Raw genomic sequence first — 144,179 nt, forward strand, 5'->3', positions numbered from 1 at the left:
AAAATGGAATCTAATTTATACAGGTCCATATATAATAGTTAATATACCGAATCCTGGTGCGTATTTATTAGCATATCCGGATGCTGAAAGAATAAAAGGATTATTTCCCCACGTAGACCTAAATAGGTACTTTTGAGGAAAATGTTACAGATTAAATGAAAAGTTTGTATGAAGTATTTGGGTGTTGAAAGAAAAAAATTAAAGTGCAAAGGACAGTATGCCTCAGCTACTGTGATAGGTTAAATGCCCGCATGCCAAGTATCTGTGATAGTTTAATGCACAGTAAGCGATTGCTTCTGTGATAGTATAAAAATATTTAGAAAAGTAAGTGGAACTGTAGCTGTTGCTGCTATGAAGACTTACAGGTTATTTGTCTACGCGATAATCACCAAAGAAGCTTGTGCGTGTGAAATAATTTACATTCAAGGAGTGTTAACCTCCAGTGATAAAAAGTTTCCTGAAACTATGTGATCGAATACGGCGCTTGCATGTGAAATTAGTGTTTGTAAACTGACAGTTCACAGGAAATTAGAATCAATTGCAACTGTCCACAGTCACAAAGACTCGCTGGATTTTTTGGTGTGAGCTAAATTCTATTCATGAGAATTTAATTAACTAGCTTAATGTGTGTTTATGAAATTAGAGTTAATAAGAAAGTTCTTCATTGAATTTATAATAATGTGTCATTTTCCAGTTGGATTCGTTTATTGTTATATTGTATTCATATATGTTCATGAGAAAATGTGGCAATCAGAGTATAAAAGAGAAGAATTTGATCGTCAATCACTACTAACAAAGATTAATTTCAGCTGGAGAGCTCATGCTCCAAGACTTAATTAAACGTTCTCTTTCAGCAAAATTTCATTGTAATCATGTATGAATAACATACAATTATCTTTGAAATTGTCTCAAATAATAAAGTTTTTAATATTCTGACATGTTTTCCACATTCGTACTTGAAACCAAATTAGGAATGATTCAGATCTACTTCCACCTGGAAAAGCCAACGAAACAACGATTGTTTTCCGATCTGGAGTTGTGATATTGTGCAACTACAGTATCGATTAAGACACCTGGGTGTGGAAAGTATAAGACGAATGGATTTTCCATTCCTCAGATGGAAGACTGGATGAATCAGGTCCATATTTGAGTTCAAAATGAATCTGGAGAAATTCGACTAACCCTTCTCTTTCAGGAATCTTTAATAGTTGGCCATTCCTTAGACGAATTTCGATTGTTTCATGCCAAAATCCTGAGTACCTGTTCCTGAGGTTCCTTCTGGTCTCTCAAATCCGTTACGTCTCTTGTCCAGTACGCCAATGCGACGCCTGTCTCCATGTCGTTTCCCATGTTCCTGCTCAATCAGTTTCACCACAGTTCAGCAAGACATCGATGAAGAAAATTTTTCAGAAGGTTGTAAAAATTTGCATGTGTAAATATTGTTTTCTGGCTATAAGGCAGATTTTATCTTTCCTATGAACTCTAGAATATCTCTCAAATTTCTAAATTATTCTGTATTTCCTATCATCTGTGATACCTTGTTGGGATGTAAGCCTCCAGGTTTTCCGGGGAGCGTCCATTTACTCCATGGAATAGCTTCTCTGCTATCTATGTTTTCTCTTTTGAAAGAATGAAGGAAATCTTGCCAATTAGCCGTGAAAGGAGGAGGATGTATATGTATGTATTCTCGAGCTAGTTGCCATCTTGATGAGATTTTGTATGAGAAGGAATTTTATACGTGAACTAAACTAAAGTAAGTGTGTTCGCGTATTATTTAACTGATTATTATTGACAGTGTCTGCTAACTATGCTGTGTTGCACTGGATCAGTGGGGAACGTCTGATTTACACTGGATGAACCTGACGTTTTGTATGCTCAAGATATGCAGTTCAAATAAATAGGCTAACATGGTCTTACCAGCTGATCTACGGTCTTCCCCATGCGATCACCGAAAGTTAATAATCATTACAAATGTTTTCAGGAGATCGACTGACAATTCTCGTCGCACCGAGAGTTCGAAATTGCTTCACTGCCTTATGGAATTTAAGTTAAGCTTAATTTAATCAGGATAGAACAGTATTGAACTGTGTGAATGTGAGAAGCCTGCTGTGTGAATGAAAATTCCTTTAATATGCGCATGTTTTTACTATCCTGATCAGTAAAGCTAAATCACGCCAGTGTGAGAGAGGTTTTTTAAATTTTAGATCCCACAAAAAAATATTAAAAAACGATAGAACTTCTTGTAGGGCAATGTAGTTTAAAAAGTTTATAAAAATATATTGATATAAAAGAGCCAAATGTTCACATTAAAGCAGATGAAATTTTGAACAGAGTTATTAGTGAGAGCAATGTTGAACCATATAAAGATATAAAAGATAGTGCAGGATGCGTGCTTGGATGTAGGAGCCAAGCTATAGAAGCTAATGAAAAGACTGTTGCTAGTGTTGTGCCTAAACTTATTCCATTGAAATTATTTAACTTAAATTTTAATTCAGCTGATGGAATATTTGTAAATCATGCTGATATTATTGCTGCATTCAATTAGCAGTCCACTAAATTCAGCATTAGGCTTCATTTAAGCTTGATGCTGAATTTGGTTGACCACTAATTCATGAACAACATTGTCCTGTGTATATTCCAACTTATGATCCTATTCAGGACTTAGAAATAAATCAGACTGATGACAATGATAATTTGATTGATTTCAATGGTACTATTGTAATAGTTATTTTAGAAATGGCGTAAAACATTTTTATTTTTAATAAAAAATTAACAAAACAGAGAGTTATCAGTTTTACTCATTCCATATGACTGACAAAACCAAAAACAGCCTAAGTCATCCCAGTAAGCGATTTATATAAATACTGGAGGTGACTGGGTTCATTCTAATTATATTAGGCGAAGTATATATACCTAATTAATGAACTTTAATGTTATGCTTAAAATTTAGCATTAAATGTGACTTAAGTCAGGCCGAAATTACGGTGAACCACATAACACTTATTACCTGGTTTAAGGATCTCATAAAAAATTATTAGGCAAAGACATAAGAATTATTATTATACCTTTATAGAATTACTTACTAACTGCACCATGTGCTTCGAGACAATAATTGAATGTAGCTACAGTGTAAAACTCAGACAATAAGGTGGCAAATAAAAAATAAATATTGTTTCTGGATTCTTCAGTTACTTCTTGGTAGAGGAATTCCACACCTGAAGTTGAATAATAAGTATACTGTTTTTGTTCTCCTGATTTTTGGTTATTGCAAACTAGTTTTCGGCTTATTGGACCATATTTTTGAAAGAACTGATTGGCATCTGGAAGGGGCACTAGTTATTAGGTAACAAGACATACTACACATTTAATTATTTATTGTGCTTAATGTTGTCCATTGGGTAAAGTACAATTTCCAGATTAAAAACAAATTTTATGTAAGTGGATTGTATGTGTTCTTATAATGTTTGACTACCAAAGAGCTACTTTCCCTTCCAGACTCTAGTCAGTTGTTTTCTGAATATCACCAAATAAGTCGAAAACTTTTTTGATGTACACAAAAATCAGTAGATGAAAAACAGTGTACCTGTTATTCAACCTTAAAAAGATAAATATTCAGCTTACATGTAGAACACTACTTTCTCCCTAATGTTTGTGTGATTTTTAGTTTGCAGATAATGTACACGTGTCAAGATTTTTGTGTACAGAGTATACAGTTGTCAATTTCATTCAATAAAACGTTATGCTTAGGACCCCTCCTTCCACATGCCTTCAGTATTCAGTTAAATCCAGAAACAGCTTATGGTTCCAACTGCCCAAACAGCAACATAAATAAGCAGCCAGAAAACTATTTCTAGCCTTAGTGCGCATGACTTCCTTCAATGTCAAACGCTATAAGAGTTAAAAGTATTAGCTGTTTATTCTCCTGAGAACTGCCAGTATATTTTACCACAAAGGAGGGAAGTGTCGTCGGGAAAGACAACCAACGAGAAAGCTATTTAATGAAACGTATTTTTTATGGCATTACAGCGGTCATAAACGGCGCTTGAACAGACTAAAATAAAGAAGCTCTCATCGTCATGGTTAAAAAGTTATTCCAACATTTCGATAAAGTATTTCATGAAAACTGTGAATAACTCAAGGCTGGCAGGAAAATTATTCTTAATGTTGAGTGCTTCATAACGAATCTATAAAAACAATGCCGCTTGACAAGAAGCAACTACCAGGAAGCATTTATGGGGCAGCAGACACTTGAAACACTGCGAGTTCTCTTTACTGAACTCATTAATTACACCTATGAAGATACAAATAAAAATTACTTTGGTAGAGAAGGACATAGAAAGGCCCTACAAAGGAAAAGATTATTTTCAGTCCACTTTATGAAGAAATAAAAGAGACTGGAAAATACTGCTCTTAAGATATAATTGAAAACATATCCTAATATTAATGGATCTTCGACAAGTGAACCGTATATTAACTGCTCACACTGATAAAGGCCGCTAAATAGACAGATATAGGCAGTTGCAAAACAATATAAGGGGCTCTGTGCCGGAAACGACCGAGTCGAAAGTTATGGGTGAAATGCGTTCTGATACCTCTAACAGAGGAATAGAGTTAATGGCGCTCTTGTTCCTAGGAACTTAGGGTAGGCAACTTCTCTTGGAGCAAAACAAGAAAAAAATGCCTACAAACATTGACTCTAAAATGATTGCCTTAAGAGCTACGAGCACTTGTTCACCTTCTATAATGTTAAACACACATATTCTACTGACTAAGTGCCCAAAGCTCCTAAGATATGTATTTTAGAATCATTATTTACTGGTCATTTTTTCCTTGTTTTGTTCCATAGGACCATTTCCAAAAATACGGAAAGCAAAGAGCTTAAAGTACAACAGTTGTGTTTCACCGCAATGAAGATGAATAAGTGCTCATAGCTTCTAAGTTATGTATTTTAGGGTCCGTGGTAGCAGGATTATTTTTTCTTGCTTTGGTCCATACTACTACATGTGAAAGTTGGCTACCCTACATCAGTACTAGTACATGTATTTCACTGTCAGAGGTATCAAAAAGTTTTTCGCTTATAACCCGTGGTCTAGGAAAGTTCTGGTTCAGCCGCGCTAGCGAGTGGCCGCTGTTGACCGCTGCGCTGCACTTCCGTGTTTACATCGCTGTACCTGGGCTTCGCTGAGTGCTGTCCGTCCGTTAACCTCCGTGTTCGTTCATATTCCTTGTGATCTGACCACTCCTTGTAGTCGCGCTGCTGCTATTTGGAATTTCGGTTGCTTAACCGAAATTTCTCCGCTGAATTACCTATGCCTAAAAACCTCAGGAAGAATACTCTGGTATTGGCTTTTGAGAAGGAATCCCGTCCTGTACAGCCGACATCCCTGGAAATAGATGATTGGATGACACTGGTAATTAGTCTCAATTCTGAAACCGTCCACTCCTGGCAACTGGATCAGGAAAAATATTGTGTTTTTGTCAAGTTATACAGTGCTGCGATTGTTGATAAAGTGTTACGAAAGTGGGGCTATGAAGTAGATTTTGTGCATAAAAATGGTTAGAGAAGTACGGTTTCCATCTTCAGAACTGACATTGATTACAAAACCGTTCGCGTCTTGAATCTTCCCATTGAAATTGAAAATGATAAGATTTAGGATGCTCTTTCAAACTACGGAGACGGTAAATCAATTGCAAATGAATGATGGTCGCTTCACTTTAAACTGTACCGTTTCAACGGGGTCCGGTCTGTTGATATGGACGTTAAGACAAATAGTCCGTCTCACATAACTGTTCGTGGGTATAGGGCACAAACTGTTTATACAGATCAGGAAGGAAAATGTTACAGCGTCAGACACTTACCTTAAATGATCTGTTACTAAAGAATAGCTCGGATCAGCTAGTTTAGGATGTTAACGCAGCGTGCCAAGCTGATGTCCCCCTTCACGATGACAGGCAACAAATGGAAACCTTGTTACCACCTCGCGTGAAACTGGAATGCAATCGAAAAAACGACCTCTGGAGACAACTGATAGTTATTCAGAGGGCGAGCTGTCCATTACGACTCCTTCAGTTCGCAAGCAAAAACAGTACGATGAGGAGGTAGAGGAACCGGAAGGCAGCATGCGAATGGAAACTGCTAAACAGAAAGATAAGAAACATACGGTGCCAGAAAATGAAGGGGGTGTAGCCAGTATTAATTTGCAAGAAACAACAGGTGAAGTAGCTGACTACAAAGATCAGCAGATATCTGTTAGTAAACAGATTCAGGTAGAGGTTACAAAACCACCGTCTTCATTATTTCCCTCGATCAAGAAGTAAGGGATATTAATAAAGAACAAGGAGGTGGTGGCCAAAATGAAATCACGGTCAACACCGCAGGGAATGTGTCAGCAACAGAAATCGCGAAAGCGTTTGCTGCTGCTTCATATGAGACGCGAAGTAAAATAAAAACGTAACCAAATGTGAATATAGCTCCTAATCAAGGAAAGGGAAAATCCGAAAAGGGCGACCCAAGCCCAAAGAATTTTTGGGACGAAACGTTCCTCCACGAATCACTGGATGAAAAATCAGAAAGTTTACAAGGAAATCAGTCTGCTAGTGGTACAAGAGAAAACCTCAAAAGTAGAAGAAAAAACGGGACAATAACTAATAAACTGATTTAAGGGTTATACCATGTTCAGCCTTCCGAGAAAACTGTTAATAGATTTACTGAACCCTGAATCACATGAAACTAAATTAGTTCATCAAAACAACTACATAGTGACAGCGCAATGACGCAATCTTACTCTGTCACACCTATAAGCATAAATAAAATTACGTCCGGTTTGAAATTATCGGCATTTTTTGTATCGGAATTTTTGTACGAATCCGCGACTTATACCTGTTACAAGAAGTTCTAATGTCGGGTTTAGTAATTCCCGGTTATGTCAGTTGCAATAATGTGTTCACGAAACAGCTGTTGGAACAGCTGTTTTGGTGAGGGAAGGGAATCCACTAAGTGAGGTGGAAGAACTCGTTCAAATGGCTCTGAGCACTATGGGACTCAACTTCTGAGGTCATTAGTCCGTTAGAACTTACAACTAGTTAAACTTAACTAACCTGCGACCGTAGCGGTCTCGTGGTTCCAGACTGCAGCGCCTAGAACCGCACTGCTACTTGGGCCGGCGAAGAACTGGAATCCGGAAGGGAAATCGGCCTAAATGTCTATGATGTGACTATCATCAACTTGTATTCCCGTTCAGGAAGTTCTCAACGAGCTCACAGGGCACGTTTCTTCAAAGGTGAACTGATATACTTGTTAAGGAGAAATCTGGTACAGTTCTTACTTGGAGGTGATTTTAATTGTGTTTTAAATCGAAAAGATCAGTTACCTAATTTTAATTTCTCAAGTGAACTAAATCAACTAGTTACTGGTTTAGAATTAAAGGATATATGGGAAATCAAATACCCCTCCATTGTTGAGTTCACTTATGTCATGGCAACATCTCGTAGCAGGATTGATAGATTATATATTTCTAAAAATCTTGAAACTTCCGTGACAAAAGTAGAAACAATTCCTACGTATTTTTCAGGCCATTCAAGTGTCTTAGTTTGCATAAATCTAACAAGACATCCAGTTCGTGGATTCGAGAATCAATGGAATTTGAACATTCTCTTGCTATTAAATCATGTGTTAGTAGACCTGATTAATGGAGCATGGGCAATATGCCTGCGTGCTCGTAGTAGATATACCACTGCTATCAACTGGAGGGTTAAAATGGTGAAACCAGAGTTGAGGAAGGTACTTATTCAATACAGTGCCCAGAGCGCAAGAGAAATGAAATAGACTATAGGATATTAGTATTCCGTTTTGAGAGATCTATATGATCAGATCGCAGCAGATTCCTCACTTCGGATAGCACACATCAGAAAAGTCAAAGCCAAGTTACTTAATATCAAGAGAAATCAAATGGAAGGGTTGGAAGTGAAATTAAAGGCTGACGATATGGTCATTACAAGAAATGACGAAGAGGTAACAATGCTGGCAACAGTGACTGATAAGTACTGTAGAACATCTGGAGCCAATGCAAACGAAAAAGTTAAAGCGTTAAATCTCAGAGGCTTTGGTAATATCACCGTTGAGAGGGCAAAATTAACACAACAACATAAAACACTTGGGATCACCCTGACAGCATGCCCCATGAAACTGACGGCTTTAAATTGGAAAGTTGCAGCAGATCCAGTGTAAGGAGCCATTATAGAAAATTTATCTCAAAGAACAAAGTATATCAACTCAGGCATTCTTGCTAAAGCTTATTATAATGCCCAGCTACTTCCCATACCGAGAATGATAGCGAGGAGAATAATGTCCAAAATCACAAACTTGTTATGGAAAGTTGAAGTGTTCGGAGTACCTGCTAAGGTAACCACTTCAGATCCTAAAAATGGTGGACTAGGATTATCTGATATAACGGATAAAACCTCTGCACTTTTTATCAAAATGCAAGTTAATTTAATAAGAGACTCGCAAGAAAGCATAACCAGCCAACTACTCGAGATCATTAAACCTCGAAGCCTGCTTCTCCCATGCCCCGATTGAAATGCTGAATATCAACAGTCGTTTACAGTATGTGAGGGTTTTCTATGTTGAGTTGAGTTATGTCAGTGCTGAAATCAGATAATCACGACACTTAACATCAAGAGCCATAACGCAGGAAAGAAAGAAAAAGGAAGGAAGGCACAAAATAGAACGACAGTTTCCAAACATTGATTGGACTGAGATTTGGTAAAACATTAGCTCCAATGTGCTCCCGTCTAACATAAAAACGACATGGTACAAGACAGTTAACAACATGGTTAACACCAATGAAAGACTGATCCAATCGGACTCTGTGAAACAAATTTGTGTCAACATTGCCATCTAGTTGACACAATAATTCATAGATACATTTGCAGCGGTCACTTGAACATTTGGAAGTGGATCCGAGAGCAAATAGCTCTGCTTACAAGGTAATCCCCTGAGAGTATGTCGCTGTCATGGATACACAGGCCTGAAGCACGCTATTTCCCAGAGGCAAAAAATAGCGCCGTGTACTGGTTGCTGGGAAATTTTATGAATTACGTCATTAAAATCTGGGATCCGATAGCACCACAGAGTTCAAGCTACAAATGCTGTGTGAATACCACAAAATTAGAAGGTATTCGAATCACAAGAAAAAGTTCCGTAACATATTAAAAATAGTATAGGGCGAAATAATCAGCAATGATCAACGGTATGAAGACGCAGAAGGCAATGGAAAACATTGTATTAAAGACACATAACGTGTATCCACAGACCATGTGGGCTATAATTGAAAAAGTGTCATGATGATTTCTCCATTGGCAAAAGATTCCGGAACAGTCCCCCATTCGGATCTCCGGGAGGGGACTGCCAAGGGGGAGGTTAGCAAAAAAAAGATTCAATAATCAACGACAAGATAACGTTCTACGAGTCGAGTCGTGGAACGTCAGGGGTTTGAACTTGGTAGGGAAACTGGAAAATCTGAAAAGGGAAATTCAAAGGTTCAATCTAGATATAGTAGGGGTCAGTGAAGTCAAGTGGAAAGAAGACAAGAATTTGTACTCAGATGAGTGTAGGGTAATAACAACAGCAGCAGAAAATGGTATAACGGGAGTAGGACACGTTATGAGTAGGAAGGTAGGGCAGAGAGTATGTTACTGTGAACAGTTCCGTGACAGGGTTTTTCTTTCAGAATCGATAGCAAACCAACACCGATAACGATAGTTCAGGCATACATGCCGACGCCGCAAGCTGAAGATGAAGAGATAGAAAAAGGGATGAAAATCTAATGGTCATGGGGGACTGAAATGCAGTTGTAAGATAAGGAGTAGAAGAAAAGGTTACAGGAGAATATGGGATTGGAACAAGGAATGAGAGAGGAGAAAGACTATTTGAGTTCTGTATCAAGTTTCAGCTAGTAATAGTGAACACTCTGTCCAAGAATCACAAGAGGAGGAGGTATACTTGGAAAAGGCCAGATGCTACGGGAAGAGTTAAGTTAGATTACATCATGGTCAGACAGAGATTCCGAATTAGATACTGGATTGTAAGGCGTACCCAGGATCAGGCAAAAACTCAGATCACGATATAGTCGTGATGAGGAGTAGGCTGAAGTCAGGAAGAATCAATACGCAAAGAAGTGGGATACGGAAGTACTAAGGAATGACGAGATACGGTTGAAGTTGTCTAAGGCTATAGATACAGAAATAAAGAGTAGCTCAGTAGGCAGTACAGATGAAGAGGAATGGACATCTTTGAAAAGGGCCATCACAGAAGTTGAAAAAAAACAAAAAATAGGAACAAGCAAGGTAACTGCGAAGAAACCATGGATATCAGAAGAAATACTTCAGTTGATCGATAAAAGGAGGAAGCACAAAAATGTTTCGGGAAAGTCAGGAATACAGATGTACATGTCGCTGAGTAATGAAAAAAATAGGAAGTGCAGGGAAGCTACGACGAAATGGCTCCAGGAAAAATGTGTAAACAGCGAAAAAGAAATGATTGTCGGAAGGACTGACTCAGTATAAATAAAAGTCAAAGCAACCTTCGGTGACATTAAAAGCAAGGGTGATAACATTAAGAGTGCAACGAAAATTCCACTGCTAAATGCAGAGGAGAGAGCGGATCGGTGGAAATAATACAGGGTGTTTCAAAAATGACCGGTATATTTGAAACGGCAATAAAAACTAAACGAGCAGCGATAGAAATACACAGTTTGTTGCAATATGCTTGGGACAACAGTACATTTTCGGGCGGACAAACTTTCGAAATTACAGTAGTTACAATTTTCAACAACAGATGGCGCTGCAAGTGATGTGAAAGATATAGAAGACAACGCAGTCTGTGGGTGCGCCATTCTGCACGTCGTCTTTCTGCTGTAAGCGTGTGCTGTTCACAACGTGCAAGTGTGCTGTGAACAACATGGTTTATTCCTTAGAACAGAGGATGTTTCTGGTGTTGGAATTCCACCGCCTAGAACACAGTGTTGTTGCAACAAGACGAAGTTTTCAACGGAGGTTTAATGTAACCAAAGGACCGAAAAGCGATACAATAAAGGATATGTTTGAAAAATTTCAACGGACTGGGAACGTGACGGATGAACGTGCTGGAAAGGTAGGGCGGCCGCGTACGGCAACCACAGAGGGCAACGCGCAACTAGTGCAGCAGGTGATCCAACAGCGGCCTCGGGTTTCCGTTCGCCGAGTTGCAGCTGCGGTCCAAATGACGCCAACGTCCACGTATCGTCTCATGCGCCAGAGTTTACACCTCTATCCATACAAAATTCAAATGCGGCAACCCCTCAGCGCCGCTACCATTGCTGCACGAGAGACATTTGCTAACGATATAGTGCACAGGATTGATGACGGAGATATGCATGTGGTTTACTGACGAAGCTTATTTTTACCTGGACGGCTTCGTCAATAAACAGAACTGGCGCATATGGGGAACCGAAAAGCCCCTTGTTGCAGTCCCATCGTCCCTGCATCCTGCATCACACTATCTGGACATTCTTCGTTAATTTGTGGCGGTACAAACTGCCTTAGACGACACTGCGAACACCTCGTGGTTTATGCAAGATGGTGCCCGGCCACATCGCACTGCCGACGTCTTTAATTTCCTGAATGAATATTTCGATGATCGTGTGATTGCTTTGGGCTATCCGAAACATACAGGAGGCGGCGTGGATTGGCCTCCCTATTCTCCAGACATGAACCCCTGCGACTTCTTTCTGTGGGGACACTTGAAAGACCAGGTGTACCGCCAGAATCCAGAAACAATTGAACAGCTGAAGCAGTACATCTCATCTGCATGTGAAGTCATTCCGTCAGACACGTTGTCAAAGGTTTCGGATAATTTCATTCAGAGACTACGCCATATTATTGCTGCGCATGGTGGATATGTGGAAAATATCGTATTATAGAGTTTCCCAGACCGCAGCGCCATCTGTTGTTGACAATTGTAACTACTGTAATTTCGAAAGTTTGTCTGCCTGAAAATGTACTGTTGTCCCAAGCATATTGCAACAAACGGTGTATTTCTATCGCTGCTCGTTTAGTTTGTATTGCCGTTTCAAATATACCGGTCATTTTTGAAACACACTATACATCGAAAGCCTCTATGAGGGGGAAGATCTCTCTGATGTGGTAGACGAAGAAACAAGTCAATTTAGAAGAGATAGGGGATCCAATATTAGAATCAGAATTTAAAGGAGCTTTGGAGTACTTAAGATCAAATAAGGCAGAAGGGGTATACAACGTTCCATCAGAATTACTAAAATCATTGGGAGAAATTTCAATATAACGACTATTCACGTTGGTGTGTAGAATGTGTGAGCTTGGCGACATACCATTTGCTTTTCGGAAAAGCATGATCTACACAATTCCAAAGACGGCAAGAGCTGATAAGTGCGAGAATTGTCGCAGTCAGTTTAACAGCTCATGCATTATGTTGCTTACAAGAATAATATATAGAAGAATGGAAAAGAAAAGTGAGGATGCGATAGATGACGATTAGTTTGACTTTAGGAAAGGTAAAGGCACGAGACAGGCAATTCTGACTTTGCAGCTAATAATGGAAGCAAGACCAAGACACGTTCATAGGGAGAGACGTGTCATATACAATATGGAAAACAGCCAAGAGGGAAGAATAAGAGTGGACGACCAAGAACGTAGTGCTCGTATTAAAATGAGTGTAAGACAAGGATGTAGTGTTTCGCTCCTACTGTTCAGTCTGTACATCGAGGAAGCAATAATGGAAGTAAAAGAAAGGTTCAGGGGTGCAATTAAAACTCAAGGTGAAAGGATGTCAATGATGCGATTCGCTGATGACATTGCTGTCCTATGAAAAAGTGAAGAGGAATTACATGATCTGCTGAACGGACTGAACAGTCTAATGAGTACAGAGTATAGGTTGAGAGTAAATCTAAGAAAGACGAAGGTAATGAGGAGGAATAGAAATGAGAACAGCGAGAAACTTAACATTAGGATTGATGGTCACGAAGTAGATGAAGGAAATCTGCTACCTATGCAATAAACTAACTAATGACGTACGGATCAAGGGGGACATCGAAAGCAGACTAGCACTGGCAAAAAGGGCACTCCTGGGCAAGAGAAGTCTAATAATATCAAACATCGGCCTTAATTTAAGGAAGACATTTCAGAGAATGTACGAATGGAGTACAGCACTGTATGGTAGTGGAACAGGGACTGTGGGAAAACCGCAGCAGAAGAGAATCGAAGCATTTGAGATGTGAAGCTACAGACGAATGTTGAAAATTAGGTGGTCTGATATGGTGAGGAATGAGGAGGTTCTGGGCAGAATCGGAGAGGAAAAGAACATGATGAAAACCCTGATAAGGAGAAGGGATAGGATGATAGGACATCTGTTAAAACATCAGGGAATAACTTCCATGCTACTAGAGGCAGCTGTAGAACGCAAAAACTGTAGAGGAAGACAAAAAGATGGTTCAAATGGCTTTAAGCACTATGGGACTTAACATCTGAGATCATCAGTCCCCTAGACTTAGAACTACTTATATCTAACTGACCTAAGGACATCGCATACATCCATGCCCGAGGCAGGATTCGAACCTGCGACCGTAGCAGCCGCGGGGTTCCGGACTGAGGCGCCTAGAATCGCTCGGCCAAACGGCCGGCTAGAGGAAGACAGAGATTGGAATAGATCCAGCAAATAAATGAGGACGTAGGTTGCAAGTGCAACTCTGAGGTGAAGAGCTTAGCACAGGAGACAAATTCGTGACAGGCCGCATTATGCCAGTCGGTAGACGGAAGACTGATGAAAAAAAAAAAAAAAAAAAACTTTCAACTCGGTCCTTTCCAGACCAGCGGCCCTTACCTCAATTTGAAACATTTACGGTTCTCCATCGTCTCTGAAAGTTTGTAACATCAACACGGAGTCGCGCTGTTCAATTGTTCCTAGTCTGTGTACTGTTCGCCGACGATAAGTTGACGAATCGCGGCGTGGCTGCTGGAAGCAGTAGGGGCCGAACCTTACCTCTGTATTACGACTGCCGGTGGGAGAGGAGCACTGAGAGGAAGGTGGCACAACCTCCTTGTCGCAGTGCTGGCACCATTAACATATACTGCGCTTATACAAAACCAGGTGTGATACACGCCGATTTATTGGCAGCGCTCGTGTTTAAATGGATGTCTTTCAACTAACGTCGATTCTCTCCACTACTGGCGGCACCAGTAAAACTGATCAACTAATCGTGGCCAAACTGTAGCACCTATTTTAATTATCTGTAACGTGACTTGTAACTCAGTATTGTTAGAAGCTACCATAGATTAAATAGTAATAATTCTTATTAACATCATGTACTTCGTAACATTATGTCCTTCACACAAATGATGGTCATTTGTGGCTCATTTTCAGTCTCATTTCTTATCGACAAGGTCAATTTGGATGTGAATTTCGATTTCTCAAATGTGTCAAATTTGTTGATGAAACGCGGATGTGACGTAAAGCAGACCGAGGACTGTAAAAGGGACATATGTATTAATCATCTACTTAGTTCAATGTGGAGCTTATTTTTCTAGCAGTTGTCTTATTGACGTTTGGTAATCTCCGAGAGCTGTAGTCCTCGATGTATCTTCCAGCACAGTAAAAACCGTTGCCGAGAAGCGACATTTGGAGAGGTGGCCGAACGAGGTGCGTATAATGTGCGTCCATTGAGGTTGACAGAAGCCGCGAAAACGGTCAGGTGCTTTCAGGAATCGGCGTCTGGAGACGTCACGTTCTGCGAACACCAGGGGAGCACCGGCCGCTGCTGCCGGTTTATATGGAGGCGGCGGCGCGTCCCCGGCCAGTCACAGACAGCATGCGCGCCTGGGAGGCAGTTGTTGCCGCGGCGCTCGTGGCGGGGTTCGCGCTGGCCTTGGCCACCGCCGATGCAGAGCCGGTGAGTGACCAGTCATTCCGTGTTAACGTGTGGGAGGTGTTGTCAAGGTTATTCTCAGTGTGCTCTGGCATAAGGAGCCTCCACTACTAGTAGGGAGTTTCAAAACGTAAAGGGGATCTCTCCGTAGAACATCTCTTGTTTGTCCTTAGCAGTGTGCGAAGCATCTGGATCACGCGCATGTGCCATGTGTTCGTGAATGTAAAATTATTTTGTAAACAAAGCAAAAGAAAGAAATCGTGTGTCATTGATGGATGGGTGACACTGAGGGTTAGGTGCAGTCGCTCAATGGGAAAGGATTCCTTTCCTCCTCGCACATTGCCCTCTTTATGCTCACTGTATGAGACTTGTGCCGTAAGCGTATCTGTTGTGTGCAGATGACTGTAATGGATGTGTGTGATGTCATCTTTACTCGGATAGTGTGTGGTGATGATAGAAGGGGGACAGTGAAACCTGGTTATGGCAGTCAGCCTACTTCTCACTAAGCGGCCATTAAAACTTAATATCCCAATCCTGTGGGCGGATCACCATGAGCAGTGTCACATGCCTTCTCATCATGAAACTCTAAAGAGATGTTCTGAATTTAATTCAGGACACTGGCAAAAATTCAGGTGATAATAACTCTTCACGAAACCCTCTATGCTCGTTGCCGGCCAAATTTTAGTGGTGAAATTTTCTTCTACCAAAAACAATCGTACGGAATGCCTATGTCTCCGAGTAGGAGCCACCACGCATTCAAGGATTAACGACCTTCACTAACTAAACGAAACTGACAGACTGGAAAGTGGTGCCGAATCATAACTTCTCAACGATTTCACCCTCTACTTTCCTTTGATGTAACTGCCTACCAACCTACACATCCAGATAAATTCATGCAATTCTCTCATATTAAATTCGTTACGTAAACATAAGTGATTATTACTGTTGCTCCTCCGGAGAACACACTTGTTAGAGGGCGTTTCAAAACCCAATACAAACCAGGGACAGTTTTTAAAATAGCAGCCTCCGCTCTATGATCCATAGATACCCCGCTCTAGATCGGCACGCTGGTGACGCACTGGACGGATATCCTGGAGTAGGACATTTCGGATTCCCTTACGGCCTTCATCATCATTCAAAAACAAGAGTTTCCGCCATATCTGAAATGACCTCATCTTCCTCCCTTCCTTCTTTCGATCTTCCAAGTCAGTGCCCCCCCCCCCCCCCCCCTCCCAAAAAAAAGATGAATAGGCCATGCTACTCATCATTTTCGGCAGAGGGACGGTCATGTGTTAACGTCATCTGATCACTCTCCTTGAGACTGTGAGGTCAGATGTTGCAATAATCTTATGACAATGATGCAGTCTGGCGACGAGTAACTTTACGCTAGCCTCTGCTGAGCAAACATCAAATTCTGGCGATGCAAATTAATCCAGCACCAACGCATTAGCGGGCATCACTGACCTCATACAGATACTTAAACTTTTACTACAAAGTGTTCAAGATATTGACACTTGATTTTCGACAGCAGAATCCGCCGAGGGATGAATTGATTTATTTATTTATCCGTTTATGAAGTTCCGCGGGACCATGAGAGGCAGAGCGACATAGCCATGGAACGAGTCACTACACAGTTTAAAGAGGGCTAACTGAAAGGTCCTCAAACAAAGAATTTAATAATTAATAAAAAGCAAAAAAGGTTTAAAAGAATAAATAGCAAACTACAGATACTAGTTCTCAGCTATTACGATGGACTCCTGTACAGAATAGAAGGTGTGTGCCTAAACGAAACCTTTCAACTTAAATTTTTATCTGATTTAAAGGTTTCGGGATTCATCTGAATTAAATAATTAATAAAATACTAAGAAAAGGGCGTAAAGGAATAAATAACTCACTACAGAGATAAGCTGTCAACTACTGCGGAGAATTCTTGTGCAGCATACAAAGTGTGTGTGTGTGTTTTTTTTTTTGCCGCGCTGAGTGGCCGTTCGATTTGAGGCACCATGTCACGGATTGTGATACCCTCCCGCTGGAGGTTCGAGTCCTCCTTCGGGCATGGGTGTTTGTGTTGTTCTTAGCATAAGTTAGTTTAAGTAGTGTATAGATCTAGGGATGGATGACCACAACAGTTTGGTGTCTTAGGAATTCACACACATCTGAACGTTTGTGTGTTTGATTTAAGTAAACACTTAAACTTAGATTTGAATACTTCCAATATTTTTCAGTAGTGCTACTGAAGCTTACTGAGAATTGTTCAAATTTCCGAACATAGAACATAACATTCTTAGAATGATTAAGGAAATCGTCTAGTGTTCACTGAAAGAATGTTACGGTTCTTCTGAAAGAACCGCTATTGTTAACAGCATACGTCATGATGAAATATGTACGACAGAGTTAGAATCCTGAAACACGTGAACAACGGCCTACATGAAGTTCGCTAACTGCCACCGCAGACATGTGCGACCACCTGTTTCTGGACGAAGGATAAATTTTTCGTGAGCTCATAGAACTGTCTCAAAATGTAACACCATACGAGGTAACAGACTGAAAGATAGCAGAGGAGACAGGCTTTCGCATTTCAGTGTCAGAGACAGTAAAGACAGCAGCGTTCACTTCTTGCACAAGATCTTCAACGCCGTACTTCCAAGAAAGCCTTCCATCTACTCTCCGTCCTGAGAACTGTAAATGGCCTATTTTACTGACTGTTTTATCACCTTTGAACAATAAGATGTCCCTCTTACAAAAGCTTTACCCACTGCGTTTTGTCACCGTTAAGAGTTACGCTCTTCTCTGAAGGCCACGTGCTGATGTTACTGGCTACCTTGTCAGCTATATCATCATTTATATTACGTTCCACATCTTTTACAATAATACTTGTGTCATTTCCAAAGAGAGTAATTTTTGTTTTGTGTTTAGTTGATCACTGAAGTATATCAAGAAAAGCGATGGACCCAAAACGGAACCCTGTAGCAGCTCACACATACGTGACCCCTGTCACGTCCAAGCCTTTCCTCTCTTTACAGACACTGGAGAACAACATTCTGCTTCCTACTTTCCAGACATGAAGTAAACCGTTGACAAACCTTTTCCCCAAACATATACTGTTACAGTTTATGAATAATCATTAAGTGCTCTACACACTCAAATGTCATTTTCTATATCAAAGGACACACTTGCTGTCCTCAACCTATCATATAGCGTTACTATTGCCTCACGCATAAATAAATAGCATTTTCGGCGGATACCACGTTCCTAAAACCAAACTGAGCATCTGATATGAAACTATGTGTACTGAGCCGTTCGAGTACTCTCATACACACTGATTTCCCAAAAACTTTTGAAAGCACTGGTTGCAAATAAACTGGATGGTGATTATTTACGTTATCTGTATCACACATTTCATACAGTTGTTTCACTTTTTCTTACCGATTTCACTAACGCCTATTTCAAACCGTCAGGAAACTGACTACTCCTAAAAGATTCACCGCACAGGTGACTAAGATTAAAACAAATGTGTGCTGCACTGGTCTTCTTAGCCCTAATTGGAATTTCATCATACCCGCAGGCATCTTTAATAACGGATTAACTTATTTCAGTTTTGTCTTAGCTTATATTCTGCAGCAACATGTGACGTACAGTAGTTGTCTCTTAACACCGGCTTTCGAGTTTTCTATATATTTACCTGTACCAATAAAATTTCGAATCAATTTGTCGACTATTGCTAAGAAGTGATAATTAAGTGTTTTACACAACTCTGGCTTATCCCTAACAGTTCAATTCTCAGAAAACGGAGGTGTAATTTGTCGAGCAAATATATCCTGCCGTGATTCATCTTTCACAACTGACCATAAAGTTTTAAATCTGTTCCGAGAGATTTATGTTCTGTCTCATAACCATCTTCAGCACTTTTCAGTATTCCCCATACCAAAATTTGGTTACTGGGCTCTAGCTGTCCTTTGCATTATTGTACAGCTCCTTCTTTCTCTTATATGACTGTAGTTGTCAGAGTTGGTCTTGTTAGTGGTTCAGATGTGCCTGCACTTTCATAATGGGAAAGAAGTACTGAAGAAAGTGATTAAAGACTTGGAGAAACATATTATATTTTTCATGGATGTCATCTGTATTGTATACTTCGTTCCACGCAAGCCATTCGAGATCGGTTTTAAACTTGTGCATTGCAAGTGGACTCTTGTCTCTAAATTTCTGTTCACTTCTTTAGGATATGACTCTTAGGATATGACTCTTTCAGTTTCTTTTCTGTATTACAGTCTGTGCCTCATACTCTGATAGTCAGTTACTAATTTTTCTCACACTGTGCCCATTAACTAGAGAACAAACAACAACTATATTGTCTGTGCCATGCTGGTGTTCCCCGAAATTCTAGTTGGAAAGCATACAGTCTGTACTAGGTTGTCAGATTCATCCAAATCAGATTCATCCAAATCCATTACCATTATTTCTTCTGAAGAAGCAGTCAGATAGTTTATATTAAAATCACTATTCAAGATCAGCCACTTGCCTTTCTCAAGTCTGCAAATCTCTGTAGTCTAAACTGGGAGGTATGAAGAAGTCTATAATGACAATTTTTAACCTGAATATTCAAACTTCTCTGCCCACCTCTCAAACATTCTGTTTTCACAGACTTTTCAGAGCTCGTCTCTCTTGAGTAAGACTTAACGTTTCGCATAAATGTCCACACCTCCCTTCCCCAACACATTCGTTTCATAGAAATCAATAAGGTGCACCCCTATAAAGGAAGTGTTACAATTTCTTCTCAACGTAAATGGTACACCGAGTTACAAAAATGTCAGTCTACAGATCTTCAAGCAAGTCATCTTCTTTTCCTTTAATATCAACAATATTTTAATGAAACAAAATTACTGCACCTTCTGATGTGCATTCCCATTTATTGAACGATTTGCATCATCAACGTACCGAGGTGAGGTAGGGATATGTCCTAAATTACTCATTCTTCACGTTATCACCGTAAGGCCTCGAATGAGCCCATATACACCTCCTATACTGTCATAAGGTTCACTAACCGACCCTTCACGACCCTGTTTAGGTGTAGGCTGCGTCTCGTAACGCCAAACCTACGGATTCTGCTGTCTCAACCGGAACGTGAGCCTTATCAGGAGCCTTGAGCGCCTTTTGGAGTCCCATACTAAATCGCCTCATAGCACTGTCAAGACAAAGTTTGTAACGTAGCTGCCCTAATGCTGCTTACTGTATAAATCCCTGTGACGGGATTACGTACTGGAGATATTTGGGCGGTGGACGGATCTGTGTGCAGGGTCAAGGCGTGCGTTGTCCGCTTGCACATGAAGCCACTAAATTCGCTGAAAAATTGTTATTCCATGATCATTTGGTCAAATTTATCCGGGTATCAGAAAGTAAGGCAAATTTAAATAAATGTAACTTGCAACAAAATAATAATAAACTGATGAAAACGGTTATATTCTCCTGCAGCACTGATGTAGCCAACACCAGAAGTTGGTGTTTTGCAATGAACTGACGATCAGTTAATGCACACGTCACTGTAGACCTCATGTGAAGAGTATTACTGTAATTTAATACAATTTTGGTGTTAACAACGATAATTATGTCTAAAATAACAGGACAGGGATCACCTAAAAAGTGATATGGATGTTTTTTTTTGTTTATATGTCAATAGAGTCGAGACTGCATCATTCTGGCATCCTCAGCCTGCAGTTCGCCTGTGTGTTCTCCAAGGTAGCGTGTTACTACTGATTTTTTTATGTTTGTGTCGCGATTTTGATTATTGGGTTCTTGTGCAGGATTCCTTTCAGCAATGTGTAAGTTGTTTTGATTTCGGCTGCCATGAGTTAGTTGTTTGTGCACCACTGGGTTATTGTTCGTAGTGTTCCATTGGTTCTGTCTTCTAGCTGGGCACTGTTATTTGCTGACACTGCGACGAGCAGGTCATCGGCATAGGTGGCAACTCCACCTGTCAGATTATTCTCCTCTAGTAACTGTACGAGCGGTTCTGACACTATGTCCCAGAAGATGGGGCCGCAGGTCGACGCTTGTGGACAGCATTTTGTAATACACTTTATTACTTTTTGGTTGTCCATGTTCCAAACGACCGTTATGTCTGTGCAGTAGTCCACAAAAGTGTTGTACAGAGACTCCGGCACCTGTAGGTGTCTGAGCCTCTTAAACAAAGCCGGCCACCATAAGTTATCGAACGCGCGTGAGATGTCTATCATGATAGCTAATGAGTATTTGGCAGGTGTATAGTGCTCTGTTTATTGCATCATGTATTGATTTACCTTCTCAAAAGACGAACTGACGTGTTAATCCCTGTAGTGTTCTATGTGCGCGTAGTCTTTTGCAAAGCAGTTTTTCTTGTATTATTACGAGTGTGTTAATGAGACAAATTGGTCTATGTGATTTAGTTTCTGAGGGGTCTTTGTACGGGGCTTTTTTGATGATGACCGCTTCCGAGGTTTTTCACATTACAGGTATGCGGTCCAGACTCAACGAGTCGTTTAGCAGTGTTGTAAGATGTGGGGTGATCCGCGGTGCAGTTTGTTTTAGTACCTCAGATTGGATACCGTCCGGTCCAGGCGCCTTTTTATTTTTGAGTTCTGAGATTGCTATCGCCACTTCTTCCTGCGCAAAAGGACAGGTGACAGTTGGTGTGCTGTATGCGGTGTCGAGTTCACGTGTCAGTGCTGCTTATTCTGGTGTGGCTGTATTTGCGGTGTCATCACGTAGGAGTTTGTCAAGGAGAAACTCTGCTGTGCGCCTCCAATCCTTATTCATTGCACCGTCACCATGTCGCAGCGTTCCCAGAACCAGTGGCCTCCTATTTTTTTCAGTTGCAATCTTGTATGGTCCCCCCACATGTTTAATGGCGTTTGCGCTGCAGCGTGTCTATTCTAGTGGCCCTTCCTCATCTTGTTCAGTTCTAGTTTGTATCTGTCCTTGGCAAGGTGGTATGCTTTTAGTCGTATCTGTGTTTCCCTATCCGATATTGCTCTTTGATAGATATTAAGTTTACGTTTGGTGTCTTGTTTGAGTCGCGTTAGATGTGTTGTCCAGGGAATAGTGCGATAGTTTGTATTTCTTGGTGTAGATATGCAGCTGTTCTGAGTGTGTGCGATGATGTCTGTAAGCATGTGTCCTCTGAAGTCGATGCTTCCATTAATGTCTTGCAATGTTTGTTCTCGTATTGTGTGTCTGACCTTGTCTTTCTTGATAAATAGCAGTCGTTTAGGTTGTATTTCTGTGTTGTTGTGGGGTATGTTGTGAAGAGTTAATATAATGACGTTGTGGTCGCTTATGATAATGTGGTCATGTACAGTCTAGTCATGTATGAAGGTGATCGCTGCGTTATTCGCCAGAGTGATGTCTATGTTGGATATAGAGCCTCATGGCAATGAATGTGGGGTTGTGTCCTTCTTTATCTATTATGTGTAGTCCATTTTCGTGTATGATTTTAACTATCCTGCCTTTATCGTCTGTTCTATTGGAGTGCCACAGGGTGGATTTGCGTTGACGTCAGCACAGATTATTAGTTTCTTGTTACCTGCGTATTGTGCGAACTCTCTAATATGGTTTGCGTATGGCAGAATGCAGTGGCTATATTGGGCGTACATCGACTCGATGATCCATCAGTCACCTTTGTATGTAACTGAAATCTGGTTTCGCAGGACAGAGCAGATCAGGTGTGGTAAGGGGCCAAGATCAGTTACTGTTCATTACACAAGAACACACAACTTTATTCCTCGAAAACCAATGCACAGTTTTATCTTTAAAACAACAAGGATCAATTCACTAGTGAGGGCCCAAGTAACTTCTCAATAATAAAGTTTAAATAATTCCTTTTAAAAACACAAGGATTTAGAGAAACGGCTGAAGGCATTACTTAAGTGTAATTAAAATATCTTCTCGGCTAAAGGCCAAAATAATATGTCAGATCAGCAAAGGAAATTCTGTAAAAGGCAAGATTTACAAATTTCGGATAAAAGCCATATTACGGAAAATTTAAATTAGTTCCTCGGCTGAAAACCCAATAATTTTGCGACATAATAAAAGGCAACCTTTAAAGACAAGCATTTACACAGTACAACAGAAAACCATCTTTAGAAAACATGAAATATCTTGACGGCTGAAGGCCCAAACGATTATTCAAAATAATTAAAGACAAACCTTAAGATAAGCATTTACACAGTACGGCTGACTACCATTTTAAAAATTCAAGATAAATGAAGAGAAACCTTACAGACGGGAATTTACACATTACGGGCTGAAAGTCACAGATTCTAAAACAAACGCGGCTGAAGGATTAAACACAGAGCAAACAAGAATTTTAAGTAAAACACGGCTGAACGCCTAATCTTTAATTACTTCAGATAAGGTTCGGCTGAAGGCCATATACTGAACATAGAACAAACAAAATTAATACACAGCTGAAGGCGTGGCACAGTACTTGAGACCAAAGAAAATCACAAAGAACAGAACAAAGGTTCTCATAAGTGTTCCAAGAGTCAGCCTGGGGAGGAAACCCTAACAACAGGTTAGGTGAGACAGGTAGCCACGCGTAAAGCTAAAGAATCGGGTGGCAGCTCGACCGAGGGACGGCTGAAGAACCGACCAACAACCTGATCAATTCCTTTCCATTCAACCAACGGCACGATAACCGAAAATATCAGCAAGGGCGAAGATCCCAGCAGCACTACGTCTTGAGAAGTGGCATCTAAACACAGTCAAGGCGCAATAACATCCTCGCTGCTCTGTCGCAACCGACCGACTGGCTATTCCAATACGCAGACAGCATTCATCTGCTCAGCGAAACTCACAGAAGCTACATACAGTTCCACGTAAACACTTGCACCAAGAACTCCGACAATCCTAGAACCAAGTACAGTCGAACAACAAGGAGAATGACAAGTGACGTACACACAGGGTTTCCATAAGTGTTCGTCGACCAAATACACGTCTTCCAATGAGACGACCGACCGAACGACCAACCAAGGTCGTCCCCACTCAGGTTACGAGTGTCGGTAACGGTCGGCCGAGTCTTGGCTGTCCGAAGCTCACTGCAGCTAGAACCCGACTCAACTCGATGTCCGTTCGAGAGTCGGAAGGCGGCGACCCGGGCACACTGGCTCGGACCCAAGCATGCCGAAGTAACTCTTGCCCATCGGCGACCACATCTTTGCACGAAGAAGGAACCGACACAAGTCCAGCAAGATGACCAACGGTCAAAAGACCGAATAGACGTCGCCTAATGAGACGACCGACCGAACGACCAACCGGCGGGCTTTCCCACTCCAGTCTCCTTCCAGTCTCCATGTGTGTGGCCAGCGGTCGGCAAGTACTGGCTGTCCGCGCCTCACTGGCGCTCCGTGCCCGACTAACCTCAAACAGACGACAACCCGGAAATAACAGCCGTCGCTCCAGAAATGGTACTACAGTGCCCTAATCGATAAACGCTGCTGATGCCACTCACGGGCAAGCAAACCCAGCAACCTAGTGACGCCAGTAAATCTAATTAAAAGAAAAACGCGGCGACAGAACCAAATGACGAGCATAAACGGCATGACCGCGAGCCGCGAACGGCTCAGAAGCCTCTGCGCATAGTTCAGTTACTTTGACCGGGTAGACCTCATGGTTGACGATTATGACGGATGCCTTACAGTCCGCCCGCCCCGCAACCGCTACCGCGTACGGAGGAAGGGCAGGAATGTGCTGTTGTCTGTTGTAGGGCTCCTGTATGCACAGGATGTCACATCTTAGTTCACGCAGGACTCGTGGGAGCTCCGAATTGACTGGTGTGCTCCTCATGCCATTAAGCTGAGAGCTGATCTACTTTCAGTTCTCGTGTTTTACATGAACATAACACTTGCTGTCGGTTTGGCTGTAGTCGAAGTAAGTCCTCCCAAGAGCCTTAACGTGGTCTTTGTACATCCTGCCTAGATCGAAAGGTGCAGCAAGTCTAGCAGACAGACAGGGTCCGTCGGGATGTTTTCAGTCTTGAGGGTGATTCTATCTGTTTGTTCCGACGTTCGGAAACAGACAGTCACCATATGGGTGTAGCGTGCGAATAAGCGTCCGCAGAGCCGTCTCTAGGATATATCTTGTTTTCTAACCTACTTAGCTTTATATTTAAATCTAGGTTATCGTAACTGAAACTGGTGTCGGCGGCGACATGCGTCGGCAGCTCCACCGTCTTGGCATGTCGTGCCGGTGCTGCAGCATCGCTGTGCACCTCTAAAAGGAACGCCTGGTGGGTGCCCTTGTTGGTGGGTGCAGGGGGTTCTGCCGAAGTCGTGGTTGAAGACTTGGGTGATGGAGGGGTGATGGAATCACGGAAAGGGAGCACTTCCGTAGCACTAGATGTTGATGCCGCCTGTGATTGCCGTAGTCGGCCGTAACACGCTTTCACTTTCACATTGCTGTTGGGTATGTGTGCAGACTTCTGGGAGTAGCCACATTCGTTACTTGTTTTGTGGTTTGTGATCGATTTTGGTTTTCTGAGTTTTTTTATGTTACTGTAACTTTTTAAAAACTGTAATGAGTTTCGTATGTTTTTTTGGGTGATTTGTCTGTGATGTCATGACGTGTTGTGGGTATATTGACTAAGTGTTCTTCGACGTTGCTGTTGTCGATCGTGGGTTTACTCTCACTGGTCATCTTATCGTCATTATTCGCTGGGTAATTAGGTCTTTTAGTGTAGTATTTACATTATCATCTGGCGCTGTAACTTGTTCAAGGTTGGGATCGTTGTTTTGATGATATTAGCGTAAGGACAGCGGCATATGTCATCGTCTTCGTCCGGGGGTAAGTCAGAGTGACACATTTTAAGTTCGGGTCACTTGGTGTCTAAAGTGTCTAGGCCATTCCTTTGAGCACATGTTTTGCTGATGTGGGTTACGGGTACGTCGAGTCCTACTGGGTTCAGAGTATCACCTTTCACAGGTTTGTTGTGTCCTTCACACTTTGTAGCGTCGTAGGTGCGACGCCGCACAAGAGTGGATGAACCGTCTACGGACCTCAGCGACGCCGTTGTGTATGTTGTTATGGTTGGTCATGTCTGTTGTGGTTTCCTTGTCGGTCGGTGTCTTGGTTTAGGGTTTCCATGTCTATCCTTAGTAGTTCGTCTTCACGTTCGTCTGTTTGATTCATAAGAGTACGTTATCCAGTACAGTATTTGTCTTTTTATTAATTTTGCTGCTTCCGACGACCTCTGTCCTGCTATTGCGAGATCGTCTATATATTCGGTGTTTGCGTAGTGACTATCGTCCAGGTTCTTATTGTGTATCAAACCTGGACTGCAGTCTTTAGGATAGTCAAAATAGTTCAAATGGCTCTGAGCACTATGGGACTTAACTTCTGAGGTCATCAGTCCCCTAGAGCTTAGCACTACTTAAACCTAACTAACCTAAGGACATCACACACACATCCATGCCCGAGGCAGGATTCGAATCTTCGACCGTAGCGGTCGCACGGTTCCAGACTGTAGCGCCTAGAACCGCTCGGCCACTCCGGCTTGGATAGTCGTCATGTAGTACTTTTGGTCTCTTAAGCCGTAATATAGCACGCAGGTGATTGCGGTTTTTGGTCGAGGGTGATTTATATGATTTTGATTGTGCAGAGGTTGGTGTGTAGAGCGTGCCAGTTGACATTAGCCGGTGTTTAGCCTGTACTGTCGATCAGTCGGTTTAGTAATTATTTGTATGTCTGGCAGGCACCACCCTTGCTCTTGTTACAGTTTCTGTTTGTGCAGCAGATGCTCGTGGCCCTTTCTCCCGCACCTTGAACAGGTTGCGCCCCTTTCTGTAAAGGCTTCAGTTGTGCGGCCAATATCACAGCAGCTGTAGCACTGACTCACCACTGTAAAGTCCCTGACAGTCAGAGGCTGGTAATCAATGTATACCCTTCCTTTTTTCGTAAGGTACCAATAAAGTTGAGGTGTTTCTCCTACGACTTGGTGATTGTATCCTTTACCGTTTGGCCTCGTTCGAAAGCGGATTTTGACCTCTCTCTCAGATTCATATTTTTTAAAATCGCCAATGAGATTTTGGTCATACAAGCACTCATGGAATTCCTTGTCTGAAATGGTGTCCGTCACATGGTAGGCAGGTACCAAGAGTTTCCGCTTCCTTGGCCCTTCGCAAGCGATGGTGTCTATGTCCTTGGTGTTCTCGATTACTTTACGGCAGTCTTTCTCAGTTTATATCTCTACGATCACAGCTGTTTTGGTGTTTCTAATCGATTTAATACGTAAACTGTTTCGTGTTGAGTTGATATGCTGGGTCATTGTCTTTTTAACATTGGGACACTCAGCACCCGCTACAGCACGACGTCGCTGCATATTACGTAGGTGGATGCGCTAAGGAATATTGTGGGCGACGCGCATGACAGGCCATTGCCCTAGTCTGCTAGGATCGCCTCCGATACCACGTCACTCACGGCGCAAATGGCCTCGTCACACCACCAGCCAGACGCCCCACAACAGCTGCGGAGCTACGGTCGTATCACAGTCCAGTCGAACACATCTTCAGATATGGAAGCGGATCCGCAAGAGTATCGCAGTGAACAGCATCCCTCAGCAGACGTGAAAGCTCCACCACGAAAATAGTGGTCGAAGAAGTGAAAGAAAAGTCGGTTGTCCACAGAAGACGAGCACCACAGCCGAGGCGACGAAAAAGACAGTGGGAACGATCATGATTTGTCTCCACCGCCGGGCCAGGACGACGTCACACCCACAGCGTCGGCGCTACAAACCGTGGAGAAGCCGCCATATCAAAGAGACGCGATGGATACAGATATGCAACACGATGAGATCCCACCTGCAGATGAACGCCCGTCAAGAGCGAGAGTCCTCACCAATGCATTAGGAGATTGGGCAGAAGAAATGGAACAAACTGATGAGGTGCAGGAGGGCGGCGATCAGTCGTTGGCGCCCACCGGCAACGAGTTGGGAGGGAAATTTGCCCATGGCGGCCAGTGAGGCCGTGTCCTGTGGTCCCGGTCCGGGAAGGACGCTCCGTCGACGGCCGATCAGTAGAAGCGTAAATTCCCAGCAGTTCATGACCGATACTATATGTTGCTGGAAGTGGACGTCGACATAGTTTCTTCTGCAGGAGGTACGAATGGCACCTTCAGTCTCTGTATGTTCTGCTTAGCGGCTACGAAAGACAATAAAAATCAACAGACACAAAAACCTTTAAATAAAAAAAATAAAGCAAAAAAATTCAAAAAAACCCCTTTCATACCTTGGGTACCACATACCTGGTTGCAGACATTGTGGCCAGGCCTCGGGTTGCGACCCCTGTCCACCCTGCCTCCGCCACCCCGTGACCTGATTCCCCCTTCCCCCCCCCCCCAAAAAAAAGGGGATAGCAAATTAGCCCCGCGGTCTAGGGTGTCCTGTCACGGTTCGCGCGGCTCCTCCCGTCGGAGGTTCGAGTCCTCGCTCGGGCATGGGTGTGTGTGTGTGAGTTGTCCGTAGCGTAATTTAGTTTCAGTTAGATTAAGTAGTGTCTAAGCTTAGGGACCGATGACCTCAGCAGTTTGGTCCCATAAGATCTTACACAAATTAATTAATTAATTATCAAAGTGGGTGGAAGGAGCAGACAGAGGTTCAGGCACTGTCTTGTCCTAGGAGTGGAAAAGTGTCCCTAAAGGTGGAAGAATCAGTAATGATTAACGGCATGAAGACGCAGAAAACAATGGAAACCACTGCATTAAAGACACACAACGTGAAATCGACGGAACATGTGGTCTTAGATTGAAAACGCATGATGATGATCTCACCATAGGGAAAATATTCCAGAATAGTCCCCATTCGGGTCTCCGGGTAGGGATTGCCAAGGGGGCGGTTGCCATAAGGAAAATATTTAATAATGAAGGAAAGGGTAACATTCTACGAGTCGGGGCGTGGAATGTCATAAGGCCGAATGTGGTAGGGAAATTAGAAAATCTGAAAAGGGAAATGCAAAGGCTCAATCTAGATATAGCAAGGTTCAGTAAAGTCAAATGGAAAGAAAACAAGGATTTATGGTCAGAAGAGAATAGGCTAATATCAACAACAGTAGAAAATGGTATAACAGGAGTGGGATTCGTTATGAATAGGAAGATAGGGCAGAGAGTGTGCTGCAGCGAACAGTTCATTGTAGGGTTGTTCTTGTCAGAATCGACAGCAGATCAACGGCGACAGCGATAGTTCAGGTATATATGCCAACGTCGCAAGCTGAACATGAAGAGATAGGAGAAGTGTATGATGATATTGAAAGAGTAATACAGTACATAAAGGCAGATGAAAATCTAATAGTCATGTGAGACTGGAATTTAATTGTAGGGAAACGAATAGAAGAAAAGGCTACAGGATGATATGGGCTTGGGACAAGGAATGAGAGAGGATAAAGACTCATTGAATTCTGTAATAAATTTCAGCTAGTTGTAGTGAATACTCTGTTCCATAATCGCAAGAGGAGGAGGTATATTTAGAAAATACCAGGTGATACGGGAAGATATCAGTTAGGTTACATCATTGTCAGACAAGATTTCGAAATTAAATACTGGATTGTAAGGCGTTCCAGGAGCAGATATAGACTCAGGTCACAATTTAGTGGTGAGGAAGAGTAGGCTGAAATTCAAGAGATTAGTCAGGAAGAATCAGTATGCAAAGAAGTGGCGTACAGAAGTACTACGTGATGATGAGACACGCTTGAAGTTCTCTAAGGCTATAGATACAGCAGTAAGAAAGAGCTCAGTAGGCAGTACAGTTGAGGAGGAATGGACATCTCTAAAAAGGGCAGCCACAGAAATTGGAAGGAAAAACATAGGTACAAATAAGTTAACTGCGAAGAAATCATGGGTAACAGAAGAAATACTTCAATTGATCGATGAAAGATGGAAATACAAAAATGCTCAGTGAAATTCAGGAATACAGAAATAAATATCACTATGAATGAAGTACATAGGAAGTGCAGTGAAGCTAAGGCGAAATGGCTCCAGGAAAAATGTGAAGAAACTGAAAAAGAACTCATTGTCGGAAGGACTGATTCAGCTTATAGGAAAGTCAAAGCAACCTCCGGTGAAATTAAAAGGAAGAGTGGTAACATTAGCAGTTTTACGGGAATTGCCCTGTTAAATGCAGATCAGAGAAGGGATAGGTGGAAAGAGTACACTGAAGGCCACTATGAGGGGGAAGATGTGTCAGATATGATAGAAGAAGAAACAGAAGTCGATTTAGAACAGATAGGGGATCCAGTAAGAGAATCAGAATTTAAGAGAGATTTGAAAACTTAAGATCAAATAAGGCTGAGGGAGAGATAACGTTCCATCAGAATTTCAAAAATCATTGGGAGAAGTGGCTAGAAACCGACTACTCAAGTTAGTGTGTACAATGTATCAGTCTGGGGACATGTCATCTGACTTTCGAAAAATATCATCCATACATTTCCGAAGACTCCAAGAGCTGGCAAGTGTGAGAATTATCTCACGATCAGCTTAACAACTCATGCATCCAAGTTGGTGACAAGCACAAAATACAGAAGAACGGAAAAGAAAATTGAGGATGTGTTAGATGACAATCAGTCTGGCTTTAGAAAAGGTAAAGGCACCAGCAGAGGCAATTCTGACGTTTCAGTTGATAATGGAAGCAAGACAAAAAGAAAAAAAAATCAAGACAGGTTCATAAGATCTGTCTACCTGGAAAAAGCGTTAGACAATTAAAATTGGTGCAAGATGTTCGAAATTCTGGGAAAAATAGGAGTAAGCTATAGGGAGAGACGGGTATTATACAATATGTACAAGAGCCCCGAAGGAATAATAAAAATTGAAGACCAAGAACTAAGTGTTCTGATTGAAAAGGGAGTAAGACAGGGATACAGTCTTTCTTCGCTACTGTTAAATCTATACATCGAAGAAACACTGATGGGAAAAAAGAAAGGCTCAGGAGTGGAATTAAAATTCAAGGCGAAAGGATATCAATGAAATTGCTATGCTGAGTGAAAGTGAAGAAGTATTACATGTTACGCCGAATGGAATGAACAACCTAAGGAGTACAGAATATGGATTGAATGTACATCGAAGAAAGACGAAAGTAATGAGAAGCAGCAGAAATGAGAACAGCGAGAAACTTAGCACCAGAATTCTGCTACCTGGGCAGTAAAACAACCAATGATGGACGGAGCAAGGAGGACATCAAAATCAGACTATCCTCAGTTAAGAGGACATTTCTGGCCAAGAGAAGTGTACCAGTTTCTAAGATAGGCCTTGATTTGAGGAAGAAATTTCTGAGAATATACATGTGGAGCACAGCACTGTATGATAGTGAAACATGGACTATGGGGAAATTGGAACAGAAGAGAATCGAAGCATTTGAGATGTGGTGTTACAGACGAATGTTGGAAATTTGGTGGACTGATAAGATAATGAATAAGGTGGTTTTGATCAGAATCGGAGAGGAAAATACTGACAAGTAGAGGGGACAGGATGATAGGACATCTGTTAAAACACCAGGGAATGACTTCCATGATACTAGAGGAATCTGTAGATTGCAAAAACTGTAGACGAAGACAGAGATTGGAATACATCCAGCAAATAACTGAGTACGTAGGTTGCACGTGCAACTCTGAGGTGAAGAAGTTGGCATAAGAGGGGAAGTTGTGGCGGGCCGCATCAAACCAGTCAGAAGACTGGTGACCAATGAAACAAAGGACAATCAGTTTTCATGATAGCGATAAGACTTTATTATGGCAGCTATCAGATATGATGGCTCTCTTCTCTCTCTGCTTTCCTCGGCAGTATAAATTTGACGCCAATAATAGTCTACCATTACGCAACAGTCAATTACACTAAAAGGCTTTTTTTCTGACAGTTTCACTGGGCTATAAATGCTGGACCATAATATAAGGGTGCTTTCTGAGGAAATATGATAATCAGGGCGAGAATGGGTAACGTTAGCAGGTAGGTAGGTGAAGAAACCTTTCGGCACTCATCAGTTTCGGCTTACTTTGCACAAATCAACGATATATTATGACAGACATGTTATTTGTAGAAAATAAGTTTGAAACTGAGAATCTCATCTCACGAACATATTAAATTTCGTTTTATACGTAGAAGAGAATTCAATAGATACCTTCCCAGGGAAAAATCAAAACCAAATTTGAATATTACATCGCTATACTCTCACTTCGGAGAAGTATGCCCGAGCGACGAACGATATATTTCCCACATACTTAAGCCGGGAGGAAACACATCAAGGATCTACGTGTGTGAACGTAAGGAGGCGCAAGACTATGAATGGACAGAAAAACATACCCGACTTGTTTCAGATTGTAGCCGACTGTTATATGTGATTGTTGGAGTGGTGTATGTTCCAGACGTATAATGTCCTGGATAAGTTTACTGCTTTAATTTGTCACCGCTAGTGACGAGATTAATAAGTGAAAAAAGGAACGATTATTGCAAAGGACAACTTTAATCAAAACAGAAACATGATAATTGATTCCAATTGATGATCACTATCGTACATGCCACTCTATCACGTTTCCTGCTGTGTTAAAGACAAATTATGGTCTATCTGCAAATACTACCTGTGCCATTGACCATTAGAATCAGAGTTCTCTACGTGCACTAGTGGCGTGTTTGAGCTTCTTAGGCACAGGGGGATTTGTTACAGAGGAGTTTCAGAGTTGCTTCAATTGAATTTAAAACCTGTATTTTAGCTTCAGACACAAAGAGGATGGTGAGGCAACCCTCACAATCTGGGAACGGTCATGAATCCACAGTTATGGATTATTATGGACACAAGTAAGTTATCCGCTTTGAAAGGAATACTTAAACCACAGCAGAAAATAACAACAGCTTGTTTCGTCCCTTAGGGAAAATTACTAGATGTACCGAGAGAATGAACTAATCGGAAGGAAATACACAGGCAGTTACTGAGCCACGTGGCTGGTAGTGGCGAGAACGAGGGGCTCGGACGCATGAGCGCCTTGCCAACCGCAGAAGCACCTCTCAGCTGGCGGTGGGCTTGTTGCAGAACTCGACGCGAGCACGTGTTGTTACTGAATCTGCCAAAATTGCAACCGTCTCCTGGGATGCAAGTGAATTCGTAACGAAGTTCAGGGTATGGACAACTAAGATGGCAGCAGATTCACAGGGTAACCTTCACTATGTGCCGAAACAAACAACTTTTTAGTAAATAGTGTTTCCGAATGGACTTAGGAGCGTATGATCCTTGGTGACTCCACGCTTTTGTGGGGGAAATGCTACTACCAAATTTACCAACTCATTACTTATGTAAGCTGGGAAATCCCTAGATTGCAACTATTTGATCCGTAAACTCTTTTATATCTCGAACTTGTTCTTCTAATCAGCATCAATTAATCGTTTCTTAACTCTCTATGGGAAGGACTAGATGCTAGGAAAGTCACCTATTCACATCTGAGATGGCAGTATGATCAAGGGATCAACTGTCAACAAAGAATCAATTAGTCCATTAATGAAACAAATAGAGCTGTGAATAAGATATCAGATCAAGTGAAGTTCTGTTCCCTGTACAATATTTTACTCTGGTATGAAACACTGAGTGAATGTATGTTAATTAGAGGTGGGGAAAATGGGGCAGAGGAATAGGACAAAAAATTAAAAAAATAAAGAGAGGAGGAAGCAATGGGTAAGCTCGCTACAGTACTGAAGCTGAGCCTTGTTTCAGGAGTATCCACCGCCGGACGTGTACAGCCTCCACGTGGTGAGCCACGTGCGGAACCGGTACGCCAGGACTGTGGTCACCAGCAGGGTGGCCAACACCGCCAACGTGTCCAGAGAAATCAGCTTCGACGCCGTCCTGCCGGAGACGGCCTTCATATCGGGATTCGTCATGTGAGTTGCAGACCCTCTAACAGTGATGCACCTCTGCCGTACGGCGTCACGAGATGGTTTGACTGTCGTGTTGTGCTGTTGCAGAGAGATGGACGGCAAGGCGTACGAGGCGTACGTGAAGGGGAAGGAGGAGGCGCGCCAGGAGTACCGGCAGGCCGTGGAGGGCGGGCAGGGCGCCGCGCACGTGCAGCTCAGGTAGCGGCGGCTGCTCTCTCAGCGCTCAGTCGTAATGTGTGGACTCGCACGTCTAGATATCTGAAAGCTTGCCCACAGGTAGATCAGCCAAAGCTCATGCTTTGAGACTTCCGATAATTCGCTGGCACAGAGGTAAAATCTCGAAACGGCAACTAGAAAATATAATAATAAACAGCATTTTAGCAACAATGATGGTCTACATGGCAGGTGTAAGAGTTGATTTGTTTTTCAAAACGTCTGTGGCTATTATCCTAAAGCACACCATGAAAGCCAAATGTTGAGATACCAATTTGGAGATGTAAAATAGCATCTTCAAAAGTGCACATTTCACTTAAAATGGAGACATAATTGATGTTAGCGTAGCGTAATGCATTATGAAAACAAAAGTATGAACTACATCGATCATATACGTAAATATGCAAGGTATACACATAGGATGTTTCACAATTCTTATTACAGGGTATTACGGGCTGGTAGATAAAGTTTTGATAAGGAACTCATATCCAAAATAAAACGTACCATTTGAATATAAAATACGTATGAAGTTCAGACCTCTTTGTGTGTGTGTGTATGTGTGCGTGTGTGTATGAGGGTGGGTGGGTGTTTGTATATATGCATGCAAGGGAGACAGGCAGACGAGAGAGAAATGATTGGAAACAAATGTTTATTGGATCCTCAGCGCACCAGATTAGAATTAAAACTAGAGTTTTCAACGATTATCTTCATCGTCTGCACCAGGAGCAGCTACTGTCGTAATTACTTCTGGGATCAGCTTTTATATGTATTCTCATAATGAAGTGAGTTGTTCTTCCAATTCTCATCTGTATTACTTCTTTCGTGGCAGATGCAATAGGTTGCTGCGAAGACATCTTTGTTTCACCAAACACAAATTGGTGTTAATTGGTACCGCTGTGTTGAGTAACTGCTTTTTTAACGAACTGCGATTTCCAATGTATCATCTGTGTTCAAAAATATTCAGATGTGTGTGAAATCTTATGGGACTTAACTGCTAAGGTCATCAGTCCCTAAGCTTACACACTACTTAACCTAAATTATCCTAAGGACAAACACACACACACCCATGCCCGAGGGAGGACTCCAACCTCCGCCGGGACCAGCCGCACAGTCCATGACTGCAGCACCTTAGACCGCTCGGCTAATCCCACGCGGCTCATCTGTGTTGTGCATCACATTCAGAAATTGATATCACTGCTTTCACGCTGCTAAAAAGTGTTGAAAATTCTTCAGACGTCTCCACCAAGCTAATTTGTGATGTATTGGAACGTCAGCGATCTCAAACATCAAAACAAAATCAGTCCGTATAGCTCGCAACTAATATTTATCCTAAAGACTCTGCTCCGTGCAACTGATAGATTATAAGGGATATCATTTTTCGTTAGTTTTTAATCTCGAGTCTCGTCTGGCCAGATAGTACACTTCTCCTAGTAGATTTTCAGTTGTGACAATACCTTGCGATTATTGCTCCAATTGCTCTTACCATTTGCCTCTTTACTCAGTTACCCCTATTTTTAACAATTGATTGCTACTGTGCAGTGCCGAAAATTTTGTTTTATCTTACCAACAAGATCAGATAGACAGTTTTCTAAAATCATCTCAAATTCTGCTTTAAAGAGTTTGCTTCAAGATTCTCTTTTTAATAGAGAAGATATAACCATGTGGCTTATTTTAATTTTAGTGCAAGAGATTCGAACGTGGTGTCCGTGTCGGTGAACGTGGAGGCTCAGAAGAAGGTGACTTTCAACCTGACGTACGAGGAGCTGCTGCAGAGGGAGCTGGGCGCCTACCACCTGCGCATCAACCTCAATCCCGGACAGGTACGTCTGCTCTCAGTAGGTACACGCGAACTGAGGACCGAGAATACTCTTGTCCAGTACCTAGCTTCAGTTCTTATATTGTTCAAAGTCCTCTAGTTCATTCTAAGCTGTTTACGAATGCTTTCATATACAATGGGAACTGGAAGAAAGTAACATTCAATAAAATTGTTGAAATTCTGTGAAGAGAAAGAAATCTACAATGAGTCTTCAAAAAAGTAAAGAAATGCTTAGATAAATAGGAAATAGGTAGGAATTTCTGTAACTGAAGTAGTGGGATGGTGTTCAACCCTGTCGATACCTCATGAATAATAGCATAAGGCATATATGTTTTTCATCACAAATGCTGCTTAACTTATAAAATCAGGAAATGATTGCAGAAATCAAAGCTTAGAACAAGAGCAAGAGCCAGCATGAAATGTGCTAACTCGTATTTTCCCAAAATATGTTACTTTTGTGTATGAAACTAAAGGCTACTAAAAAAAAAAGAAAAAAAACTGTATGAACGGATAGACTACAGGATTACAGAATGAAGAGTTAGGCTGTTTGTAAGATAATCTGACTGAAAAAGTCTGTTAGATTAGTGAAGTGACTACACCTTTACAGGTACTATCAGTTTTGCAGCTGAGGCAGAATCTGTAGTATTTGCAGTTTATAGGCAGAACAATGAGACCATTGATTTTAATACAAAGAGATAAAAATGACAGATAAAATAAACGAAGGCTGTATAAAGCTAGTAGATAGAATGAAGTTTATAAAACTGTCTTGAACGTCAACATTCCAAATTTATTATGGAGATCAGCATAGCTCTAGGACTGCTATTGTGGTCTTCAGACCTAAGAAAGGTTGGTCTTTTACAGATTGCCAAGTGCAAGCCTTCTTGTCTCTGCACAACTACTGCATCCTAAATCCATTTCAATCTGTTTACTGTTGTCTAGCCACGGCCCCTCTCTACACTTTCTACTCACCATACCAAATTAACTTTTCCTCAGGATCTGTCTTATCACCGAATTCCTTCTTAGCGAAGTTGTGTCATGTTTTCCTTTTTTCCTCAATCCGATTCACTACCTTCACAATAGTATCCAATCTACCCATCAAACCTTCAGCATTCTCATGTCGTAAAACGTTTCGAATACTTCTGTTCTCTTCTTTTCTGAACTGTTTATCTTTCTCAATTCAGTTGCAGACATGACTACATCACCAATACCTTCCAAAAATACATGCTAAATATTATATTTATATTGAATGTTCGCTAATTTATGAGTATCGTATCGCGTCGTATGTGGAAAACTATAGTGGAAAAAGCCTCTGTAACCATGGCTACAATATTACTTTGTTCCCTATAGTTTCTTACATTATAACACGACCCGATAGTCAGAAAAAGTTCTGTGTTAACAGTCTCTGGTTGCGAAAGTGTACATAATTTTAGGTTGGTGCTTAAAGTCATATCATTTTTGTTTAACACCTTCGAATTTCGGTTGCTATGAGATTATTTATCGATTGCCATTTTGCTAATTGGATTTACATATTGTCATTTTGTCATTTGCAGATAGTGAGTGGAACTGTGAATCCAAGAAGTCAGAGTGCCAACTGGTGAAACTGGAACATTTCCGACATATTCTCCTGTTTGAGTTCGTCTGAGGGCTGTAGGCAGTGGAGGCAATAGGATACTTTTGCGCCGTGTATGGGGATAATACCAACAGATAGAGCACAGAAAGAGAATGGTATTCTCCTGTTAAGCAATATCGTTTTGACATTAGTGATCTCCACATTTAGGAAGACCTTTTGGGTTTGATAAAAATCTTTTAGTGCGCATTAATCCACAATCAAAGTATACTTGAGAACTGACAAATCTGATGAATTGTGATCATTCCACCATCGTGCAACAGTTTTGTGCAATGGTGAGGTTCAGAAATCTGGCGTATGGGTATTATGTGAGTAGTGCGATAAGGGTGTTATGAGGAGCCTTTTGATGTCAAACTGATATACAAATTAATTAAAATGATAAATTTATTACTCCTCAGCCCCCTCCCCCAGACGACATAATGTGTTTTCCCCAGCTGCCACGTGGTGCCAGGCCCCCCTCCCTCTCCTCATGCCTCCTTTCCTCCTCCTCCTCCTCCTCCTCTTTCCCTATTGGCGGAATCTCGAATTTTATTCGGGAATTTTAATTTTCGGTGGGAAATTCAAAAAATGGTGGGAATTTCAAAAATGGCGGAAATTTCTTTGTCCCATGGCAGTGCTGACATCCGACCCCACTCCCCACCTGAGAATTGGCGGGAAATTAAGAATGGCAGTACCCTTTCTGGGACTCGATCCCCTGCCCTTCTGGATGGAAAGCCCAAGTGCACCTCCCAACAAATGGAAACTTTCCAGGTGCAGGAGAGGAAGGTTGGGTTAGCGTACTTCATTTATTTTGTTTGGGAAACTGAAGTACAGATCAGTCTAATTACTTTCTTCATCATAAAGATCGATCCTAATTACACAACTATACGCATAGTACTACACAAGGAGCACCTAAAATCACAATATAGCTCAAAAATACCACTCATCTGGTGTTATCCTTCTGGGACAAAGTTTGAGTACCCTCAAAACTAGTTGCAGGCACACTCAAACTCTACTCTTCACTACAAGGTGGTGGCAGAAAACTTGGAGTGGAAGGTAGTACCTTTATTTTTGGCGAGAAATATGTTCAACTGAAGAGATGCTGGTGCTTTACAGAGAGAAATTTAGTAAGTGTATCACCTGGAAGCATAGAGCTGAGGACTCTGTCTATAGCTATTTGACGTCAGGGTTCGCTGCAGACGCCTCCATCTGCATTGTTCAACAACCACCCTGCAGCACAGATGATCGAAATTCAGGAAAGCCAATACATTTTACCACAACTGATGACAGATGCGTCACATCCAAATTGTCATGAAAACAACCAGTAGTCATAATCAATGGGTCATAACGCAATACATGTACTGGCGGTTGGGGAAGATCGTCTTCCAAAATATAGCGTCAGGAGAGAGGTGCGGCAGTCACATGTGTGTTCTCATTGGTGTGCCATCATGGACTAGCCAGCTTAGAACTATTCTTGCCTCCTCTGATGCTTCCCTCTCCTACGCCCTCCCCACCGTAGGTAGGGGGGATACAGGTTTTTTCGAACGGACAGTTGCTACCACTTCCACGTGAGGCCAGCACCTGCCTGGCAGGCAGACAGCACCTTCGACCAGCGGAGCAAGTGACTGGGTGGTTCAGATGGTCAGTCTGCGCTAACGATGCCAGCATACACAATAGGCCGCAACACCGGCGGCCCACTGAACAAAGCATGACCAATGACAGCTGTCCTGAGCGCGATTAGTTTGTCTAAAATGCAGCTGCACCGCACCATCCCGCCCCCCCCCCCCCCCCCCCCCGCACACCGCCCCATCACCTTCAGCAGCCCACTGTTCTGCAATGGAGAACACTTGTACTCAGCGGCAATGCACTCTGTGAGACCGAGCATCTATTACAGAGAAAATGAAAAAAAAAAAACGTGACGATAATGAATGTTCTGTCTCCATGGAAATAGATGCAAGCGATTTTCTTTCAGTTTTATGAGCAAAATCGGTATAGAATACAATTCGCATCACTCTCTGCCCCCGCCTCGCACTATTTTGTGACATCCAACGAAGTAACAAAAGAAAACACAGTATCGCCGCCGATTACAGATGAGCGAACTGCAGAGGTCGGTGCTATACATCTGCTACACATGTCCACCCCGCATAAATGCGAAAAAAAACTTCCAAAATTTTGATGGGAAAACTACTGATCACTGTAGAATGTCTGTGTTCTTTTGAAACTTCCACTGCAGTAAAGTAAACGCGTCAATGACAATCCCGGAGAATTAAATATCTATGTTAAATGATTTCTTTGAGCGTGATAGACAAAATTACATAGTTTTAGAAGGCTCCTCGCGTTCAAGTCAATATCTGTCAATAAACTGCCGTGAGCATGTGTATAGTACAAACATTTCAGGCAGGTGAAATAACATCACAGAATACAGCCTTCGACGCCATTTGCTCACAGGTTGGAAAAATCACCGTTATTATACATTCGACAACAGAAAACTATAATTAAAGAGGACCTTATTGTTTTGTAAACTATGGCAGGTCTCATGTTGCTAATACGGTGCTATCTTGCACTGGTGCTCACGAAATGTAAAAAAGAGAATGAAAAATCGAATTGTGAGAGCACGTCTTGTAATCCCCATAACATCACCTACTAGTGAACCCTATCAGATTCCTCGAGTACATCAAAACAAATACAGTCTGCATGCTAACATCTGACATTTTTGCTCCATAGCTCCCCTCTATCGAATTGCATGTAAAGTTTCTGTCATTTAGCAGACTACCATTCGCAATAGCAGCAGATTCTTGCTTTCTGGTTTCGTAAGCAATTTCATCATCACGGAACAGGCTGTTCCACATAACTTACTCACATCTTGGGTTTCACAACAGGCTACAATTCAAGTCGTGTCAACGTTATAATTAAAGGTTATGAAAAATGAAATAACACAGAACTTTTGGTAACACCTATTTTTAAAGATGCAATCACGGCAATAATAATAAAAACAGTCAGAATTCCATAGAATAGACACAGTCGATTTCTATTAGTTTTATGGTCAAAATTGATGTAGTTCGAGATTTAGAGTCATTTAGTAGATTCGAGAACACTCTTCATCGCTGTTTTGTATCATGCAGTGTAGGTAGAAACTATGAACTAAATGCATCCAAACTTTAACCAGTCACACCACTCCTTGTAACAGAACCTCCGACAAGATTTTACCATGTCTATTTTCTGATATATCCAAAAACAAATACTGTCTGCATGTTGACATCGAGCATATTAGATATACATTTACTGCTTACTTGGAGTAAATGATCAGTGATCAAAGTCACTTGCACAGACCTGTGTAACACTTTGTCGCCCATAGTGGATGAAGACCATATCCCACGAACCATCACTCAAAACAGAGAGTTCCTGTGTCGTTCTTTCGTAAGAAGTACATTACATCGTTTTTCGTATGTACCACATACAAGCAGTGCATGATCAAAGCTTTGTACACCGCCATACATTTTGTTATTCTACCATGAGTTCCAGTATTAACACATTCAATAAAATTTTTCTAGATCTGTGGTCATATTGTCAATGTGAGAAGTTACTGACTTTTTGGTGACTGATGCAAGTAATCATTTTATTAGTTTTATGGTCAAAATTGGCGTAGTAATTTTATTGACTGTGACAATGGCCACAGAAGCTTATGTTTATATTCAAATTAATACGTTTTGTCCCATTGGCTCTCACAGAAGGCTGATGTAAACTACGGTGCTCCTATAACACACAGGATGGTAGAAATAAAACACAGAGGCAATGTTTCTTACCGAGAAACATATGGAAGACATCGTAACATATGAAAACTGGAAGATATTGCGGCATTGTGGAGCGTTTCCAAACGGCTATCTGAAGGTGATAACCTGTACAGATAATATCATATTTCACAGTGATGGGGTAGCAGATGTCTTGGTGTTCAACTTCGAAGAGCACTGTTTCCTAATTTTTCAGTCATGTACATGATCACTGTTCTGGTGTTGACAATGGCTGGACGGTGCTGTTTACAACTTGTGCAGGGTAATAGAAGTAAAAAGAAGTATTTTTATCTTGTTAGTGAAAACAATGAAGGACATCACAGGATGTGGAAGTTGAACAAGTCTGCAGTATTGAGGAACACATCCAAACAACTGTCTGAAGATGATGATCTCTACATTTAATCCCATGCGTCCCAGTGACAAGTAGCAGACATCCAGTGTTCCGCCAAGGCTGTCGCCGTCTCAGACAAGTTGTCAGTCAATCATTATGTGATAGTGAAGAGTGTACCACTGGATGGATGGGATGGAAAAGGCACCGTCGATATGTTATGATGTACGTAATAAGCACCGCAGATTACAGCGTGGTCAATTTTTAGCTGTTTTACCAGTTGTTCCGTAATTCAGCGATAGCCTGTGACACAGCAGAATGCTCCCGTTTCTGTATTATCGCTAAACCATGCCTCCACTACTTTGCAAGTACCGTGTACTAGATTCCAAATGCATACAGATGACTGACTTGGTCATATACAAGGAAGTACACCAGACAGCTTACTATACCGATGCAGTAAGGTTTCTAGCACATCGATTATAGTGCAGAATTTACGGTTATAACTGGATATCTCGTCTTATGTGGATGGGAATCACAGAGTATTCTGGCGCTCATAGGATAAATTCAGAGTTTGACAGATTTCCCCCCCCCCCCCCCCCCCCCGCCAACATTATTCTTGACCAACCGTCCCTGCAACACTGTAGCCAGTTTCATCTGCACCTGTTTAGAAATAGTAGGGTACTATACCCACTACGTTGTACATCTCATGAAGAAACAGAGCAGGCTGTGTCCATATCTGCTGTTCGGCGAAGACTGTTCCACTCCAATCCTACCCATGGCACCCATCCAAATCCACAAGATCTCTCCAGAAGCGCGGAAGTCGAGGAGGTTAGCACCTCTTACCGGTATATAGTAGACACGAGAGTGTTGTGGTGATATAACAGACAGTTAAAAAAAGGTATGGTTTGTACACGATGGAGCTCCAGACAGGTTGAGTTTAAAACGTTTTATGTAAATCAACTGTGTTATCAATTCTAGATTATTATTATAGTGTATGGAATCAGCAGCAAAAGATACTGGCATAAGAGAAATGACTGTAGAACAATAACACACTTCTAAGGCTACACGGTTGTGCACCTAAAAATGCTATATTGTTAAAGCCATATGGCTTCTGAAGTAGTAGTTGTGAGGAATGCAGCCCTTTTAATACTCTAATGCAGGACATATATGTCCAAAATGAGAAATACGACCACCCTGTAAGTTTACTACCCCAATCACTGTCGTGAAAAACTTTAAAATGATAAAACTTCTTCCTGCTGCAGTATTCCGGTGTCCTGAAAGATGTGTTGGATAATATAGCAGTTTTGGTCTATCACCACAGCTCTATTAAGGGTGATATGTATGTGGCATCAGTTCACTCTCCCAGAGAATACTCTAGGTAATGGTTTAAGTCTGATAAACGCATTGCTTCTTCTCTTTAGTACTTAAGGAACAACACTGCCCACGAGAACCAACCATAACATAGCTCTTTATCTACATGAAGTGCTGAGTGCTATTGACAAGGGATTTAAGATCGATTCCGTATTTCTCCATTTCCGGAAGGCTTTTGACACTGTACCACACAAGCGGCTCGTAGTAAAATTGCGTGCTTATGGAATATCGTCCTCGTTATGTGACTGGATTTTCGATTTACTGTCATAGAATTCACAGTTCGTAGTAATTGACGGAAAGTCATCGAGTGAGGCAGAAGTGATTTCTGGCGTTCCCCAAGGTAGTGTTGTAGGTAGGCCCTATACTGTTTCTTATCTATATAAACGGTTTGGGAGACAATTTGAGCAGCTATCTTCGGTTGTTTGCAGATGACGCTGTCGTTTGTTGACTAATAAAGTCATCAGAAGACCAAAACAAATTGCAAAACGATTTAGAAAAAATATCTAAATGGTTCGAAAAGTGGCAGTTGACCCTAAATAACGAAAAGTTTGAGGTCATCCACATGAGTACTAAAAGGAACTCGTTAAATTTCGGTTACACGACAAATAAGTCTAATCTAAAAGCCGTAAATTCAACTAAATACCTAGGTATTAAAATTATGAACAACTTAAATTGCAAAGAACACATAGAGAATGTTTTGCGGAAGGCTAACCAAAGAATGCCTTTTATTGGCAGGAAACTTAGGAAATGTAACATACAGGGAGTTTCAAAAATGGCCGGTATATTTGAAACGGCAATAAAAACAAACGAGCAGCGATAGAAATACACCGTTTGTTACAATATGTTTGGGACAACAGTACATTTTCAGGCGGAGAAACTTTCGAAATTACAGTAGTTACAGTTTTCAACAACAGATGGCGCTGCAAGTTCTGTGAAAGATATAGAAGACAACGCAGTCTGTGGGTGCGCCATTCTGTACGTCGTCTTTCTGCTGTAAGCTTGTGCTGTTCACAACGTGCAAGTGTGCTGTGGACAACATGGTTTATTCCTTAGAACAGAGGATTTTTCTGGTGTTGGAATTCCACCACCAGAACACAGTGTTGTTGCAACAAGACGAAGTTTTCAACGGAGGTTTAATGTAACCAAAGGACCGAAAAGCGATACAATAAAGGATCTGTTTGAAAAATTTCAACGGACTGGGAACGTGACGGATGAACGTGCTGGAAAGGTAGGGTGACCGCGTTCGGCAACCACAGAGGGCAACACGCAGCTAGTGCAGCAGGTGATCCAACAGCGGCCTCGGGTTTCCATTCGCCGTGTTGCAGCTGCGGTCCAAATGACGCCAACGTCCACGTATCGTCTCATGCGCCAGAGTTTACACCTCTATCCATACAAAATTCAAACGTGGCAATCCCTCAGCGCCGCTACCATTGCTGCACGAGAGACATTCGCTAACGATATAGTGCACAGGATTGATGACGGCGATATGCATGTTGGCAGCATTTGGTTTACTGACGAAGCTTATTTTTACCTGGACGGCTTCGTCAATAAACAGAACTGGCGCATATGCGGAACCGAAAAGCCCCATGTTGCAGTCCCATCGTCCCTGCATCCTCAAAAAGTACTGGTCTGGGTCGCCATTTCTTCCAAAGGAATCAATGGCCCATTTTTCAGATCCGAAACGATTACTGCATCACGCTATCTGGACATTCTTCGTGAATTTGTGGCGGTACAAACTGCCTTAGATGACACTGCGAACACCTAGTGGTTTATGCAAGATGGTCCCGGCCAAATCACACGGCCGACGTCTTTAATTTCCTGAATGAATATTTCGATGATCGTGTGATGCTTTGGGCAATCCGAAACATACAGGAGGCGGCGTGGATTGGCCTCCCTATTCGCCAGACGTGAACCCCTGTGACTTCTATCTGTGGGGACACTTGAAAGACCAGGTGTACCGCCAGAATCCAGAAACAATTGAACAGCTGAAGCAGTACATCTCATCTGCATGTGAAGCCATTCCGCCAGACACGTTGTCAAAGGTTTTGGGTAATTTCATTCAGAGACAACGCCATATTATTGCTACGCATGGTGGATATGTGGAAAATATCGTACTATACAGTTTCCCAGACCGCAGCGCCATCTGTTGTTGACAATTGTAACTACTGTAATTTCGAAAGTTTGTCTGCCTGAAAATGTACTGTTGTCCCAAGCACATTGCAACAAACTATGTATTTCTATCGCTGCTCGTTTAGTTTTTATTGCCGTTTCAAATATACCGGTCATTTTTGAAACACCGTGTACCTACTAAGGAGACTGCCTACACTATGCTTGTCTGTCCTCTTTTAGAATACTGCTGCGCGGTGTGGGATCCTTACCAGGTAGGACTGACGGAGTACATCGAAAAAGTTCAAAGAAAGGTAGCACGTTTTGTATTATCCCGAAATATGGGAGAGAGTCTCACAGAAGTGAGACAGGATTTGGGCTGGAAACCATTAAAAGAAAGGCGTTTCTCGTTGCGACGGAATCTTTTCACGAAACACCAATCACGAACTTTCTCCTCCGAATGCGAAAATATTTTGTTGACACCGACCTAAATAGGGCGGAACGATCACCACGATAAAATAAGGGAAATCTGAGCTCGCACGGAAAGATGTAGGTGTTCATTCTTTCCGTGCGCTATACGAGATTGGAATAATAGAGAATTGTGAAGGTGGTTTGATGAACCCTCTGAAAGAGTTTATTTCTGCTGCTGCTCTGATATTTTTCATATATGCTCTATTGACTACCAGGAGAGCTTCGCTACTATTGCTTATACCTTCCACCTCTGATACGTTCCCACAAACCTGTCACGACAGCGATATACTGTAGATTTTGGGTATCTTTTCTTATCTTAGTAATAAGTTATTCTTATATGACAGTGTGTCGACTGTACTTAACATTCTGGAACTTGAAACTTACCCTTCTCCTTATTAATTGATCAGTTTAATTAATTTGTATATAAATTTGATATCAAAGTGTTCTCATGTCGCCCTTAACCCACTACTCACGTACACTACATCTACATCTACATATATACTCTGCAAATCACGTTTAAGTGCCTGCCAGAAGGTTCCTCGAGTCACCTTTACAATTCTCTATTATTCCAATCTCGTATAGCACCCAGAATGAACGAACACCTATATCTTTCCGTACCAGTTCTGATTTCCCTAGTCATGGTGATCGTTTCTTCCTATGTAGGTCGGTGTCAACAAAATATTTTCGCATTCGGAGGAGAATGTTGGTGACTGCAATTACGTGAGAAGGTCCCGCCTCAACGACAAACGCCTTTGTTTTAATGATGTCCATCCCAAATCCTGTATCATTTCAGTGACACTTTCTTCCTAATTTCGCTATAATACAAAACGTGCTGCCCTTCTTTGAACTTTTACGAGGTACTCCGTCAATCCTATCTGGTAAGGATCCCATACCGGGGAGCAGTAATCTAAAAGAGGACCGACTAGCGTAGAGTAGGCAGTGTCTTTATATAGGTCTGTTAAATTTTCTAAGTGTCCTGACAATAAAACGCACCCTTTCGTTAGCCTTCCACACAGCATTTCCTATGTGTTCCTTCCAATTCAAGGTGTTCGTAATTATAATTCCTAGGTATTTAGCTGAATCTACGGCCTTTAGATTTGACTAATTTATCGTGAACCGAAGTTTAACGGATTCCTTTTAGCTATCACGTGGATGACCTCACACTTCTCGTTATTTAAGGTCAATTGCCAATTTTAACGTCTTACAGATATTTTCTCTAAATCGTTTTGCAGTTTGTTTTGATCTTCTGATGATTTTATTAGTCGATAAACGACAGCGTCATCTACAAACAACCTAAGAAGGCTGCTCAGATTGTCTCCCAAATCGTTTATATAGATAAGAAACAGCAAAGGGCCCACAACACTACCTTGGGGAGCACCAGAAATCACTTGTGTTTTACTCGACGATTTTCCGTCAGTTACTGTGAACTGAGATCTCTCTGACAGGAAATCACGAATCTTGCATTAGCAGTCCAAAACCAGCGACCAGCAAGACTGTGTCAAGTGGTCCTACTCCACGATAACGCCCACTGCATTCTGCTAGACTGACAAAAGACATTATACAGGAGTAGAGTCGGGAGGTATTCCACACCCACCTTATTCTCCTGATGTTGCGGTCTTAACTTTTCACCTTTTCCTCTCTCATTCGAACGATCTTCAAGGAGCTTCCACTCTAGATTAAAATGCGCTCCGAACATAGCTCGACGAGTTCTTCGCCTCAAAACCATATGATTTCTACAGTCGCGGAATGGAAAGGCTACCCCAGCGTTTGTGGACTGTTGTAAGTAGTCAAGGAAATATGTTATTGATGAGTATAGTCACTGTAATGTATATCTACTACGTTTATTAATCTTACGGAAAAATGCTACTATCTTATGCATCGAGCCAATTTTAACAAATCTTCCTATTTCAGAAATTTCTGTATTGCTATTGCCACTCTGAGACTTTGTAAGATCACTCAATTTGCTGTCTAAATAACAAATCTCATGTACCCTTCTGCTGACACTCATCTTTCAACGTTGCGACGTCTTTCTTATTCATTATCTTTGCATCGTGGCCTTAAAATGACTAATGGCAAACTGTCAAAATGTTTCTACAACATGTGGCGACGCGTATGATACCGAGCGAATATTTCGTCAGTGAAGTTCGTGGAGAAAGCCTGTATTCCTACAGCTATCGTTTAGCTATAGCTTTTTCAAAGATTACTCATTCAATCAAGTGGACTTTCAAGTCCACTGCCTCCTCTGAGAAAATTACAATGTCATTAGCAAACTTGAAAGTTATTGGTTCTTCTCCCTAAACTTTGAAGCCTTCTCCGCCACTCATTTCTCAATGTACTCACTCGCTAACATCAAGGGTAAGCAACAACACCGTCACACCTTACCAACTTTTGCATCGATTCATGCTGTTCGAGTCTGGTATTTGTACAGGTTGCCGGCCGCAGGTGTCGGAGCGGTTCTAGGTGCTTCAGTCTGGAACTGCGCGACCGCTATGGTCGCAGGTTCAAATCCTGCGTCAGACTTGGATGTGTGTGATGTCCTTAGGTTAGATAGGTTTAAGTAATTCTAAGTTCTAGGTGACTGATGACCTCAGCTGTTAAGTCCCATAGTGCTCAGAGCAATTTGAACCTTTTTTTTTTTTTGACATGTTGGAGGCTATTTTCTTTCCTTGAATTTTATCCCGCTTCATTTAGACTTTCCTAGAGTGTTTTCCAGTAAAGATTGTAAAAAAGATACCTGCAAACATATAAATGTAAGTTTGCCTTTATTCAGTTTCTTTTGTAATTAGCTTTCTTCGCTACAGATCGTGAACGATTTATCGGTGGAGGTGCACATCAACGAGACGAGCGACATCACCCTTCTTGAAGTCCCCAGTCTGCAGCAGAGCAACGAAATCTCAGACGAAGAGTACTCTAGTGAGTACACCGCCGTTCTCAAGTTCAATACACCGTTGACGTACTTACCTCAGTTACGAATGTTTTATCCACAAACACAGTCTCTACTCGTCCTTTATCTCAGTTTACAGAGAATAGCTTCATCTTACTATCTGACGTAGTATTTCAAATGTACGTTCATTTACAGAACGGAGACTGCTTCAGTGCACGTCTAAAATAATTGAGAACAGTTAATCTTGAAATTTTACTAGCGTTATGAGTATTTCGTGAGATTTCGGAAATGTAACTGGATGATATCTCGCCACGATGTTTCGGCTGACAATGAGGCAGCCATTAGCGTTTGGGTGAGATTTAGAGTTGTAAACTCAGCTGAAGGTGGGTGCCTGTTTCTAGTTAAAATATCGTGGTACGATATCGACGTTATCCGGCAGAAATCCCGAAACCTCATGAAGGATTCAGAATTATATCAAAACTTTGTACTGCAAAATAATAAAGTTCTTAAGTCTAATGAGATACTGGCATACGTGTAAATCACTAAAAGTAGTAATGCCTATACGCAGCTAACCCTCTGGCGCACATGGAGAGGCCTTCGGACACGACAGCCGTGGTGCGGTGGTCCCCCAGCAGGGAGGAGCAGGCGGCGCTGAGGGCGGAGGGCGTGCAGGGGCAGCTGCTAGTGCGATACGACGTCGACCACGCCGCCAACAACAACCAGATACTCGTGAGTCAGCCCCCTGCTCACTTCTTTCCTAGATAATGTGTATGGTTCATCTAGCCCTAAGTGATGCAGTTTGCTTTCAGGCACTTCTAAATGCACTAACTCACGAATGACCACTAAATGGAGTGGTAACCTGACGTTCTCATTTTGACAAACTGATGCGTTTCTTACGTTGTTGCTGCTCTTCCTCACTCTATTCGAACGGTTGCATTCCAAATAATAAATCACAAAAATCCGTGTATCATACTTTGTATCTATATCAGTAAATGAAATAATCTGCAATGATTTAGGACTTAACAGCAACAGTTACACCTTTCTTGCTGCAAGAGCTTTTCTCAGGTTTCTTTTCCTCGTATAAACTACGTTTAGCACCTCTTTCCTTTTTATGTGTTACCTATATAATTGATATGCAATTTTCTCCTGAACACCTCTTCATACTCTTCATAATACATATTTAGATAAACACCCTTGTTCATATTTCATTCGTATTGACTAATCTGGTTTTACAGACATATCTAAAAGTGTCCTATTTCATTCCAATTGAATGTTAAAAATCAGCTAGTATCTTCTGCTTAAAAATGTTTTGTTTGCCCCTAATCGTCTTTTACGTTTCTTAATCTCTACCATTTTTTTCTTATTTCATCTTGTATTTGCAACTTATTTTTATTTCAGTTGTCTCCCCCACTAGGTAGTTATTCTTTCAAGTCTTTCTTCATTCCAGAACGCTATCTGCACATGCAAAATCATGGGTTGAACTGCTTGTATCGTTACGTGTATTCTAATTTTTTCTGTTCACTAATGGTTTCTGCAGAATATTAATGATAGGAAAAGAGCAGAAACTGGAACCATCCTATTCCCTCCTAAAACATGAATCCATCATTCTTGCCTGAGCTACATTTTTATTGCTACCTGTTTTCTACAGGTATCAAAAGTGCCCATGCTTGCAGTTCACTTCGATTTCGTCAAACTTTCAGTCTTATTAACCCATCTCACACTGTGAAATATTTCACATCTTCTCTTAGCGCCATTCACGTCATTATTTAAAAAATTCTTCTTGCTAAATTACTACCTTCGTAGCCTTCATTTTTTAAAATTCTTCCAATGCTTCTGCGGCGGCATTTCACTTTGTCTCTCTTTTCTGTATATTTTATTTTATTTTTAGAGTTTTTATATTTGCTTGCCCGTGCTGGATACGAGGAGCAGAGATATGAAGGTAAATCTGTTTTTTGCTGGGAAGAAACATCCAGGATTCGTCACAAAAGGTACCAATTTATGCTACAAATTACAGATACTCATACAAATTCTCGATTATGGTTTATTATACAAATGCAACAACATTACTGTCAGAAGAATACGTTTTCAGTGGGCCATCCCAAATAGAAATAATCTCTCCACTGGACAAGTGCCACGTATTAGTCCTACAGCCAAAGTAAGGAAGAAATTGTATGAACAATGTGCAGCTAAGATGTTAAATAGTGTAGTTGTGTTGAAAGGTACGTGCTGAACTAAGAACGTGCTGTTGTATTCTATAATTTCCCATATGTAGATATTGTTGGTGAGATCACCTGCTACTCATAGTCAGAAAAATATTTAGTGATGTCCGAAACAAGTAAAGGCTGTCCCTCAGCCTAAGTATTGATGATCTTAACACCAATGAATGTACTCACACATTATTTGCAACGTTTGGTGTCAGTGACTGGAAACTCGGAATAGATGATCCAGCATATGTTCTGGTGCATGCTTCTGAAATTGCAGTAAGTCTGAGGCTAGGGACCGTTGTGGAATTTTGATGCTGTGTGTACCCATTGTCTTAAAACCAAAGTAAAGTTTAACGCTGAAGTACTAATGTAAGATTTCAATATAACAACTGTCCAGCACTAGGGGCTAGAATGGACATATCTTCATTGCGTCACCATAGACACTTCCTTAGATTGCCCATTACAGTGAAGGTTCTTGCATGCCCATGGTTAGCCTATGATTACTCAGTGTCTCACACATCACGTGCTGCTCCCAATTCATCTCGAAGCAGTAATATAGGGTAATGATAACTTAAATTATTTTCTCACGCTGAAAGTTTACCATGTCGAAAAACTACTGAATAAATTTCTCTCTAAATTTTACATAATATATTCAAATATGGAACCATGGATAACGTAAAATGACTTGTACAATTTAGGTAATGGTGCTACCGAACATTTGCTAGCGTAGTGGGGTTGTTTATTAAGCATTTGTATCTAGCATAGATTGAATATTATGTCTACTAGCTGTCTAAACAAATGCCAAACGTATTATGACTTTTGTCTTACAGGCTATACGCTTAACAAATCAGCCTGTTAGAAGAACATCTGCAACTGAGTATTATACCAGTGATTGAAAATATCTTTTCAGTAGTAAATTTCTTTTGTTATTCCACGACCGATTTAGGGCTATAATAAACCCATTTTCAGGCGTCGTACTGGGAATAGCAAAAGGCGGGAGATAATTTTCACACCCCGCAACACACATAAAAAAGAAAAAAATTATAAAAGAGTTTTTAAAAACTTTTAAAAAACATTTCGAAACCGCCGTTCAGTGCGAAAGTGACACCAGACAGTAAAACGGACGACTGTCAGGGTAGAGAAATATACAAATAATAGCAGGACACTTACGCTGTGCTGTGGCCTCCGAGCGCCGCGGTGGACGTGTACCATGCGCGGTGTGCTACCTACGAGCCCAGGACAGGGAGTAGCGGGTGCGAACGAGGAAGCAAACTGGTAAAGCAGATTGGCAAAAGTGATGTCATCTGTTGGCGGAGAGAAGAACTCGGGGCCAGTACCCCAGCCGTTCACAATTTGAATTAGTGGTTTACATTTAAAATTCAGAAATAAGAAAAAAATGCTTAAGAAATACACGAAATAAGATAAAAGTGCATTATGCGCAATAAAGGAGCACATTGAACAGGTCGGCACACAAATGTGGTAAAACTGAGTGAAAGCTGCGATATAAAATTATTATATAAATCGTAAAGAGCAATGAAACTGTCCTTTTCACATGAGTGGCAAAAAAGTTTTAAATTTAGTGGGGATATTTATGTGGCACGTGGAAAAGAGCGCCACACTCATCAGTTAAAAGAACATACACACATATGCCACTCCTATTTACAAGCTCTCGTTACTGATCAACAGGGAACGTAGCGAAACCTTGCAGTCTATACTGTCAGAAAGTTATATGCCAATTAATAGCTAACGCCAATAACACTAAAAGGACACATTAAAAGTGGGGTCAGTTTAAAATCTGCTAATCAATGGTCGACAAGTAATCGAGACTTACATGACATAAGACCTGAGACGCAGTTTACATCGTGAAATACAGGTACATTTTTAATTAGTGAGGGCACATACACTCCTGGAAATAGAAAAAAGAACACATTGACACCGGTGTGTCAGACCCACCATACTTGCTCCGGACACTGCGAGAGGGCTGTACAAGCAATGATCACACGCACGGCACAGCGGACACACCAGGAACCGCGGTGTTGGCCGTCGAATGGCGCTAGCTGCGCAGCATTTGTGCACCGCCGCCGTCAGTGTCAGCCAGTTTGCCGTGGCATACGGAGCTCCATCGCAGTCTTTAACACTGGTAGCATGCCGCGACAGCGTGGACGTGAACCGTATGTGCAGTTGACGGACTTTGAGCGAGGGCGTATAGTGGGCATGTGGGAGGCCGGGTGGACGTACCGCCGAATTGCTCAACACGTGGGGCGTGAGGTCTCCACAGTACATCGATGTTGTCGCCAGTGGTCGGCGGAAGGTGCACGTACCCGTCGACCTGGGACCGGACCGCAGCGACGCACGGATGCACGCCAAGACCGTAGGATCCTACGCAGTGCCGTAGGGGACCGCACCGCCACTTCCCAGCAAATTAGGGACACTGTTGCTCCTGGGATATCGGCGAGCACCATTCGCAACCGTCTCCATGAAGGTGGGCTACGGTCCCGCACACCGTTAGGCCGTCTTCCGCTCACGCCCCAACATCGTGCAGCCCGCCTCCAGTGGTGTCGCGACAGGCGTGAATGGAGGGACGAATGGAGACGTGACGTCTTCAGCGATGAGAGTCGCTTCTGCCTTGGTGCCAATGATGGTCGTATGCGTGTTTGGCGCCGTGCAGGTGAGCGCCAAAATCAGGACTGCATACGACCGAGGCACACAGGGCCAACACCCGGCATCATGGTGTGGGGAGCGATCTCTTACACTGGCCGTACACCTCTGGTGATCGTCGAGGGGACACTGGATAGTGCACGGTACATCCAAACCGTCATCGAACACTGTACTAGTGCCGACATTGTGCATGATCTGTTGCCTGTGTCTATGTGCCTGTGGTTCTGTCAGTGTGATCATGTGATGTATCTGACCCCAGGAATGTGTCAATAAAGTTTCCCCTTCCTGGGACAATGAATTCACGGTGTTCTTATTTCAATTTCCAGGAGTGTATAATGCCACAGTACTATAATGTGCCATAGTCGTAGGATAAAATGAAAAACATGCAAACTTTTATTACGAGTGGACAATTTTACATCTATGTAAAATGAAATTGATGGACGGACCTTACTATAGGAAACAGGCATAGGTTTCATAGTATCTAGCCTGACCGGCGATTTCGAAATATTTTTTTAAAGTTTTTCTAAAACTCTATTAGAGAAAAAATTTCTTTTTTATGTGTGTTGAAGCGTGTGAGAATTATATCCCGTCTCTTGCTGTTTCCAGTACGACACCTGAAGATGGATTTGTAACAACCCAAACCCGGTCGTGCAATAATAAAAGAAATTTACTACTGAAGCGGTATTTTCAACCAATAGTATACGCTTAACGTCAGTTTTAGGTATCAGTTCAACGATTACTACATGGTAAGCTTTGGTGGCTCTGCATATAGCCAAACAACTACTACAACCTGCATGTCAGGAACTGCATCATGGCATCCTTGTTGGCTACTGAATAATCTTACGAAACACTGCGGACATGTGCACAGCAAAGTGAACAGGTGCTATGCTTTCAAAATAAACCGCACGGGAAAACAGGGTCAGATGCCATGAAGCCACGTGGTATCAACAAGTGTATGTATCTGTACGTATGAACAAAGCATGGGTACATGGGTCGACAATGGAAAATTTTCTACTGCCGGCCCTTCCTGCCTGAGTTTCGAGTCTTCCCTCGGGCATGGATGTGTGTGTTGTTCTTAGCATAAGTTAGTTTAAGTTAATTTAAGTAGTGTGTAAGTCTAGGGACCGTTGTCCTCAGCAGTTTGGTCCCTTAGAAATTCGCAGGCAATTGAACAATCTCTACTGCAATGTCCGTAGCTACTGGTGTAGCGCCTAGCGTTGCTGCCTCTGGATCACGAGGTTCCGGGTTTGATTCCCGGCTGGGCTGGGGAATTTCTCTGTCCGGGGACTGGGGGATTGTGTTGTCCTCATCATTTCATCATCATTCGTGACAGTAGCTAGAGTGTCTTATGTAAAAATTGGGCTGTGTACAAATTGGGACTTTGTACCGGTGCTGATGACCGCGCAGTTTAGGGCGCCACAAACCAAACATCATAATCTTTACTGCGGTAAATACGTGTACAAATAATCAGAGGAATTGAATATTGTAATGTTTGAAAAAATAGTACAGGTATGGTAGTCTCAATTGGATAGTACAGAGTACAACTCATGCAGAAGTTCACATATCATGTAATCACTACATAACATCCGCAATAAAAGCTAAAAAATTTGTTTTGTGAGAGAGATGGAGATATCGTAAGTCCTTTGTTGTCACAGATAGATAGACATATATGGATATCGTCAGTCAAGCACGCACATTAATTGTAATAGCTCACAGAGGAATACTGAATTCCACTAGCAAATTGCCAATACATGGTACAAGACGTTATTTTGAATAACAACTATTTGAAAATGTAATTGAAACATCGGAAAAGTGCACGAGTTATGAATTTAATTGCATGGATAGCATTTGCAACTAGCAGTAGTCTTACCCCGTTGCACCAAACATCAAAATTCCATCGTCTTCTTCCAGAGCTTCTAAACTACACAGATACAGGACACAGAACCAGCTGGGGAGATTCTTTACTCCAGAGCATGCCAGTACAATTGAATTTTGGCAGCCTATGTACTCATTGGTTGGCGCTGGCCGAAACTTCTAAGCTAAACGAGATTTGATACTCCATTCGTAGCACAGATATTGTTGCCGACTCAAGTCTCGCAAGGCATGTTGTCCTTGGCAGTCAAGTCACTCACACAGAGTGCACTTCCACAGAGTACAGGGAATTATGGGACAGATTGCAATGCACGACGCTCACGCACTTTCACACCAATAACAGTCGTTTCTTTTGCGTCTTTTCAACCTATGATTTCTTCTTAATTTGAAACTTTTCTTATACACCGTTGTAACATCGTTGAATGGTACCGTCTTAATTAGCTCAGCTTCCATAATGACTACACTAACGAGGTTGAAACATTTCTTCTGCGCAGGTGACTGATGATGGATATTTTGTGCACTTCTACTCACCGCCCGACCTCCCACCGCTGGAAAAGTACATCGTGTTCGTGTTGGACGTGAGTGGCTCGATGACTGGCAACAAGATAGATCAGCTGATTCGGGCCATGGTCTCCATCTTTGACGAGCTGAGTCCTCGTGACAACTTCACTCTCATCGTATTTTCCTCTGAACCAAAGGTAAGAAACAGGCACTCTCGTTTGTTTACATCTCTGTAGCATCCAGGGTGTTGTTTAATAGACACAAGGAACCGAAGACTCACAAATAGATAAGAGGCTTTCTCATATCAAAAGGAAAGGGATAGCGCAGAGGATGACAAACGGGATCTGATTGAGATAGAGTATGGTTCAGAATCACATATATTGCGCCTTGTAAACACTGTCACTAAGTTCGTAATCTAAGTTGCAGTTGCTGAGTGTAAGCTCCTTGAGAGCAGAAGAGTTGCAGTCACAACCACAGAGTCCCTAAGAAATTCCTCGTAAATTTTACCCCAAACAAATTGATAAATAAAACAATAAGATAAATTTTGTAAATAATGCTATCAAAGTGAGAGCAAAACCATTGAGGGCTACAGATTATTCATTACAGAGTATGAGAACATTATAGATAAAGACTATATCTGACATCTTTACTTATTAGTTACCTATTATAAATGGTGTTCAGAAACTCCCGTTACACGCTTCTAGGTGTTGTAGAGGGGAGTGAGTACATAATATTTTGAATAAGAACTCATTTCGAGAAATGTCATCCAATGACGCTAGAGAGCGTCAGTGTTACAGGCGCTGGCGCTTGTAAATGCATGGAGACAGATAAATGTATCAGTCTTAGGTAAAGGCCTCTGGATTGGAAACGAACCAGTCGAAAGTTACAAGGAAAAATAGCTATGAAACCTCTGCGAGTAGAATACATGTACCAGTCCTGTTGCTGCTAAGAATTTAGGACATTTAACTTTCAGAGGTGGAAGTACTGATCAAAAAAAGAAAAAAGTCCAATAAATATGAGCGCTAAAATGCGTAACAAAGGAGCTATGAGCACATTATCATCTTCGTTAGTGTGAACACATCTCCTTTATTGAACAAAGGCTCATAGCTTTAAAGGTATGCATTGTAGAGCCAACGTTTTCTGCAATTTTTTTTTCTTGTTTTCGTCCATACTACCACCTCTGAAAGTTGCATAGCAATCTTAGCCACCATCACATGTATCAGAACGATTTTCGGTTGTAACTTTCTAATCACTTGTTTCCATATGAGAGATCCTTATCTCAAATTGATACATTTATTCTTCTCGATCGTCCTTGAAAGTGTGTAACATAATCATTGAATCACCCTGCATAAATATACATTTGCAGGCAATGGTGCCTACAACTTGACGCTCTGTAGCCTCGTCGGATGACGTTTCAAGACACGACTTCCTATTCAAAAATATTATTTACTCAATCCCCTCTACAAGCCCTAGAAGTTTGTTACAAGAATTTCTAAATAGCCTGTTTTTCAAATAAATTAATAGTACACCCATTATTTGTAAATGAAATTCGCAGTAGCGGTACCAGAGTTATAACGGCGGTTGGCTGAGAGACAAATGGAACCTCCTGACGGCAGCCTAGTTAGATGCCCAGTGTTAACCGCAGCCGTGACCGAAAACCAAAACTTCATCGATGTCGCTACTCCGACATCTCCCAGTGAAGTCTCTCCTGTCGAGTCTCACTGGGTCTCCTTTGGTGTGTCGAGGTCTCCCACAACAGGCGGTCTCTGCCCTTGCGTTCTGCAGAGATCTCTTCCTGGGTGAGGCCATGTACCTGATTGATCATCTCATATTCTGTTTCTGAACAATCACATTATTTTCCAAAATCTTCCTTAATTGTTATGTACTATCTACTATTCCCATGGCAGAAGTAACAAACATCCACAAAAAAGTTGTTCCTAGAAGGCAGTGCCTTTGCTTGGCAAGCAAACGGTATCTCATCCATTGTAGATGTCCCATGACCTGTGGAACTGTCTATTTGTCATCTCTGCCTTCGAAAAACAACTTTACATCTGCAAACACTAATACCAGCAAGTGTAGATCGACGAATGGTCCAGTATATGTTCAGACATACTACAGGGGCTGTGAAAACATCCTGCGACATTCCTCGGCTTCTGACTCCCCTTCACAGGTGGATATGGCTTCATTGCCGAGTGGCTGTTGCAAATGGGGGTATGCTAAGCGTCTCGCCTGGCCATTATATTGTTATGTGCACGTGAAAAGAAAAAGTGTTTGAGTTCAATATACAAGCTAGTAGTAGACATTTTTGTAAGATGGACTAGAACACAGTTTCAGTAATTCTTATCGAACTTATCTATAAGCATTTTGTGCACAATTTTTTAGACTGGTTAAATTTTTACCACACTATAATGTTTATCCAATCATATTTGGTCGTCAGATCAATTCTACTCACAAAGTTATTTATACGTTTATTGTTCATGAAACAAGTACTTTGAACTAGCTGTTACCAACAGCTGCGCTCACAACATGGTGGTTTTGTTATTATGAGTGATGGTAAGTATGTAAGCTACTGTATATGGAAAAGACATCATCTTTCCTCACGTGGCTGGTAATTATACGCATCTGCTTCACAAAAGACAAATATTATAACAAAACATTCATTCTCAAAATAATTTGTAGAACAAGTAACTATGGGAAGACCCTATTTTTTTACTATCAAAATAATGTCCTGTAGAAGTCTTGATAATTATGCAAAAACAAGTGAACACGCTCAATGAAATACAAGGTGAAGCAGTCGAACGGGAAGATTTAAACACTGGATAGCTACTGCTGCAGTGGGGGGGGGGGGGGGGGGGGGGGGGCGCTATGCTAACGTGGAAATTGGCCTTGGGAGCGTAACATGTGGACGTTTCAGCAGCTATGGAGCGTTGACCAGTTGTACGACATGCGATTGCTGTGAAGGTGTTTTAAAAGAAGTTGGATAATTTTGTAGAAGCTCAATGCTATATCCACAAGGATTTCAATTTACCTCCACAGGCTCCTGGACTAGCTTCCTATGCTATCAAGCTTTGGGTGAAACCTCTGGTAACACTACGTAAGAAACAGGCGGTAGTGTAAAAGCAAGTCAGATATAAGACAGAATATCGGATGGTAACATTTTCCCTGCCTGACCTCTATGACTATGATGCAGATAAAGAAATACTCTCCCAGCAAGATGGTGCAACAAGCCGTTCTGCCCCAGTCTCAGTGGTTTTGCTTAGACTGGCATTTCCTGCTCGTCTCATTAGCAATGTTGTTGTTGTTGTTGTTGTTGTTGTTGTCTTCAGCAGCTTTCCATGCTACTCTATCCTGTGCAAGCTTCGTCATACCTACTGCAACCTAATTCCTTCTGAATCTGTTTGGTGTATTCATTTCCGGGTCTCCCTCTACGATTTTTACCCTCCACGCTGCCCTCCAATGCTAAATTGGTGATCCCTTGATGCCTCAAAATACGTCCGACCAACCGATTCCTTCTTCTGGTCAAGTTGTGCCACAAGCTCCTCTTCTCCCCAATTCGTTTCAATACCTCCTCAGTAGTTATGTGATCTACCCATATAATCTTCAGCATTCCTCTGTAGCACCACATTTCGAAAGATTCTATTCTCTTCTTGTCTAAACTATTTATCGTCCACGTTTCACTTCCATACCTGGCTACACTCCATACAAATACTCTCAGAAACGACTTCCTGACATTTAAATCTATACTCGATGTTGACAAATTTCTCTTCTTCAGAAACGCTTTCCTGGCCATTGCCAGTCTACACTTTATATCCTCCCTACTTTGACCATGATTAGTTATTCTGTTCCCCAAATAAAAAAACTCATTTACTACTTTAAGCGTCTCGTTTTCTAATCTAATTACCTCAGCATCACCCGACTTAATTCAACTACATACCATTACCCTCGTTTTGCTTTTGTTGATGTTCATCTTATATCCTCCTTTCAAGACTCTGTCCATTCCGTCCAGCTGCTCTTCCAGGTACTTTGCTGTCTCTGACACTATTACAATGTCATCGGCGAACCTCAAAGTTTTTGTTTCTTCTCCATGGATTTTAATATCTACTCCGAATTTTTCTTTTATTTCCTTTACTGCTTGCTCAATATACAGATTGAATAACATAGGGGATAGGCTATAACCCTGTCTCACTCCCTTCCAAACCACTGCTTCCCTTTCATGCCTCTCAACTCTTGTAACTGCCATCTGGTTTCTGTACAAATTGTAAATAGCCTTTCGCCTCCTGTATTTTACCCCTGCCACCTTCATAATTTGAAGGACAGGATTCCAGTAAACATTATCAAAAGCTTTCTCTAAGTCTACAAATGCTAGAAACGTAGGTTTGCCTTTCATTAATCTATTTTCTAAGGTAAGTCATAGGGGCAGTATTGCCTCACGTGTTCCAACTTTTCTGCGGAATCCATACTGATCTTCACCGAGGTTGACTTCTAGCAGTTTTTCCTTTCGTCTGTAAAGAATTCGTGTTAGTATTTTGCAGTCGTGACTTATTAAACTGATTCTGCGGTACTTTTCACATCTGTCAACACCTGCTCTCTTTGGGTTTGGATTTATTGTATTCTTCTTGAAGTCTGAGGGTATTTCGCCTGTCTCATACATCTTGCTCACCAGATGGTAGAGTATTGTAAGGGCTGGCTCTCCCAAGGCTTTCAGTAGTTATAAAGGAATGTTGTATACTCCCAGGGCCTTGTTTCGGCTTACGTCTTTCAGTGCTCTGTCAAACTCTTCACCCAGTATCATATCTCCCATTTCATCTTCATCTACATCCTCTTCTATTTTCATAGTAATGTCCTCAAGAACATCGCCCTTGTATAGACCCTCTATATACTCCTTCCACCATTCTGCTTTCCCTTCTTTGCTTAGAACTGGGTTTTCATCTGATCTTTTGATATTCATGCAAGTGATTCTCTTTTCCCAAAAGTTCTCTTTAATTTTCTTGTAGGCAGTATCTATCTTACCCCCAGTGATATACGCCTCTTCGTCCTTACATTTGTCCTCTAGCCATCCCTGGTTAGCCATTTTGCACTTGCTGTCGATCTCATTTTTGAGACTTTTGTATTCATTTTCGCCTGCTTCACTTACTGCAGTTTCATATTTTCTCCTTTCATCAATTAAATTCAATATGTCTTCTGTTGCCCAAGGAATTCTACTAGCCCTGGTCTTTTTACCTACTTGATCCTCTGCTGCCTTTACTATTTCATCTCTCAAAGCTACCCATTCTTCTTCTACTGTATTTCTTTCCCTCATTCTTGTCAATCTTTCCCTAAAGCTCTCCCTGAAACTCTCTACAACCTCTGGTTATGTGAGTTTATCCAGGTCTCAACTCCTTATTTTCCCACCATTTTGCAGTTTCTTCAGTTTTACTCTACAGTTATAACCAATAGATTGTGGTCAGAGTAGACATCTGCCTCTGGAAATGTCTTACAATTTAAAACCTGGTTCCTAAATCTCTGTCTTACCATTGTATAATCTAGGAAAAATGGCGATATTCTGTGGTATCCTCATTCAGCAGCTTTATCGGAACTAGACGCTTTTCTTTGTGGTTATCTGGAGTCCAAAGTATTCAAGAAAAACCGTTCAAGGATAGTTTGAGAAAGTGAATTCGCCAAGAAATGAACATCATTACGTTGGAGCTTTTTCGAAATGTCATGAGCAAATTCACCTTCAAACTCCAACGATGTACACTGAACCACGGTCGTCATCTAAGTTATACCGTAAGATAAACCAAGATAAACTACTAATTCCCACTCATGTACACTGCATTCACGTTAAAATATAATACTTCTTTAAATATTCACTTTGTGCCTATCTTTGTCTGCTTCACATTGTATTTTGATGGCGACATCTTGATAATGTTTATAGAGGTATAAATAAGTTCATAAGAAGACATTTACTATCTGTGGACAAATCTAATGTATCATTTAACCGCAGGTGTGGTGGCCAGATACGGAGAACAACGCCTATATGTACTCGTACGGTTGGCCCAAAAGACAAAGAAATGATGCTGATGCTATCGTTTCTGCAACTCCAGAAAATGTTGCTAGAGCCAAAGACTTCGTGAGGAGTCTCTATGCGTTAGGAGGTGAGTTCAACTGTCTAGGTAGTGGTCGTAGCTCACAATAAAAGTAACAGATGAAGTTAAGTGTATTCTTGGAACGCTTCATAACAGCTAGAGGTGGGACAAATCAGAAGTAAATGATACAGGAAATTGCTCTGCATTCTGTGTCGGATTCTTTATCAAAAAGGAAAGAAGCTGAAAGCTGTCGAAGTAAATTTTGAAACACTATGAGTCCTATGGTATAGTTTAGTAACAATGGCGCCAGTAGTATAAGTAAAAGACTTTATATTATCATGTTTTGCCTATGTGTTATTAAGACATTCATGTTTTTGGTTTTTGGGGTTTCGCATTTCGAGACTAGTATCAAGATTCCTGACAGCATCTGAAACTGAGAACTTCAATCCATTTTCATGTAAATGCTCTATTGTAAATTTTCCAACCTTTTGTTGTTAATTCTATCAGTGAACGTCAAGGAAGATATAAAAATAGATTTGAAATAAGGTAGTATCTTTAGACTTTCTTGTGATGATTACACATTCCCCATTACCATGTGATCAGTGTTTTCAGAGGCTGCTACATAGTGAAACGTTATCTTCTAGTTTTAATATTGTTCTAGTGTGACTTCAAACCGTCTCATGGCTTGCCTATCAAACCGCTTACATGAAAATTGGTTAGTTATTACTGGAGAAGCAAAATCGTAATAACTCTCAAATTTCAATCAATGAGTTGTCAGACAAAGAAGCACATCAATCATAAAATAATTCTTCTTGTCCTTTTACTAAGTTGTAGACATTTTTAGCATCAGGTTGTCGGAGTGCGTCGAGTACGCTCTTTACAACTTCCGTACAGAAACAGTTGATATTCAGAATATCGGTTCTGGATAGCACACGACGGTACACAGCGTTGTAATAATTGTTTCTCAAACACCATACTTGAAAACATGTACTGAAACATTATTCTCAACCATACACAAGAGTGTGTAGCTCGATGCATTAGACCTTGCTCACCTTAGTTACTTAACTTCACTGTGACGTGGGCATCTAACGTGACTTGAAGGAGGGTCAGTCAGTGGTCGTTCAGACAGATGTATGAGTTTCAGGGAAGTTGCCACAAATGATACCTTCTGGACAAAATGAAAGCTGTAAGGACTGCTTAGGGTAAAGATGTGCATCAGTATAATCCAAAAATACAAACTGTTTAGATGAGAAGAGAGTTGTCATGTCAGGCTTTTGTTAGTATATTAGGTGAACAGGGATTCAAGGTTGGGAATTTCTTGAAGCGTGTAGTTAAAATTGCTGTGGAGAGTCATTGGTACATTTCATCTCACTTGGATACAATGATCGTAACACGATAAACTTTTCAAAAAAGACTATGCCATGATTAATGTTTAAAAGCTAAATCTAAATGAAGATGTGGGGCCTTTAAGAATGCATAAAATAAGCCTGATCATAGGATGGACCTGCTTGCTCCAGGGACAGCAATGTACGAGGCGCTAGACAGAGCACTGCGGGTATCAAGGTCACGTGTGCCGCGTCCAGACGCTTCACTTGTGATGGTGCTGCTGACGGACGGACTGCCTGACGGAGGATCAGACGCCATCTTGCAGGACTTCACTGCTGGGAATGTGGAACGTGAAGTGACGCTGTTTACGCTGGCGTTCGGTGAAGATGCAGACTTCGGATTTCTCAGGAAGCTGGCCCTGCGCAACGGCGGCTTCGGCAGGCGCATCTACGAGGCGGCGGACGCGCACCTGCAGCTGCGCAACTTCTACCGGCAGGTCGCGTCGCCGCTCCTCTCCAGCGTCAACTTCACGTACGGGGACGGACAGGTGAGCTCCAGTGCCCGGCACTACAAGTACAAGGTATGTGTTGCTTTGAAGTGTGGAAGAGCTGCTCTTAATATCCCCCTTTTCAGTCACAAACAACAGCTAGGGCTCTATATAATTAGATATCCTACACAAACTTCCTCACCTCAAAGCAGCACTTGCAACCTATGTCCTCAGTTATTTGCTGGATGTATTCTAATCTCTGACTTTCTCTACATTTTTACCCTCTATAGCTCCCTCTAATACCATGGATATCATACCTTGATTTCTTAACAAATATCCTGTCTCTTCTTCTTGTTCAGTGATTTCCATATAATCCACGCACTTTGCTCTAAGTCTTCCACTGTCATTGTCCCCTCTTGTCTCTTGTACATATTGCATGTTACCTATCTTTCCCTATAGATTACTCCTATTTTTCTCAAAATTTCGAACATCTTAGGCCATTTCACACTGCCGAACCGTTTTTGCAGATCGACAAATCCTATGAACATGCCTTTATTTTTCTCAAGTCTTGCTTCCATCATTAACCGCTCTCATGCCTCCATCTTCCCCAAAAGCCAAACTGATCGTCATCCAATAATTCCTCATCTTTATTTTCCATTCTTTTGTAAGTTGTCCTTGTCAACAGCCTGAATGCATGAACTGTTAAGATTATTGTGGAATAATTCTTGCACTGATCACCTCTTACAGTCTTTGGAACTGCATGGATGATGTTTTTCCGAAAGTCTGATGGTATATTGCCAGACTTATACCTTCTAAACGCCAATGTGAATAATCCTCTGTTGCCAATTCCCCAAATAATTTGAGAAATTCTGTTGAAATATTATTTTTTCCTTCTGCCTTACTTGATCTTCAATCTACCAAATCTCTTTTAAATACTGGTTCTAATAACAGATCCCCTACGTGTTTTATATCGACTCCTGTTTTTCCTCCTGTCTCGTCATCAGGGAAGTCTTTCCCCTCACACACTCCTTCAATGTACTCTTTCCACCTACCTGCTTTCTCCCCTGCATTTAACAGTGGATTTACCATTACACTCTTAATATTACCATCCTTGCATTTAATTTCACCGAACGTTTTCGTAACTTTTCTATATTCTGAGTCAGTTCTTCGACAGTTATTTCTCTTCCGATTTCTTCACATTCTTCATTCAGACAAATCGCCTTAGCTTCTCTGCACTTCCTATTTATTTCATTTCTTGATGACTTGTATTTTGTATTCCTCAATTTCCCTGAACATTTTTGTACTTCCCTCTTTCATCAATCGACTGAATTATTTCTTCTGTTACCCGTGGTTTATTCGCAGTTACCTTCTTTGTATCTACATTTTTCTCTCTGAGTTCTGTGATTGCCCTTTTTGGAGTTGCCCATTCCTCTTTAATTAATGTGCCTACTGAGCCATTCATTATCGCATTATCTATAGCCTCAGAGAACTTCAAGCGTATCTATTCATTCCTTAGCACTTACATATCCCACTTCTTTGGACATTGATTCTTCCTAACTAGTCTCTTCAACTTCAGCCTACTCTTCGTCACTAGTAAATTGTGACCTAAGTCTATATTTTCTCCTGAGTACACCCTACAAGTCAGTACCTAATTTCGGAATCTCTGCCTGTCCATGATGTAATCTAATTCTAATTAACATCTTCTTGTATCTTATGGTCTTTTCCAAGTCTGTTTTTTTTTCCTGTTGTGATTCTTGAACAGTGTATCAGCCATTATTGGCTGAAATTTATAAGAGAACTCATTTAGTCTTTCTTCTCTCTTATTCCTACTACCAAACCCATACTCTCTGCAGGCCTTTCTTCTGCTCCATGCACTACAACCGCATTCCAGTTACCTGTGTCGGACATACACCTGAACTGTCATTGTTGGTGCTGGGTTGCTATATGAGAATAACTCTGTCACTTAACTGTTCACATTAACTCACTTACTGCCCTACTTTCATATTTGTAACGATCCTACCCCTTCATACCATTAGCTACTGCTTTTGATAATACCATATACTCATTTCACCAGAAATCATTATCTTCTTTATATTTCACTCTTCTGATCCTCACTATATCTAGATAGAGCCTTAGCATTTCCTTTTTCAGGTTTTATAGCTTCTCTACCACTTTCATACTTCTGACATTCCATACCCTAGCTTGTATAACGTTATCCTGTCGTTGGTTATTTGATCTTTTCCTCGTTGTCATCGCCCCCCTGGTAGGTCTCTTGTGGAGATCCGAATGGGGAACTAGTCTGAAATATTTTGCCAGTGCAGAGTTCATCATGACATTTTTTCAATTATAAGCCACATATTGTGGGTATACAGTATGTGTCTTTAATTTAATGGTTTCTATTGCCTTCTGCGCCCTGATTCACTGAACACTGCCGATTCTTCTTCCCTTAGGGACTGTTTCTCACCACAAGGACAAAAGAATGACCTCAACGGCTGTCCTCCCCACTGTCGCCATTGACAAGCCCACTGCCTGAATGAGGGTGACGTCTCATGCCAGAAGACGTCAGCTGCCAGTGCTGATGATTTTTATTCAAAATTTAAGTTTTAACGGGGTTCCAACCAGGATCAAGGACGTTTTTTTTATTTCTCTTATAAACCGTTAAACATCTACAAGCAGTAACAAGGAAACCCAAGATACCCACATCCAAACCGGCAACACCAACTTCTATATGAGAAAGACTGCAATTACTCAATTTAATTATTAGAGATAAAACAGCTGATACTTCAGGAATTTGAAAGAAAACTATCAATGAGGATTGAAACAAGACGGCAAAACTATTTCTTGCAGCAAACTGCTGTTGTGATAGCATCCATAGTAGATCACAAAACTGTGGGGGGAGGAAGTTAGTCAGTGCTCAAGCCACATTAGTTTAGTAGCTAAATTAGCCCAGGGAGATCTAAAACAATAATATGTGGCCCAGAGGACACACTGTATCATGCAAACCTTCTCCAAAACTAAACTCTCTCTGAACAGACCATAAAGGCCCAATGGCTCCGACTGACCACCGTGTCATCCTCGGTTGATAGACGTGACAGGATGCGAATACAGAGAAGCACGTGGTCAGCACACCATTCTCCCCACCATTGTCACTTTTCGTGACCTTAGCCGCTACTTCTCAATGAAGTAGTGCCCCAATTTGCCTCACAAGTGCTGAGTACAACTCTCAAGCGAACTGTAGTAAACTTCTCACTACAGGGTAAATCCCTCGGTAAAGTGGATTATTATTAACGATTCTGAGGCAGGCAACTAAATGGTATTATGTAGGGAATTTAGAAGTGACTGTTCAAGAAGGGAGAAAAATATTGGGAGAGGAGAGAAAGTCTTTCACAGGAAAGGAGCAGTTGAAAAAGTGTGCATGGATGACGGGAGAATGGAGGTGCTGAACGAGTTCAGGTTTGGAGGTGAGTAGCCATCTGCCCATTAAATCACCAAATTTCTCTTCCAAAAGCGAAAATATTTTGTTGACACCCACCTACGTGGGGAGAAATGATCATAATAAAAAAATAAGAGAAATCAGAGCTCGAACGGAAGGATTTAGGTGTCCCTTTTTCCCATGCGCCGTTCGAGAGTGGAATGGTGGAGAAGTAGTATGAAAATGGTTCGATGAACCCTCTGCCAGGCACATAAGTGTGAATTGCAGAGTAGCCATGTAGATGTAGATGTATATATAGATGCAGAAAGTCAACGGTAAAATACTAAACTGTTTCTTCTGTGTTAGACAAGTTTGGTTGGGTATCAAAAACTGATGCGTTCTAGCATAGGGATGACTATAGTGACAGAGAGTAGCCTTTTTGTCACTGAATAATGGCAGATGTGCCACAGCCTAAATACCTTTGTAATGTTAGGAAGATACCAATAACACCAGCTGAAAGTTAACATTTTGCTAAAGAGACACACAATCAAATTTGCAATGAATTAAATAAAGATTTTTATAGCTGTATTTAGGTGTTTCTTTTGCTGTCATTGCACTGTCCTTTTGGTTCCCTTAAGTGTACCAGATGGCAGTTATAAGAGTCGAGGGGCATGAAAGGGAGGCAGTGGTTGGGAAGGGAGTGAGACAGGGTTGTAACCTCTCCCTGATGTTATTCAATCTGTATATTGAGCAAGCAGTAAAGGAAAGAAAAGAAAATTTTGGAGTAGGTATTAAAGTCCATGGAGAAGAAATAAAAACTTTGAGGTTCGCCGATGACATTGTAATTCTGTCAGAGACAGCAAATGACTTGGAAGAGCAGTTGAATGGAATGGACAGTGTCCTGAAAGGAGGATATAAGATGAACATTAACAAAAGCAAAACGAGGATAATGGAATGTAGTCGAATTAAGTCGGGTGATGCTGAGGGAATTATATTAGGAAATGAGACACTTAAAAGAGTAAAGGAGTTTTGCTATTTGGGGAGCAAAATAAGTGATGATGGTCGAAGTAGAGAGGATATAAAATGTAGACTGGCAATGGGAAGGAAAGCGTTTCTGAAGAAGAGAAATTTGTTAACATCGAGTATAGATTTAAATGTCAGGAAGTCATTTCTGAAAGTATTTGTCTGGAGTGTAGCCATGTATGGAAGTGAAACATGGACGACAAATAGTTTGGAGAAGAAGAGAATAGAAGCTTTCGAAATGCGGTGCTACAGAAGAATGCTGAAGATAAGATGGGTAGATCACATAACTAATGAGGAGCTACTGAATAGGATTGGGGAGAAGAGGAGCTTGTGGCACAACTTGACTAGAAGAAGGGATCGGTTGGTAGGACATGTTCTGAGGCATCAAGGGATCACCAATTTAGCATTGGAGGGCAGTGTGGAGGGTAAAAATCGTAGAGGGAGATCAAGAGATGAATAGACTAAGCAGATTCAGAAGGATGTAGATTGCAGTAGGTACTGGGAGATGAAGAAACTTGCACAGGATAGAGTAGCATGGAGAGCTGCATCAAACCAGTCTCAGGACTGAAGACCACAACAAAAACAACAACAAGTATTTATATGCTTTACTGTCACTGACCTTGTCCAGTTGATAATCTCCCTACATTTACCAATTCAACATAGGGGTCACAGATCTTTGATGTTGAAGTGACTGGGAGACTTAAGGAAATATGGAAGGTTGATAGCATTTGTCTTTTTGAATGTACAGCGAGAATGGTGACAATAAAATACAATCTTTCAGTTATGGAGAAAGTGAAACAACTGTAGAACCATTTGCCTTTTTAGTGAAGCCTGTGAGTGATGTTTCACAGGCAAGTTGCACAGTTTGGAAAACAATGCAGAAACGTATATTCATATTACAGATTGTGACATGGGTTCATCACAGTACTGAAAAACTTGTTCTTATTTTATATCTTTGCCCACTCAGTTATATCAAAGCAGTTGGGTTTTGATATTTCTGAAACCTGGGTAGACTTTTCATATTCTGTAGTGTCAACTACAAAGTTCTTTCTGAAGCAAAATCCTAAAACCCCACAGCAGGTTACTCAGCTACAGTTCTTCTAAGAATCTCTTAACCCTCCTCCCCATCTCCTACCCCTACCCCTAACATAATTCCCACAAGACTCAGTCCAGATACCATTTGAAGCAACATTTTTTTGTCGAAAATAAGCACCTAGCTATTATGAAGTGGATGCTCTTTAACATTTCCTTCAATTTCATGATATTATAATCAGAACTGAAAGATATGAAATATCTGTTATCACAGTCATTGTCCAGATTTTTCTACTTATAGAAAGTAGTCGGTGCCCAAATATCAATCCCCTAAACATCTATGATAGACTTGACAGAAACACTAAACAACTCGAATCCGAATTTGTGCGTGCTATTAAATGTAAAAAATTGTAACTGGGTGTGTAGCATTCTAGGTTTGTAGTCACAAGGCTGCTGGATTGCTTCTCAATATAAATTTTTTGGTTTTAATTTAAATCTATATTTGTTATCAAGTTGAAATGCTAATTAACAAATATTGCTCATTATTTTCTATTAACTGTAAGGTATTTCATTTTTAATTATTACTTACATTTAAATTTGGTAAGACATTTAAATTTGGTATAAAACTGCGAAATATCAAATAGAACAGAAAATACGTTTTTGTGTCTTGAGATTATGAGTAAATATAAAATTAATATTAAGATCAAATAGAGCAGAAAATAGTTTTTGTGTCTTGAGGTTATGAGTAAATATAAAATTAATATTACGATATTAGTAAAGGCATACTTTTTTCATTTTAGAAGAAGATAGTTTGCATTTTCGTTCCAAATTTTAATTTATTACAGATACTCATATTTTCGAGTGATTTTTAATTAAGAATGAACATTTTTAGAATTCTGAAGTAAGCATTAAAATTTTGTGTCTAATTAGAACTGATGGACCAATGATTACAAGATTGGATAGCTATGCACAAGCCAATGGAAAGCTTTGTTAAAAACACCACACTTTTTTAACACATAACAGCTCTAGAATTCTTTAAACGTAATTTTTTTCGTACAACATATGTTTCATTGATGGAAGTTGAGGATAGAGACTAGCGCACAAACTTAAGTTTGTCTTTTACAGAACTGCCTCACTTAAAATAAAACTGCGAATCAAGAATTTGTGCCTTGTAGATGGAGGCAGAGACCCTGACGCAGACCTGACGCGGACTATAATATACTATATGTATGAAGAGAATGGGAGAAGGTAGTCTTCATTTCCTTCTAAGACACTACACAGTAGACTTCTGCTGAGGTTTATCTGTTTGCTTCCACCACTCTCTTACAACATTCATTTCACTGATGGATTTTGAGGACATTGGCTAGTTTGTCATTTCTATAGCTGTCTGATTTCACACTGAGTTCTTGTCTAGTAATGAGTGTGTGATTTGCAGGTGGAGGAGGAATCCCTGACACGGACCAAGTTCTCGACGCTGTTCCGCGGCAGCGAGCTGGTGGTGTCTGGCAGGCTACAACCTGCAGCATCACTGGAGGAGCCCGTGGTGGTGGGGGAGGGCCGCCAGCTGTTGAGGTCGCCGGCCAGCCTGGAGAAGGCCTCCTCTGGGGAGCGCCTCTGGGCCTTCCTCACTGTGCACCAGCTGCTGGACCTGGACGCCGCCACACCCAACCAGACGCTCAAGGACAGGGCCAAGGAAATAGCTCTCAAAGTGAGTGCGCTGCAGAAGGCTTGCAAATGATATTCATATGTTAGGGTAGAGCTGTGATCAACAAAAGGTTTTGTTTGAACACCACAGTGTGTTCCTGTGCATTGTTCGGTTGCCGGAGGTATATTTTTGCTTTACTTTTTAAATAACTTGCTTAACCATTCATAGGGACCTTACAGTTTACTGTGGACTCCAAACACTAGTATAGGTAGCTGTCTTCCACATTAACAACCATGTCAGAATGTTGAAAAACGTGATAAGTGACAGATCAAAATTCTCCAACTGTCTGGGATCAAATCTCAGAACTGTAGTTGATAGAATCGCAGGGGCAGTTTAGGATATGAGTATATAACACAGATAGTTGTCGTTTGGGTGACTGAGAAGCGTCAGAACTGAACAAATTGCTTGAACCAAAGTGCTTTTTTTAGAAGTTATAAAAATATTTCACGAAAGTGTTGAGTTGGCAAGTGTATATCTTTCATTAAAATGAGAAATTCAACAAAACTCACTGGAAAGCTTCATATACACATCCTGACAAAGAAAGTGAAGCATCCAGCCGGCCGCGGTGGTCTAGCGGCTCTAGGCGCTCAGTCAGGAACCGCGCGACTGCTGCGGTCGCAGGTTCGAATCCTGCCTTGGGCATGGATGTGTGTGATGTCCTTAGGTTAGTTAGGTTTACGTAGTTCTAAGTTCTAGGGGACTTATGACCACAGATGTTGAGTTCCATAGTGCTCAGAGCATTTGAACCATTTTTGAAGCATCCAGAAGACATGATCGTACGTCAGTGTAACTACATACACATACACACTAGCAGTGGGTGTGTAAATGATTAAAGTTGCGGTTCTCTGTGACAAGTAGGACGAGCACCAGAGTGCTTTAGTGTTGTTCATGTTTAATGTTGTTACCAGGATGGACGGAATATGAGGATGTCAACAGCTGTAGATGTTCAGTGGTCACTATGAAGGACATAGAGATGAAATGTACTAGTGTTAATTAGCGTTATCAGCGCCTGACAGAACGTGAAAGGGCCTCATTGTCAGACTATGTTGCTCGGCTAGTCGAATCGTGCAATAAGCAGATCTGCACAACATTTGGGTGTGAAAGTGGGGAATGTTGTACTGTGGTGGGAACGTGAGGACAGGTATATGTGTCATCAAGGTGCCAGTCACGCCCATATTATCTTCTCAAGGGAGGATCACTCTTTGTGCACCAATCACTTCTAACCAGTTAACATTGTGCCATCAGTTAACAAGTAAAGACTCCCTGGGACACTCTGTGTCAAATGGTACCATTGGTTGGAGACTACCAGCAGATGGACTAAATTATTTCTACCCTTCACTTCTCTATTTTGGAATTGTAATGGCACCGACAATGTTGTCGCAAGAGCCGGCGCAGGTCCTACGATAGTGTAAGCGCTGTGAAAGGGCAGTGCCTTCTCATAATAAGCCGTGACTACAGTTTCAAGCAGAGTTTCAGCAAAACTAAAAAAGTTATAGGAAGGCGAGCCACGTCATAAGCCAACAACAGCCCTGTTGCATTATTTTCTCAGAACCTCACCCTGCTTGTCGACTTCCAGTAATTACAGGTAAACAACGAACTGATGTTTGATAGGACTGGAGTGGTTATGGAGACGTGGGAAAACTTCTAGTAAATAATGCCAGTGCTATTTCTCCTTCGCGCACGTACTTCTGCAAACGTCGATTACTTACGTTGCCGACCGAATTGTACTGAAATACTCTGATAATTGTTATTGTACAGGAATTTTATTGTGCCGTGCTTAAATGAAAAGAACATTCTTCACTTCTTTTCCACCTCCAAATTTTGCTCTACACGGAGCCCTGGAAAACGTAGTGTAATTATGGCAAGATAGTTTTCACTATTGGCTTTCACTAGAGAAACATGTGGATGATCAAGCATATACATTACCAACTATCAGGGACTGAAGTGGGTGGTGACGCTATAATGTGTTTCAGTACTCCTTCGTGACTCCCGTGACGTCGCTGGTGGTCGTGAAACCTAACGACACATCTGCCGTCGACCTGGACCGCGCTGGTGGAAAACGTAGAGGTAAATATTGCCTATGAACAATACTTATTCAATGAAAATAAGCTACTTCAAGGTTCTAGTTGCAGTAATAACTTCTGTTCCTCTTAGTGCGTCGATGGTGTAGCTCTGTACACCAGGGGAAAATTTTGTTACTATGTCAAAGGCTTTAAATTTTCGTAATATTTGCGTTATTAGATCACTCGGTTCAAATAATCTCTTAAATATTTTCGTGGCCCTGTCAGCAACCGTATAAATATTAATTTTTATTTTAATAATTAACCGCCTCAGTTGCACCGTTTACCTAGAATTTACCTAGGTTTCAGTAGGAAAACCCAACCTTCTTCAGAATAACAATAACTACCGTTAGTCCATAGTGGGCACAGTCAAGCTAAAACTACAAATCCATTAATTATCTAGCTCCAGGACAGCACTCGTTGCTGCCGCATCGCGGTCGTGAAGTGAGGCTGAGGCAGCTTCAGATAACCTTTCACAATCTGATGATATTTGTATTCACGTACTTAATTAAAATGGCACTCAGTGTTCTCCGCTGGTCTGATAACCGTGAAGTACCTTCCAGGCACGTCACCATTACACTTCCGCTCTGAAAGTCCCCTCACGCGATCGATAAATTGCTCTCAGTATTTTCTGCAGTTGATAGCTCGCCTCGACGCTGCCACACAAGAGCTATTTTTCAAGCGATTTCCACCAGTATTTCTAACGCCGCTGTGTCGTGTTGTTCTGCTGTGGAATGTGGATTGCTACGGAGTAGTAACAGCTGACCTCTGTATGTTGATAAATACTTGCAAATAAATATATAAATAAAGACGAATTGAAATTTATTAATCTTATTTTTGAACTCGTTTCATGGGAACAGCACGCAATTTCACAAAATGCACAACATCCCTCATAGAGATCAAGTGGATTGTGTGCATGTTTCCAGTTTCTATTTCGCAAAACACATATTAAAATTTTCGATTCCTTTACATGTATTAGTCTTGTAGTTTAACTACGTATAAGTGCTTACACAGTGACTTTGAAATGTCGACGTGTCTATGTAGAATGACAAAAAAAGCTTATGTACGCAGAAGAAGTGCTCGGATGTGTGTATAACTTCGTGAACGTCGAGAATATGAATTAGTAGAGATTCACTTCCCTGTAATACATAAAACGGCCACCAGAGTGCATTAAAGTTACTCGTATGTAGTATTGTTACCAGGCCTGTTACCGTATTACTGGGGTTAACAGCATCATATGTTGAGTGATCGATGCTTAGGATATGGAGGTACTCCGTGCTCTTGTGAGACAGCATTATCAGCAACAAACAGAATTCGAAACTAACAGACTGCCTGTGTCAGCTCTCACCAGTGGTCAGAGACTGACAGCTGCCAGAATAGGGAACTAACATTTCATTTATATGCTGCTGCTAACACTACACCACAAATGGCTGCATCTGCAGTGATGCTGTGAACGGAAAGCATGGACTGCTTCTCAATGGCGTTGCATTGTGTACAGCGATGTATCGAGTTTCTGCACCATGACGGATCGCCGTCGTCGACGAGTATGGCAGCGATCTGACGAGATGTCCCATTCTTCGAATGTTTTGGGGAAGCACTGCTCTTCGCGTTGTGGTGTGGGCACCATCGGGTATGATTACCGGTCAAGGCTGTCTGTGACTGAGGGAACTCTGACGAAAGATCGCTACGTCACAGATATCCTGCGTTCATGTGCTAGCTCTCATGTTCAGTATTGTGATGCCATTTTTCAATAGGACAATGCGCCATCACACATGGCACGCATTTATATGACCTGTCTATGTGAAGCTGAAGAACTACCATGGCCAGTTGGATCCCCAGATACGTCTCCAATAGAACGTTTGTGGGACCAACTCGCATGTTATCTCCCTCCCAGTGCCATTATCCAACATATCAATGAATGCTTGAAACACTTGTGGTCCTGATTGCCTCAGGAGAGGCTACAACGGCCTTATGACATCATTCCCAACCGAATCAGTGTATGCGTCCAGACCAGAGGGGGTGCAACGCCACGCTGTTAAGGAGGATCGCACTGCCAAATTATCGATAAATTTGTTTTGATGTACTCACTGAAATAATACTACGTACACTATTTACCTGTGAATTTTCATTTCGTTTCTTCCTGTCCTTCTGGGTGGTTCCATTTTTCTAGCAAGTGTAAATGTTATCAATGGCAGAACTTCTGGTTTCTATAGCTCTTACTGTAAATTGTATGAAAAAGATTTACATTAAATGACTGGAGAGTTGAATATGGATGTAGAACAGATATGCTCTATAAATATTATCTCTTTGTGTTTACTAGTTACAAACTCTAATTATGTGTCCAGTTATTTCAAAATCACCAGCTGGTGTCCGGTTCATTTTGGCTATTACTATGGACTTCACATGAATTTCGGTTTCTATAGTATAAGCTTCAAAATGCTCACCACAATATCTAAGGTTATCAACTTTCTTAAATTTGTATTCCTTGGTAATACAAGTGGCAACTTCACTTTTGAGAGAGATTCGTGCTGAGTGAGTAACCACACGTCTGCATAGCGAAAAGAAACAAAAGAACGTAACCACGCACAATATCTACACAAAGAAATCGCAGCCTGGCAACCGTGATGATGCTTATGTCCGATTTTCAGTTTCCTAACTATCATATTGCTTGGGAATTACTAGCGATCAAAGACTAAAAATGGTTCAAATGGCTCTGAGCACTATGGGACTCAACTTCTGAGGTTCAGTCCCCTAGAACTTGGAACTACTTAAACCTAACTAACCTAAGGGCATCACACACATCCATGCCCGAGGCAGGATTCGAACCTGTGACCGTAGCGGTCTCGCGGTTCCGGACTGTAGCACCTAGAACCGCACGGCTACTTAGGCCGGCCGATCAACGACTGATCTCAGCGATTTCCCTGCAGGCATGCTATCGACGGACAGATCGCGTGACCTGGCGACGGATTGCTGCGCTGTGTCGCTCTTATGTAGGGCCCTTGGGAGACTGTCGGTTACATGGCTGATGGGAATGGGTGAATCGTCAGAAATCGAAATACTTTCATAGATTCTGACTTGCAGTTTCTATCTTAACCTGCAGGCATTGCTGTCCAGAGCGTGCATGCCATCAACCAAAGCAGAAGCGATATGTGGAGTTACTGATCAGTGAAATATGTATAAATTCGAAGTCACCTCATTTATTCACATGTCGGAGACAGTACACACAGTATCGTCCGCTATCTATGGTTGACAGTGACGGGAAAGCATCCAGAGAACTGTCCCTGTTCCATCACAAATAAATTGGATGATACGCATTTTCAACGCTTTGGTATAAATTTATGGAATACACATTTTTCTTCACTGCATTTGCACATTTACAGTTTCGCCACCGCACTGAGTAACAGAATTGGAGGAAATCATTCCCAAGAATAAATCTCGAAATGCTATCCTCCTACGTAAGCACCAAGTTAGATTTTCCTTCTCTGCTCTCCGTTTTGACATAGCAAGTCCTCAGTAGATTAACAGTTTTTGTATCCAGTCCACGGATGTGACCGTTTGGAGGCTTTATTGTCTACTTATCGCCATGAGCTAAAAGTAATGACTCATCTGAACATCCATGCCTACGAAATTTCTTACTGATTTTCTCTTAACGTTGCCTTTTACAGTCACGATTACCACCACAGTTATATCTTGAAAGCTGATGGAATTGACAGAATGTAATGGGAGCTTGGGACGGCAGTTACAGCGGCTCCCATTCCATTCCCCCAACTATTTCTTGTGTTACAACCTGCGTAAACGGATCGTAACTGCTCACACAAACATTTCAGATACAACTATCCGGGCTGTCTTGCCGGCTCTTACAGGGGTGCTTCTGCGATAAGGTCTGAGTTACAACAGGCCTCTCTGACTTGCAGGGGTGGAAGTTAGAAGAACTCACTTTCTTTTGGTCGTGCGAACCTCGTCTCTGTCATTTTCGACATTATTTTGTCAGCCTATACGTCCACGTCCTATATTGAGTGACTTCATCGAATTCCAAGAAATATTGGAGCTCAGTTACTCATTTATCATTGCCTTAGCTTCCCCAGACTCTTGCTGTAATTATCAGCCGATACCAGTTCAACACAGGTACCCGACACTCGAAATTCCGCTCTTGCAGGTGTTGCAGGCGAAACATCCTGCAAATATAAACCTGTTTTATGATGTGGTCCAACCTTCCGCTGCAATGAACTTCAGGAGTTAGCCGAGCACGCATTGTGTCCCAGCTCAGAGATTCGTTTGGACGATGAATCCCTCATGATATCCAAATTCAACGAACAATAATGTAATTTCAATATTTTAGGTTTCGTGAAGTTCTGCCGCTGTTCAAAATACTTCTTAAGTCATAGCATATGTAAGTTGTCCATCGTATTCTTTAAGGGACGATTAAAAGGTTTCCGTTTGAGAGTGCTGCTGCGACGCATATGCAGTGTGGCGCAATTTCGATGCGAGTGTACAAGCGCTGATATGTACGCAAGATCTAGTGTGCCATTATGTGTTTCCGACGTGTGTGCAGTAAAGGCAGCAACGAGAACTATGGCTACGTTACTACCAAATGCGCCCAAACAGGGCCAATGTGCTGTTGTCCCTTTCTTCATTGGAGGAAAACAAACACTGGTAGTCATCCATCGGAGAGTGACAATGGTTATTGGACAGCATGTCTGTCGAAAATGGTGCGCCAAGTTCCGTGCGTCAAGGGGTACTGCTGCTGCATGACAACGCACGTCGCCCTGTCGCAAACCTTGTAGTGCAGAAGCTATACCAACTCAAGTGGGAGACACTCGTGTAGCCTCCCTACAGTCCTGATCTTACTCCACACTATTACACGCCGCTAGTCCCTTAAAAGAAGCCTTGAAGGGTCAAAGATTGCAGTCAGACGATGATGGACGGCAGACAGTTACGGACTTTATTACTCAGCAAGACGCGGTGCATTATCAAACAGGTGTACTGAACCTGGTGTATCGATGGGATGATTGTCTCAGTGCTTACGGCGGTTTTGCCTGAGACCTACGAACGAAACCATATTGATCATCCCCCCATAAAATTTCGTATTTCTGTGTTCCCAAAAGAGAAACGACAGGATCTAATTTTGTTTCCCGTATGTTTTTCAGGCTACTTCACAACAGCAGCGCCGGCATCGTTGCTTGGAGGTGAGTTATTACTTCCTTTCATTCTTGCACAGCAGTCTCGCTCAGAAAATAATGACTTTTTTAACGTCTTGTCAACTACGACGAGTACAGATGATACACGCACATTCTATGGACAGTTTATCGCCCGAGGAGGAATATGCTTAGTTGACTCGTATCCCCAAGCCCAAGATGCCTATGCCCGTGTTGCCATTTTCATTAGCGATTTTCGCGTTTGTCGTAGCATTTCTTTCATTGTGGTGCCTGAACAGTCCGTTCAATAGACTACTTTGCTTTCTGTCGCAATCATCGTCCAGATGAACAGGTGAGCAGTTCCTAAAGATCTAGACGTCGACGAGACGCTAACCTCTAGCCTCCCTTACTTGTACTAAAATTTACCGACGACGATTAAAAGTTCCCAATCGTTTGGTTACTCCAGAGTTAAGGGTCTTTATTGCTCATTTGAAGTAGCTTGAGAGGGAACTTCGCTTTAGGATTTGACGGGACGGAAATTTCGAGGAGATGTCAGTTAAAATGTCAAAGAGTTTTCTCACATTCTGTTTACTTGACCTCACAGTGCAGTCGTATTTTAGAAATGATGTTTCCCGTCTGGACTTATGAAAAGGTATTTATTTAAGATGACGTCTTCAGCTGGAGTGCCATGCTCAAGTAACAGCTGTAGCATCATAAATTGCTAACACCCAGTTCAGTTTCAGGTATACATACTGCTGTCGTATATTGTGAAGCGCTACGTCAAATTTTACAGATGAGGAGCACCTCTGTTCTTTTATGCATATGAAATACGTAAACATGATTGACATGACGACGATATCGTCTGAAGAGGAATGAATATGCGTTGAAACACTTCATACAGGTGTCGGAAGTGGTATAGGAAATTGTATAGGAACAGGTATAGTATTTAAAAATTCATTGGTTTTTACAGTATTAGAAAATATAACGTACTCAAGAGTAGTCCCACATATAGCTAGTAACAAATTATTTAGCGTTGCAGGACTGAGAGTGCTATTTACTCATTCACTCACAAAATATCGGAAGCCTTAAAGAATAAAATTTCGCCATCTTCTATTTTTGGTGAACGTTAGAAGGTGGCTGATTGTGTAGATCATGTTACGCTCTCAGAGCAACTAACTTTTATGTAATTGAGGGGTTTACACACAACTGGTGTGAATCATAGTTAACAACAACAATTAGAATAGTTTCATGAATAATTCAAACAACTTTGAAAAGGTAAAATATTTTATTGAATGTGGATAAATCGCAAAGAGAGTCCCACAGGTATCAATCTTGAGCCCACTCCTATTCCTTGTATATTTGAATGACCTTCCACCCCACATTCGACAAGAAGAATTTGTACCTTTTTCAGATTGTACTAATGTTATAATAAATCCCATTATAAAGAAAGCAGCAGAAGAAATTGTTAGGGATATTTTTCAAAGGTTATAAAATAATTCTCTAAAAGTGGACTTTCTTTTTATTTTGAGAAAGCACAGTGTATTCAGTTCTTTAGAATAAATAGCAACTCATGTAGTTAATGAACAGCAGTCAATATGCAGAGAAAAATTTTCCAGATTTGTAGGTGTACATGATGACGAAGAAATGAATTGGAAGGAACTTATTACTGAGAATCTCAAACAATTGAATGCAGCTGCTTTTGCTCTTAGTAGCTATAACTGCTAGTCCTGGGAACATCCGAATCAACCTCCTGTCTCATTTTGCTTATATCCACACAATAATGTGTTACGGAATAATTTTCTGGGGTATCTCAACACTTAGACGTACTGATTGCACAACAGTGAACAGTAAGTATAATATGTGGGGTTCGACCGTGGTCGTCATGTATGAATCTCTCCAAAGAGTTAGACATTTTAGCTGTACCATCACAGTACATGTATTCGGCGTTGTAATTCGTCACAAATAATTCATCACGATTTGGGTAGACCTTTGTCGCGTATTATTAAATCTGTTAGTGGCTCAGAAAGGATTTCAAAATGCAGCAACAAAAATTTTTGATCATTTGCCTAATAACACCTGTCTCCTCTTGAAAATAATCTGTAACAAGTTTCTGTAAACGCCACACATTTGGAATACGTTAGATCTCCCGCAGTGGTTAATTAAAATCGATAGCAAATTACCCTAACACTGTACTGTATTATCAGTAAGAAATCCAGAATTTAGGTTCAACGTATCTATTTATTGCACATCCTAATACGTAAGTGATGTATGCTGATCAAAGATGTGACAGAGACTAACTACATGTTTTTTAATAATCAACCGTGGTCGTCATGTATGAATCTCTCCAAATAGTTAGACAATTTAGCTGCACCATGACAGTACATCTATTCGTCATAAATAATCCATCACAATTTGAGAAGACCTGCAATGTCCACACTTACAAGACAAGAAGAAATGGGACCTTTTTCGCATATTATTAAAGCTGTTAGTGGCTCAGAAAGGAGTTCAGTATGCAGCAAAAAAATCTTTGATCATTTGCCTACTAAAAGCAGTCTCCTGTTGCAAATAATGTGTAACAAATTTCTGTGTACGCCGCACATTTGGAATGCATTAGGTTTCCCGCAGTGGTTTATTAAAATCGAAAACAAATTACCCTAACACCGTCCTGTATTAACAGTGAGATATCCAGAAATGAGGTTCGACATATCTATTTACTGTACATCCTAATACATAACTGATGTACGCTCATCAAAGATGTGACAGAAACTAACTACACGTTTCTTAGTTATCAAAATCAAAGTGAACATTACAGTTTTATAATTCTTCGCATTACTGCTCGTGTAAATTTCGTAGACATTTAGTGCACATCTCACATTCACGAATGCCTTTAGTCCACAGTGACTTGTGGTTAGATGCATAAGGCCCAGCTCACGAGACAGAGTAAGTGCATCCTCTTCAGTAGTTACTTATACACGTACTGTGCATGCGTAGGTCCTCAGTTATATCAAAACAAACGAGGTTGACCCTTGCATTCATACAACGGCCACCAGAGTGCATGAAAGTTACTCGTGTGTAGACCCGATACGGTCTGAGTTCCAACAGGTCTCTCTGGCTTGCAGGGTGGAACTTAGAAGAACTCACTTTCTTTTGGTCATGCGAACCGCGTCTCTGTCGCTTCCAACATTATTTTGTGAGTGACTTCATCGAATTTCAAGAAGTATTGGAGCTAAATTACTCATTTATCATTGCCTTAGCTTCCCCATACTCTTGCTGTAATTATAAGCTGATACCAGTTCAAAACAGTTACCCGACACTCGAAATTCCGCTCTTGCAGGTGTTGCACGCTAAACATCCTTCAAATACAAACCTGCTTTGAGATGTGGTCCTTACCTCTCACTGCAATGAACCACGGGGTTGGCCGAGTACGCATTGTGCGCCAGTTGAGAGATTCGTTCGGACGATAAATAGCTCATGATATCCAAATTCAACGGACATTAATGTAATTTAAATATTTTAGTTTTGCTGGTGTTCGAGAAATTTCTTACGTTATACCATATGTAAGTTGGCTATTGTATTCTTTCAGGGACGATTAAAAGGTTTACATTTGAGAGCGCTGCTGTGACGTATATGAAGTGTGGTGCAATTTCGATCCGGGTGTATAAGCGCTGATATGTACGCAAGGAACTAGTGTGGCAGTCATGTGTTTCCGACGTGTGTGCAGTAAAGGCGGCAACGAGAACTATGGCTACGTTACTACCAAATGCGCCCAAACAGAGCCAATGTGCTGCTGTCTTTTTCTTCATTCCAAAAACACTGACACTTGTAGACATCCATCAAAGAATGAAAATGGCTATGGGGCAGCATGTCTGTGGAAAATCGCCGTTGTGGAATGGTTCGGCAAGTTCCGAGCGTCAAGAGGTGCTGCTGCTGCGTACGTCGCCATATCGCAAACCTCGTCATGCAGAAGTTTCTCCAAATCAAGTGGGAGACACTCGTGTAGCCTCCCTACAGTCCTGATCTTACTCCACACTATTACACGCCGCTAGTCCCTTAAAAGAAGCCTTGAAGGGTCGAATATTGCAGTGAGACGAGTGTGTACAGCAGACAGATATGGACTACATTAATCAGCAAGACACGGTGTTTTATCAAACATGTGTACCGAACCTGGTGCATCGAGGGGATGATTATATCAGTGTTCATGGCGGTTTTGCCTGCGACCTACGAACGAAACCATATTGATCATCCCCCCCCTACCCCCCCCCCCCCCCAATACAATTTCGTATTTCTGTGTTCCCAAAAGAGTAACGACAGGATCTAATTTTGTTTCCCGTTTGTTTTTCAGGCTACTTCACAACAGCAGCGCCGGCATCGTTGGGCGGAGGTGAGTTATTACTTCGTTTCATTCTTGCACAGCAGTCTCGCTCAGAAAATAATGACTTTTTTAACATCTTGTCAACTACTACGAGTACACATGATACACACACAATCTGCGGACAGTTTATCGCCCGAGGAAGAATATCTACATCTACATCTACATCCATACTCCGCAAGCCACCTGACGGTGTGTGGCGGAGGATACCCTGAGTACCTCTATCGGTTCTCCCTTCTCTTCCAGTCTCGTATTGTTCGTGGAAAGAAGGATTGTCGGTATACTTGTGTGTGGACTCTAATCTCTCTGATTTTATCCTCATGGTCTCTTCGCGAGATATACGTAGGAGGGAGTAATATACGGCTTGATTCTTCGGTGAAGGTATGTTCTCGGAACATTAACAAAAGCCCGTACCGAGCTGCTGAGCGTCTCTCCTGCACAGTCTTCCACTGGAGTTTATCTATCATCTCCGTAACGCTTTCGCGATTACTAAATGATCCTGCAACGAAGCGCGCTGCTCTCCGTTGGATCTTCTCTATCTCTTCTATCAACCCTATCTGGTACGGATCCCACACTATTGAGCAGTATTCAAGCAGTGGGCGAACAAGCGTACTGTAACCTACTTCCTTTGTTTTCGGATTGCATTTCCTTAGGATTCTTCCAATGAATCTCAGTCTGGCATCTGCTTTACCGACAATCAACTTTATATGATCATTCCATTTTAAATCACCCGTAATGCGTACTCCCAGATAATTTATGGAATTAACTGCTTCCACTTTCTGACCTGCTATATCGTTGCTAAATGATAAGGAATCTATCTTTCAATGTATTCGCAGCACATTACACTTGTCTACATTAAGATTCAATTGCCATTCCCTGCACCATGCGTCAATTCGCTGCTGATCCTCCTGCACTTCAGTACAATTTTTCATTGTTCCAACCTCTCGATACACCACAGCATCATCTGCAAAAAGCCTCAGTGAACTTTCAATGTCATCCACCAGGTCATTTATGTACATTGTGAATAGCAACGGTCCTATGACACTCCCCTGCGGCACACCTGAAGTCACTCTTACTTCGGAAGACTTCTCTCCATTGAGAATGACATGCTGCCTTCTGTTATCTAGGAATTCCTCAATCCAATCACACAATTGGTCTGATAGTCCGTATGCTCTTACTTTGTTCATTAAACGACTGTGGGGAACTGTGTCAAACGCCTTGCGGAAGTCAAGAAACACGGCATCTACCTGTGAACCCGTGTCTATGGCCCTCTGAGTCTCGTGGACGAATAGCGCGAGCTGGGTTTCACACGACCGTCTTTTTCGAAACCCATGCTGATTCCTACAGAGTAGATTTCTAGTCTCCAAAAAGTCATTATACTCGAACATAATACGTGTTCCAAAATTCTACAACTGACCGACGTTAGAGATATAGGTCTATAGTTCTGCACATCTGTTCGACGTCCCTTCTTGAAAACGGGGATGACCTGTGCCCTTTTCCAATCCTTTGGAACGCTTCGCTCTTCTAGAGACCTACGGTACACCGCTGCAAGAAGGGGGGCAAGTTCCTTCGCATACTCTGTGTAAAATCGAACTGGTATCCCATCAGGTCCAGCGGCCTCTGTCGTCTATTTCGATATCTACCGTTTTGTCATCTGTGCGACAATCTAGAGAAGGAACTACAGTGCAGTCTTCCTCTGTGAAACAGCTTTGGAAGAAGACATTTAGCATTTCGGCCTTTACTCTGTCATTCACTGTTTCAGTACCATTTTGGTCACAGAGTGTCTGGACATTTTGTTTTGATCCAGCTACCGCTTTGACATAGGACCAAAATTTCTTAGGATTTTCTGCCAAGTCAGTACATAGAACTTTACTTTCGAATTCACTGAACGCCTCTCGCATAGCCCTCCTCATACTACATTTCGCTTCGCGTAATTTTTGTTTGTCTGCAAGGCTTTGGCTATGTTTATGTTTGCTGTGAAGTTCCCTTTGCTTCCGCAGCAGTTTTCTAACTCGGTTGTTGTACCACGGTGGCTCTTTTCCATCTCTTACGATCTTGCTTGGCACATACTCATCTAATGCATATTGTACCATGGTTTTGATCTTTCTCCACTGATCCTCAACACTATCTGTACTTGAGACAAAACTTTTGTGTTGAGCCATCAAGTACTCTGAAATCAGCTTTTTGTCACTTTTGCTGAACAGAAAAATCTTCCTACCGTTTCTAATATTCCTATTTACGGCTGAAATCATCGACGCAGCAACCGCTTTATGATCGCTGATTCCCTGTTCTGCATTAACTGATTCAAATAGTTCGGGTCTGTTTGTCACCAGAAGGTCTAATATGTTATCGCCATGAGTCGATTCTCTGTTTAAGTGCTCAAGGTAATTTTGAGATACAGCACTTTAAAAAATTTCACAGGATTCTTTTTCCCTGCCACCCCTTATGAACGTTTGAGTCTCCCAGTCTATATCCACCCAGAACTATAACATGGTGGGGAAATATACTCGAAATATTTTCCAAATTATTCTTCAGGTGCTCAGCACAACAGCTGCTGAGCCCGGGGGCCTATAGAGACATCCAATTACCATGTCTGAGCTTGCTTTAACCGTGACCTTCACCCAAATCATTTCACAATTCGGATCTCCGTTAATTTCCTTCGATACTATTGCACTTCTTATCGCTATAAACACGCATCCCACTTCACTGTCCAGCCTGTCTCTGCGGTATACATTCCAATCTGAGTTTAGGATTTCCTTACTGTTTACGTCTGGTTTCAGCCAACTTTCTGTCCCTAGTACTATATGGGCGTTGTGACCGTTTATTAATGAGACCTTTCTACAGACGCTCCTGCAGTTTACTATTAGCACATTAATATGCTTAGATTGATTCGTATCCCCAAGCCCAAGATGCCTATGCCCGTGTTGCCATTTTCGTTAGTGATTTTCGCGTTTGTCGTAGCATTTTTTCATTGTGGTGCCTGAGCAGTCCGTTCAATAGGCTACTTCGCTTTCTTTTGCAGTCATGGTCCGGGTGAATAGGTAATCAGTTGATAAAGATCTAGACGTTGACGAGACGTTAACCTCTAGCCTCCTTTCCTTGCACTAAAATTTAACGACGATGTCTAAAAGTTGCTGATGGTTCTTATTACTCTAGACTTAAGAGTCTTTATTGCTCATTTGAAATAGCTCCAGAGGAAACTTCGTTTAGGATCTGACGGGACGGAAATTTCGAGGAGATGTTAGTTAAAATGGCAAAGAGTTTTCTCACTTTCTGTTTAGTTGTTCTCATAGTGCAGTAGTATTTCAGAAATGACGTTTCCCGTATGGACTTATTAAAATGTATTTATTTAAGACGTCTTCAAATGGAGTGCCATTCTCAAGTAACAGCTGTAGCAGCATAAATTGCTAAAAGCTAATTCAGTTCAGGGATACATACGGCTCTCGTTTATAGTGAAACGCTACGTCCATTTTTATAGATGAGGAGCAACTCTATTCTTTTATGGATATGGCCGGCCGGGCTGACCGAGCGGTTCTAGGCGCTACGGTCTGGAACCGCGCGACCGCTACGGTCGCAGGTTCGGATCGTGCCTCGGGCATGGATGTGTGTGATGTCCTTACGTTAGTTAGGTTTAAGTAGTTCTAAGTTCTAGGGGACTGATGGCCTAAGAAGTTAAGTCTCATAGTGGTCAGAGCCATTTTGTGCATATGAAATACGTAAACATGATTGACATGACTACTTCGTCTTAAGATAAATGAATATGCATTGACGCACTTCATAATGGGGTAGGAAGTGGTATTGTTTTTAACAATTCATTGGCTTTTACAGTATTAGAAAAAGTAACGTACTCAAGAGTACTACCACATATAAGTAGGAACAATTTATTTACCGTTGCTGGACTGAGGATGCTATTTACTCATTCACCCACCAAATATCAGAAGCCTTAAAGAATAAAATTTCGCCAGGTGCTATTTTTTGTGAACGTTAGAAGGTGTCTGATTATGTAGATGGTGTTACACTCTCAGAACAGCTTAGTTTTATGGAACTGATGGATATACACACAACTGGTGAGAGTCATACTTAATTCGAAAAGTTGTCTTGAATAATTCAAACAACTTTTGAAAAGTAAAAATTTTTATTCACTGTGGATAAATCGCAAAGGGAGTCCCACAGATTTCAATCTTGAGCCCATTCATATTCCTTGCAAATGACCTTCCACTCAACATTCATCAAGCAGAGTTGGTACTTTTTGCAGACGGTACTACTGTTATAATAAATCCCATTATAAAGAAAACAGCAGAAGAGATTGTTAGTGATATTTTTCAAAGATTATGAAATAATTCTCTAACACTGGAGTCTTTTTGTATTTTGAGAAAACACAGTGTATTCAGTTCTGCAGAATAAATACATTCCAGCAACTCATGTAGCTCATGAACAGGAGTCAATAAATAGAGAAGAATTCTCCAGATTTGTAGGTGTACGTGAAGACGAAGAAGTGAATTGAAAGAAGCTTATTATTGAGCAGCTCAAACAATTGAATTCAGCTACTTTTACTCTTAGTAGCTATAATTGTTAGTCCTGGAAACAATCGAATCAACTTCCTGACTCATTTGGATTATATCCACACAATAATGTGTTATGGAATAATTTTCTTGGGTATTTCATCACTTAGAAGTACTGATTGCACAACAGCAAGCAGTAAGAGTAATATGTGGTGTCAACCGTGGTCGTCATGTATGAATCTCTCCAAAAAGTTACGCATTTTAGTTGCACCATCACAGTACCTGTATTCGCCAATGAAATTCGTCATAAATAGTCCATCACAATATGAGAAGACCTGCAATGTCCACACTTTCAAGACTAGAGGAAATAAGACCTTTGTCGCGTATTATTAAAGCTGTTAGTGGCTCAGAAAAGAGTTCAGTATGCAGCAACATAAATTTTTGTTCATTTGCCTAATAAAACGTCTCCACTTGCAAATAATCTGTATCAAGTATCTGTAAACGCCGTACGTTTGGAATACTTTAGATCTCCCGCAGTGGTTAATTAAAATCAAAGACAAATTACCCTAACACTGTACTGTATTAACAGTAAGAAATCCAGGAATGAGGTTGAACGTATCTATTTACTTCACATCCTACTACGTACGTGATGTACGCTGATCGAAGCTGTGACAGAGACTAACTACATGTTTCTTAGTAATCAAACTGAAAGGTCACGTAACAGTTTTATAATTCTTTGCATTACTGCTCGTGTAAATTTCGTAGACAATGCGTGCACATCTGACAATCACGACTGCCTTTAGTCCACAGTGACTTGTGGCCAGGTACGTGAGGCCCAGCTCACGAGACAGAGTAAGTGCATCCTCTTCAGTAGTAACTTATAAACATACTCTGCATGTGTATCGTAGTTCCACAATAATATCAAAACAAAAGAGGTTGACCCTTACATTCACTCGGATACGCTGATGATTAGCTAGGACACAATAAGCTGTACGTGAGAAAGACACTCCAAATAATATCGAGATCTTAAGTTTAGCGACATTCGAGGCGGCAAAACTAATTTATAAAAAAAGTGTTTTCGAGCTCTATACTATTTTCACTTCGCCTTTCTGGCACAAGACGAATTTCTTAGGGAAAGAGGATGATATCGAAACAACAATATATGCCAATATGACAAAGGGTAGATTGTTACAGCCCGATGCCAACCGTCTCGTATGGTGAAATTGATTGGCTGTCCGCCGTCTGCTGTAGTGAGCATCTACGGATAGTTGTCGAAGGACCGTTGGATCATGAGTACGCAACAAGGGGGTCCGTGACACATCACACATCGAGCAGGTAGGACGCTTGCCCCGTCTGTAAAAAAGTATGCCGGCGATCTGTGGCAGATCTGACGACAGAGTACAGTGCTAGAACAGCCACATGCGTTTCGGAGCACACCACTCACCGTATGTTACTGAACGTGGGGCTGCTCAGCAAACGAGCCACAAATGTTTCCATGTTGACTCAATGATTCACTGAATTACGATTGCAGTGGTCACGAGATTATGGAGACTGAAGTGTAGATCAGTAGGAAAATGTCGCCCGGTCGGTGGAGTCACGTTTGTTGTGACACCAAGTCGACAGCCGCGTCCGGATGCCCCTTCATCCAGACGAGCAACAGCTCGAAACATGCCCCGTCGCTCAGGCGCAAGAGGACAGGGGCAGTATAATGCTATACGAGACATTCACCTGCGCCAGCCATGGAAGCTGGGTAGTAGTCGGAGACACCTCGATCAATGTAGACTACTTAAAATAAATTACGGATAACTTACATCCATCTATGGTTGACGTTTTCACCGACGACAATGACACCATCCGCCACAGTGGTTTGAGAAGCACGGTAGTGAACTCACATTAGTGTCTACGCCACCAAATTCACCCAATATGAACCAGATGGAGCACATTTGTGTCGCTGTCGGTCGCCACTACCTGCCCACAAAACACCGGCCACTAATTTACGAGTATTGTGTGACCAGTTGTGAGCCAACATGCTACTTCGCAGCTGACATTAAAGTTCTGGCTCATTACTGTATGTCCTCATGTCTGGACAACGTCCAGACCATAATACAGCAGTAGCATGTGCTAGATGGCGATCAGTTTGGCTTTAAAAAAAATAAAGGCACCAGGGAAGCAATTCTGACGTTGCACTTGATAGTGGAGGCAAAACTAAACAAAAATCAGGCCATTTTCATAGGATTTGTCAACCTGGAAAAAGCGTTCGACAATGTAAAATGGTGCAAGGTGTTCAAAATTCTGAGGAAAATAGGGGTAAGCTATAGGGAGAGACGGGTAACATACAATACATACATACGACCAGGAACGAAGCGCTTGGGTTAAAAAGGGTGTTAGACAGGCATGTAGTATTTCTCCCATAGTGTTCAATATGTGCATCGAAGAAGCAATGATGGAAAGAAAAGAAAGGTTCAGGACTGGAATTAAAATTCAAAGTGAAAGAATATCATTGCTACGATTCGCTGATAACATTGCTATCCTCAGTAAAAGTGAAGAACGATTACACGATATGCCGAGTAGAATGAACAATCTTGTGAGTACAGAGTTTGTGCTGAGAGTAAATCGAAAAAGGGCGAAATGAGAAGTAGCAGAAATGAGAACAGCGAAAAACTTAACATCAGGATTGATGGTCACAAGTAAATTAATGAAGTTAAGTAATTCTGCTACGTCGGCAGAGAAATACCTAACGATGGACGGAGGAAGGAGGTTGTCGAAAGCGGACTAGCCCTGTCAAAAAGGGCATTCCTCGCCAGGAGAAGTCAAGCATTATTATCAAACATTATCCTTAATTTGAGAAAGAAGTTTCTGGGAATATACGCCTGGAGCACAGCATTGTTTGAGTGTGAAATGTGGACGGTGGGGAAAACGGAACAGACGAGAATCGAAGCATTTGAAATGTGTTGCTACAGGCGAATGTTGAAAATTAGGTGGACTGATAAGGTAAGGAATCAAGAGGTTTTGCGCAGAATCGAAGAGGAAAGTAATGCGTGGAAAAAACTGACAAGGAGAAGGGACGGTATGATAGGACATCTGTTGAGATATCAGGGAATGACTTCCATAGCACTAGAGGGAGCTGCAGAGGGCAAAACTGTAGAGGAAGTCAGGGACTGGAATATATCCAATAAATAGCTGAGGGCCTATGTTGCAAGTGCTACTCTGAGATGAAGATGTTTACACAGGAGGGGATGAACAAAAAAGAAAGTATGTCGTTCAATCCAAATGGATCTTGAAGCGAATTTATCTTGTTAAAATCCTATGTGTGAAGTGAGACGAAAAAAAAAAGTTCGTACTACTGAAAACCTCGGCGCATTCGGCAACGTGTATCATGTTGGCTTAAACAATTCAGGTGATACGAGACTAGTGGCGAGGAGCGTCGTCTTGCAGCTAAAGTACGCTGCGAACATCTTGAATCCGTAAAGTTCCAAATAATTTAACATTTCACTGTGGACGAGTGCAAGAAGCGTCGCACAATTTTTTTTTTTTTTTTTTTTTTTTTTTGCAGAAATTTTCAGTATCGGAACTATCTCGTTCCATTATCGCGGTTTTCTGACCAACAATCCTGTGCTGCCTCGTATGTTTTAGGACGTATTATGAGGCCTGTTCTCGAAACTTGCAAGGTTCATTCGCTCGGTAAAGATATCCGCCTGATAAATGGGTGCCCTGCAACCAAACATGTCTAAATCCGCTGTTGGTAAAATTTTTGAAGTAAGGTGAATTTTAGATGATGAAGAAATTGAAGAAATGTACGATGAAATAAAAGAAATTATTCAGATAGTGAAGGGAGACGAAAATTTAATAGTAATGGGTGACTGGAATTCGAGTGTAGGAAAAGGGAGAGAAGGAAACATAGTAGGTGAATATGGATTGGGGCTAAGAAATGAAAGAGGAAGCCGCCTAGTAGAATTTTGCACAGAGCACAACTTAATCATAGCTAACACTTGGTTTAAGAATCATGAAAGAAGGTTGTATACGTGGAAGAACCCTGGAGATACTAAAAGGTATCAGATAGATTATATAATGGTAAGACAGAGATTTAGGAACCAGGTTTTAAGTTGTAAGACATTTCCAGGGGCAGATGTGGACTCTGACCACAATCTATTGGTTATGACCTGTAGATTAAAACTGAAGAAACTGCAAAAATGTGGGAAATTAAGGAGATGGGACCTGGATAAACTGAAAGAACCAGAGGTTGTACAGAGTTTCAGAGAGAGCATAAGGGAACAATTGACAGGAATAGGGGAAAGAAATACAGTAGAAGAAGAATGGGTAGCTCTGAGGGATGTAGTAGTGAAGGCAGCAGAGGATAAACTAGGTACAAAGACGAGGGCTGCTAGAAATCCTTGGGTAACAGAAGAAATATTGAATTTAATTGATGAAAGGAGAAAATATAAAAATGCAGTAAATGAAGCAGGCAAAAACGAATACAAACGTCTCAAAAATGAGATCGACAGGAAGTGCAAAATGGCTAAACAGGGATGGCTAGAGGACAAATGTAAGGATGTAGAAGCTTATCTCACTAGGGGTAAGATAGATACTGCCTACAGGAAAATTAAAGAGACCTTTGGAGAGAAGAGAACCACGTGTATGAATATCAAGAGCTCAGATGGCAGCCCAGTTCTAAGCAAAGAAGGGAAGGCAGAAAGGTGGAAGGAGTATATAGAAGGTTTATATAAGGGCGATGTACTTGAGGACAATATTATGGAAATAGAAGAGGATGTAGATGAAGACGAAATGGGAGATACGATACTGCGTGAAGAGTTTGACAGAGCACTGAAAGACCTGAGTCGAAACAAGGCCCCCGGAGTAGACAACATTCCATTAGAACTACTGACGGCCTTGGGCGAGCCAGTCATGACAAAACTCTACCAGCTGGTGAGCAAGATGTATGAGGCAGGCGAAATACCCTCAGACTTCAAGAAGAATATAATAATTCCAATCCCAAAGAAAGCAGGTGCTGACAGATGTGAAAATTACCGAACTATCAGTTTAATAAGCCACGGCTGCAAAATACTAACGCGAATTCTTTACAGACGAATGGAAAAACTGGTAGATGCAGACCTCGGGGAGGATCAGTTTGGATTCCGTCGAAATGTTGGAACACGTGAGGCAATACTGACATTACGACTTATCTTAGAAGAAAGATTAAGAAAAGGCAAACCTACGTTTCTAGCATTTGTAGACTTAGAGAAAGCTTTTGACAATGTTGACTGGAATACTCTTTTTCAAATTCTAAAGGTGGCAGGGGTAAAATACAGGGAGCGAAAGGCTATTTATAATTTGTACAGAAACCAGATGGCAGTAATAAGAGTCGAGGGGCATGAAAGGGAAGCAGTGGTTGGGAAAGGAGTGAGACAGGGTTGTAGCCTCTCCCCGATGTTATTCAATCTGTATATTGAGCAAGCAGTAAAGGAAACAAAACAAAAATTTGGAGTAGGTATTAAAATTCATGGAGACGAAGTAAAAACTTTGAGGTTCGCCGATGACATTGTAATTCTGTCAGAGACGGCAAAGGACTTGGAAGAGCAGTTGAACGGAATGGACAGTGTCTTGAAAGGAGGATATAAGATGAACATTAACAAAAGCAAAACGAGGATAATGGAATGTAGTCAAATTAAATCGGGTGATGCTGAGGGAATTAGATTAGGAAATGAGACACTTAAAGTAGTAAAGGAGTTTTGCTATTTAGGAAGTAAAATAACTGATGATGGTCGAAGTAGAGAGGATATAAAATGTAGACTGGCAATGGCAAGGAAAGCATTTCTGAAGAAGAGAAATTTGTTAACATCGAATATAGATTTATGTATCAGGAAGTTGTTTCTGAAAGTATTTGTTTGGAGTGTAGCCATGTATGGAAGTGAAACATGGACGATAACTAGTTTGGACAAGAAGAGAATAGAAGCTTTCGAAATGTGGTGCTACAGAAGAATACTGAAGATAAGGTGGATAGATCACGTAACTAATGAGGAGGTATTGAATAGGATTGGGGAGAAGAGAAGTTTGTGGCACAACTTGACTAGAAGAAGGGATCGGTTGGTAGGACATGTTTTGAGGCATCAAGGGATCACAAATTTAGCATTGGAGGGCAGCGTGGAGGGTAAAAATCGTAGAGGGAGACCGAGAGATGAGTACACTAAGCAGATTCAGAAGGATGTAGGTTGCAGTAGGTACTGGGAGATGAAGCAGCTTGCACAGGATAGAGTAGCATGGAGAGCTGCATCAAACCAGTCTCAGGACTGAAGACAACAACAACAACAAGGTGAATTTAGGAGTGTGTATACACGGGCGTTTCTGAAAAACTTATCTCACTGATACGCGAGCCGTGCCAAGCTGATAACTGATAATATCCATAGCCATTTTGAATTTTCAAATTGTCTCATTGACAAATTTTAAATTGGCAGCATACCGTCAAGGTGAGCTTGACGTCAACGCTTACCCCTCACATTCCCTTGGACAGAGACGATGCACATCATTTTGCTGTGTACTAACATGAACATGGATCTGTACACTTTATTTCTATATATTTCTTCAGTAAATACTTTGGTCAATGTACGAACAGTGTAAATCTCTTTGGCGGAGAGAAAGCAATTATTATCTTATCAACAGCCTAAAAGAAATTTTAAGGGTGTTAAGGAGACTTGATGCGTGAGTGATTTTATGTTCGCATTTAATTATATGTCCTCTGCTTTTGTTTTGCAGTGGTGCCCAAGCCTTTGGATCCATCCCCACCTTTCTGCTGCCCTCCTGATCTAGGTGAGTTACGTGTTAACGATTCTTTTATTTGACTCAGATTAAAGATAAAAATCAAACTGCGTTCATTTTTCAATAGTCCTATTTGTTAGTCCAGTCGTTGGTAAACTTAGTGGTGACTGTAATTTCTATAGAAATACTTATGTGCCAAAGGAAGATGAAAGCAACGTAAGCAGTGGCGCTGCACCTTTATCAAGATTTGACCATTCCTAATCCATTCGCAAGTTGCAGGCAGGAAGACTGCCTTGTGAAATACTTCCAGATAAATCTGAATTCCTCTTACGACATTATCATCGGGTATGTACGGCAGGAAGCAAGATATTTTTGAGTCATTTCCGAAGTCAAGCTCTCATACTTGTAAAAGTAAGCTTTCATGTTATACACAACTACTTTCTTCTAAAATCTCTCAGTAAAGAACTTTGAAAATTATTGAGATGCGGTCCGACCGACACAATAAACCCTTCTCTGAGTTTTCTTTATGTATTTTATTAATCTAAAATGATAACCGTCCCACACAGGTGGATTAACTCGGCAATAGTTATGTCTTCTGTTTTCTGTGCGATCTCCTTCGTAGATGAGTTATTCTTCCCTATCATTCTTACCATAAATTCCCAGTTTGGCCTTCTCCGGCCTCGCAGTTAGATCGAATGGTTCGTTCCACATTGAATGGCTTCCTGTTGACAACATTGCATATTTAACGGTTGTGGCTGATTCCGTTGTTGGTCGGCTATGATGTAATAACATTATATCAATGCATCCGTGTCCTTAACTTCAGGAGACACATTAGTCCACACAAACGAAATGACTGTGGTTTACCTATCGAAACTGTAGGCCCCAAATTATTGATATTGAACGTATGATACTAAATCGATCACACGACTTTGGTGGCGTGAGTTGTGGTAAATAATTTGCGAGCTACCACGGAAACTTGCACGATGTATGTCGATAGTGAGATGGGATGTTTGGTGTCGTAGAAGTTTCTTCGGCCGATTGTCTGACGTGGATGAATCTAATTTCACGCTTATGTAATGTAGAGCATTGTTTGAATTTTTCCGAAAATATGGACTAATAGCGGATGATGGAAGGAGAGATTTTGGAGAATGAAGTGGGACGAGTCCTATAAAAGTTCGTAAGAAGAGTTCTGATAGTGAATCACAATTTCATTCTGGAAGCTGTGGTAAAAGAACGACAATCGGGAAAAATGCTAGGTTTCACTATTCAAAATTATCCATCGAGACCAGCATAATTGTTATATTTTGCTGGATTAGAGAGTACTTTCTGCAAGCAACAGCATCAAAAACTGACTTATCCATCAGTACGGTGTGCGGCTATTTTGTGTTTTGCAGAGAAAGCTGTTATGTAATAGCGACAAAATGACAATGTACCGATCGGCGGACGAAATATAGTTGTGGAAGTGGACAAGACGCATATAGCAAGAAGGAAAAACCAGAGAGAATGACCTTTAAAGAATAAAATCGAACTTATTTGGTGGCATAGAACGAGAGTCCCAGAAGTGATATGTGGTATGACAGCTCTCGAGAGACAAGTTCACTTTATTCCGTTTGATACAGCACTTTACACTGGCCGACAGCAAAGTGGTTACAAACGGCTTTCTGTCCTACAAGACGTTAAAGGCAGAAGGGTTCAACCACGAGTTCGTGAAGCATTGTGTAGAGTTCGTATCTTCCGATGATCTCAGTGTGCACACGCAGAAGATCGAGCTGCTGTGGAAATCGGTGAAATCTTCTATTAAAAGAGAAGAGCGTCCAGGACAAAGAGAGCATGTGATGTTGTACCCATATTTGCGCGGCAAAAAGGAAATCCTCCGGTAGCATGCACATCAAATTGACTTTTTCATGACGACAAAGCCAATGACTAATGAGGCAAGTCGTTTCCTTTGTAATTACAGGTATTTTTATTTCTGAAGAAGAAAATGTCACCAGTTATGGCAAAATTCGTCCTTCATCTGATTCAGAAGACATTTCAGATATTGATACCTCAAATGATATCTGCAAGCCGTTCAGCTGATTCAGTCTAAAGGCAAAAATCTCACATAGAGCTTAGAACCTTTATCGCAAACTGAAAGAGCATCTAGTGCAAGCGTAAGAAAACTGACACCTTGTCTGTCAAGATAGGCTGCCAGCATAGTATGTGATATAAAACTATTTTTTTTCAAGTTATTAATAACAATAATATGCTGACTATTGTGGTGGAAATGACTAATATTGAGGGTCGAAGAGTTTATGGGGATAGCTGGAAAGCATTAGATGCAATTACACTTGAAGCCTACAGTGACCTGTTATTACTGCCTGGTGTGTATAAGTCATACAGTGAATCATCAAAGAATCTGTGGTATCCAGGATCAGATACACTATGTGATCAAAAGTATCCCATCACCCGACTGAAAATGACTTACAAGTTCCCAGAATGAGATTTTCACTCTGCAGCGGAGTGTGCGCTGATATGAAACTTCCTGGCAGATTAAAACTGTGTCCCCAACCGAGACTCGAACTCGGGACCTTTGCCTTTCGCGGGCAAGTGCTCTACCATCTGAGCTACCGAAGTTTCACTTACAAGTTCGCCCTCCATCGGTAATGCGGGAATTTAGTATTGTGTTGGCCCATCCTTAGCCTTGGTGGCAGCTTCTACTGTCACAGGCATACGTTCAATCACGTGCTGGAAGGTTTCTTTGTGATTTGAAGCTCATTCTTCATGGAGTACTGAACTGAGGAGAGATATCGATGTCGGACGGTGAGGTCTGGCACGAAGTCGGCGTTCCAAAACACCCCAAAGGTATTCTGTAGGACTCAGGTCAGAACTTTGAGCAGGCCAGTCTATTACAGGGATGTTATTGTCGTGTAACCACTCGGGTACAGGCCGTGCATTGTAAACAGGCGCTCGATAGTGTTGAAAGATGCAATCTTTATCGCCGAATTGGGGAAGCAAGAAGGTGCTTACAACATCAGTGTAGGCCAATGCCGTGTAAGTGCCACGCAAAACATGGGGTGCAAGCCCTCTCCATAAAAAAGATGACCACACCATAACACCACCGCCTCCGAATTTTACTGTTGGTACTACACACGCCGGCAGATGTCGTTCACCGGGCATCCGCATACCCACACCCAACCATGAGATCGCCACACTGTGTACCGTGATTTGTCATTCCACACAACGTTTTTCCACTGTTCATACGTCCTATATTTACGCTCCGTACACCAAGCGAGGTGTCATTTGGCATTTACTGGCGTGATGTGTGGCTTATGAGTAGCCGCTCTTTCATGATATCCGAGTTTTCTCAACTCCCGCCTAACTGTCATAGTACTTGCAGTAGATCCTGATGCAGTTTGGAATTCCTGTTTGATAGTCTGGATAGATGTCTGCCTACTGCATCTTCCGACGCTCTTCAACTATCTGCAGTCTCTGTAGTCAACAGACGAGATCGGCCTGTACGATTTGTGCAGTGCGTGTTCCTTCACGATTCCACTTCACTATCACATCGGAAACAGTGGAAGTAGGGATGTTTAGGAGTGTGGAAATCTCGCGTAGATAGGTATGACACAAGTGACACCCAATCACCTGTCCACGTTCGAAGTCCTAATATGAAAAACGTATGATTTTGGGGGTGTCCGGAAACTTTTGATCACACAGCGTAGAGCCATTTTTCGTGCCGTAATGTCGATGAAACAGTTCCGCAGCATCTCACATCTGTTACTTCTCGATAACAAGTCTGATCGAAGAGCACGAAAAGTAAACGACAAGTTGGCATCTATAACAATTCCGTGGTTTAAGTGTTGTAAAAATATCGACATTGTGTGGTAGTGCCACTTCTTATGTTTTCAAGACACTAATCTAACTGGATAATTACCTGGACAAGCATCTGAGAAAAATCAAGATACCATGGTCGTTATGGATCTGAAACATAAGCTGAGAAGACAAAATGTCACTTTTGACAATTTCTTCACATCATATGCAATACTCCAAGGCCACCTCAGAAGACGTCTTACAATGCTGGGAACGGTGAGAAAAAATAAGCTTGAACAGTCTCATATATCAAGCAAAGACGATATTCTTACATCAAAGTTATTTCTTACTGAGAATATCAGAGGCGTATATTACTTTAGCAAGAAAGAAAAAAAAATGTAGTCCTGATGAGGAAATAAGCGACACATAAGATAGAAAACCAAACATAGTATTGGACTACAACGCAAGTAAGGGGACAGTTGACACATTGCATCAGCTTATTGTCACCAACACATGCAAGAAGAAAATCAACCACTAGCCAATCATTATCTCCTACAATGTTGTTGATACTTTCGCCTACTGTGCTTTTGTGCTGTGGACAGAAATAAATCCAGAGTGAAAAAAAATGTTCTTTACAGAAGAACATGACTCGGCGAATTGGCAATACTCCTAGTTACTCCTTACACTGAAGCTAGAAAAATGGAGCCGCGAAAGAACAGTCAAGCGGCCATAGTCCGTCAACACCAAGCTCCGGTGTTGGCAACCAAAACTGCAAACGAGACGGATGCAAATACTGTTTTCATGTTGTGACAAGACACCAGTGAAATGTTCAAACTGTAACAAAAATGTCTGTTGAGCTCACGTTAGATACCACTGCTGAAACTGTGGAATTCTAAATAATACTCTCTTCTAATTTTTCCCGTGTCTAACATTCTCCACTCTAAGTACAATTCTCCTGCGGAATAGTTCATTGAAAGCCAGAGCTTACATCAGTGTTGAGACTGTTGGCATGTAATTGTGTAAAATTTATTCATACAGATCTGTTCCGAGCGTTCCGGAACCTATACAGAAAATTGGAATAGAGATGAACATAAACATCATTTCCGCCCTTTTTATTGCTCATGAAAACCACACATTGCATGTTGTACCACCATGCAGCGAGACCTTCAGAGGTGGTGGTCCAGATTGCCGTACAAACCGCTTCCTCTAATATCCAGTAGCACGTCGTTTGCATTGATGCATGCCTGTATTTCTGTGGCATACTATCCACAAGTTCATCAAGGCACTGTTGGTCCAGATTGTTCCACTCCTCAACGGCGATTCGGCGTAGGTCCCTCTAGGTGGTTGGTGTGTCACATCATCCATAAACAGCCCTTTGATTCTATCCCTGGCATGTTCGATAGGGTTCATGTCTGGAGAACGTGCTAGCCATTCTAGTCGAGCGATGTCGCTAACCTGTAGGAATTCATTCACAAGACATGCACCATGGGGCGCTAATTGTCGTTCATGATGACGTATGCCTCGCCAATATGCTGCCGATATGGTTGCACCATCGGTCGGAGGATGGCTTGCACGTATCGTACAGCCGTTACGGCGCCTTCCATGACCAACAGCGACGTACGTCGGCCCATATAATGAGACCTCAAGACAGCAGGGAACTTACACTTTGCTGCACTTGCTGTACAGTGTGTCTAATGCGTTCAGCCTGACCGGGTTGCCTCCAAACACGTCCCCGACAATTGTCTGGTTGAAGGCATATGCGATACTCATCGGTGAATAGAATGTGATGCCAGTCCTGAGCGGTCCATTCGGAATGTTGTTGGCCCCATCTGTACCGTGCTACATGGTGTCGTGGTTGCAAAGATGGACCTCGCCATGGGCGTCGGGAGTGAAGTTGCACATCAAGCAGCCTATTGTGCGCAGATTGAGTCGTAACACGACGTCCTGTGGCTGCACAAATAGTATTATTTAACATGGTGGCGTTGCTGTCAGGGTTCCTCCGAGCCATAGTTAGGTAGGGGTCACCCACTGCAGCAGTAGCCCTTGGGCGGCCTGAGCGAGGCATGTCATCCTCAGTTCCTGTCTCTCTGTATCTCCTGCAGGTCCAAACAACATCCCTTCGGTTCACTCCGAGACGCCTGGACACTTCCCTTTTTAGAGCACTTCCTGGCACAAAGTAACAATGCTAACGCGATTGAACTCGCTATTGACCGTGTAGGCATGGTTGAACACAAACAACACGAGCCGTGTATCTCCTTTCTGGTGGAATAGCTGGAACTGATGGGCTGTCGGACCCTCTCCGTCTAATAGGGGCTGCTCACGCACGGTTGTTTACATCTTTGGGTGGGTTTAGTGACATCTCTGAACAGTGAAAGGGACTGTGTCTGTGATACAATACCCACAGCCAACGTTTGTCTTCAGGAGTTTACGGAAAATGGGTGATACAATTTTTTTTTGATTGTTTGTATATTGTAACAAATAAACCTACATTTAAAATTATAATAATTTCAAACAGAAAATCACCACGCACTTTAAATACCATACCGGGTCATTATGACCCAAAAAAGCATATTCATAGCTTTCCGTAAGATGGTCAGCAGCGTAAAGCTTTTCTTAACGTTCTTGAATGGAGTTATGCGTGTAGGCTAACAGATATTAGCATTGGAAACCGGCTCCTTTAATACTGTTGCAATATTATCCTGGATAGATTATTACGAATTTGATAACCACGTTTGGATGGCTTTCACTAAAGTAAAGGAGAAATCTTTTCATGGAATTTTAGTCAGTAACTACTTCTCTCACTTGAATCGATAGGAATGACCATTCCAGTAAATAAGAGAGATGGCATTGGAAGATGCTCCATTTGAGAGTGGAACGCTGGAGATGCGGATTAAAAGTGGAGTCTTCTACTCGTAATTTCTAAACTATGACTGCTGAGAAATCATGTGTATCTAGATTTAGCCAAAATTTTGCTATGAATGTCTGTTAGTGCAAATGTTTCAGTGCACCTATGACACTCTCCCGCACATGTAAGAACTAGTGAAAATCCTTGAAGCAGTTATTTTTGTTATCTTGATTTTCATACGTTGGAAATTCCCTGTTATTACCGTCCGCAACCTTCGCAAGCACTGACTGGCTCAGTGGTCCAGGAAAAGCCGGCCATATCTTTTATAGACAATCTTTTTCATTGTCATAGAGGAGCCTTACATCATCACATTAAAGAATCGAAACCTAGCACCAATAGCCAGGACTGAACTAATACGATTGCTGCATTTAAAGTCATCGAATTTTGTTGTTCGTTTAACATTACAGGAACTGTATTCGAAGGATTCCACAGACAGAAATCTCTATTATGCAGATAAAATTCAAAATCCATTTTTCAAGCACGTGAACCTTAATTCATCTACATCTACATGACTACTCTGCAATTCACATTTAAGTGCTTGGCAGAGGGTTCATCGAACCACAATCATACTATCTCTCTACCATTCCACTCCCGAACAGCGCGCGGGAAAAACGAACACCTAAACCTTTCTGTTAGAGCTCTGATTTCTCTTATTTTATTTTGATGATCATTCCTACCTATGTAGGTTGGGCTCAACAAAATATTTTCGCCTTCGGAAGAGAAAGTTGGGGACTGAAATTTCGTAAATAGATCTCGCCGCCACGAAAAACGTCTTTGCTTCCATCCCAATTCGCGTATCATATCTGCCACACTCTCTCCCCTATAACGCGATAATACAAAACGAGTTGCCCTTTTTTGCACCCTTTCGATGTCCTCCGTCAATCCCACCTGGTAAGGATTCCACACCGCGCAGCAATATTCTAACAGAGGACGAACGAGTGTAGTGTAAGCTGTCTCTTTAGTGGACTTGTTGCATCTTCGAAGTGTCCTGCCAATGAAACGCAACTTTTGGCTCGCCGTCCCCGCAATATTATCTATGTGGCCTTTCCAACTGAAGTTGTTCGTAATTTTAACACCCAGGTACTTAGTTGAATTGACAGCCTTGAGAATTGTACTATTTATCGAGTAATCGAATTCCAACGGATTTCTTTTGGAACTCAAGTGGATCACCTCACACTTTTCGTTATTTAGCGTCAACTGCCACCTGCCACACCATACAGCAATCTTTTCTAAATCGCTGTTCAACTGATACTGGTCTTCGGATGACCTTACTAGACGGTATATTACAGCACCATCTGCGAACAACCTAAGAGAACTGCTCAGATTGTCACCCAGGTCATTTATATAGATCAGGAACAGTAGAGGTCCCAGGACGCTTTCCTAGGGAACAGCTGATATCACTTCAGTTTTACTCGATGATTTGTCGTCTATTACTACGAACTGCGACCTTCCTGACAGGAAATTACGAATCCAGTCGCACAAATGAGACGATACCCCATAGGCCCGCAGCTTGATTAGATGTCGCTTGTGAGGAACGGTGTGAAAAGCTTTCCGGAAATCTAGAAATACGGAATCAACTTGAGATCCCCTGTCGATAGCGGCCATTACTTCGTGCGAATAAAGAGCTAGCTGCGTTGCACAAGAACCACGTTTTCTGAAACCATGCTGATTACGTATCAATAGATCGTTCGCTTCGAGGTGATTCATAATGTTTGAATACAGTATATGTTCCAAAACTCTACTGCAAGCCGACGTCAATGATATAGGTCTGTAGTTCGATAGTAATAGCATTACTTTATAATGTTTCAAATTCAGCCGAAGGAATTGGGCTGTATAAAATCATTTAATTGAGGAAGCTTGTGGAATACATGAGGAAACATATCAGATTCACTCAAATTCCAGATTCTAGGCGTATTGTCAAGATTAACCTAATTCCCACAAGTACCAGTCGCATCACAACGGAAACAGTGTGTGTCCAGTTGCTGTAACAACATCTACATCTACATTTCTACTCCGCAAGACACCTTACGGTGCGTGGCGGAGGGTACTCTCTACCATTACTAATAGTTTCCTTTCCTGTTCCACTCGCAGTTAAACAGATGGAAAAACGACAGTTTATATGCCTCGCTACGAGTCCTAATTTCTCGTATCTTATCTTCGTGGTCTTTACGCGAGATGTATGTTGGAGGCTGTAGGATAGTTCTGCAGTCAGCTTCAGACTCCAGTTCTCTAAATTTTCTCAATACTCCTACGAGTTGTTCGAGTGGTAAAAAATCTACCAGCCCAACTCTATAATACTACAGGGTCGTGAAAACATGTATTCTTTACACACACTTCATATCTGACGATTTTATTACCATACATGAGCAGCGTATCACTGTCTCTCAGTCGGAATTCCTTACTATAGTGAAAACGTGAAACTTTTGCTGGCAAAAGCTGGGGAGGTCTTTCTAGTTTCTAATAGTACAAATAAATGTTTATGTAACTGCAGTTTTAAGTTCACATTTACATGAATATCGTCTGCTTTTCTTTTGCAGAGATTCCTCAGGTACCTCCTTCCGGCCCATACGCAACCACATCTTCGCATCCTGGTGTTGCGGCTTCTTCCGGTGAGTTCACTAGATTGAAAGATACGGGTCAGGTGGCGTGAGTCGAAGATGTTAGAACACTTGTCTGCTACTTTCCTTTAGTCGAAACGAGACTAGGAATTTGGGAACATCCTGAAGCTCACGCGTTATCAAAATGTGTGTCATTGAATGATGAAACCAGTCTGTTGTCGCAGACCTTTCGGTACTTATCAGAACCTCTACGAACCCACATGTGAAATCCTTACAAGTTCTTCTTTTCAGGCATACGCCTTGATTTTATAAACCTATTTTCGACAGTCATGTCCTAATAGAACAACCGTGGTGTAAACAATCTTTTTCGTAGATAGGATAGTTCCAATATTTTACTAATAAACCGAAGTTACTAACATACTTCACCCACTAGCAGAAAAGAGAAATTTCCTAAAAAAAAGAGTGAACAGCCTAGGTTTATGATACTGAATGTTTTTAGCAAGTAAAACAGGTCGCTCCTTCAGCGCTCTCAAAATGAGGAAATTCGACCAGAAAAGAGAACTACTTGCATCAACAACCTGTAATTAAAATATGTACGGTACAACAATATGGCTGTCATAACACCAGTATTTTAAAAGTTTTTCTACATAACTGTTACCAGTTTAATTACTCTATCATGCGTCTTTTTTGGAATGTTGTATCTCTGTATACTGTGTTTTACCAAAAATGATTCAAGAAGTTATTAGTGAACAGAACAGCGCAGAAAAAACAAGTTTTTCTTTCTAAATTATCCGTAGCTATAATCACGCCTACTAACTTAAATACCTCCTTTAATTAAATAATCAGATGGGTTTTCTAGTAAAGGTTGTAATCAACGCTACTTCTTTTAGTTCATTCTTCGAATAGCTACTGGTTGTACGTTCTGGCAATTTGTTAAAGTTATTGAACTGTTTGATCTTAATCTTATGAAATTTATGTAAAACTCTTTTCCCTTGAACTATTTGCTGGAAATAACCACTATTTTGGTTTGGTGCGTCTTTAGGAGACATTGTGATATTAATTGTGCCTGGACTTGTTTCACCTTCAAAAACGACTAAATTAGCGTTTTATGAAGATTTTGTTTGCCTATGTGGCATTATAGAGGGTGAGACGCCGAATTTTTCGTTTTTACTTTTGACACGTTAAAAACATTTGTAATCTATTTACACATAGTGCCTCATGAGACAAACAGCAATCTGTTCTCGTAATTTCATTAATAACTGAGATACAGGCATCATTTTTTTCCTTAGTGGGAATTTGCTATTCTTCGTCGCCAGAGCAGTAGATCTCGCTGATACAAATTCAGGGATTCAAAATTTTGCTCATCTAACAAGAAAGTACGGAATAAAAATAATTGATATTATTGCTTTTTTTGTGCTCAAAGGAATGAGGTACTGTACAGCCCAAAGGAAGAAATCTAACGACAACATTTAAGCGATCGTGCCTCACATATCCGAATACAACTGCCTCTTCCTATCCACAGGTTTGGAAATAAGTGGTTTAGTGTGTATCTTGCTTCTGAAGAATTATCAGCAGGCCATTCTTCATAATGGAAACTCAGCATCTGGCAAGATATCAAGATCATATTTTCTAATGACGGCGGTACAATATTCACCCAGGAAGCTCTATGCTACTCCCCGTTCAACGTACTACTAATGACAAAATGACTAATCACGTGCTGTCCGATTATGGCACACCGCACGTACGCAATCTACTGTCGTTTATTACACACATGACGAAGTCGATTTGGGTTAATCGTTGACTAGTAGTGGATGACTCTCAGACTTACACCAATGTGACAAAAGTCATGGTATACCTACTGCTATAGTGGCGGATCTCCTTTTGCCAGCCACATTGCAGCAGATCGACTTGGAAGTCTGCTGCAGAAGTATTGAGCCATGCTGCCTCTATAGCCGTCAATAATTGCTAAAGTGTTGCCTTTGCAGGATTTTGTACACACCATAACGTCTCGATTATGACCCATAAATGTTCGATGGGATTCAAGCCGGTTGATCTTGGTGGCAAAATTGTTCACTCGAATCGTCTAGAATGTTCTTCAGACCAGTCGCGAAAAACTGTGGCTCGGTTAAATGGTGCATTGTCATCCATGAAAATTTCTTCGTAGTTTGCTACCATGATGTCCATGAATGGCTGCAAATGGCCTCCACGTAGCCGATGGGTTTAGTTGGACCAGAGGATACAGTCCATTCCATATAAACACAGCCCACTCCATTATGGAGCCAGCACCACCTTACACAGTGCCTTCTTCACAACTTGGGTTCATGGCCTCGTGGGGTCTAAGCCGGACTCGGACCCTATCAGCAGCTCTTACCAAGTTAAATCAGGACTCATCTGACTAGGCCGCGGTTTTCCAGTCTGGAACACAACCGATGTGGTCACGAGCCAAGAAGAGACGCTAAGGCGATGCCGTTAGCAAAGCCACTCGCGTCGGTAGTCTGCTGCCACGGCCCATTAACGACATACTTCACTGCACTATCCTAATGGATACAATCGTCGTATGTCCCAAATTGATTTCGACGGTTATTTCAAGCAGCGTTTCTTGTCTGTTAGCACTGACAACTCTACGTAAACGCCACTGCTATCGTACATTAAATGAAGACCGTTGGCCACTGCGTTGTCTATGATGAGAGATAATTTCAAAAAATTGGTATTCTGGGCACTCTCTCGACACTGTGGATTTCTGAATATTGAATTCCCTAACGGTTTCCGAAATGGAATGTCCCATGCGTGTAGCTCCATTTACCATTCCGCGTTCAAAGTCTGTTATCTCTCGTCATGCGGTCGTAATCACGTCGGACTACATTTCACATCAATCACCTGAGTACATGTGACAGCTCCACTAATGCATTGCCATTTTACACCTTGTGTCTTCGATACTGCCGCCATCTCTATATGTGTGTACAGACTTTTGTCATTTCAATGTGTAATCCCGTGATTTGTTAAGGTGGCCTCATACGTAAAGAATAATTTCCCCAAAATTTATTGTCTTACCAGGGAATCCACTTACAGTATTCAAAACGGTGAAGAAAATTACTAATTTTCAGCTCTTGATATAGAGAAATATGGAAATATTAATATATATGTCTAGGAGAATATGCAGAATGCTTTTTTGGCTGATACCGTCCTCTGTAGATTTTACCAGAAGTGATCTACGGATTTATTATAGCAACTGAGAAACCGTTTCTTTTGCAGTTTCGTTGGCAGCAGTCCTCCGTTGTATAAGCTTTCTTGTGTCTAACCTCCCATTCTCGCGATGACATTTCATTGTTTGAACGAAGGTGGATCGTAATTTCAGCATCTCCCTGCAAACCGTTCCTCACACAATACTGCTCCTCTTGATGTATGTAGTTTTCATTCGCCTTAAACTAAGTACAGATGGTGCTGTACCTGATCGACGTGGACAGTGATTAACCTGTCTTTCAGTTAATTCCCCCAAAGGTCAACACAGAACTAGCGATGCATCATGTATCTCGACGACACAGTTTCCCGTCAACAATAGCGTAAACATCAAGCACCTGTGTCTAAGCGGCGCATGTTTCCATGAGAGGGATTTGATCTCCAGATGACAGGCTATTAGACGGCGTCATCAGCAGGACAAAAATCCCTGTATTCGATGCATTCTTAATTTGTGATTTATTCTTGGACCTACGAAAGAGCTATATATGTGAATTTTGTTCCTTCAAGATCCGCTATTCCTCAGCAAAATGGTGTTGTATTATTTTTTTAAAAAAGTGGTACCTATATCACAATTATTAACAAGCGACAAGATATTGTTCTTTGTTTCATGAGTTCCAGTCACTGTTACTTTAGGAGGCAATAGATACAAGTGAGTGTATCGGGTGAAAAGCAGTTTCAGGTGAAGAACTGACGCAGCACATACTGTATATTAACTGACATAGCTGAATTCTGTTACTGCTCATTAATCATCTATAGAGCTTAAACCAGAAACGGAAAGTAATTTTACCTTTATTTATTCTGACCATTCGTATGCTTTACAGGACAACCGCAGGTGCTACGTATATGGGAGATCACGTGGCTAGGCAGTGTCTCGAATTCCTCACACGTCACACTAGAAGTAAACGGCACGGCACAGACCTATGAACTGGCACTCAGCAAGGTAAGGAAGTAGTTCAAACATTTTAGCACTGATATTGCTAAGTATCTACTTTAAAATATATGATGATGGATTATTTACGTGGTTTGTTAAAGGTAATAATAGCAGTCTGTTTCGGCTTTGATTGTATTACTTATGGTTGGCCGATATTGCCCCCTGTTGAAGTCATTTGTACAAAAACTGTTTTCTTTTTGATGGACGTACGACGCCGATTCAGTGCTGGAAATTCCCTGCAGTTTTTTGACAGTTCTTTATATCTTACCAAAACGTGATCTGCCTCGTACCTGTTTGTTATTTCACGAGAACTGTGTCTACAAACTTCTGCCATACAGATTACTTCTCTACGTCTTCAGGCGGCGGGTTGTACACATTTTGTGTCACTTCAAGATAAGCACATAATCTGAAGGCAGAATAAGGAGGTTTTGTAATCGGATTTTCTTTCAGAATCAGCCCGCAAGGGAAATTTAGTTTGTTCATTTGGGGCGTGACTGTATGTTCGACAAGTTAGGGAGTTGCGTCGGAAAACTTTTTTTTATCTTACACTCACTATTCCACATTGTACATTAACAATCTACTCAGTAGACACTGTTGCGACCTGTTGCAAAGCTTCGCACTAACTTCATAATTTGATTATTTCATATTATGTCATTTTTTAATAGAAAATCTGTTTCTCAATACTTTCCTGATCACAAGAAAACGCTAAGTACAGACACGTTGCGGTGTCTCCAGACGTAAACTGGAGAATACGTTCTGTGCGGGCTGCCCCTCGGACTGATGCGCTCAATCGACAGCACCTGCTGACAACCTACAAATTAGGGCTCTTAGTTACTCCGAGGGGACTGCAACAGAATGGCGAGGTGTCTTACTGGAGACAACTGCGATGGCTATGAACATAAAAACAGTTTGCAAGCTTCTTCACTCGCTAATTACGCCGTCCAGGTGTCCATTACAGACAACACTAATAATGCCCTAAGGCCGTGGTACACGAAAAAAGTAACAAGGGAGCACTTAGAATGGAACATCAATCAATGGCATCGCCTATGAGTGTAGGGTTTGTCTGACGTCAGATCATCGTGGTAGAGGAGTGCCGAGGCGATCATGCTCAACGGCACTTCTCTGACATGCAGTGTCACGTGTTGCAACTTGGAGATGGGTCAGTCAGTTTTTGGCCCGGTATCACGCATGTACGTCAGACCCCTCTACCGCTATCAAGAATAATTTCAGGACTGTGCAGTAGAGGAGAAGGAACTTCCAACTTATTATTCGGTTCAATAGACAATACTCAAGCTATGGATTCGTCTTTCAAGATGAGAATGCAGGAGCAGAACTTGCTCTCATCGTGAACACTTTCCTCCAGGCAAGCAGGAATCACCAGAATTGGATAATCTGTAATATCTGTTGACATACAGTCTCGACCACAAAGGGAGATGAGAGCATATTACAATGCCCGAGACAGAGGAACTGGGTAGTGAAAGTTAACCAGCAGTACATTCCGATTTCACAGACTACAGATATTAGCACATCTGACGGACTGTCTCTCTTATGAGCCTAGGCTTTCACACCAGAATCTATTGTAGCCGTCACGTTTAGCGCCAACTGTGTAGTACGGAGGAGGCGGTCTTCCTCATGATGAGGGTGTGGCCACCTTACAGTCCTTAAAAAAAGCTTTACCTTTGGAAAGATATTAACACATTTTACTTTTCACCGAATAGTGTTCATAGTGTGAGTCGCGTGAGTCATTACAGCCCTTCTATTTCGTGAACGGTTCAAGATATCGAAAACCAGGTTTCCAGCAAATTATCGTATGTAGAGCCAATCGAGATGAAAAAGACAGGTCCCTCACTATATTTTATGGATTACTAATGATTTGAGTTTGTGGATGTCTAACAAAAAAACGCGCTGTACATGAACTGCAGCATTCCACAGAGTAAATCTGAGCAATACAGACAGTGATTCAACTGACTTTCAGTTTCCACTCTAAAAGCCAACACACAACAACGGCCTATTTCTTGACGACTCAGGTTTCCATCGCGAATAGCGTAAACATCGCGTACCTATGCGTCGGTGGTGCAAGTTTCGTTGGAGAGGGGCACGAACTTCGCATGATAAATCATTCAACGACCGGGTAAACAGGACATACATCACTATATTCGTGTATTCTTATTCCGTGATTACCTGTGAGATCTAGAAGAAAGATATACCACTGAATTCGTCTCTCTGAGATCTGCTGTATTGGTAACATGCCTGTATCTCGGCTATGAATAAGGTTGCGAGAACACATTGCTGTTTGTTTCATGGGCCCATGGTAACTGTTCGTCAAGGTGAAAATTGTCCACTGTAGAGATGGGTCGTTCGCGACCTAACGGGTCCAAAGGGTCGGTTCATAAAGATCAAAGGAATGAGTGATGAACGAATTATAAGGAACCGTCCTTCATAGTTCACTTCGGTCACGCTTTTCTGCTTGCACGAGTAGTTCCTGGTAACGGGAAACGGTCTGTCTCGTTCCCACAACGGCACGTCGGCCGGTCTCGCTCCAGCCTCGGTCCCGTTCCCGTCTGCCTCGGTCACTCTCGGTGGGACTCGTCCTTCTTCGCATGGCCACTGGTCGCAGTTTCACTGCCGACTGCTCTTCGTTAGTTCAGTATAGAGTTGTTCGTTTCGTCCGCTGCGCATGCCTGTTCTAGATCCGTTTCAAATCTTTTTGAACTCTGAACTTCTGGTTCTTTTCGTATTCTATTCAGCGTCCACGACCGGTAATTAAAATATATTTTATAATTGCGTAAATTACATAAAATTGTGTGGTATGTAATACATACATCTTTTTTGGTAACAAAACGGCAGATCAACTCACTTCACTATTTCGATAAACAGCAGAAGAAATACTTATAGAAAGGCAATATTTTTTTTTTTGTTATTACACATGCAAAGGAAGTCGGCATGGCACACATAAGTGACCATTTTCTGTATTTTTTTAATCCAAGGTAAAGGAACATGTTCATTGTTATGGAAGGCACACCGACTTACAAGCGAATGAAGTCCGCATTCCATAATCGAGTGGCTGGTATCCCATTTTGTAAAGAGAATGTGATATCTTCTACACTATTATTTCAGTGTTACATGGTGGCGCACGGAAAATTGGCCCCGAGTACTAGACTGCTCATCGTCGCCTATCAATCGTCATCTATTGGTTTGAAGGTGTTTATATTAGCTTAGTTGTTATTTTTTCACTGCGTAATTATTACACGTTTTTCTATTCTGCTCGTAGCGGTCAACAAATCCTGCGTAATTGGCAAGCAGTATATACTCGGGTCGGTTTTTCGTGTGCCGCCTCATGTTATTTCACTGTGATCAGCCACATAATGCTACAGTTGGCTAAATAACAGGTTTTGGAGAATCACGAAAATTACAAGTGTGTGAATTTAGTTATGAATAAAAAAACTCTTCACCCCAGGATGGAGGCAATTGCCTCCCCCCCCCCCCCCCCCCTTTGGCGTCTTCCATCTTAGTAATTTATGCTGCGACTTTTCAGTTTTTCATAATCACCGTATACCGAGCACAAATGAACGGCAAACGAGTAAAAGTGGACGGTTCACCAGTGAACCGGTTCCCAAGGGTTAACGAGTTTGCCCATCTCTAGGCCATAGCTTACCTTAACAGGTCAAAAGTAATTTGAAGTGAAAAAGTTAGGCGTTTTTCACTGTACAGGGTCTTCAAAAATTTTATGACCGAACTGACAGATACTATGACGAAGACAACAAAAAAATATATTTCGTTTAGCAACTACATGTCAGCAGCTCATGTTCCGCGATCCTTAAGCATGAGTAACTAGATCTATGGAGAAGTGGATAATCATCGTTACACCAGTGCCGATTTCAGGTACCTAGTTTTGTGCCATCCTGTCGTTCGCATCTAGCAGTTAACCAGGATGTAGCGCTTTAGTGCCTGCTTGGCGGTCGCAATACGGCACACTCAACATTACACTTGGCAAGATCCTTGGGCCTCACCCCATCAGACTTCTTTCTGTGGGGCTACGTGATTGCTCGTGGATTTGCGTCTGTCCACAAGTGCATAGTGCGTTAACTTACTGTGTCATCTCTTGTGAATCGTACCTCATGCAGCCTGTGTCCTCGGATCTTCAGCGGGCCATATCTCAACAGGTATTGGTTTTCGAACGTATAATTACAGTTACTTTTTTTTCTAGTTTTGACCCCTAATACCTCCTGTACACACAGGAGCTACTTTTTGTAAATACCCTATCTAGAAGTAAGCAACAGCAGAAGATGGGTAATATACAATACTTACACGAACCAAGAGGGAAGAATAAGATCGAAGAGCAAGAACATAGTGCTCGGATTGAAAAGGGGATAAGACGGTGATACGGCCCTTCTCCATGATTGTTCGTTCTATCCATCGAAGAAGCAATCACGGCAATAAAAGAAAGATTGAAAACAAAAAGGTTCAAATGGCTCTAAGCACTATGGGACTTAACATCTGAGGTCATCAGTCCCCTAGACTTAGAACTTGAACCTAACTAACCTAAGGACATCACACACATCCATGCCCGAGGCTGGATTGGAACCTGCGACCGTAGTAGTCGGGCGGTTCCGGACTGATACGCATAGAACCCCTCGGCCACAACGGGATTAAAATTAATCGTGAAAGGTTAACAATGAAAAGATTTGCTGATGAAATAACTATCCTTCGTGAACAAGAAAAAGAATTACAAGATCTGTTGTGAGGAATGAACTGTCCAATGAATACAGAATATGGAATGAGAGTAAATACACTCCTGGAAATGGAAAAAAAGAACACATTGACACCGGTGTGTCAGACCCATCATACTTGCTCCGGACACTGCGAGAGGGCTGTACAATCAATGATCACACGCACGGCACAGCGGACACACCAGGAGCCGCGGTGTTGGCCGTCGAATGGCGCTAGCTGCGCAGCATTTGTGCACCGCCGCCGTCAGTGTCAGCCAGTTTGCCGTGGCATACGGAGCTCCATCGCAGTCTTTAACACTGGTAGCATGCCGCGACAGCGTGGACGTAAACCGTATGTGCAGTTGACGGACTTTGAGCGAGGGCGTATAGTGGGCATGCGGGAGGCCGGGTGGACGTAATCGCCGAATTGCTCAACACGTGGGGCGTGAGGTCTCCACAGTACATCGATGTTGTCGCCAGTGGTCGGTGGAAGGTGCACGTGCCCGTCGACCTGGGACCGGACCGCAGCGACGCACGGATGCATGCCAAGACCGTAGGATCCTACGCAGTGCCGTAGGGGACCGCACCGCCACTTCCCAGCAAATTAGGGACACTGTTGCTCCTGGGGTATCGGTGAGGACCATTCGCAACCGTCTCCATGAAGCTGGTCTACGGTCCCGCACACCGTTAGGCGGTCTTCCGCTCACGCCCCAACATCGTGCAGCCCGCCTCCAGTGGTGTCGCGACAGGCGTGAATGGAGGGACGAATGGAGACGTGTCGTCTTCAGCGATGAGAGTCGCTTCTGCCTTGGTGCCAATGATGGTCGTATGCGTGTTTGGCGCCGTGCAGGTGAGCGCCACAATCAGGACTGCATACGACCAAGGCACACAGGGCCAACACCCGGCATCATGGTGTGGGGAGCGATCTCCTACACTGGCCGTGCACCTCTGGTGATCATCGAGGGGACACTGAATAGTGAACGGTACATCCAAACCGTCATCGAACCCATCGTTCTACCATTCCTAGACCGGCAAGGGAACTTGCTGTTCCAACAGGACAATGCACGTCCGCATGTATCCCGTGTCACCCAACGTGCTCTAGAAGGTGTAAGTCAACTACCCTGGCCAGCAAGATCTCCGGATCTGTCCCCCATTGAGCATGTTTGGGACTGGATGAAGTGTCGTGTCACGCGGTCTGCACGTCCAGCACGAACGCTGGTCCAACTGAGGCGCCAGGTGGAAATGGCATGGCAAGCCGTTCCACAGGACTACATCCAGCATCTCTACGATCGTCTCCATGGGAGAATAGCAGCCTGCATTGCTGCAAAAGGTGGATATACACTGTACTAGTGCCAACATAGTGCATGCTCTGTTGCCTGTGTCTATGTGTGCCTGTGGTTCTGTCAGTGTGATCATGTGATGTATCTGACCCCAGGAATGTGACAATAAAGTTTCCCCTTCCTGGTACAATGAATTTAGTGTGTTCTTATTTCAATTTCCAGGAGTCTGGAAGAGAGACGAATGTAATGAGATGTTGTAGAAATGAAAATAGCGAGAAACCTATCGTCAAAATTGCTTTTGCAATGTGTAGATGGAGTCGACCCAAACACATGCTGCTCCTAACATGTTCAATCCGACACTTTGTGTCAAAACAAAGAGTCGGTTTGTTTTCATTTACAAACGAAATTATTTTTGAACTGGAATTTTACGTGCCGACTCGATAGTTTGCTTTTGTCAGTATTATTTAACATGTATAGTAAAGCGCGAAAAATAAACAGCAATGCAGCAGAGATTCAGTAGATCTGAATACCTGGAGGTAGCAGTCAGCACAGGAAAGCGCAGTGTTGTCGCTGCTACAGTTCTGGTTATTCTTCATGGCTTACGGTCCTTGTTAATACATAGCGATAAAATATATAGCAATGGACTAATTTTGGATCGATTTATCGAATGGACACGTAAAATTCCGCTTTAAATTTTTTTCGAAAGGGAACAAACGGATGTTTTCCTTCGACGCTTGGCGTCCCATGGAGAACGGTTGACTCCAGCTACACAATACCAAGCCGAAATTGCAAAAAATTGTCGAAACACCAGAGGAACTGCACCTGACGAATCTTAGGAGAGAGTAGGAGGGACGATATACACCCTTTTCTGGTATGCTTTTAGGGTTGGGATTGTAGCTTACGAAGTAAGTCTGCTAGACTCCTCAAAACTGAAACAGTGTTTCTTTCGTTCACAGACGGAGTCGCAGCTGGAGGAATGTGCGACCCCTGGTGGAGGTCCCGGGCAGTGCCGCCACCTCACCAACTGCGTGCTCCCCAATTTTGCCAACAGCCTCGATGATTTCCTGCCCTACCTCTGTGTGGTCGACGGCAGGTCAGTAACAGCTTATAGCGTACTTTTAATGTAAAAATATTTTGAAGAGCGTTGTGGCATCATTTGTACAAAATGGAAGCCCTCATCCCTGTTGATGGTGTTGTTTGCTGATTGTATTTCTACAGCTTACTTAACCTCTGGATCAAAACAGGATGCCGCTCTGTAAAGGCAATCTATCAACCGTGTCGAGGGCATCTATTTCCATAATTCATGGGAACCACTCTTTTCACGTCTGCGCCTCAGAGCAACTGCTCCTCCTCCCTGTCTGTCCTTCCTTAAACTGTCATCCATTTTAATAACAAATCACGTAATTTTTAAGCACTCACGATTTGCTGACTCGACGCTTCCTACATTTTTGTGTCACTCACGTAAGTAGTATCTACAACTGGCGCTGTTTTACTTATTGCCTAATTTCTGAAACTTGATTATTTTATGCGGCAGTATATCGTCGTGGCCATTGGCTTAGAATTTTAGCATAGAAACAGGTACCCTCGGTCAGTCAGAATTCTCGTCACCGCCTCGCCTTGAAGATGGCTGTACACTGAACAGGCTAAACATCAGATGATGAAGCAGAGATGTCCGTGTTGTATGCCAGAAGGATTAGAGAATGTGTTTTCGTTTAAATCTTACGTTAATGCCCTGCCAATTACCGTAAAAAAATTAATTAATTTTACGCAAGTTTTAGTAATCCCATGTCGGAAGAAAAGATTTCACAATCATTTCAAGTGACGGTGGCAACATGATCGCTAAGCGTGTACTAACCCGAAAATAAACATCCGAATATCGTCTCCAAAACGAACACTTCATTTCACTAAAAATCCACAACAACCAGTGAGGAACCTAGTACATGACCATAACAACTTTTCAATTCAGACCAATTCGGTTTCAACTACTAATGACAGCTTTTGACACAGTGATTAACTCTTTTTGTACACTGTGTAAATAGAAAACATGTTCGAACCTTTGGTTCAAACCTTATCGTAGATGCACTGCTGCTGACGTAGTTTCCTTACTTTCGCTGCATTTTGGATTTTTAGATGCTCAGGTCGTAGTTACATGAGCTTCCTATTGACATCTCCTATGAGGAACGTAATATGTCAACAAAACAATTTCATTATTATATGCGTAAAGTACACGAAATATCGATACAGAATGCCGTTTTAACGCTACGTAGTGCTTAACGAAAAATGACACGATTTCAGTGGCATGTTTGTACAAAAAAATCTACAACAATCTGCCAATGATGTGTTGACTTGTCAAGAGCTGTAATGCTCCAAACTGAATATGAACTGCTTCAACACGAAACCTCTCGTGTTAATTGACAATCTCATGTTTCAGTTTTGACTGTTTAGAGGTTGTTGTTCTCTTGCGTATTTCTTATCGCAGAAATGTTAGCTGTTTATCGTTTTTAAGAGAGAAATTACTGAACGGGAGAAGGAAATGACATAAACGAGGTGAAGTGAGAATGACTCAGATAGCTCTAGCAAAATTTTTTGAACAACTTTTGTGTTTCTGCTGCAGTTATGTCGGAGCTTGCTGTCCGGACAACACGATTCCCCACACGCTCGGTGGATGAGGTGCGCGCTGACTGCCGAGACCGCTACTCTGCGCAGAGGTTGTTCCAGAAATTGCCTTCCATAGCTGTGGAGAGCAAAACGGGAATGTCTGACGATCATACGAAACCCAAAGCTTGTTGAATAATTTGTTAAGTATTATTTGTTCCCTGTTATTATCCACAGTAATTAAATATTGTCACTAGAGAAATGTAGTTTCGTTTTATTTCAATAATATTGGTTTCATTTCCTGAATGCTCCCTTTCCACTTCAACTCTTTACCATACCAACCGTCTTAACGACACAAAGCCAATTTTGCTGGCTTATATAAAATTGCAGGCGTAAAGCAAATTCTGTCAGTTATGGCGAAGTAGCACAAAACATGAATACATTGTTCACGGTTTTGCAAATACAAAAACTTAGCCACAGTTGATAGTCGTCTCCCAATGAAAATGCCAGCCTTTATCTTGACGACGAGTGATTGGACTTGGCTCCAAGCAATCACTTTTCCACGGCATGACTGTTTTAATAAAAGTATTTCAACAAGAAATTGAGAAGATTTTATTCACCACGCGGAATTTTGGTTAGGGTTGACTTTCCTTTAATACAATATAGTCTAAGCTACATTACAGTAGTGTAAAACGCAAAGAACTTTCCACCTCCTCAGTTAAGCAGACCTTTCTAATTCTGTACAGTCCCATATACACAATGAGAACCACCGAAGTCATCCCCCATGACTTCGTCGAAATTAGTACAAGCTATGACCAAGGAAAACTGAAGTACATTCAGGGTGCACTGGGTAACGCCCGATAGCGCAAGCACACGATAAGCTGTTCTATTACAGAAAACTAACTATGAATATACCTTTATCAGAATGTTGATGTGACCAATTTTAATGCCTAACCAGGTTTCTAAGACCCTAACTAAAGACCGTAAAATTGAGAGTTACTTAAAACTCTATTTTAATATAAATGGAGGCCATTAACAGAAGCAATCTTTCAGTATACACAATAATTTATTCAACATAACATAGTGAGAAATGAACAGATCATTCTAGACTGATGAATGATTCATAAACTCAATGCATGTAACTTTAACTACTTGAATTTGAAACATAACTTTCCTCAACGAGATAACTACGCCCTTTTAATGCAAAAAAACAGTAATTTGGTCTAAAAATTCCTTAACTCTGAAGTAACACAGTGTCTGGACATCTGCTTGTTAATCAAGAGACTGATGCACACTGTGTAGCAAATGTGAATCTGAGACAGCTTATTGCACAGAAATTCTCAAGTGAAAACCAAGAATGTCCCATCACGCTGGTGCAGCAACTTATGCTAGCCATAACTGATCTTGGACTCCTGTGTTGGATGTCTCTGACTTGTAGATGGCTCTGCTGGAGAGGACGTGGACGTCGTGCTGTAGCAGAAATTCTGAAGATGAGCGACTTCAAAAATGCATTCTGTGGAGTTCGACTTCAGCATCTTAGCTGTGTGCTACCGACTCCGTCTACCACGAATTCTACCACTGTCCACCATTTTGTAGCGTCTTCCGGTGTCCATCAATGTTTTCACGCCAAACCGTTCACTTACGACCATAGTGAACGTTGGAAGATCTTTGGTGTGACGTCATAACGAGTGACTGCGTGTGACATCGCTCTCAAAGTTTTTATATATTTTTAGGTTTCAGATACATATTTTAACGGTTTTTTATCATATTCACTATATAAGTGACTTACTGGTGGTTTCTTCATTCACCTCTGCCTTTCTTGTGTTGTAACCTGATATTTGTGAGTGTTTCGTATCGAGCAACGTAACCTCTTACCTATGTTTACATTCCGCGCTGACCAGTTGCAGCTGTAGCGGCGCATCGAAAGCTAAGTACTAATAAATTGTTTGTGTATAGTGGTTTATTTAGGAACTGTAGTAGTCTTCATCCGGTGTATTTTGTGTTTTCTGGTGAAATAATTTCAGAAGAACCTTTTGGGAACTGTTTTCAGTTTCGTTACTGTGTCATTAGACGTTTGATTCTCTTTCTGTATTAGTCTTTTGTTATATTCACATTTGTTGTTTATTAATACTATTAATAATAGAAGTTACTTCCCTTGTAGAGTAAGTTTGTGATTATTGTAGTCAGGTTTTTAACATCTTCTTATTGTAGTAGCGGAACTTGGAAAAAGTAAAATTTTAACATGAGTGAGAAGTGTGGGCTTTGCCGTAGGTTCGTGAGTAGAGGATTGCGGTGTGAGACTTGCTCGGAGTTTTTTCACTGGGGGGAATGCAGTGGGGAAGCCAGTGGACATTCTGGTGAGATCCTCTCCTGGAACTGCAGGTTATGTAGCAAGAGTAAGTTGATAGAGGAGCAGGAGCGTAAGATCTGTGCCCTACAGGTGCAGTTGAAAAACGCACAGGAGGAGCTAGATAGGTTGAGGAGGGAGAAGGGGGTTGAGGAATGGGAGCTGGCTGTTGGCAAGAGATCTGCTAGGAGAAGAAGATTTTCAGATAGTTTTACTATTGGTGTTTACAATAGATATGACAAAATGTCAGAGTCTAGTGGAGAGGAATCTCTAGTAGCTGTAGATGTAGGAAGTATGCAGCAGACCTCAGTAGTTACGGTATCTAGAACAGTTGCAAAGTCGAAGAGGAAGAAGAAGGTTCTGCTGTTAGGTAGTTCTCGTGGCAGAGGTGCAGGCCAGCAGTTGCAGGAAGTGCTGGGGAGTGAGCACGAGGTCACCAGCCTAAAGCAGGATTGGCTCAGGTGACTGTTAACATAGGGGGTTATGTAGGGATTTTACTAAAGAGGATCAAGTAGTGATTGTGGGAGGGGCTGGTAACAGTATTGATGGGGATGGGGAGTATGACACAGAATGTGACCTGGAAAAGATAGCCACTCAGACTGGCAACACGAATGTGCATTTCGTGGAACTGTTTCAGCGTCACGATCGGCCTCATCTTAATACAGCTGTCAGGCGTAATAACATGAGACTTGGGGGTGCGCTGATGACAGAAAGCATGGGTCACAGTTCAGTGGTGTCGGTGGAGTCTATCAGCAGGGCGGGTTTCACTAGACATGGCTTGCACCTCAACAGGTACGGGAAGGGGAGGTTGACAAAGCTTATATGTGACAGCATAGGAGAGGTTGATGCGATCACTCATGGGAAAATTCCTGCAGTAGTGGGTGTTAGAGCTGCACCTTTTTTAGGTTGAAGTCAGCTGATAGGTATTCCTGCTTAAGGGAAGTCTCTCTAACAAAGGCACCACTTTTGACAAAGCTTAGGTATCCGAGTAATGAGGGAATTAGTATATTTCGTCAAAATATGCAGGGTATTACAGATAAAGTTAGTGAACTGCTTATAGATGTTGACTCTGAAATTAATGGTATATCTGAACACTTCTTAAATAAGGAGATAATTCAGAGGCTTCCTTTACCAGGATAAAGGTTGAATGGCAGCTTTTCGAGGAGCTCTTTGCGGTGTAGGGGAGTAGCCATGTATGTGAAAAACGGCAACCCATTTGAGTCAATTGATGTTTCAAAGTACTGCACTCAAAAGGTGTTTGAATGTTGTGCGGGTGTGGTTGAATTTAATTGAGCTAAACTTCTAACTGTTGTTTTTTATAGATCCCCAGACTCCGATTTCACAACATTTTTGCTAAAGCTAGAGGAGGTTCTTGGTACACTTTATAGGAAATACAAAAAGTTAGTTATATATGGTGACTTCAATATTAATTGTATAAGAGATTGTGCAAGGAAAAGGATGCAGGTAGAACTCCTTAATTCATATAATCTTATGCAAACCGTATTCCTTCCAACAAGTGTGCAAGGGAACAGTAGAACAACCATAGACAATATTTTTGTTCATTCCTCGTTACTAGAAGGGCATTCTGTTAGCAAAAAGGTGAATGGCCTTTCAGATCATGATGCACAAATTTTAACTCTAAAAGATTTTTGTGGTGCAACACGTGTTAAATATAGTCATCAGCTGTATAGGAAAGCTGATCCAGTTGCTGTAGAGACCTTTGTATACCTAATCAAGCAACAAAAGTGGCAAGATGTTTATAGCGCTGATACAGTAGACGATAAATATAATGCTTTTCTCAAGACTTTTCTCGTCCTTTTTGAAAGTTGCTTTCAGTTAGAACGTTCAAAACAGGGTACTAGCACAAACAGGCAGCCTGGGTGGTTGACTAGAGGGATAAGAATATCTTGTAGAACAAAGTGGCAATTACATCAAAAGTTATAAACAGTCAAAATCTAAATGCAGCAGCCCATTACAAACAGATTTGTAAGGTGCTTAAAAATGTTATTAGGAAGTCAAAAAGTATAGGGTATGCAGATAGAATAGCTAAGTCTCAGGATAAAATTAAAACCATATGGTCACTCGTAAAGGAAGTGGCTGATCTGCAGAGACAGGTCGCGGATATAGAATCAGTGCATAGTGGGAATGTCCGTGTTACTGATAAGTCACATATACACTCCTGGAAATTGAAATAAGAACACCGTGAATTCATTGTCCCAGGAAGGGGAAACTTTATTGACACATTCCTGGGGTCAGATACATCACATGATCACACTGACAGAACCACAGGCACATAGACACAGGCAACAGAGCATGCACAATGTTGGCACTAGTACGTGTATATCCACCTTTCGCAGCAATGCAGGCTGCTATTCTCCCATGGAGACGATCGTAGAGATGCTGGATGTAGTCCTGTGGAACGGCTTGCCATGCCATTTCCACCTGGCGCCTCAGTTGGACCAGCGTTCGTGCTGGACGTGCAGACCGCGTGACACGACGCTTCATCCAGCCCCAAACATGCTCAATGGGGGACAGATTCGGTGATCTTGCTGGCCAGGGTAGTTGACTTACACCTTCTAGAGCACGTTGAGTGGCACGGGATATATGCGGACGTGCATTGTCCTGTTGGAACAGCAAGTTCCCTTGCCGGTCTAGGAATGGTAGAACGATGGGTTCGATGACGGTTTGGATGTACCGTGCACTATCCAGTGTCCCCTCGACGATCACCAGAGGTGTACGGCCAGTGGAGGAGATCGCTCCCCACACAATGATGCCGGGTGTTGGCCCTGTGTGCCTCAGTCGTATGCAGTCCTGATTGTGGCGCTCACCTGCACGGCGCCAAACACGCATACGACCATCATTGGCACCAAGGCAGAAGCGACTCTCATCGCTGAAGACGACACGTCTCCATTCGTCCCTCCATTCACGCCTGTCGCGACACCAATAGAGGCGGGCTGCACGATGTTGGGGCGTGAGAGGAAGACGGCCTAACGGTGTGCGGGACCGTAGCCCAGCTTCATGGAGACGGTTGCGAATGGTCCTCGCCGATACCCCAGGAGCAACAGTGTCCCAAATTTTCTGGGAAGTGGCGGTGCGGTCCCCTACGGCACTGCGTAGGATCCTACGGTCTTGGCGTGCATCCGTGCATCGCTGCGGTCCGGTCCCAGGTCGACGGGCACGTGCACCTTCCGCCGACCACTGGCGACAACATCGATGTACTGTGGAGACCTCACGCCCCCGTGTTGAGCAATTCGGCGATTACGTCCACCCGGCCTCCCGCATGCCCACTATACGCCCTCGCTCAAAGTCCGTCAACTGCACATACGGTTTACGTCCACGCTGTCGCGGCATGCTACCAGTGTTAAAGACTACGATGGAGCTCCATATGTCACGGCAAACTGGCTGACACTGACGGCGGCGGTGCACAAATGCTGCGCAGCTAGCGCCATTCGACGGCCAACACCGCGGTTCCTGGTGTCCGCTGTGCCGTGCGTGTGATCATTGCTTGTACAGCCCTCTCGCAGTGTCCGGAGCAAGTATGGTGGGTCTGACACACCGATGTCAATGTGTTCTTTTTTCCATTTCCAGGAGTGTATGTACAGTATTTAACAATCACTTTCTGAATATAGCAGGTGAACTAAATAGAAACCTAGTCCCAACAGGGAATCATATAGCGCTCTTAGAAAAAAGCATTCCGAGACTTTTACCTGAAATGCTCCTCCATGATACTGACAAGAGGGAGATTGAGTTAATAATTAAATCACTAAAGACCAAGAACTCTCATGGATATGATGGGGTATCTAGCAGAATACTGAAGTATTGTTCTATGTATGTTAGCCCAGTACTTAGCAATAAATGTAACTTTTCCTTTAGGAGATGTTGGTTTCCTGACCGATTAAAGTACTCGGTAGTGAAGCCACTTTATAAAAAGGGAGACATTGATATTGTTGACAATTTTAGACCTATTTCTATGCCATCGGTGTTTGCTAAAGTTATCGAGATGGTTGTATATACAAGGTTACTGGAGCATTTAAATTCACATAATTTGCTGTCAAATGTTCAGTTTGGTTTTGGAAATGGTCTAACAACTGAAAATGCCATCTCTTTTCTCTGTGAGGTTTTGGACGGATTAAATAAAACGTTGCGAACGCTATGTGTTTTCTTTGATTTAACGAAGGCTTTTGACTGTGTTGACCACTAAATATTACTGCAGAAGCTGGACCATAATGGAGTAAGGGCAGTAGCTTACAATTGGTTCGGCTCTTACTTTAAGAACAGAAAGCAGAAGGTAATTCTCCGCAATATTGAGAGTGGTAGTGATGTTCAGTCCCAATGGGGCACTGTTAAGTGGTGCATTCCTCAAGGGTCGATGCTGGGGCCACTGCTGTTTCTTATTTATATAAATGATATGCCTTCTAGTATTACTGGTATTTCAAAAATATTTCTGTTTGCTGATGACACCAGCTTGGTAGTGAAGGATCTTGTGTGTAATATTGAAACTGTATCAAATAATGTAGTTCATGAAGTAAGTTCATGGCTTGTGGAAAATAATTTGATGCTAAATCACAGTAAGACTCAGTTTTTACAGTTTCTAACTCACAATTCAACAAGAACCAATGTTTTGATCAGACAGAATGGGCATATTGTAAGCGAGATGGAACAGTTCAAGTTCCCAGGCGTTCAGATAGATAGTAAGCTATTGTGGAAAGCCCATGTCCAGGATGTTGTTCAGGAACTAAATGCTGCTTTATTTACCATTAAAACAGTGTCTGAAATAAGCGAAACTTCAACACGAAAAGTAGTCAACTTCACACATTTTCATACGCTTATATTGTATGGTATAATTTTTTGGGGTAATTCTTCCAATCCAAAAAGGGTATTTTTGGCTCAAAAACGGGCTCTTCGAGCTATATGTGCTGTAAGTTTGAGAACCTCTTGTCGACCCCTATTCAGTAGTCTGGGAATTCTGACTTTGCCCTCTCAGTATATATTTTCTTTAATGTTGTTTGTTGTTAGCAACATTAGCCTATTCCCAAGAGTTAGCAGCTTTCACTCAGTTAATACTAGGCAGAAATCTAATCTGCATGTGGAATGCACTTCCTTGACTCTTGTGCAGAAAGGAGTGCAGTATTCTGCGGATCCATTTTCAATAAGCTACCACAAGAACTCAAAAATCTTAGGAGGAGCTCCTGGAAGCGCTAAAAAATTAAGCAAATTCCAGTGATACATTGTTGATTTTCTTTAGTTAAACTTATGGCTTGTCACCTGAATATGCTTTTTATATTTCATTTTATCTGTTTATAATATCGTGTTAGAACTTCATGTATTGACTCCTTCCATGACCATGGAGAGTTCTCCTTAATTTGGTCCCATGGAACAATAAGTAAATACATAAAAATAAAATGCACATGGAGACCCTCCAGTACATAAAATCCTGCCAAGACAATGCGCCCCAACAACAAACCAATTATATCACAAAATAGCTTTCCCACTTCTAAAAAACAGTCATTTGTCATTATTCTTCATGATGTCACTGAGTAATTTACCAATTGCATTGTTTCACACCCAGCAGTGGCCTCATGTCAGAAGTCCTCTGAAATTAGACACACACAGGGCTGTACTTATTATTTTAGCACTCCACGTTTCTTTGGGAAAGCAAACGACAGTTGTACACAAAAGCTTTCCTGATACACAGGAAAGCAGCACTCTCCCACTGTTTGTGTGGCGACTCGGCCACAGTTCTCCCACTGGGCAGGCCTAGGTTGTAAAATACGCAGTAGCTGCTGTGCCCCCTGGTTGTTCACTGGCGACCCAACTTCCACAAACACAGGCACTGCACACTGCAGTTTCTACTCACGGCAGAGAACTAGAGAGCTGTTTTTTTCTTACAGCAATCTGTACATTGTAAGCGCTCAATAGCCCCTTACGTAATGACAATAATTTATCTTGCTAATACTCTTTATTTCCCATTGTTTTTTCAATGTTGGTTCTCATTATCTTATGTTTTTTTATAATTTTGTCTTTTTAGTTAAGATACCATCTTTGTTTAAAGGGTGAGAACTTTTATTTAAATTTGCATAAGTATTTAAATTAAAATAGTGTTTCCTGATATCAGTGGTATAAAGTTTTTCATCTTTGGCCACATATTTATTTTCTATTAGTACATTACTTTGGTCTAGAAGAAAAAAGTTTCAGTTGGGTATTTATTATTTAATAATTGACTATAGATATTTTTACTTTAAATGGTTCTATGGTTGTAATAATTATTTGTATTTTATGTACTTGAGATGGTTTGGGTTTGGTTTCGTATTGTTTAGTTATTTATTATCAAAATGTAAGGTCTTATAGTGTAGGTATTTTGACCACTTTGTCTAATCAGATTGATGATGTTGAAATTTTGATTTCAATTAAATGAAATTTGTATATTCATTACTATGATTTTATATCAAATTCTTCTGAGATTAAGGTTATTACTATAATAATTATTTTGCAACCACAAGTAAAAGCGCTCAAATTCCTTTTTCTTCTTGAGTACCTGCAGCTATGGCTGCTCTTACTCCTGCTTCTGCATTTGTTCATTGCTATACTCCTGTTACTGTGGGTGTCTGTTTAATAATTCAATTTAGTTCAACATTAGATACTTATAATAGTGGTCAATTGTTGTTATTAAATGGTTGTGTATCTATATATATGGTTTTTTTGAAGTCTAACTTTGATTTTGATTTGTAAAACAATATTGTTCTTGCTACTTTATAATAACTTGCTTTAAAAATAAGAATTTTGGCAATAGGTTATCCAAAGCCTGGTTTCTGCATGTGTTAGCTCAGGTGTTATTTTTTATATTTGCAGGTTCAATAATTCACATTTTAAATGATTGTCATACTATTTGTTTAATGTGTCTATTGTGAATTTTATGCTTTTAATTTGTGTTTGTATCGATGTTTCTAGTCTGTCCTTATGTGGTTTACCTTTTTTCGCTGGAGACTGCTAGTTCTAGAGATGTTTCGTTTAAGATGCTTCAATTGTTTAATTTTTCCGTATTTTCTTCTACTGTGTTAATAGCTTCTTATTCTTTTCATTTTTTTATTATTCAATGTCTGGTGACAATTTCTATTCAAGATTTTCCTTTCTTGATAAAAGTTATTATACCTGTTTTAGTGTATTTTTTTATTATTTGTTGCTGTTTTTGGTTGTATGAATTTTATCTTGATTGTTTTTTTCTATTCCTCCTATAATTGTTTTACTTTATTATCTGAAGCTTTTAAGAATTACTGTTGTTGTATTAGCTTCTTATTTGGGTATTCTCATTTCTAAGTCTGATTTTATTGATAATTTATTTTTTTAAATGTCTCACCTTTTATTAAGTTTGATTATTCTACATAATTTGTACCACTTCTTGCAACAAAGTTTGTCAGATATATTCCTTTGAAGTTCGGTTATTATTCATAAATGTCTTTCGCATGGAGCTGAGGAGAGTTATTAGGTGGTCAGGATTTAAATAGATTATAGTAAGGGTTGATATTATTGTAATTTTAAAATTTATCTCCTTATGTTTTATTTTTTGAGTGTTTATTCTAGTAGTATTACTTTTCATACCTACATAGCAAATAATTAGAGTGTAACACAGAATATTTTATTTTTAGGTAATATTTATCAATATAGATATAGTATTTTTGCAGTGTAAATGTAATGTTTTATTTAAACTATATAAATGTTAACAGAATTGCACCACTATTGTAAAACGTTAGCAATTCCCTTTACATTTGTTTAATAGGATTAACAGTAATATGCGTTTTTTGATTTGAATTAATGTGGAGTAAAAGTAAAATATTTATGAACTACCCAGAATGAAACTGACTGCAGTAATTTGGTTCTTATTCAGTCTAAGGTTCATTGATTACATTGATATATTTTAAACACAACCCATATGTTATATTTAACTACAACCCTTTATTCTGCTAATTGAAGAGCTCTGTGATTTTGATGGTGATACAATCGTCCTGAAAAGACTAGGATGAAGAATATAGTTGACACTGTTAAGATTATAATACCTGATGATTTTATAATAATTATTATTCGCAGAATTAATCCAATTTATACATCAAAGATTAAAAATATTAAATCAATTAGCCAAAGTGGGGGAAAGTTATTCGTGCTAGTCTTTTAAGATCAAATCCACATTTAAATGGTGATCTTTCTTCTCAGTCATTACTTAATTTCTTGATAGGGAGGGAGGACTAGAACAATTATTGGAATAATAAATCTAATAAAAATTCTTTTACATAATACTAAGATTGTTTTCATTGATCAATAATCAAGCTTTTTGATTGGAAGTCAACTGCATTATTCATTCTAGGTAAACTGTTATCTACCTCATCAATAAATTGAGATTTACAAGAACAATAAAACTATGCCTACAAAGTGCCAATATCATGCCATGGCTTCATATCCAAAGTGACACCTTGTTGAGAAATGATTTATTGAATGTTGATGGTAATATGTTGTTGAGAAGATTGTTCCAGTAATTACATGGATTCTATAAAATTCTGTGGCAACAAAAAATGGTGATCCATAAAATGCTTCAGCAATAGCAAAGGGCGCATCTCAATACTCATATGCTTGAATTAAAGTGAAATATAGTACTAATAGTACTGTGAGCAATAGTCCTTGTAGTGCTTAAGTGTCATTACATCCAAGTCTGTGATGTACCCATGTTACTATTATTCATGATGCAAGAAGAATTGCTTTATTAAGAAGAGGGATACAAGCTGAATTCCTACTGGTGGTCATAATAATCCTAATTCAATTGTTTTGGTAGTCTTCTACTGAAGAAGGCTCAGAAGAACAATATGAAGATCAGGCATCAGTTTTTCTTCTTACTGCCGGTACTGCTCATGAGTGTAGGAGATCTGAAGCTCTTGTAAATACTTGTACTTCTGTATTTATAGGGAAACTCGATCTATAGTTTATGTCTAGCAATCGGAATCCATCATTTTTCAAGTCTTCATCTGAAGTTATATAGGTGTCTAGTTCTACATCTATAAAGGCTAAATAGCCATATCTTCAGCATCATTGTCATCTGACTGTTTTAACTGAAATTATCGCATCTACTGAATCATCATTTGGATATAGTAGATGTAATAAGGGTAATGCAATTAAAATTAGAGTAAAAGCTGATAATTCTGTTCAAATGGTTTCAATGAAGTCCCTATGAAGTATATTTCGATTGTATAGGTGCTGATTAGTATATAGATAAGAATATAACCTATAAAAACTCAAATTAATGATAGTGCAACGATAGTATAGTCATGGAAGAATGACAATTGCTCTATTAGATGTGAAACCCAATCTTGAAGTGATGAATTTGATCATGTATCCATTAAATTTTGTAATAAAATGTCAAACCTATGTTTGTAGAGCTTAAGTCTACTACAGTAAACTATCATATTAGACATTAAAACTTAGTGGTAGTTCTGAGTGACTATATTATGCAGGTGGTTTATTTTGTAGTCATTCACTTGAATGCCTATATTAGCTCTGAATATAATTGCTCTATTTGTAACCATTTTTTCTCATATTTTGGCAGTGAATACAAACATTCTGACAATTGAAATTCCTTACTCAATGCTTAATACTACATTTCATGACATATAAGCACCCGGATAGTCATAGTACTGTCATGGTATTCCTGCTAAACCTGGGATATGTGGGATAAGATGGTTAGGTTCACTCCAAAAAATACAACTGTAAATTAGATTATAGTCCTCTGTTGTTTATAGTTAGGGCTGTAAATAAAGGATATCACTGAATGATACTTCCTATACTTGCAAACACTGCACCTAGTGATAATACATATTGAAAGTTTGCTACTACATAGTAAGTGTTACGAATATAATATCAAGGAATGAAATTAATAATATTCAAGGTGTTAATCTCCCAATTATGAATAAGAAAATAAATTCTGGGGATCATAGTAATGGCAGTTAACTTGAATTTTGTTCTCTATAGTGTTGTCAGTCATCTGAGTACCTGTATTCCTGGTAGTATGCCAAAAATTATTGTTCCTTATGTAAAATATACTCAAAATCCATTCGTACAGTGAATATTTGGTGTACCCATACAATAATTACTATTAGTCTAGTTGACAGTATAGCATAAATCACACCTAATGCTCCAAATCATTCAGCTTTTCCTCTTTCTTGACATACAAGATCCTGGTGAAATTAAAATATAGAACTCTGTATTTCTAAGGAATCGGAAAAAGTCTCCACCTGCAAGGTAAAAGAATGATGTATTTAAATGGCAAATGGTCAAATAAACAACGTAGTTTGATCTAAAGTTATTCTCTCTGATCACATATTAATTGCTGTTGTAATAAAATTTACTGTACCTAGAATAGATGAAACACCTGCTAAGAAAATGGATAGATCTACTGAGACCCCTCCATGGTCAATAGGTCCTGCTATGGAGGGTATAGACTGTTCACCATGTACCAGTACCATAATGTGCTATAGGAGGTGCAAGAAGAAGAGATAATGAAGATGGTAGTAATCAAAAACAAATATTATTTATTTGGGGGATTACTCCAGTTATTAGTGATACAAGTCAGTTACCAAAACAGTCAATTTCAATAGAAATTATTTTACTATAAAGAAAATTATTATGGATTTGTGGGCTGTAATAATAACATTGTAGATCTGATCTCTCTGATTAAACATCTGGGTGTTATAATTTGGCGCAAATACGTATTCATATTGTGTTCCTACTATGCCTGCTCTTGCATAAAATAGGAAATATGAAGTTGCAATCTCCTTAAAATTTGTTGAGAATAACCATTTTTGCTGTAAGATGGCTGAAATTATAGTTGGTAGACTGTAAATCTACTTATGAGATTTTTCTCTGTAACCATTGTTGGTCTTATATTGAAATGTGAATCTAGACTACAACTCTTGTGGTGTAAAGATTAGTAAGTCCTAAAAAGGGCGTTCTTTTAACTATGTTTGAAGGTTATTCGTTTATTTAACTTAGTATAATGAAATAAATCCTATTGCTGAAATTATTACAGGAACAATGAATCTGGATTTTTGAGATTTAATTGTTATTGCCCATGAGTTCTCAGTGTATGATACAATGAGTGATGAAAATCTAATTTGTATGTAATAATAAGGTGTAATAGTAGTTACTACTAGTGTAATTGGTGTAAAGTCATTATGTTATTTTCCATATGTGATTGTATAACAATTCATTTTGATAAAAATCCAAGGAAGGGGGGGCAATCGCCCCCACCCCCCACTGATAGTAGTTTCTGTCTGCATAGTGAATCGGATTTTGGGATTAATACTGTTTAAATGTGTTGAGGAAGGCATCCAACTCCTCTGTTCCTTGTGTCCATACTACCAACGTGTCATCGACATAGCGATACCGTCTGGCTCGTCTCTTAGTGACAGTCTGCAACGCCCGTTGTTCAAAAGTCACCATAAATAAGTTAGGGCTAACAGGAAAGACGAAGTTGTTAAACTGGATAAAATTTGGATGTCAGCGTTGCACCGCAAGCGCGACGATCGATTACCTTCAATCGAGAATGTTGGCATTACCAGAGGCAATCTCATAGCCGACGCCACCTGATCGGCAGTGGCGCCCTCTGTACTGCCTATATAATCAGCGCTTCCTCGAGTTCTCTTCGAACTTCGTCGCTTTACCTCTGAGGATGTCTCCTGCAGTCCGAGACGAAACGTCAGGAGAGAGTTTTATACTTCGACCACGACCTATCAGCCTGGATGTTTTAAGTGAAGACAATACTCGCCATGAAAGCTTACATTGTATGATCATACTACAAGGACTGTTCAATTTTGGGAGCTGTCAAACGCACCATCAAAGTATCCTGTGGGGCGTCCTGAGACAACAACCTACAGCCAGTGTCAATGAACATGTGGGAATCTGGAGGAGAATTCCAGAGGAAATGTGGTCCAGATACCTACCGAACAGACTGCAGGTTCTCAGCACTGAATGAGTGCCAGAACAGCTGGGGATCTGCTAGCCGACGTAGCAGTCCAGGGAAAGTGGGAGTGGATGGAGCTACACCATGCATCACAGCTGCCATAAACAAGCTGGCACCAGGTGGGTGTCAGTGGAGGTGGTCCTCTAGACATTGGCCGGCTACAACTTACGCTACGTCACAGCCTTGCAGAGGTGCCAGGCGCAGAGTAAATGAAAGCCAACAGCAACCATCCTCTTAGCAGTTGTGAATGTCAACACCAGGCTGGGGGCTGACATCATGGCATGCCTTTGAAGGAGTTGCAGATGAACCGGAGCCACGACTATGCCCGGAGGAATTCCCCAGGTGGATACATTTCCTCTACAAATGGCATGTACAATGATGCTGTTGGGCACAGTTACCGACGGGGGGAGAAAGGAAACCCTTACTATGAGATGGATTGCACGCAAAATGCAACGCCGTCTTAACACCTAATCCAAAGGGAGACTGCACTCTTCTAGCTAAGAGACAGGATAGGGGCTGTGTCGTTACTACCTTACTTGGAGAGGTTTGGCACTGTGGAACCACAATGGTGCCTCATTCCGTCCCACCAGATATCCGGTCGGTCGTTCCCAACACTGAACCAGACTGCAAATTGCTGCCAAGTCAAGATGATGCCAACAGCTCAGCTGCTCCACTGATGCTGCCATGGAAGAGATTGGGGACCTCACCCACCTACAGCTACGCTGAGAGAAGAGCGACCTATACTCTGGCGCAACCTTCTGCTCCTTGTTATTCCAGCCAGTCCATGAACCATTTGAGTTTCTTTAGTGCCACGCTCTTTTTGTGTGTCTTTGTAAATTTAGCGTGTCTCCCTGGGAACCATAGTGGAGGGAGCGACAGTATGTGCCATGTTTCAGTCATATAATCCAGTATAGTTTCTTATGAAACCAGACTAATCTTGACGAAAGCGATTTTCAAAGGTATGGGAGGTTGCAGAAACAACATTACACTGTTCTAGGAGAAAACACAAAAGATGTTATTTATTCGTTTAGATTTTTAGAATGAGGAGGTTTCTTAAATTATAATTATTGCCCATTTACATATTAAGAATGACTGAAATCTTGTGGATGATTGAGCAAAGGTAAACTACTGAGGCAGAGAACAGTGAAAAATCCATGTAATTGTAATATGATGAGAAGCATTAGTCGCCTCTGACCTAATAAATTGTATGTGTGGATACAAAAATCTTGCTACAAAGTCTTTAACCACTTAGTAATAGTTTGTCTGAAATGCTGGGGTGTCGCAACGACCCTTGGATCCAAATGAATTATTCTTCGCTCAGCAATGTTCATCTACACAGCTTACAGGCAAGGAGCTTTGTGTGAGTGAGTGATGCCTGAAGTGAGTGAGGCAAAGTTATTATGTTTTTATGTGTTGACCTGGTTGGCAAAGTCGTCCCCCCCCCTCTCCCACACTCATGTCATCACTGTGAGATCTCAATACTGTTCCACCTCAGACGATGACATTTTGAAGTGAAACACTACATATGCGGAAATCAACCATGATGGGAGGCAGTGAGAGAGAATGGTGCACTCTCTCACTATTCTCCATATTCAAAGGTAAAATTTAATGTCAAATTTTCGCCCAGAACAACGTGTTTGACGATGACAGGAATGTCCACATTAGCAAATGGCTCTGAGCACTATGGGACTTAATATCTGTGGCCATCAGTCCGCTACAACTTAGAACTACTTAAACCTAACTAACCTGAGGATATCACACACATCCATACCCGAGGCAGGATTCGAACCTGCGACCGTAGCAGTCGCGCGGTTCCGGTCTGAGCGCCTAGAACCGCTAGACCACCGCGGCCGGCCCACATAAGCAGGCACTGATGGAAGCATGCACGTTGTTAATGCATGCGGGGTCTTTATGGTGGCTCTCTGTTGAATAGTACTTTTCTGGAGCTGAGAATAAGCAGGCAGTTGGTCATTTAACAGTAAATCTTGCCGTGGATGTTTGGGGCTGAAGCCACGTGCAGCTATCAGGGAAACGTACATTTCGAAGCAATTACTGAGGACAGAATTCTGAGCTCAAGAAGTTCTTCCAAAGTGTGCAGACAACGCGTTCTGTCGATGGGGAGGAAAACTGGTCTACCTGGACCCACTCGTTAGGCGCCTCTTGCCGCATCAGAGGCTGGGGGCGTCAGAGGGGTCTAGGTCTCCCAGCCAAAACTTCATGACAGTGTCGTAAAATGGATTTGTGAACAGGGCTGGTGGCCATAAAAATTCGCGAGTTCCTATGTTCACTGTTGACAGGACGCTATCAAGGGAGCACTCAAGTGGTTTCGTCCTATGGATTGCAGAGTTTTTTGGGAAGCCTGAGGCCTTTAAAACCATTTTTGAAGGAACAGAACATTTATGGCGGCTCAGAGACGTTCTATGTTGGGACACAGACTCATTTATCTTGGTTTAGCCAGGGCCTCTGGTCAGACTGTCATAACATTCAGGCAATCCAGATAATAGCGTACATGATAAATGTGTTGTTCACTTTAGAGCTTTATGGAAACTCAAAACAACACAGTGACGAAAGTAGCTGCGCATAAATAAAGAAAGTTAGGAGGACACTCTGTTCTCTTCCCTGCATTGGAAACTGTAAGTCAGGTATTGGCCACTTCTCCTGAAACAGAAAATATATTATTAATTGAATTAGGATTGGCTGATGAGTAGAGTAGACGAGTGGAGCGTTGTGATTGGCACAAAATCCTTGTTAGAACAGTTGCAGGAATGCTTTTAGGAGTTCACCGAAGTTTAATGGAAAGTGAGGAGAGGTGATACTTGATCTTCCGATTCAGATGGTAGCTGGAGTGTATCTTCGGATTTAGAGTTTGGTCTAGAGAGAAAACTGGTCTTGACTTTGGTTATGAGTGGGGATACCTAGGGATACCTCTCCTGATCGTGATTCCTCACTAGCACTGGCCCGTGCTGGGCAGCCTGTGATGAGGGTTTAGCTGTACCATCAGTTTAAGCCTCAGTCATATTGGGCAATCGTTGTGCCGAGGGGCATTTTATTCGTGACAGTTGTCACGCTTTGGTGTTTGATCCAAATGGTTCAAATGGCTCTGAGCACTATGGGACTTAACATCTATGGTCATCAGTCCCCTAGAACTTAGAACTACTTAAACCTAACTAACCTAAGGACATCACACAACACCCAGCCATCACGAGGCAGAGAAAATCCCTGACCCCGCCGGGAATCGAACCCGGGAACCCGGGCGTGGGAAGCAAGAACGCTACCGCACGACCACGAGATGCGGGCGGTGTTTGATCTCCTTGTGTGCGTATCAATGTGGTACATGGTATGCACAGCGAATGTGAGTGTCACACACTGGAGTGTCACACATAGAAACTCAAAATAACACGCCATCGAAAGAAAAAAAGGCAAGAACATTAAGTCTCCTCTTTGTGTGGGTGGCTCTAAAACAATGTACGTTGGGACAGAAATACACTTATCCTGGTAGGACATGCCTTAATGTTCAGGCTGTGCAGATAATTATTTCTATGGTAAATGAGTTTTCCAATTTAAAGCTTTACAGAAACTCAAAATAACATGCTTCCAAAGGTGGCCAAGATGAGTCATGGATTGGTCGCTCTTCCTTAGAAGGGACGAATATTGTTAATTTTGATTAGGGTTGGCCGATGACTACAGCTGATGACTTTGGTGTGAGTCATGGAGCTCTTGGAGTGTTGTGATTGGCACGAAACTCCTGTCAGGGCAGTTGTAGGAGTCGTTTTGGGAGTTTACCGAGGTTTGATGGAAAATAAGGAGAGGTGATACTTTATCTTCAGATTCACGTGGCTATCTGGAGTGTATCATTGGTTTCAGACTCATGTCTGGAGAATAAGCTGGTCCTAACTTTTGTTAAGAGTGGGATGCTCTAGGGACACCCATCCTGAGCTTGACTCTGCACTAGCACAGTCTTGACTGGGGAGTCTTTGGTGAGGGCTTAGCTGTTTTGATAGTTTAAACCTAAGCCATCTCGAGCAATTCCCTGTGCTGGGAACCATCTTATTCATTATAAGTCTTCTGCTTTGAAGTTTCATTTCTTTGTGTGCATCAGCGTATAAGTGAGTCAAACTGGTCGTTGGTATGATTGGTGAAGGGGACTGCCACATGTTAGAATCTGCCAAGGCTTAAGAACTCCATCAGAGAGTAAATGCGATTCATCCAACATATTGCTAAACACAAATTTGTATATTTTTTTGCCGACGATAAGGAACTACAGGTGCCGCTAATCAATCTTCTGCAGACGCTTGAACCGTGACTGACGCCCGAGACAGCGCCACACATCGAGAAAAGGGGTACTCCATTCCTGCTCTGGCCCGTCAGGGCAAATCGGGTCAAAATCTCGCCACTTGTTCTCAACTGCACCACGGTAGTATAACTTCTGTGTAGAATAAATCCATCAAGGTCCAGTCAGTGTGGAACAAATGTACTTTCAGTGTTAGGTGATTTCAGAATGAATTAGCCATATTTTTGAGACAGGGTAAGTAGTTGAAACAGTCAAAACTTAGTCCTAGCCAACCAGCTGCTACACAGGGTTGTTAACTCTTTGTTGTACATTTGTGCTCCCATCAGATCATGTTTTATTGTTGTCATCACACTTAACATGCATTTTTGTCCAGTTTAACTTGCGCCATAACTTTTATCAATTCTGAGTTCATCTATTAATCACCCATCACCAACTGAGAAAATAATGTGAGGACAATCATTTTGTTAACACTGTTTCAGCATTCAGGTTAATTTAGATTCTGATTACTGAGATAACATCAACTGCAGGCTGTCAATAATAAACACAATTAACGGGCAAAATCAGTGTAGCAAACGCGGGGGATCGGTAGTCAAGAGGAAGGTTTACTAGGTAAAGCGATTGCCGTCAGCGCGATAACTTACAGAATCGCTTGTCGCCTTCCAAAGCATACCGCAAGCCCAGTGTAGCCTTGCTTCTTTTTTTCATTTTTTTTTCTTTTCTGAGAGAATCTATGACTGGAGATCGCTAATTTCGCAGATCTCGTTAACCAACTCGTCCCTCGTGCCGACGGCGCTGTCTCTCGTGAGAGCGGATGTCCCGTTCGCGTCCACGTCAACGTTGGCTGCCCCGTCCCGTGTGAGAATGGCTCTACACTGGTTATACAATAGATCTATTACACTTTTTACTCATAGTGCAGAAACACGGATAATTCAGTAACTCGTCATAACGAAAGCCTGCGTACGTAATTCTGGCAGCTACTGAATTCTTGCAGCGAAGTTATAATAAAAAGAGACATGGTGTACTTGTTACTGTAGGTCTCCAGAAAAATACAGAAATTCACGCACTGAATTTTGAAGATCGACACTACCCAAGGGTACTGACAGCTTCACTGATAAGTCGCCTTCTACAAGACACAAAATAAGAAAATGAAGTGGCAATTCAGATTAACGCCTAGTAGATTTACATATGGAAACGGAAAGCTGAGCAATGAAAACGACGCGCTATACATTCTTGACGGATGCTATGTCAAACAAATGCGGTATATGAAACATTGGGAGCCAGATAAGTTGCCTCTTGCGGAACGTTTTCTTGAGAATAGTCACACAGTACTGTCGGAAAAGACGGGAATCCTGAGTGTCCTTTACGCGCACGGGTAATTTCGTTCGTCCTCGGGATATTATGTGCTCTCCTGCTTTGGGCACAGAAGGCGGATAGTATGGCACTCCAGGCATACATTAACGTTAAGTTCTGAGGATGACGGCGAGGTTAAGAGGGGGGGGGGGGGCGGAAGTGCGTGGCCGGAGTCGAAAGCTCTAATTTATGTTCGTTTGTTATTGTCCGTATTCTATTTTTGATTCATGAGCAAACCACTGCCCTGGAAAGAGTCCATATCATTCGTTAGATTTAAAATAACATAATACGCGCAGCTCGAATAATTTAAGCAAAATAAATTAAGACAAAAAAGAATATTGAAGAACCTTGGCCTACAAATTCCAAGATGCAGGTGTGCGAACAACTTGCATCTAAGAGACCTCACTGCACTGGAGAAGTAGGTTTACTTTGTAAGAATCCTCGAAAAAGTCAGGATGTTTTGATTTAAATGTCTTTGAAACTGACAGACAAGTCAAAGCTAGTGCTCTTCTTCCACCCCTAACACTGCACAGGACTCATTTATCTTTTTTGTGCAAAGGTAGGAGCATTTTGCATTCTGGTTCCTAACTTTTACTCTACAATAATTTTGATGTTAGACCGCCATAACTTGGCAACCGATGTATATTTTTGTTGACTCGGGCGACGACTGAAGCAGCATAGGTCTTTTTTTATTGTATTTCGAAACAGGTTGATAACATCGTGACAACGGATAACACTTTTGCAAAACAACAGGACGACCATTAATTACGTGTACTTGTTTACCATGTCACTGGTAGTACTGGTACACATAAAAAACAGACCAAACGCGTTTTTTGCACATTAAACCTGAATGAAGCTAGACACATGAAAGCAAGTTTTCAGTTCTATCGTTAGAATGCATTTTTATTTATCAGAATCACTTTGATTTGTTTCTGGGTCTTCAGTTCATGTAAAAATGATTTTTATCTGGTACATTTAACTGGTTTTTAAGCCCTCGTATCTTGACAACAGATAGAGGAAATTGGATGAAATAATTTTTATTGACTTTATCCACTTACCTTCACCAGTCTACAGTTTACGATTCGCACAAGTTTAAAGTGGTGCGCTTTAAAAACCTGTGAGAAGTAGATTTTTTTTTCCCTTTTTCCTTTGCTTGTGTTAGACATAAGATCCGATGGTGCACATCCCAATGGTGCTATTAGCAAAGCATTAAATTCGCCCAATTAACATCTTTTGCAAATGGGATGAATCGATTCTCACAATTTGACTTAGGCTCATTATAATATCCAGAAACGACATAGACAAGACAGTAGTAACTGAGTGGAAATGATTAACTTACCTATTTCATCATAGTATAAAAAATAAATAAAAACTACCACTGTACATAGTGAAGAAATTGGAAGGGAAACTAAAGTTTAGTTGTGATGAACTGGAATTCGATAGGAGCAAACGGGAGGGAAAAACTACATGAGAACATGGTCTAGGGGGAAAGAATGACGGAGTAATGAACTTGATAGAACATTACACATGTTATAATATAATCATAAACTCGTGAAAGGAAGTTACGCACCTGTAAGAGAACTGGGGCCACAGGAAGTTTTGAACTTATTACATAATAATATGATAAACATTTTAACACAAGATTTCAAACTACAAAACATTTCCAGGAGCTCACATACACTCTAACCATAGTTTGGTGGTTATGAACTGCAGATGAAAACTGAAGAGATTACGAAAACGTAGGAAATGGAGAAGTTGGGCCTGGGCACATTAAAAGAACGGGGGCAGTTGAAGCTTTCAGAAGGCGCGATAAACAACAACTGACTGAAACGGGGTAACGGAATACAACAGAAAACGAATGCGCAGGGTTATAAGATGAAATATAGACGGGAGCTGAAAATCGAAAACAAAAAAGATCAAGCCCATAAAAATAGTCCTTGTGTAACGACGCACGAGATACTGAATCTACCTAAAGAAACCATAAAATTGCAACAAAAGGAGCAGACACAAGAGAAAACAGATAACTGCAAAATGACAGTGACAGAAAGTGCAAAATGGCAAAGCATGCATGGCTACACGAAATACTCAAGAATGTAGAAGTATGCATAACTAACTGAAAGACAGATGCCATCTACAAGAAAGTTAAATAAACCTATGTAGAAAAGATAAGTAACTGTATGAATACCAAGAACTCAGACGGCAAAATAGAAAGCACTGAAAGCGAGGACTGTATGGATGGACTATACAAGGGAAACGAAGTTGAATAGTGTACTATACAATGAGCAGTACATTATGGATAATTTGAAGATATGATGCTGCCAGAAGAATGTGAAGAACGACGAAGGATCTTAGTCGAACAACGTCCCTGGAGCAGACGACATTCTTTCAGAAATATTGAGTTCCATGGGGAGAGCCAACCATGAGAAAACAATTCCACACTGTGTGCCAGGTGTGTGGGACAGGCGAAGTACCCTCAGATTTTAAAAATATATACGATATAGCAGTGCCTGTGTTATTGCCGATTACGACGAAATTACCTTTGTAAATGTATGCATGTCCAAAAGTACACTGAAACGTAATTCGAAATAGCACAGGCATTGCAATATTGTGTTTATCCACAGAGATCGAGTGAGCGGCTTTCAAGTAAAATGACTGCCCTGTACGGGAATACACATAATTAATGTACGAGTAGAACATCGTTGACAACATATGGAAGTTTGGGTGCGGCCGTGTCTCGTGCACGGATAGCCAAATGGTGAGGCGACCGTTCGTGATAAGCGGGAAATCCGGGTTACAGTCCCGATTGTGGCGTCACCTGTAAAATCTGTCTAATATATGACGCAATTTATCCAACTGATATGAATGTCAGGTAAACCGAGAAAATAATGCCTATAATATTTAGAGTCATTTTGTAGAGTCTGATAATATTTTGAGACAAATATAGTAAATAATTTCCATTAATCTCACAGATAAGGTATACGATATTTCAATATGTTCCATGAAAGCACGGAACTTCCAAGTACTAAATGTACACAATAGCCATGTTGCTCGCCCCTGTTTGTGCTCTGTTTTTCACCTGTTGATTGTCTCTCGCCTGTCGATCGATGAGAAATATTCCTAAGTGCTTTTATGAATTATTACAGTCAGTTTTCAATATTAAAGTTAGTTAATATTTTTGATTGCGAAACTTACTCAGAGATTTATCACCACAATGCTTTAGTGGTTTAAAATATTTTCTTCTTCTTTTTTAATTGATTGTGTATCACTCTCCATGTTTCCTACCTCTTGATGCAGCCTTGTCTAGTACTAATTTGATCTTATTTTATTAGTTTTCTTTATTAATAGAAACTGTTATGTAGGCATGCGATTCCTATTTTGTGCTAAAGGTTTTCTTGTCAACTCCATTGTTATTTATGTACTGTTCAGTTTTTACTATTTCATTGCAAAGATGTTACTTACTGCATGTTTCTACTTCGCTCTAGATGTGTTACTTCTCTTCCAATGTTGTCTGCTAACATTTAACTTCTTTGGTGATAATACTCAGTAAATGTCTGAAGATGGCCTTGTAAGCAGAAAACTGGTTAGCAATAAAAGTAATATTGTAGAACAAAAGCAAACTGGTGCTTTTCATTTATTATTATAATGTTGTTCTACCAGGAGCCGACCGAAGATTCTGTTAATATGATAAAATATTTTCAGTTAATTCAAAGGATTTAAAGTTAACTAAGTTCTAAAGAGATAAGGTTAAAAAATTCTTTCCAATTGTTTCTACAATAAGCAGGTGTTCAAAGATCAAAGAAAGGCAGCACGTATTGTATTATCGGGAAATATGGAAGAGAGTGTCACTGAGACGATACAGGATTTGGGCTAGACATAATGAAAAGAAAGCCGTTTTTCGTTGCGACGAAATCTTCTTACGAACTTCCAATCACTAACTTTCTCCTCTGAATGCGAAAATATGTTGTTGACACCCACCTACATAGGGAAAAACGATCACCACAATAAAGCAAGGGAAATCAGAGCTCGTACAGAAAGATATAGGTGTTCGTTCTTTCCGCGCGCTATACGAGTATGGAATAGTAGAGAACACGAATTCCAACATGTATACAACAACTTACCACATTATTCGAGACGGTATACTCCAGAGAAAATCATGTTTGATAATGAGTGGACAACTCCAATACCTAAAGTCCCTGAATCCACAGTAAGGCTGGCCATGAAAATTAGGCAGACATTCAGCAATCTTAGCATGAAGCTGCCAAATGAAAAAGAAAATATTATAACAACGTAATAAACGTACGAGAATACGAACTTGGAGAGTGAGTATTATTATGACCACAACCGCAAGCCATCTAGTCTAAAAAAATAGAAAAAGAAATAGAACTTCTGTACACTGGTCTCTACAAGATGGTCGAAATTATGGATGGGGACAGTTACAGACTTGGCAACACTGAGAACCTCATTGTATAAAGGACTGTACCCATACAAGAACCTAAAGAAATATTTTCCTTCACAATGTTCAAAAAACGTTCAAATGTGTGTGAAATCCTAGGGGACTTAACTGCTAAGGTCATCAGTCCCTAAGCTTACACACTACTTAACCTAACTTATCCTAAGGACAAACACACATACACATTCTCAAGGGAGGACTCGAACCTCCGCCGGGACCAGCCGCACAGTCCACGACTGCAGCGTTTTTAGACCGGTTGGCTAATCCCGCGCGGCCCTTAATAATGTTCATATATATTTTTTTATAATGTATGATTATGTATGTATATTGTAACGTCATAGTATGTAGTATGTTTTAGTATGTAAGTGATTGTCAGCCAGCCTGACTGTGTGCTGATTTCAATACGTAATAACTAAAAGAATGGCCTGGGGGAACTTTTAAAAGTTTTGCACGGATTACTAATTAGTTGTAATTTTTGTAACAAAGTTCAGTAATAATTTCATTGGTAACTTTTAAAGAATTTAATTCAACACCACAAGGTGGAATTTTCTTAAAGCAATCAACATTTAATGTTTTGGGAAGATACCGCACATGGTAAAAACCATTTTTTCTATGAAGCTTTAGCCTTTTCTTAAATGTTTCAAAAAGACAATTTTATATCTTTTATATTAGTAGTACTTAACTATGATAACAATGTTTTTATGTGTTACCTATATTAAACAGACTTATGGTCATGGTGTACTCGATATGGAAAATAAGATAAACCGTGGAATGTCAAGTGGAAATGATTTTATTTTTGATTAAGATTAATATTTTCTGCAGTTGTTTTGGCAGGTTTGCCGAGTCTTAAGGGTTGAATGTTGTCCTTCAGACAACATTAATTCAGTGTAGGTGCCAATAATTCAAATGGTTCAATTGTCTCTAAGCACTATGGGACTTAACATCTGGGGTCATCAGTCCCCTAGACTTAGAACTACTTAAACCTATCTAAGATAAGGACATCACACACACCCATGCCCGATGCAGGATTCGAGCCTGCTACCGTAGCAGCAGCGCACTTCCAGACTGAAGCACCTTGAACTTCTCGGCCACAGTAGGTGCCAATAGGGTATTCCTCATTATAGTAGGAATACACAAACTGGTGTCTATGGGAAAGTCACACTTGGAAGGGCATGCCACACATCACACCTGCATTGCTTTGTAAACGTTGAGCCAGTGCCTTGTTTTTTCAGAAACAACAATCCAGTTAGTTGATTACTATCAGAGAGAGAGGTACATAAAAAAATCTTTGTCAGCAAAATTATGTACCCTATTTGCAAAAAAGAAACATGTGCATCCGTATAATGGTAGCTTTGAGAACGACAACGTACAGAGATACGCGCAGATCGGACAGACATTTGTTCAACAGACAGAGAAAGATATTAAATAGTGACGTTTGTGAAACAGTATAGACTCTTGAGAGGAGCAACAGCGCTGCGTCAGAGCTCGGTTCAACAGATGTTGTAACAGTGGACTTAAAAACTCGTCGAGTGATGCATTTGGAACTGCCGTGGACTGAAGTGAGTCAGATCTTGCGGGGAACATCAACACGACAGCGTGCCGTAATGACTGAAATAACGGCGTAGAGCATTTGCAAATCTGTATATTTAAAACAAATTGTATTAAATAATATTTTCTGCTGTGTGAACTCTCTCTATATTGCCCCAGTCAGAGTTATTAAAAGTAATGAACTACACGGAAGAGTGTAGACTGTGAGATAAGATCATTTTGTTACTGCAGTACAGCGAAGATTACCTCTCACGGACTGCATAATTTGGCGATAGATACAGAGGCAACTGCAGACAACATATGAAGCATTACAGGAACAGGAGAAATATTTTAACTATAACCGTGAGCTAACCAAAAACTTTTTTCAAGGACATTTTACAATGACTTTTTGCTAATGTCGCTTGAACTTTTTCAGGTTTCGAGAATCCGGTCAAGTGCCACCCAGATCCTTAGTACCAGGAGTGGAATATCCTCGCGGTCAAACTGTGGGGCCGATCCAGCACCTGCGACAACGTTATCGCCTGCCGACATCTGGCCGCTGTCCAAACGACAGCGACCCGATCGTCGGCGGGGGCCGCCAGTTTCGCCTGGTCCCCGCTCATCCCGTCGCCACACGCCGACCTACCGGCAACCGCCTACATCGATGGTCCTCCGACGGTCATCTTCCATGTTTACTCCAACATTTTGACGATTATGTAAAGCGCAATTCTATTTTATGTCGGAACATATGCAACATAAGTTACCCACGGACTATAAATATGTAATGTTAATGTGTTAAAAACTTATGACAAACTCAAATTCATTTATAATCAAAAAACATGAAAAAATTCGACTTGTCTTATTGCAAATATACAAACTTTTCCTAAATGTGCAGGTGATAACTGTGGTCTACCACACTGATCGTAAACGTAGCTGGTGTTTGAGGAAACATTTAATACTAAAAAGTGAACTTACAACTAAACTAACTTGTACTTTCCATGAAATATAATACAACTGCATTACATTGCTGACAATGATGTATTTGGAAAACCACATGTTTCAAACAAATTTCAATTTCCGAAGGCTTCCGCCCGGCTTTTAAGCTGGGGTTTCCCTTGGGCGTCGCCGAATAGGGAAGCGAGGTAATGATCCCTGGAAATATCATCTTTTAATCTGGAAAATCCAGAGGGGAATAATACTAAAGAGAACCGGGTACTGTAGTTACAAATGTGTTTACTCAGTAGTAAAAAGTGGCCTCCAGCCCTGAGTAAACAACCAAGTGACGAATCGATGTACACTATGTGATCAAAAGTATCCGGACACCCCCAAAAACATATGTTTTTCATATTAGGTGCATTATGCTGCCGCCTACTGCTAGGTACTCCATGTCGTGAGAGAGCAGAATGGGGCGCTCCGTGGAACTCACGGACTTAGAACGTGGTCTGGTGATTGGGTGTCACATGTGTCATACCTCTGTACGCGGGATTTCCACACTCATAAACATCCCTAGCTCCACTGCCTCCTGTGTGACTGTGAAGTGGAAACGTGAAGGGACACGTACAGCGCAAAATTTTACTGGCAGATCTCGTCTGTTGACTAACAGAGACCGCCGACAGTTGAAGAGGGTGGTAATGTGTAATAGACAAATATCTATCCAGACTATCACACAGGATCCACTGGAGGTACTATGACAGTTATGCGGGAGGCGAGAAAACTTGGATTTCATGGTCGAGCGGCTGCTCGAAAGCCACACATCACGCCGGTAAATGACAAGCGACGCCTCGCTTGCTGTATGGAGCTTAAACATTGGACGATTGAACAGTGGAAAAACGTTGTGTGGAGTGACAAATCACGGTGCACAATGTGGCGACCCGATGGTAGGGTGTGGGTATGGCGAATGCCTGATGAGCGTCATCTGCCAGAGTGTGTAGTGCCAATAGTAAAATTCGGAGACGGTGATGTTATGGTGTGATCGTGTTTTCCACGGAGAGGGCTTACACCTCCTGTTGTTTTGCGTGTCACCATCACACTACAGTCCTACACTGATGTTTTAAGCACCCACTGCTGAAGAGCAATTCGGGGATGGCGATTGCGTCTTTCAACACGATCGAGCACCTGTTCATAAGGCACAGACTGTAGCGGAGTGGTTACTCGAAAATAAAATCTCTGTAGTGGACTGGCCTGCATAAAGCCCTGACCTGAATCCTACAGAACACCTTTGGCATGTTTTGGAACACCGACTTCGTACGAGGCCTCACCGACCGACATCGATACCTCTCCCCAGTCTACCACTCCGTGAAGAATGGACTGCCATTCCCCAAAAAATCTACCAAGAACCCTAATTGAACGTATGCCTGCGAGAGTGGAAGCTGTTATCAAGGTTAAGGGTGGGCCAACAATATATTGAATTCCAGCAATACCGATGGAGGTCGCCACAAACTTCTAAGTCATTTTCATGCATGTGTGCTGATACTTTTGATCTCATAAAGTACCTGCCCTCTGTTGTGTCCATCGGAAGATCAGTGGAAAGTTTTAAGCAGTTTATGTGACTTAACATACTTTAAACACTCCAGGGGGTCTTGTGGCGTCATCTGTAAGCCTGTGTAATGTATGAGGCGATTTATTCAACTGATATGAATGTAATGTGAACCGAGAAAATAATTCCTGTAATATTATGAGTCATTTTGTGACAAACATGATAAGTAATTTCCATTAACCTCAGAGA

General features: G+C 41.3%; 1 protein-coding gene across 2 annotated transcripts; it reads left to right on the forward strand.

Moving 5' to 3' along the window:
- Positions 1-14,778: 14,778 nt before the first annotated feature.
- Positions 14,779-115,753, forward strand: LOC126354641 (inter-alpha-trypsin inhibitor heavy chain H4-like). 2 transcript variants are annotated; one of them, XM_050004414.1, is made up of 18 exons: positions 14,779-14,960; positions 33,640-33,806; positions 33,891-34,001; positions 35,698-35,836; positions 48,304-48,415; positions 48,955-49,115; positions 55,615-55,818; positions 61,605-61,755; positions 63,204-63,559; positions 70,402-70,674; positions 72,645-72,738; positions 77,879-77,917; positions 82,209-82,247; positions 93,485-93,538; positions 102,719-102,790; positions 106,798-106,916; positions 113,853-113,989; positions 115,511-115,753. In XM_050004414.1, the coding sequence occupies exons 1-18, from the start codon at positions 14,841-14,843 to the stop codon at positions 115,563-115,565; spliced, it is 2,403 nt and encodes an 800-aa protein (XP_049860371.1). In that variant the 5' UTR covers positions 14,779-14,840; the 3' UTR covers positions 115,566-115,753. The 2 variants fall into 2 exon arrangements, with proteins under 2 accessions (XP_049860371.1, XP_049860380.1); XM_050004423.1 differs by lacking the exon at positions 77,879-77,917 and having other exon boundaries at positions 14,872-14,960.
- Positions 115,754-144,179: the final 28,426 nt, after the last annotated feature.

The sequence above is a fragment of the Schistocerca gregaria genome, chromosome 1 (assembly GCF_023897955.1).
Source record: "Schistocerca gregaria isolate iqSchGreg1 chromosome 1, iqSchGreg1.2, whole genome shotgun sequence".
NCBI lineage: Eukaryota > Metazoa > Arthropoda > Insecta > Orthoptera > Acrididae > Schistocerca > Schistocerca gregaria.

Excerpts from the sequence above, each read along its gene's own strand:
- LOC126354641 (XM_050004414.1), top strand. The coding sequence starts at position 14,841 with ATGGAGGCGGCGGCGCGTCCCCGGCCAGTCACAGACAGCATGCGCGCC. Across the intron at positions 61,756-63,203 it reads GAGTCTCTATGCGTTAGGAG|GGACAGCAATGTACGAGGCG; the intron begins GTGAGTTCAACT and ends TGCTTGCTCCAG. Across the intron at positions 63,560-70,401 it reads TCACGTACGGGGACGGACAG|GTGGAGGAGGAATCCCTGAC; the intron begins GTGAGCTCCAGT and ends TGTGATTTGCAG.